This window comes from Nicotiana tomentosiformis, chromosome 11 (assembly GCF_000390325.3).
Source record: "Nicotiana tomentosiformis chromosome 11, ASM39032v3, whole genome shotgun sequence".
Classification (NCBI taxonomy): Eukaryota; Viridiplantae; Streptophyta; class Magnoliopsida; order Solanales; family Solanaceae; genus Nicotiana; species Nicotiana tomentosiformis.
Genome location: NC_090822.1, coordinates 94887139 through 95031317, shown reverse-complemented (window position 1 = coordinate 95031317; position 144179 = coordinate 94887139). Strand labels below are relative to the sequence as shown.

Genomic DNA, 144179 nt, shown 5'->3' with positions numbered 1-144179 from the left:
CATCGTTAACTTTTGGTTCAATTTGTTCTCTCTTAGTTTTTTTTTCCTTTTTTGTTTGAATTAATCATCATATCCTATAAATTATGGTCATGAATCATGATTACTATTTGGTTCTCCTTAACAAAATCACCTCTTGCAAAATGCAAGAAAATGATTATAGGTGTGCTTGGATCATAAAATTTATTTTCCATGAAAAATGCTATCTTGCAAAATGCTTACACCTGAAAATATTTTTCACTGTTTGGTTGGTGAGAGAGAAATACTTTTCTGAAAAAAATATATATTTAAAATTAATAATAAATAAAAGAATTTAGAACTAAATTTCAATAATAGTCCGTTAGAGCAAGTAACACAAAAGTTCAAAGTTTATATAATTGTAAGAAAATATTTTTGGTATTTATTAAATCCATAATAAACAACAAATTATGCTTGACCAACTTAGTAGGCATTTGGACATAAAAACTATAATTTTGAAAAAGAATAATATTTGGAGTTGAGTTCAAAAATTATATTTGAGATTTGAAATTATGTTTGGACATGTATTTCACTTGAAAATGTTGCAGTTTTGTGAGTGGAAGAAAACTTTTTTTTAAAATTTTGAAAAAGTGCTCAAAATCACTTTTTATTTTTTAAAAAATTCATTTTCGAAAAAATTTCAAAAAAAATGCATAATTTAATGGACAAACATATTTTTGAAATTTTTTTTTTTTGAAAAAAGAAATTTTTTTTTGTCGACAAACGGGTCCTTATAAGCGGACCAACAAATAAAGCATTTTTGGTATTTATTAAATCCATAAAAATAAAAAATAAAAAGAACTGCTTGTAATGAACCCGTCGGAAACGTGAAACTGCATTTTACACTTGTCTTTAGTGTAAAATCTGAATAAAAATACTATTTAAAATCAGAAAAATATTCCAACATTGCATTTTCGGTATAATATACCAGAGTTTCAGCATAATAACTGGTCCAGCATAATATGCTCTTCAATGTATATTATGCTCTAACTTTCCATATGGAGCTGAAAGTGCATATACAAGTACATATTATGCTGAAAATGCATATGCAGGTGCACCAATCTCCAATACATTATGCTAAAACTTTTTGTATTGCAACAAAATAATAGTTATTTTTTAATAATTTTACAAATATCAATTACCGATCTGAAAACTGATTAGGCCGTGCTATTATCACGTCAATAAATGACAGATGTGAAGGCCCACAAAATTAGGAAAAGAGAGTAGTTTTGATGGCTCCATTTGCATTTGGTGTAACTGCTACCAAGATTCACTCCACCAGATCTTTTTCACTTCCTAATACTTGTACTTATTCTACTTGTGGCACTAGCTCTAACCCCGTTTCCCTATTATTTTTCAAGAACTTAGCAATTGATTCTGCACCAAATTTGTTCTGTAACTCCCTTTGCAGGTGAGTCCATACATTTTACTGGGCCTTGGTTTCTTTCCAGATCTTGAGAAAAATGAACTGTTTGAAATGGGGTTTGATCTTTTGTTTTGGTAGTTTAGTTTACTGTTGCTGGTCAACATTTTGGTATAAGTGGATTCTCACCATTTTCTTCTGAAGTACTAGTAAGTAAATTTTTAAGTGAAAAGACATGCTCATTTCAGATATGTTTATTCGTAAAACTTAGTTTTTTTGTTGACTTTGTGAAATCTCCATTACAATACGGTTCTTTTGTATGATTACAATGATAAGAAAGGTAAGAATAAATCAGTATGACCAATTGGAGTTGTACAAGTATTTCTAGTCCTTTTTAAAAATGTTTGCCATGACCCCGGAGATGGAAAATAGCACATAGCAAATGATGAGATTTTTTTTTTTTTTTTTGTGTGTGTGTTAAATAGAGTTGAGCTAAATGAAAGGAATGAGGATTCATATTGTCGACCCCAACTTGCTTGGGAATGAGGCATTGTCGTTGTTGTTGTGTGTGTTAAATAATAGCGATGTTTGGGTCAGCTATAGACACCTCAACTAATCAACCGTATACTAGCTATTCCTAGAGGGTACGGGGTAATTCTATCAATCAAGGCTTAGGCAGATAGGCAGAATTCATCGTTTGGTCTATATTGATATTCAATCCTTCTTTTGATAACCTTGAAATCCCGAGGGCTAGTGGTCCGCGGTTCAGAACTTGGTGGATGATGGGTAACTCATATAACCTTCTCCACTTAAATACCAGGCTTTGTGTGTTGTAGGGCTCAAAACCTTGACGGAAGCCTAACCCGCACTGTCGCACATCATAAGTTAGTTGCTTAACGCTAGACCAAAGCCCCGAGTCTGTTGATATTCGATGGTTGGTCCCCAAGTTGTTATCTCTCCTCTACTTCTAGTCTACCTCTTGGGAGTTGGGGCCTGGTGAGGCAGAGGGCTAAAACTTATAATCTAAAAGAATGATGCTTCCAAAGTGGTTCCTAATAGAACTTTCTAAAACTAAAAAACATGGTATATTTTTAGACATAAAAATAACCCAGTCTTTAGGAAGTATAAGGAAGTGATCTGATTGAAACCGAGCTTTTGAGTTTTGAGAAATCATAGGTTAGCATCCTATTAGTCCAAATGCTAGCTTAAGGAATATACTAGTTTTAAGACCTCATTCCAGATGCCTTCTTGTTTTTGAAGTCATTAGAAAGAGTTGAACTGTTTAATCCATATATTCTCCTGCATATATAGTGCATGGGCTAGGGAAAAGCTCCTCAATAAGCTTCACTAGATTCTCAGCTGCACACATTGCCCTATAGATATAGGTACGGTATTCTTAACATTATTTGCCTACTTGTTTTCCTCTTACTTCTTGGACGGAACATCATCATGACCAAACTTAAAGGAAATTAATGAGCAAGTCTAGATCATAGTGATCGACAGGTTTCTTTTGCTGGTTAAAAGTAAAGATTGGCGAGTTAATGTGGTAAACTTGTAGGAGGTCATGTACTTGAAAATGTCTAAATCTTACCAGTCTGGACGATAATTTACAAGAAAAACTAGAAGACAAAAATTGAAATATGAAGACACATATCACAACAGTACTTAAGTTGTTACTGTCCTTGAATAAAGTGCACATACAACTAAATATAGAACATTACATGAAATTCTACTCTTTGCTTTGAAAGTCAGAAGGCACTTCCTCAGAAGATCTTCCAACCTCAAAGGATACTAGCAATGGCAGTTAATGTAGAGAAGGCAGCACCAAGGTACTTCTTTCTTCCTATCATATCACTTCTTTTGGATATTGTTCTTTTTTCTTCTCCGCACAGGATTCTAAAGGAGAAAATGTTAGAAACTTTGATTCTGAATTGATGGGAGAAACTTGTAGGTATGCGGTGGTTACAGGAGCAAACAAGGGAATTGGCTTTGAGACTGTCAAGCAGCTTGCAAATTCAGGTGTGACGGTTATATTAACAGCCAGAAATGAGAAGAGAGGAATGGAAGCAACATCCTTGCTTAATAAACAAGGTTTTTCAAATGTTGTTTTCCATCAGCTTGATGTTCAAGATGCTCAGAGCATTGAGTCCTTGGCAAAGTTCATACAAACACAATACGGGAGGCTTGATATTCTGGTAAGATTATGAACAGACAAATTTCTCATGCTAATTGGTTAGATTTATTGGAGATAAATCCCCATCTTAGCTCGTAGTGTGAGATAAAAAACTTATGGCATAAGATTCTAAGACTTCTGGTGTATTGCTTTCTATTCGATCTTGAAGCAAATAGTGCAAAAAATTGCTGATTAAATTTCTGCAGGTAAATAACGCTGGAGCTTCTGGAGTTGTAGTTGATGAAGATACGCTAAAGGCCTTGAACATAGATCCTGTAGACTGGGTAAGATAATTCTTCAGTGTTGTTTTATGATGGATTGCACATGGTAATCGGGTGATATGGGATTTACTCCCAAATCCAATTAAAATATTGATCCTTAAATTTGAGGTGGACGATAACCCCCTTGTTTGGTTTCTCGTTGTGCTCTGAACTAGAATAGAGGGATTGTTTTATGCTGTAACCATCCCTCCTTATCTCATCTATAATCGCTGCACCACTTCTAGCCTCTCTCCTGCTTTCTCATTTGTAGTGATCATGCACTTGCGATTATTTTTTACAGAGTAATTACTGTTACTCTATATTGTTGTAAATGGGATTTACTCTGTGTACTTATTATTATAAACAGTTAGCAGGGAAAGCTGCCAATGTAGTTCAAGTTGCGATGAAAACAACCTATGAGAGTGCCAAATTATGCTTGGATACTAATTACTATGGTGTTAAGAATGTTACTGAAGCTCTTCTTCCGCTGCTACAAAATTCTCCTTCAGCGAGGATTGTTAATGTCTCCTCCCTTAGAAGTGAATTAAAGGTAAGACCATCATTCTTGTCATTTCTGGAAAAATCCATGTTAATAAAGCATCTTTATGAATTTCCTTAGAGAAATGCCATAGCAAAGTCAGTATCCAATTGTTAGAAGTCCGAGCCCATAAATTTGCTTATCAGCACGTACAAATTCCTGTTCTGTGCTCATCATAGAATCAGTAATGTAGCCCATTTTGAAATATTTTACAGCACTTGTTGCTTAGGTTAATATAGTACTTTTAACATTCAGAAAAAAAAATGTGCTTTTAGTCTTAGGTTTCGAGCTAGTTGTAATTTTGGTTCCTATATTATCAAACCTCCAATTTGTTAAGTGATTATAGTTTATCCTTGCTGTTACAGCTTTTAAACTTTAAATTAAACTAAATTTTCATTTCCCCTACCCCTAGCACTTCTTTGCTAACCACTCTCTTATTCACCCTCAATCTTCCCTTAGGCCATATAATCACGCTGTTACCTCTTTTAGGGAATGGTGGTTTTCACTTTTCACATGCATAAATTAATCTTTTTGGGTTTTAAGAAAAAGAAAATAACTTAAAATATGGTAGGAGGAATTGGAAAGTTGGTGAGTTAATCATTTCTTTTCCAATTTTTGACCTTGTTAAATATGTTCAATGCATAGGAATTGAAAGTTAATGTGCTAAGCTAAGTTCACCTGATTTTTTTTAAAAAAATGTAATGTGCTAAGTTCAAAAATATAAGTATTAATGTCCTAAGCCCAAGGAGTGAATTTAACGGTAAGAGTTCGCATGACAACTTTGAAAACCAAGGTTTGAATCCCTACAGAGTCGACACTAGGTGAAAGTCTTCACATCTGCCCAAGTATAGGGAGGCAGAAATTACCCATTCGAATTTGATTTCTATTATGATTACTCCTATAATTAGAACAAGATGGAATTTCTCTAAATAATAGATTGTTGTATTTCAAGGGGTTGTATTAATTATTTCAATTAACTGCCAGAGGACAAGAACTTCCTAATTGTTGAGTCATTTTCAGTCTGAAAACTAAATCCGCCAGATATCCTTTCGTTGTTCTTGATAGCTAATCAAAGCAAAACCTTTTCTTTTTCCGGATGAAAATAATCAAAGCAAAACTACAGTCAACAATTACAACACAACAAGATGGGATCATAATATTTTAACATGACATATTTCTTATCGAGTTTTTTTCTTCTTCTCATGCAGCGAGTTCCAAACGAGGAGAGGAGGAAGGAGCTTAGAGATATTGAAAACCTGACAGAAGATAAAATTGACAAGATCCTGCAGAATTTTTTGCATGATCTGAAACAAGATGCTCTCGAAGTAAATGGCTGGCAAATAATGCTACCAGCATATAGCATATCAAAAGTGTCACTTAATGCTTACACCAGAATTCTTGCAACAAGGTATCCGAAAATTTGTATCAATTGTGTCCATCCTGGATATGTCAACACCGATATAAACTGGCACACGGGTACAATGCCTGTAGAAGAAGGAGCTGAAGGCCCTGTTATGCTAGCTCTTTTGCCAGATGGAGGACCTACTGGTTGCTACTTTGATCGTACTGTAGTTGCCGAGTTTTAGATCCTGTCTCTTAGTATTTGGTTGGATTTCTGAGCTGGGACTGGGATGATGTCTGGTGGTTGTATTAGTAGTTGAAATTATGAGGGAAGCAAAGAATAAAATTGATCCCAGACTTGTTTTAGAACATCATTAATGTTTTTGCTTGATTTAATCTTCTAGTCTGACAAATCAGTTTCTTGAATCATAATTACTATTTGCTTCTCCAGGACAAAATGAATTCAACTAATACACTTATTGGATGATAAACTAGAAATTATGTAGATCTCTGTGTATATGACATGATCTGTACATACAACTTGTAAAAGACCATTCTCATGAATCGTCAATTAAAATTATTTACTTAAGCAATACCCGAATAGCAAGAAACAAAGTGTACTTATAAGATCCGACACAGAAGTCAAAATATCAAGGAATATCAGTTAAGCATCATGTGTTGAAATTGCATTTATTAATAAACAACTAGTCTCGCTGCTCACATCATTTATTACAAAATATATATACTAAAAATTGTAAGTGCATGTTCGAACAATATTTACTTAGTTATATGTTACAAATTTGAATAGACAAGCTAGCATTCTCGCGTAACCTTCATATCTTTTATGAATAAGTCAAAAAGCATACTCTTTGACAAACTCTAACTCCATTTTCTAGTCATCACGCTATCAATTAAATTTTGGTACATCTCCCTTTTGAAATTTGATTGCTCGAATACACAATATCAGAAGCAACATTCTTTGATCAACTTTTATGTTCTCTATATCCTTTAATCACATAGAATTATCAATTGTGCTTTGGCATAATTGCCTTTTCAGGATTGATTGTTCTTTTCTAAAATATTCAAGTCTCTCTTTTTCTATTTTAAGGTACATGTGATGCACAAAATTTTTAACTTCATCATATACACCTATAAGTGATATTTAATTATACATCTAAGTGTCCCAGTCCAAATCGCATAAGTGGATATGAAAGATTGAATTACATAGTGAGTCTTTTTAGTCTAGTTATGAAAATTAGGTAATCAAATAAATAGAGTTAAGGAAAAGATCCATCTATCACATGTACTATTCAAAATGATTTATTTTTAATATTTTAATAAATTTTTAGAGCTTGATATCTTCCTCATATAACGATAATACTTTCTTCACATAAAGTTTATCACGACAAGGAACTCTCCTTCCTCTCCCCCATTTAACTACATTGGACTTAGATAATATAAACACAAACTCAACAAACAAATACTTATAAGAGGTGAAAAATGAATTAAAAATTGATAATTAATTAGATAAGAAAAAAGCGTAGAAGGAATTAATATATTTATTAAAATGAGAGATTTTAGTGTTGCTTTGTCCCTTTATATTTCTAAAACGATCCAAATATAATAAAAATGTATTGCCCCAATTTGTAAGAAGTATATTATCTACATTAATGTTACTTGAGGAATGCAACAAAGTAAAAGCGATAGAATAGGGACTTACAGAATTAACGATAGATATATGTGTGATTTCATCTTTTTCAAATATAATAAGAATTTTGACTGCAAGAGAAAGAAGAAGAGAATAGCTGAGTTATAAGTTATATGACGATATTTTTCGTCCAACATCCATATTCTAAAGCTATTTATATTGCGAAAGACTATTTCGTCATATAACTCATTGATTAATGGATATTAAATTTACCTTAAACAATTGAAATATATTCATGGGAATCTTAACGTGAATAAGTTTCTCTATACCAATGTCCAATGGAATGACACAAGAACAATTTTACCAATGGCGGCAAAATGATTAACTCTTTGAAACATAATCCCGCTTCCTGGACTTTCGATTTGGCTTTGCTACTTTCTTTTTGTTGGCCAACGGTTGGATTGTTACTCATTAAAGGACACAACCTTTTATAAAAGACACTTAATTTTCTTCTTCTTAATTAATACTATTATTTAGTAATAAATAAATAATTTTATAGGTAGGGAATTTAAGTTATTTAAAAGGATATTTTAGTAATTCAACTTTTAACTTTTGAGGTTCCCACTTTTATAATAATATAGATTTGGACTTTGGATATTGATGTTAAGTTGGCGTTTGGACATTAAAATTGTAATTATTGAAAAAAATGATATTTGGGTTTGAAATTATGTATGGACATGCATTTCACTTGAAAAAATATTTCATCTTTGTGAGTGGGGAAAAAAATTCCGAAAATTTTGAAAAAGTGGTTTTGAAAAACTCATTTTCAAATTATCTCCAAAAACTTACAAAATTTTCATGGACAAATACGTTTTTGAAAAAATAAATCGAAAAAAAGAAAATTCTTTTTATGGACAAACGGCCCTATAAGTAATTGATGTGTAGAAAAAATTATTAATAATTAATTTTTGTTGAAATAACTAAAGTACTCTTAGATTATTTAAACAAAAGATATAAATTTAAAAGTATCTTCACAAATAAAGCGGGAATCTTGCGGGAATGTACTCAAAAAAATATTATTTACCAACTACTAGCCATTTTAGTCATGCTATCAAAAATAGCCCAAAACAATTACCAGTGATATACAACATTCAAAAAACATATGCCAAAAAAGGATTTTCTTCAATGAGTATTATTGTGATTCGTTGAAACTCATAGATGAGGCAATATATAAAGTGTGACGAAGTTTGAAGGCGAGTCAGACTAGTTTTAAGTTAAAAATTCATTATGAATGATAGACAATATTAAAAAAAATAAACAAAAAAGAATTTTTTTTACAATGGGTATGGTTTGAATTCGTTGAAGACATATAGATGAGGCAATATACAAAATTTGAGCAAGATTGGAGGTAATTTGGATTGGTTTGGTATCAAAATTCGTAGTTAAAATCGAGTTTAAAAAAATTCTTCTGCGATACATGTATCACGCATATATCTCATACACATGTATACGCATGTGATACATATTTGATATACATATGATACATATGTGATACACGTATGATCTTTTTCCATGTTCATCTTGTATACTTGGAATTTGGCTCAAATTTCAATTCAAACCGCCTAAAATCTCCACCAAGTCGTCCCAAAATTGAGATTCACACTCCTTAAGATGTACCCAATCTATTCCAACAACACCCACTCAAAATAAATTCCAATTTCGGAAACCCAAATTTTTGAATTCAAACTTAAGCAAGCTTCAATATTTGTCCATAACATTTTCATTTTAATATTTCGATCCAATCCAATAAACTAATGTTTAATAGTGATTTCTAAATCGGTTTAAGGTGCTCGATTCTCTGAATTTCAACTTAAAGGAATTATAATATTTGCAATATTGCTGAAGTCTCAAAAAGTTTGAACTATCTTTATGTTTTAGCAAAATTAATGTGTTATAAAATGATATTTGGATTATTTTTGGTAGATATTTTATTTTGGGCTATTTTTGGTTGAAATTGTTTATGGACTGACAGTTTGGGTAAGAAATAGAACGGAGAGGAAATTAAGATTTTGTTTTGGAAAGAGTATCTTGGGAAGGACAAGAGATATTAGAGATTATGAGTTTTGACTGATTTTAGTGTATAAGTATTTGGTTAAAAAATACTTTTTGTATTTATTAAAGGGAAAATTACACGCCTTATCACTTGGTCCAACATCCCATTAAAAAATGGCCAAGTTTGATGTCTTACCCGGTGTGACCCAGGTTACACATAACATGAATATTACGTTTCACCCATTAGCCCACCCCTTCTAATTGTTTTTTCTTCTTCATTCTTCTTCTCCCCCGTCATGACTTTGCACCCCCTAAATTCCTGTGCCATTGTTATTCTTATTCAATTCTCCTTCCATATTCAAAGTTGATCCAACAATATATAAAGGAATTAGTTATTTACTGTCATGAACTAAAGAGATTCACTTGATAGGTTATTAGTCATCAAACTAGAAATACGGTGTTGGCATTCTCTCAGTCTTATCCTCATTCCACATGTAATTTCAATCATAGTGGTTAATTAAAAACTCGAAAAATAGAAGTCACCATTAAAGGTCGTTTGAAGCTTCGATTTCAAAAATTAAATTTTTCGAGTTTGGTAGTTGTTTGAATTGGATGTTATCCCAATTGATTAGAATCATCAAAAGGAGTTCAAATTTAAATTTGAAGTGATTTGGAGTAGATTTGAGCTAGATTCAAGTTAAATTTCAGAAGAGACTCAAGAATGAAGAAGAGCCCGTGAAGCTCCATTAATAGGTTTTATTCGTATAACAATATTTAATATTATATAATACTGTATAAACACCTCTTATACATTATTATATATAAGGTTGATACACTTTTTATAGGTATTTGGTGAATTTTTCATATTTTCTTCTCTTTTTAATTATTATTATTATTATTATTATTATTATTATTATTATTATTATTATTATTATTATTATTATATAGTGTATCACAGACATATTCATTGTTGTGCTTATACATCTTTATACAATTTCATCCAACTATATACATATTGTGCCTCCACGTATAAAAGTGTATAACATTGTATAAAAGTATATAAACGTAGTATTCTTGTTCAAAACTAGTCCAAATCTCAATTAAATGACTTCAAAATTTGTATACAACCTCCTTAGACTTTCTGACAAATCTAAACATTACCCACTCCAAATTTTTCATAAAATCATATTCGAAAATTAAAAAAATTAGCATGGGAGAAGATGCAATTTTAGGTTTCTCGCGTCTATTTTTGTGTTTTTGTAGTTGGGATAGGCATGTATAAACTTGAGGAAGATGGAGAAGGGAAACTCACATATATTTCACGCCGAAGATTTGAAGAATAAAAAAATGGAGAACTTTTTCGATTATGCACTTATTGACATTAGGCTACAAACTAGTACTAGTAATGCTAGCTACTTGTAATGCAGCCATGTAGCTTACCAAAAATATAGTAGTTGTTATAAAATAAAAGCAATTTAGTAAAACATGAACAAGAAATGTTGTTATGAAATAAAAGTAATTTAGTAAAACATAAACAAGAAATGGAGATAGAGAGAAGGAAGAGATTTTCTTCTTCAATTGTGTGTATTTTCTTATCTATTACAAGGCCTTTATATAGGCATGAAGTGAAGAAATATATGTCATTGAATATGTCATTAAGCATAGAAATATGTCATTGAATATGTCATTAAGCATATGAGAAGATCATGGAGGAAGAGTAGACATCCACCATAATTTGATTTTTCTTATAACACTCCCCCTTGGATGTCCATAGATAATGTGCCTCGTTAAAACCTTATTAGAAAAAACCATATGGGAAAAAAATCCTAGTGAAGGAAAAAGAGTACACATGTTTAGAAATACGCCTTTTAGTTGCCTCGTTAAAAACCTTGTAAGGAAAATCCAGTGGGACAAAATCTTGTAAGGGAAAAAGAGTACAACGCGTATTAAGTCCCCCTGATGAGAGTATCAATTCACATCCTTGAGCCTTCGCATCCCAATCTTGTACACTAGTTTCTTGAAGGTTGATGTCGGTAGAGATTTGGTGAACAGATCAGCCATATTATCACTTGAATGGATCTGTTGCACATTGATATCATCATTCTTTTGAAGATCATGTGTGAAAAATAACTTTGGTGAAATTTGCTTTGTCCTATCCCCTTTATGAATCCTCCCTTCAATTGGGCTATGCATGTTGCATTGTCTTCATACAAAATTGTGGGTAGTTTGTCATACTTCAAACCACATTTGTCTCGAATAAGGTGTATTGTAGACCTCAACCATACACATTCTCGACTTGCTTCATGAATAGCAATTATCTCAACATGATTAGATGAAGTAGCCACGATTGATTGCTTAGTCGATCGCCAAGATATGACAGTGCCTCCATATATAAACACATAGCCCATTTGAGATCGAGCCTTGTATAGGTCATATAAATACCCAGTATCAGCATAACAAACAAGATCGGGACTGCAATCATTGCCATAAAATAATCCCAAATTGGTAGTCCCGTTTAGATACCGTAATATATGTTTGATTCCATTCCAATGTCTCCTTGTAGGAGCAGAGCTATATCTTGTTAAGACATTAACTGAAAAAGTTATGTCAGACCTTGTAATATTAGAAAGATATATTAGTGCACTAATTGCACTAAGATATGGTACTTCGGGACTAAGAAGTTCTTCATTATTTTCATGAGGTCGGAATAGACGTACTTTATCCATATAGAATCGCTTTAAAATCATTTTAGTGTATGCTGATTGATGGACAAAAATTACATCTTTCATATACTCAATTTGTAGACCAAGACAAAATTTTATCTTTCCAAGATCTTTCATTTTAAATTCTTTCTTTGAATAGTCTACTGCTTTAGGAAGCTCCCTAGGAGTTCCAATGATATTTAAATCATAAACATACACGGTGATTATAACAAATTTAGATCCAGATCTTTTTATAAAGACACAGGGATAAATTGAATCATTCTTGTACCCTTTTTTCAACAAGTACTCACTCAGACAATTATACCACATGCGCCCTGATTGTTTCAATATGTATAAGAATTTTTAAAGCTTTATTTACTAAATTTCTTGAAAACCTTAATATGCTTCAGAACAATTTAAATCCTTCAATGATTTCCATTATACACATATCATGTTTTTCTTGTATTTCCAGATTAAAACCTGAAATGGCGACATCCACCATAAGAGAACATGTCTCTATATAATCTGTAATGACCCGGCCAGTCGTTTTGAGTATTATAACCCCGTTTCCCCATTTACTGCTCAATTTATGCTTTACATTTGTTATGTAACTTGTCGGGGGTAATTATTTCGGGTCTGGTGAGGTTTTTAAATGATTTGGAACACCTAGTTCCAAGGTTTCGAAATTTAGTTGAAAAGGTTGACCAGATGTTGACGTATGTGTAGTGACCCGGAGAATTTTTGCTCAGAAAAATTAAGGTTTTGTGGTGTCGAGGTAGGCTCGGACTTTTTGCGTTGAACAATGCACCGGAAAGTAAAGGAAAATTTTTGGCAGAAAAATGCATTTCTGCGGTCCATTATGCGAACGCATAATCACTCTGCGGGCCGCATAATGGCCGCAGAAGTGAGGCAGAAGAGGGCCAGTTTGGATGAAATCTACGGTCGACTATGCGATCGCATAACTATTCTGCGGTCACTATGCGACCGCAGAACAGGTATGCGGGCCGCATAGTAACCGCATACACAGACAAATATTTGCCAGTATTGGACACCGATTATGCGACCGATATGCGGTCCGCATAACCATTATGCGATCGCATATGCGGCTGCAGAACCTGTTCCGGATCTTCATTTTTCTGGTTTTATAAATCCGACCCCATTCTTATAAAATACTATTGGGGGTCATTTTGAAGGGTTTCATCTGATATTTTAGAGAGAGGTGAGAGCATTTTAGAGAGAGAAAGTGAAGACTTAGTCATTTATCCATCAATTTCTTGTTCAAGGTTTGAAGATTTCACAAGGATCTTGCTAGGGCTTCAAAGAGGTAAGAATTTCTTTCCTTAATTCTTCAATTTTGGGTTTGGAGTAAATATGGGTGATTAATAGTATGATTCTTGGGTGTAAGAGTATTATGTATACATACCAATAAGATGGTGGAAAGATTGTTAAGTTCAGATGGGTAAAGATTGGGTTGAAAATGGTAGAAATCTTCATAAACTTTAATTGAAGATTTGAGGTTCGAGTTGATGTCGGATTTTGGTGAAATTTATATGGTTGAACTCGTGGTTGGATGGGCGTTCATATTCTGTAACTTTTGTCGGGTTACGAGAAGTGGGCCCCACGGGCGATTTTGAGTTAATTTTGGAATTTTCGTTAAAATGTTGTTTTCGTTAATTAGATGAGTCTATTATTGTTGTATTTATGATATGTAATTGCTATTGGCTAGATTTGGGCTATTCAGAGCCAGATATTCATGGGAAAGGCATTGTGACCGATTGATTGAGCTTGGTTAGAGGTAAGTGGCTTGCCTAACTTTGTGTGGGGGAAATCCCCTTAAGATTTGGAAGTATTATGCTATGTGAGCGTCGTGTACGTGAGGTGACGAGTACGTACACGGGCTAGTTGTGGTAAAACCCGATTTTCTTACCGAGCAACAATATGTTTTCCTGTTATTTTGAGTTATACCATTTTAATGAGTACTAATCTATTTTCATTCTTAATTGAGTTATTCTAATATGTGTAGCTATCATGTTTAGTCTAATACAACATGTCTACGTGTCTTAATTGTTTATGTGAATTTCCTGCTTCTTTCCCTGACTGGTACTTAGTCTAAATTGTAAGAATTTCGTGATGTAGTTGTATTTCTATCATTCGCGTTGTATATTTACTTTGGGACTACAGAATGGTATTCTGGAGATCCCCCTGTACTGCATATTTACTTTGGGACTACGGAACGGTATTTTCGGGAGATCCCCCTGTAATGCATATTTACTTTGGGACTACGGAACGGTATTCCAAGAGATTCTCCTGTACTGCATATTTACTTTGGGACTACAGAACGGTATTCCGGGAGATCCCCCTGTACTGAATATTTACTTTGGGACTACAGAACGGTATTCCGGGAGATCCCCCTGCCATGCACATTTACTTTGGGACTACGGAACGGTATTTCGGGAGATCCCCCTGCACATTATTTTGGGACTACGGAACGGTATTCCGGAGATCCCCCTGCACATTTACGTTTGGGACTACGAGACGGTGTCTCGGGAGATCCCCTGTTGTGTTTCTGTGTACTGAGATGTTACCTTCTATGATTCCATTGTTGTTAAATTTCATCCTTTATTTTATTGCGGTATTACACTCTATATTATTTTATTATATATTTACCAGTAGGGGCCCTGACCTGACCTCGTCACTACTTGACCGAGGTTAGGCTTGGCACTTACTGGGTACCGATTGTGGTGTACTCATGTTACTCTCTGCACATGTTTTTCGTGTGCAGATCCAGGTGCACCTTATCAGCAGCACTATCAGTGAGCCGAGACAGTTTTGGAGACTTCAAGGTGTATCTGCCGCGTCCACATACCTCGGAGTCCCCTTCTACTATTTGTCATGTCCGTTATCTTCTGTATTTTTCCTTGTTAGACTCTGACGTATAGAGACACTGGATTTTTCCTTCTGTAGTTTGTGATTCACGATGTTCCGGGTTTTGGGATTTGTTGTGTATTTTTGAATAGTTGGTTAAATTTATATTTTTATTTCATTATTCCGCAAAAATATTAGGCTTACCTAGTTGTAGTGATTAGGTGTCGTTACGATGTCACACGGGGAGGAAATTGGGTCATGACAAGTTGGTATCAGAGCTCTAGGTTCATAGGTGTCGTGAGTCACAAACCGGTTTAGTAGAGTCTTGCGGATCGGTACAGATACGTCTGTACTTATCTTCGGGAGGCTATAAAACTGTTAGGAAAATTTCACTACTTTGATTCCTTGTCGTGCAAAAAACTTGTTGACTTCAAAGATTATAAACTTATGTATTCTATTCTCTCACAGATGGTGAGGACACGTACAAGCAGATCTGATGATAAGGCACCCGCGCCCCCTGCTAGAGCCGCGAGAGGCCGGGACCGGGGCCGGGGTAGAGGCCGAGGACGTCCATGTGGTGTAGCCAGAGCACCAGCACAAGCTGCTACAGAGGATCCCCCAGTAGAGCAAGCTGGAGGGCAGACACCTGAGATACCTGTTCCTGCACCAGCCCTCAAGGAGTCTCTAGCCCAGATTCTGAGCATGTTCAGCACCTTAGTTCAGGCTGGATTGATTTCACTTGCTCCTGCCACATCTCAGGCCGGGGGAGGAGTACAGACTCCCGTCGCTGGTACTCCAGAGTAGAGGGTTCAGGTCGACCAGGTTCCAGATATTGTACCAATGCAGCCGGTAGCTCCAGCTCAGCCCGAGGTTAGGGAAGCAGCTTCTGAGGTGGAGCAGCTCAGACTTGAGAGGTACAAGAAGTACCACCCACCTACTTTTAACGGATTGGCTACAGATGATGCTCAGGGTTTTCTGGAGGAGTGTCATCGTATTCTCCGTACTATGGGTGTAGCGGAGACGAGCGGGGTTTCTTTTACCACATTCCAGCTTAGAGGAGCAGCCTATCAGTGGTGGCGTGCTTATGAGTTGAGTAGTCCGGCTGAGGCAACTTCACTTACATGGACTCAGTTATAATATGTTTTTGAGAGAGTATGTCCCTCAGAGCCTCAGGGACTCATGGCGTGCGGAGTTTGAGCAGATGCGCCAGGGTGCTATGACTGTGTCAGAGTATGCAATTCGTTTCAGTGATTTGGCCCGACATGCACCGGCCTTAGTTGCCATAGTTCAAGAGAGGGTTCGACGGTTTATTGAGGGTCTCCATCCCAGAATCCGAAGTAGTATGGCCAGGGAATTGGAGATGGATATTTCTTATCAGCAGGTTGTGGGTATTGCTAGGAGATTCGAGGGTATGTTTGCCTGGAATAAAGAGGAGAGGGAGGCCAAGAGGTCTCGAGAGGCTGGTTATTATTCGGGAGCTCGTGCCCCAGCAACTCGCCATGGTAGGGGTTATGTGAGCCGCCCCGTTCATTCAGCTCTTCCAGCCTCCAGCGGTGTTCCAGCTCCTTCTAGACCCCAGGAGCCCTATTATGCACCATCAATATCTAGTGTGCCTACTGCACGGGGTGTTCCTAGCAGCCAGTCCAGTAGACCTGGCTCGAGCCAGTCACAGCAGCCACGCCCTCCCAGAGCTTGTTTTGAGTGTAGCAACACTCGCCACATGGTGAGGGATTTCCCCAGGATTTGGAGGGGTGCACCTTCACAAACTTTTCAGCCACAACGTACTCCACCGGGTCCTCAGGCTATGATTACAGCACCAATTGCCACCCCACCTGCTCAACTAGCTCAAGGTGGAGGTCAGGGAGGTAGAGGTTGCCCTAGAGAGGAAGGCCAGGCCAAATATTATGCACTTCTTACTCGTACAAAGGTAGTGGCTTCTGATTTTGTCATTACAGGTATTGTTCCGGTCTGTCATAGAGATGCGTCATTATTATTTGACCCAGGCTCTATATATTCTTATGTGTCCTCTTATTTTGACCCGTATTTGGGTGTATCTTGGGATTCTTTGAGTTCCCCTATTTATGTATCTACTCCTGTGGGAGATTCTCTTGTTGTGGACGGCGTGTATCGGTCGTGTTTGATTGCTCTTAGTGATTTTGAGACCAGAGCCGATTTATTATTGCTCAGCATGGTGGACTTTGATATTATTTTAGGCATGGAGTGGTTGTCGCCCCATTATGCTATTCTTGATAGTCACGCTAAAATCGTGACGCTGGCTATGCCAGGTTTACCGCGATTAGAGTGGAGAGGTACCTTAGAGTATACTCCCAGCATAGTTATTTCTTTTCTTAAAGCTCAACAGATAGTTGAGAAGGGGTGTGACGCGTATCTAGCTTATGTGAGAGATATCAGTATTGATACCCCTATAGTTGAGTCAGTTCCAGTAGTGAGGGACTTTTCATATGTGTTTCCAGCTGATCTTCCGGGCATGCCGCCCGATAGAGATATTGATTTTGGCATTGATTTGTTGCCGGTCACTCAGCCCATCTCTATTCCTCCATATCATATGGCTTCTCCTAAATTGAAGGAGTTGAAAGAGCAGTCACAAGAATTGCTTGATAAAGGCTTCATTCGGCCCAGTGTGTCACCTTAGGGTGCTCCTGTCTTATTTGTGAAGAAGAATGATGGTTCTATGCGGATGTGTATTGATTACTTCTAGTTGAACAAAGTCACAGTGAAGAACAGATATCCATTGCCTCGTATTGATGACTTATTTGATCAGTTACAGGGTGCCAGAGTGTTTTCCAAGAGTGACTTACGTTCATGTTATCATCAGTTGAAGATTCGGTAGCAGGATATCCTGAAGACTGCTTTCAGGACCAGATATGGTCACTATGAGCTTCTTGTTATGTCTTTTGGGTTAACCAATGAACCATCAGCTTTTATGCACTTGATGCACAGTGTGTTCCGGCCTTATCTTGACTCATTCGTCATTGTGTTTATTGACGACATTTTGGTATACTCCCGGAGTCGGGAGGATCATGAGCAGCACCTGAGGGCTGCACTTCAGACCTTGAGAGAAAAGAAGTTATATGCAAAATTTTCAAAGTGTGAGTTTTGGCTAGACTCAGTGGCATTCTTGGGTCATATAGTATTGAGTGAGGGGATCCAGGTGGATCTGAAGAAGATTGAAGCAGTGCAGAGTTGGCCCAGGCCGTCCTCAGTTATAGAGATCCGGAGTTTTCTTGGTTTGGCGGGGTATTATCATCGCTTTGTAGAGGGATTCTCATCTATTGCAACACCTATGACTAGGCTGACCCAGAAGGGTGCTCCGTTCATGTGGACAGAGGAATGTGAGGAGAGCTTTCAGAAGCTCAAGACAGCTTTGACTACATCCCCAGTATTGGTATTACCTACAGGTTTGGAGTCTTATACTGTATATTATGATGCATCGCGGATTGGTCTCGGCGCAGTGTTGATGCAGGACGGTAGGGTGATTGCCTACGCGTCCAGACAACTGAAGGTGCACGAAAATAACTATCATGTCCACGACCTTGAGTTAGCAACTATTGTTCATGCCTTGAAGATATGGCGGCATTATTTGTACGGTGTTCCTTGTGAGATTTACACCGATCATCGGAGTTTGTAGCATCTGTTTAAGCATAAAGATCTTAACTTACGTCAGCGGAGGTGGTTGGAGATAATTAAGGATTATGATATCACTATTTTGTACCACTCTAGGAAGGCCAATATGGTGGCCGATGCTTTGAGTCACCGGGCAGAGAGTTTGGGGCATTTAGCATATCTACCAGCAGTAGAGAGGCCATTGGCGTTGGATGTTCAGGCCTTAGCCAGCCAGTTTTTAAGATTGGATATTTCTGAGACAAGTTGAGTATTGGCTTGTGTGATCTCTCGTTCTTCTCTTTATGATCATATCAGGGAGCGTCAGTATGATGACCCCCATCTGCTTGTCCTTAAGGACACGGTCCAGCACAGTGATGCTAAGGAGGTCACTATTGGAGGTGATGGTGCATTAAGGATGCAGGCAAGGCTATGTGTGCCTAATGTAGATGGTTTGCGTGAGTTGATTCTCCATGAGGCTCACAGTTTGCGGTACTCTATTCATCCGGGTGCCGCAAAGATGTATCAAGACTTGAAACATCATTACTAGTGGAGGATAATGAAGAAGAACATAGTAGAGTATGTGGCTCGTTGTCTGCATTGCCAGCAGGTAAAATATGAGCATCATCGACCAGGTGGATTACTTCAGAAGTTAGAGATTCCAGAGTGGAAATGGGAGCGGATCACTATGGATTTCGTTGTTGGACTTCCACGGACTCAACGGAGGTTTGATGTAGTTTGGGTGATTGTGGATAGGCTGACCAAGTCGGCTCATTTCATTCCTGTGATGACTACCTCTTCTTTCGAGCACCTAGCTCGAATCTACATCCGTGAGATCATCAGGCTTCATGGCGTACCAACATCTATTATATCTGACTGGGGTACGCAGTTTATATCACAGTTCTGGAGAACTGTACAACATGAATTGGGTACTAGGGTTGAGTTAAGCACAACATTTCACCCTCAGACAGACGGTCAGTCCGAGCGCACTATTCAGATATTAGAGGATATGCTCCGTGCGTGTGTGATAGATTTTGGGGGTGCTTGGGACCAGTTATTGCTACTTGCAGAGTTTGCTTACAACGATAGTTATCAGTCTAGCATTCAGATGGCACCGTATGAGGCTCTGTACGGTAGGCGGTGTTGGTCCCCAGTGGGTTCGTTTGAGCCCGGCGAGGCCAGATTATTGGGTACGGACTTGGTTCAGGATGTCTTGGAAAGGGTGAAGGTAATTCAGGATAGACTTCGCACAGCCCAGTCCAGACAAAAGAGTTATGCGGATCGGAAGATTCGTGATGTGGCATTCATGATTGGAGAGCGAGTCTTGCTCCGGGTTTCGCCTATGAAGGGCGTTATGAGGTTCGGGAGGAAGGGCAAGTTGAGCCCTCGGTATATTAGGCCTTTTGAGATACTTAAGAAAATTGGAGATGTGGCTTATGAACTTGCTTTGCCACCTAGTCTATCAGTGTTCATCCAGTGTTTTATGTATCCATGCTCTGAAAGTATGTTGGAGATCCGTCTCATATTTTGGATTTCAGTACAGTGCAGTTGGACGGTAATTTGACTTATGATGGAGCCGGTGGCTATTTTAGACCGGCAGGTTCAAAAGCTGAGGTCCAAGAACATAGCATCAGTGAAGGTGCAGTGGAGAGGCCAACCAGTCGGAAAAGCTACTTGGGAGATTGATCAGGAGATGCAGAGTAAATACCCACACTTATTTGAGACTCCAGGTATTATTCTAAACCCGTTCGAGGACAAACATTTGTTTAAGAAGGGGAGAATGTAACGATCCAGCCGGTCGTTTTGAGTATTATAACATTGTTTCCCCATTTACTTCTCAATTTATGCTTTACATTTGTTATGTGACTTGTCGGGGGTAATTGGTTCGGGTCTGGTGAGTTTTTTGAATGATTTGGAACACTTAGTTCCAAGGTTTCGAAATTTAGTTGAAAACGTTGACCAGATGTTGACATATGTGTAGTGACCCGGAGAAATTTTGCTAAGGAAAATTAAGGTTTTGTGGTGTCGAGGTAGGCTCGGACTTTTTGGGTTGAACAATGCACCGGGAAGTAACGAAAATATTTTGGCAGAAAAATGCATTTCTGCGATCCATTATGCGACCGCATAATCACTCTGCGGGCCGCATAATGGCCGCAGAAGTGAGGCAGAAAAGGGCTAGTTTGGATGAAATCTGCGGTCTGCGGTCGCTATGCGACCGCAGAACAGGTATGTGGGTCGCATAGTGACCACATACACAGATAGATGTTTGCCAGTATTGGACACCTATTATGCGACCGATATGCGGTCCGCATAACCATTATGCGGTCGCATATGTGACAGCAGAACCTGTTCTGGAGCTTCATTTTTCTGATTTTATAAATTAGACCCCATTCTTATAAAACACTACTGGGGGTCATTTTGAAGGGTTTCATTTGATATTTTAGAGAGAGGTGAGAGCATTTTAGAGATAGAAAGTGAAGACTTAGTCATTTATCCATCAATTTCTTGTTCAAGGTTTGAAGATTTCACAAGGATCTTACTAGGGCTTCAAAGAGGTAAGAATTTCTTTCCTCAATTCTTCAATTCGGGTTTGGAGTAAAGATGAGTGATTAATAGTATGATTCTTGGGTGTAAGAGTATTATGTATACATACCAATAAGGTTGTGGAAAGATTGTTAAGTTCAAATGAGTAAATATTGGGTTGAAAATGGTAGAAATCTTCATAGACTTTAATTGAAGATTTGAGGTTCGAGTTGATGTCGGATTTTGGTGAAATTTATATGGTTGGACTCGTGGTTGGATGGGCGTTCATATTCTGTAACTTTTGTCGGGTTCCGAGAAGTGCGCCCCACGGGCGATTTTGAGTTAATTTTGGAATTTTCGTTAAAATGTTGATTTCATTAATTAGATGAGTCTATTAATGTTGTATTTATGATATGTAATTGCTTTTGGCTAGATTTGGGCCATTCGGTGCCGGATATTCGTGAGAAAGGCATTGTGACCGATTGATTGAGCTTGGTTAGAGGTAAGTGGCTTGCCTAACTTTGTGTGGGGGAAATCCCCTTAAGATTTGGAAGTATTATGTTATGTGAGCGTCATGTACGTGAGGTGACGAGTACGTACACGGGCTAGTTGTGGTAAAACCCGTTTTTCTTAACGAGCAGCAACATGTTTTCCTGTTATTTTGAGTTACACCATTTTAATGAGTACTAATCTATTTTCATTCTTAATTGAGTTATTCCAATATGTGTAGCTATCATGTTTAGTCTAATATAATATGTCTACGTGTCTTAATTGTTTATGTGAATTTCCTGCTTCTTTCCCTGACTGGTACATAGTCTAAATTGTAAGAATTTCGTGATGTAGTTGTATTTCTATCATTCGCGCTGCATATTTACTTTGGGACTACAGAACGGTATTCCGGGAGATCCCCCTGTACTGCATATTTACTTTGGGACTACGAAACGGTATTCCGGGAGATCCCCCTGTACTGCATATTTACTTTGGGACTACAGAACGGTATTCCAGGAGATCCCCATGTACTGAATATTTACTTTGGGACTATGGAACGGTATTCTGGGAGATCCCCCTGCCCTGCACATTTACTTTGGTACTGTGGAACGGTATTCCGGGAGATCCCCCTCCACATTTACTTTGGGACTACGGAACGGTATTTCGAGAGACCCCCCTACACATTTATGTTTGGGACTACGAGACGGTATCTTGGGAGATCCCCTATTGTGTTTCTGTGTACTGAGTTGTTATCTTCTATGATTCCATTGTTGTTAAGTTTCTGCCTTTATCTTATTGCGGTATTACACTCTATATTGTTTTATTATATATTTACTAGTAGGGCCCTGACCTGACCTCATCACTACTCGACCGAGGTTAGGCTTGGCACTTACTGGGTACCGATTGTGGTGTACTCATGCTACTCTCTGCACATATTTTTCGTGTGCAGATCCAGGTGCACCTTATCAGCCGCACTATCAGTGAGCCGAGACAGTTTTGGAGACTTCAAGGTTTATCTGTCGCGTCCGCAGACCTCAGAGTCCCTTTCTACTCTTTCTCATGTCCGTTATCTTCTGTAATTTTCCTTGTTAGACTCTGACGTATAAAGACACTAGATCTTTCCTTCTGTAGTTTGTGATTCATGATGTTCCGGGTTTTGGGATTTGTTTTGTATTTTTGAATAGTTGGTTAAATTTTTATTTTTATTTCATTATTCCGCAAAAATGTTAGGCTTACCTAGTTGTAGAGACTAGGTGCCGTCACGACGTCACACGGAGGGGAAATAGGGTCGTGACATAATCAATGCCATGATATTTACAAATCTTCTTATGACACAAGTCGTCTTTATGTCTATCGACTTGACCTCTCTCTTTTTTTCGCACAAGAATACATTTATACCTCCACTGGATTTATACTTTCAGGTGTTGGGGACTATCCATCCAACTTCATATTTTTCAGGTGAAATCAATTTTTATTGCGTATTTTTCATTTGGGCAATCATTTATCTGTCCAAATATCATGACAAATTTGAGCTCAAGATCCTCGTCAATATTAATAATATTGAGCGCTACATTATATTAACAATATCGTCGACGATCATTTTATATCGGTTCTACTATTATCCAATAAAGACATAACTTATTGAGATCTCTTTATCTTATTATTTTCAGGTACCTGAGCCTCTCCCATAAGGTCTTATGAAGTGTTATGTCGTGATGCTCTTCTAGAGTACTTGCCTCCTTATTATGACCATCTTGAACATTTGCTTCTCTCTTTCTTCAAGGAGTTTTATCTTTGGAACTAATTAGTCTATTATGCCTCATGCATGCGATAGACTCTATTCATTATGAACTTTATTTTATTTGGAGCATTAGTAGCTGAATATGACATTTAGCTTTGGGTCAGCAAATACGCCTGGCAATATTTTGCAAATGAATTTTCACTTGAACTTCAAGTTCACATTTTCTCGTACGAGGATCTAGATGTACTCATAATAATTTATTACATGCATTACTTTTTCAGCTGCCCATTTTCTCCCCCTATTGTTGGGATCACCAACACATATTCTTAGCCTTATTTGGGGATCCATCTTTGTGCATTATGGTGGAACAATTAAATCATATAGCACATTCATATTTCTAGATGAAAATTATTTGGTTCCTGACCCTGAACCGATTGTGATAGGGAGAACTTATCATAACTTAGCTAGATACGTACAAGTGTTGTTGTATATTAAATAATACATCATATACCAAATTTTATTTTGGCAGTTTTGGTCTCATAACCAATGGTTTAGATATAATTGGAGGCATACAATTTCTGCTAAACCAACTTGGATTTAAACCAGTATTATCAAGATAAATTATCATAATTTATATTCTGGAACTGTTCTCTAATAATTTGAGCAATCAATCTTGCAAAAGCCAAACTGCAAGTTGATAACAAATGCACATGTAACCATAGAAGAGATGCATCTATTAAAATCATATAATAGTAAACGGTCCACATGGAAGGTGACTAGGCCCATATATTTATCACCTTTTATTCATTCCAGAAATCAAGGGATTTAATCCCAACCTTAACTGGTATATCATGAGAATAAGCAGCACAAGAGAATTCTTGAAGAATCTTATATTTCTTCAATATATGCCAATGTAATACTCAATTAATGTTTTTGCATCATAATTGAACCGAGATGGTCAACCGGTCATGCCAACTAATATTTATTTCAGTAAACCTCTAGTTTACTTGTGGCCTGTGATTGCATCATCATGCTTATACTTGTGTAGTACAAATAAAAGAAAAGTCACGTAACCTTTCATATTTACCCGGTATGATTATAGTAATATAAAGATATTCAATCTTCTTTTTATTTATAGTCTCAATATGCCAACCACTTTGGCTAATATATTTGTAAATTAAAATATTTCTTTTGAGACTTACTACAATATTAATGTCAAGAACAATTTCATTCATCCGGGTAATAACAAATTAGTTCTTTCAGAGCTCTTAATTGCTTTTGTACTACAAGATCTTTTGTCACACCATCCATTTAATGAATATCTCCTTCACAAAGAGAATCATATCATAATAATTGTCATGTTCAAAATCATCATAAGCATAATAATTTCTTGCTTTAATTTTGCTTTTAATAACTTTCATAAGGCTTGAAAAAATATTTTTGGCGTATCACATGTATGCGACCAATGATATATTCATGTAACTACACAGTAATATTCAATATCTTTCTTGGTCTTAAATCTCCCTTAGAGGTGAGTTGTAGTATTTATCCAACCATGCACAAGTACATTATTATGCATAATCTTTATCACATATATATATTTTCACATTCACTTTCAGGAATGAGTATGCAATCTCAATGTTTATCACAAATCACATTATCTTCAAAGAATTTCTCCCTTTTTATAATTACTGTCGCGCCCCCTCTTTCTCGCGAAATCGGGCCTCGACACGTGACAAACTCTTTTAAAGGGAGAGGTGTTAAAAAAGAGAGCCACCACCTAACGGGTTTGAGGTGCGTTAGGTCACATATTTGCAAATAACTCTGGTTTAATCAGTTTGCGTCACCAAAGATCGGGTAAGGGCTCAAATTACCTCGAGGAGAAGGTGTTAGGCATTCCTCGAGGTCCATAACTGTGGGTCCTGGCCGAACTCGAATTATATGAATTAGTGAAAAACAAGAAGGAAAGACAAGAAGTTTGGGCAATTATTATCAAAAGTCTACAAATAAAAACAAATAATTGACTTTAAGACAAGATGGGGGGTCCTAAGTTTTTTAGCCTAAAGGATCACCCCGTGCAACATAAATAATATTTCATAACTCCCTCGAGGTGGGGTGTTACTCGTATTATTCAGCGGGCACAGACTATTATCTCCTGCTACCTGATTACTATCTTTAAGTTTTTACCTAAAGCGCGCTAGTTGATTCTAAACCGTGCCTTATGCGTGCACTACCCGTCCCACGCCTATGGTCCATGAGAAGTTTGGACCTCTATTTTGGGTGGTTGTAGACTTAACTTAGGTTGCTCAAAATGATAAAACTAGGCAACATACAAAACAAGTTGGATTTCATGTGAAGGCAATTAATGGCTCAATTTAGCCTCCACACTTAGACAACAAATCCACGCAAACAAATTAGGTGTTTGACAATTTTAGAATTGAGACAAGTTAAAGCCATTAAGCCCCATAGACATGGTTTCTATGTGACCTTGGGATTCAAGCGTGCAGGCAGTTTTAGAGCAAGATGCCATTTTAGAACAACTTCTAAGTGACTACGCAGTTGCCTACTGATTATAGGTTATAAGAGGTTAAACCTATAGGCATGATATCTAGGTGATTTATGCTGTAATTAGCAATAATAATTGCAGGAGAATATTCAGAATCGCTTAGTTTGATCCTATAGGCATGCTTTCTAATAGTGACAATGATACAATGTTGAAAGTTCAACATTAGCACTCAAAGGAAACGAGCAAGAAAATCAATAATTAAGACTGATTTTAGATCCTACAGGCATGATTTCTATAGTCACAATTAAGGCTGATTTTAGATCCTATAGATATGATTTCTATAATAAATAATTATGACTGATTTTAGATCCTATAGGCATGATTTCTATAATTAATAATTAAGATCTATAGGCAGGATTTTTAAATTGCATATTAGGTAGCATGTAAATTAACAGAATCCTATAGTGCCTAATGAGTATGCTATAATGCACATTGAGATATTGGTCATTTAATTTCCTATAGGCACGGTTTCTAGCATGTGAAAGCAAAATATGTCAAACAAATTAAATACTTATAGGCAGGTTATCTAACTCATACAATAGCAGAACATATTTGAGCAGAGTAAACACCTATAGGCAGGTCATCTAACACACAGAATAACAGAACATATTTGAGCAAAGTAAAACACCTATAGGCAGGATTTCTACCCATTTCAATGTAAGTATTAAGATAAACCCCCTTTTTTCCAATTTTACTAACACCCCAATTGTTATTACAATGTCATTACATGCCCAATAAGTGAAATAAATTACAGAATTATAGAATAGCTATAGTGGGCCTACAGCAGGCCCAAAATATACCCAGCCTGGCCAGGCCTTCGTTCTCATGTCCATACAGTTTCTCAACAAACCAGAACCAATCTCCATTTTACACAGAACAGACCACATCCAGCAACCATAGTTTGAACAAAAGTTCCAAAAGTATAACCGTTTACACAAATCAACTGGTTTAATCTAGCGGGTAAGAAGAGGGGAAAAGTTTGAGCAATTAGGGAAAAGTGGCAGAGAAACCTAAACCCTATTGTGTCAGAGTTCCCAAGGGCTTCAAGAACCCAGGGCAGTACTCACACTAGGGAGGTTGACAGAGGAGACTTAGGGAAGGGCTTTGGCTTTCAGCCAGCCCCAGAATTAAACAAGAAACAACCCATAAAAAATAGTAATAGGGTAATAGGTTTTGAAAGCATTTGCTAGCTTGTAAGATAATCACATAATGAATTCCAAAGAAAACAAATTAACACACTGGACATGGTGGCTTATGACAAGGAACAAGGAGTCTGGGATGACAAGTTAACATGAACTAGTATTAGGCTATTACAACTGAATTAAGATTAAAGGGGTCAGATCATGCTAACCTAGGTTTAAATAGTATTACACAAACATGATCATATATCATGGAGGGTACTAAATCAAAGGAGATTAGTTTCAAAAGATCACAATTCATTAAGGGTATAGGTTGTACATAGCAGAAGTTCATAGTGTGATAACCATAGTCATAGGAGCATACAATATTCAGATTAAAGGTATATTAAACAAGTTAGGGCATACTAATAATACCAATTGGTCGTTAGAAGTTCAGAATTAGGCAGGGAACATGGCTCAAACCATATAGTCAAACATATCATTCCAGTCATCATGAATTAAACTAAGCATGCTTCATTGTGTCTAAATTAATTAGGCTAAGTGCAGAATATCATTAAGCTAATAAGCAGAATTAGGCAGAAAATAGTCAAAGAGATGCATTGGATTATGCAGTTTCAGAGAACATGCTTAACATAATAGAGTAAACATTGCAAAGGTTTAGAAACTAACCAATTATTATTCGATAAACAAGAAAAGATTGCAGTAAGGACCCAGAATCCTGAAGGTGTCAATTTCCAAGGGTTTCAAGAACCCAGGCAGTGCTCACACCCAAGAGAGGTCAAAAGAGTAGAAATCCGGTGGCCTTGGCTTTCAGTCGGCCAAGAGCCAAACAGAATAGAATAGTGAACTAATATAGAGTAGAAAGCTTCAGTTTTTAGTGAGAAAATAGTGATTCCCAAAATTTCCCCCCACAAAAGGGAAGGGGGATCAGTTTATATAGCAGTAGAACAAACACATAAATAAGAAAATATAAACAATCAGACCATAAAAGGAAAGAAACACGTAAATTGATTAAAAATCAAATTAGGAGAGTAAACCGGTAGACCCTAATTTTAGGAAAAAAGACTAATGTTAACAGAATATTCAAAAACGAAGTAGCACAAGATGAATAGAGACACAAATAGTACTAAAATCATAGAATCGAACTAATTTAAGAAAAATCTGAAAACCCTAATTTTAGGGTAAGACAAATATTGACAGAAATAAAAATGAAAACAGGCCATAGTAGAATATCGGGTGAATATGGACATAATAATACCTAAAATCAGAGGATTGAACCTATATTGCTTCGATTAAAAGAGATTTGAAAACCCTAATTTTTAGGGTAAGTAAGAATCAACAGAGATTCATACCCATAATAGAACAAGAATGAACATAGACGGAATAGCAGAAAGGTCAAGAAGTTGAACCGACTTTGGTTCGATTCTGATGAGATCCGCTTGCCATGTTTAGGCGAACGGTATAGAGAAGGATCCAGTACTAGGGAAGAGTAGTATATGGCAAGAAATGGCCGTATAATCCCATGTCTGGTGGGATTAGGAGAGATTTTAGGGGAGGCGGCGCTAGGGTTCTTAGGAGGGAGAAGGGAGGTGGGATTTGAGGGCGGCAGTCGGTAGGAAGTGATTAGGGTTAGGGGGTTTGGGTGGTAATTAAAAGGGAGGGTGTAATGTGGGCCGTTGATCTCACGATTTAAAAGGGGTCTTGGGTCGGGTGGTTAAACGGGTCGCGATCGGGTTTAGGAGAGTTGGGTTAATTTTGTTTGGACTGGGGTATTTGGGCCAGCGTATTAGGTACTTTGGGCCATTGTTTGGTCCGAAAATAGGTAAGGTTTGGGCCAGACTTTAAATACCCAATGTTTAATAAATAAATAATTTATAAAAGTAATTAATAAATATCAAAAATATCATTTGTGCACTAAAGTGATTAAAAATAACTACTTAACATTATAAAAATATAAAAAGTCATTTTATGCATAAATAATGTTATTATATATGCATGTGGGCTATTATTACAAAATGTGCAATTTAGCCTTAAAAATGCAAATGTAATTATAAGAAATGCACTGAAAAATATTTAAAACCTCATTATGGTATAAATGATAAGTTTAGATGATTAAATCATCATAAAATAATTTGGAGGATAATTATTGGATATTTATACAATAAAAATGCAGAAATAAATTGGTTTAAAATCTTTAAAAATATAGAAAACTATGAAAAATACTTGTGTATGCTTATAAATCAAATTATGATGCATATGCACTATTTTGAATATATATATATATATATATATATATATATATATATATATATATATATATATAGGGAAAATTGGGTACCAACAATTACCATAGTGATAACTATTATTAGTTTGGCCTTTTGCTCGCCCATATTCATTGGCCAATCACTTGTCTTTATTTAGACTTATCATGCACTGCTATCACATTCACTTCAAGAGTGGAGCAAATCAAGTGGGACAAGCTTCATGCTTTTTCATGAAAAATACATTATTTTTCTTTAGTTATTATTATTATTATTATCAATATGGTGCATTAGGACTAAAACTCAATGCCTTACCCATATAAAGGCATGCCAGGCCATAATGCGTTGGAACTGGAATCCAACGTCTTTTCATCAACATAGTGCGTTGGGACTTGAACCCATCGTCTTACCCTTAATCTTTGGCATAATAGGCCAAAATTTACTAGGACTCGCACTCGAGCCTTTAAAATATTATTACTTCATAATTATAGGCATAAGTAAATTAACTTTCAAGAAGACATATATAACTATTTCAATCTTGAAACAGTTCCTATGCAACAAAAATGCTAGTTAGGATATATGCCATTTTTATTATTATTATTTTAAAAAAATGATACAATCACTTTTATATTTTAACAAATTAATTAGGGAAAATGTGCAGATAACCTATAACCACTTATATTTCAAAGACTATAAGAACTTTACCTAAAAAAAATTCAATACGGAGGAATGAGCCTTATGTTTCCAGCAAAAATATTTAAGGCTTAATGCATAACCGTGACTATTATAAATTATAACTATAATGAGTTTATATTGAGTGTATATCCGAATGCCAAATTTGTAAGGTACCGTAAAATCGCCTACATATTTGATAATTTTGCTTTCAATGAAATAAATCATGTGATGGTAAAAATATTATTACTAAATTACCTTAATAATTATCTAACATAATATGTAAACGGTCGGAACATATATTTACGTTGGAATATTATCTTTGTTCTATAAGAGATGTAGCAAATAAAGACATACCTTTTCAGTTCTTTATTTCACTAGATACAATTGAAAAAAATATTTTAACTAAACACTGCACATAAAGTTAATGCAAAGATATGAAAGTATGAATGGGTTTAGATGGATGTAAAACTTATCTTTGTATTATCATCCAAAATATTTTTCATTGTAATTGATCTCATTGTCTGCTTATAATTTATATAGTTTTGACGTAGAAGATCATGAAATGAGCAATTCGTGCTGATAACGTATTATAAAATAAAAGCAATTTAGTAAAACATGAACAAGAAATGTTGTTATAAAATAAAAGTAATTTAGTAAAACATGAACAAGAAATGGAGATAGAGAGAAAGAAAAGATTTTCTTCTTCAATTGTGTGTATTTTCTTATCTATTACAAGACTTTTATATAGGTATAAAGTGAAGAAAAATATGTCATTGAATATGTCATTAAGCATAGAAACCCATTTGCTTTATTATACTTGAAGAACTCAGGGGTTGTTGATTCCGCACCAAATTTATGCTCTCTCTCCCGTTGCAGGTGAGTCCATCCATTTTTCACTGCAAACCCTTTGTTTCTTTCTCTATCTTGATAAAAATGAGCTGTTTTACGTTTATTTTCGGTCTTGGTAGTTTAGTTTATTGTTGCTGATCAACATGTTGAGTTTCTGAACAATGAGGTTAGTAATTTATTTAAATTCTTTATAGTTTGAATTTCTAAAAATGTGGATGCTTCGCTGGTAAGGTTTCATTCCAGATGTCTTCTTGTTTTTAAAGTTAGCAGAAAGGGTTGAACTGTTTAATCCATATCTTCTTCTGTTGTTTCTTAGAAGCTTCACTTAGTCCTCAACTGCATACAATACAATGCCCTATAGATATATAGGTATGGTATTCTCAACATAATTTTCACTTGCCTTTCTTATTTTCCTCTTCTTTCTTGGATGAAACACCATCTTGACCAAACTGAAAGAAAAATTATAAGCAAGTCTCGATCATATTGACTGGACCTGTTTCTTTTTCCTGAAAGTGGAGTAATTGGTAAAATGCTAGGAGGTCGTGTACCTGAAAATGCCAATATCTTACCTCTCTGGACGATAATTTTGCCTCATCGATCTGTGTCATCTTTAAAATAAAACTAAAGACAAAATTTGAAATATGCACATACATATCACGGTAGCACTTAAGTTGTTACTGTCCTTGACTAAAGTTCTCTCACAACAAAATATAGAACAATACATGACATTTTAGTCTATGGTTTAATTTGATAACGCCGATAAAAATTTGATTATTCGTCGTGTTGATAAAGTCAGAAAGCACCTGCTCAGAAGATCTTCTAACCTCAAAGGATTCTAGCAATGGAAGTTAATGTAGAGAAGGCACCTGAAAGGTACCTCTTTCTTTCTATCGTGTTTCTTCTTTTGAAATGGTGTTCTTATCCCTTCTTCCTACAGGATTCTAAGGGAGAAAAGGTTAGAAACTTTGGACTGAAGTGATGGGATATGCTTGTAGGTATGCAGTGGTTACGGGAGCAAACAAGGGAATTGGCTTTGAGATTGTCAAGCAGCTTGCAATTTCAGGAGTGACGGTGATCTTAACAGCGAGAAACGAGGAGAGGGGAATGGAAGCAATATCCTTGCTGAATAAACAAGGTTTTCCAACTATTGTTTTCCATCAGCTTGATGTTCAAGATGCTCAGAGCATTGAGTCCTTGGCAAAGTTCATACAAACACAATATGGGAGGCTTGATATTCTGGTAAGATTATGAACAGACCAATTTCTCATGATAGTGGCTTAGAGTTACTGGAGATAAATTTCCATCTAAGTACATTGTGTGAGATCAAAACTTTTTATGTTGGCATAAGATTCAAAGACTTTTGGCCCCCGGTCTTACGTCTAGTGGTAAGAGTACAGTGCATGATGTGCGGGTTTGGCGCACATCACGAGCTGGAACACTGCCGCAAACAAAAGCCTGATATTTAAATTGAGAACGGTAGAAGGCCATTGCCCATTATTTACCGAGTTTCAAACCATGTACCACTGGTCCTCGGAGATTTCTCGGTTATTAAAAAAAAAAGAAGAGATAAGATGCAACGACTTATGTATATTACTTTTCATTCGATTCTTGAAGCAAATAGTGCAAAACACTGCTGATTTAATTTCTGCAGGTAAATAATGCTGGACGTGGTGGAGTTGTAGTTGATGAAGATGTCCTAAGGACCTTGAACATAGATCCTGTAGACTTGGTAAGATAATTTGCTCAAAGATTAGGTCTTATGTTATTATGGATTTCACATGGTAAAGCGATATGTGATTCAATCCCATATCTAACTGAAATATTGGTCCTTAACATTTGAGGTGGACGGAAGTCCCTTTGTTTTGTCTCTGGTCGTGCTCTGAACTAGTCTGGAGATATTCTTTTCTGTTGTAATCCATAGGGATGGGATAGAACAAAACCACATGAGGGTGATCCCATCCTTCCTTATCTCATCTTAGTCGCTACACAACCCCTAGCCTCTCTCCTGCTTTGTCGTTTTCACTAATCATGCACTTATGGTTAGAGCGGATGCAGTTTCATAGCACTAGGTTCATATGAACCCAATACTTCCGATGCAATGTATAAATTTATGTGTAAAATTCATTAAAATTGCAACTGATAGTAGCTCTGAACCCATAATTTTAAAAATATGATGGGTTTATTGCTAAAAACCTATAAGGATAAACTATAGAGTTTAAAGTTTGGATCTTATGGTTATATTCAATTGAGTATTTTATAGATTGCTATAAATGGGATTTACCCGTAAACTTATTATTATAAATAGTTTGCAGGAAAAGCTGGCAATCTGTTTCAAGTTGTGACCAAACTAACCTATGAGAGTGCCAAATTATGCTTTGATACTAATTACTACGGTGTTAAGAATGTTACTGAAGCTCTTCTTCCGCTGCTACAAAATTCCCCTTTAGCAAGAATTGTTAATGTCTCCTCCCGTAGAGGTGCATTAAAGATACGTTAGACCATCACTCTTATCATTTCTGGAAATATCGATGTGAATAAAGCATCTTTGTGAATTTCCTTTGCCCGAGCAAAGTTAGTAACCATATAGCCGAAGTCCGTGCCTATAAATTGCTTATCAGCACATTCACTGTTCCTGTGTGTGTATATGGTCACCACCCGTTAAGTGATCTAGTTTCCAGTACATGGTCACCACCCGTTATATTTAAAAGAAAAAAAGAAGAAGAAAAGATGCTGCAATGAAGGCAGTAACAACAATTACCCTTACAAAGTTGAATTCTATTATGATTGACTAATATAATGTGAATAATCGAGATTTTTCTCTTGATGATGGCTTATTAGGGATAGCATTAACTATAGCAAATCAAAGCAAAACGATGATTCAACTTTTACACCACAACAATATGGGTACATAATCTTTTAACATTTGAGACAGGAGTGAGTTGCTCTAGTGGTAAGCACCCTCCACTTCCAACCAAGTCTCCGAAGTAGGGGTAAGGTCTGCGTACACACTACCCTCCCCAGACCCCACTAGTGGGATTATACTGGGTTGTTGTTGTTGTTGTAATATTTTAACATTTGCTATATCTTATTGAGTTATTGTTCTCATGCAGCTAGTTCCAAATGAAGAGAGGAGAAAGGAGCTTGGAGATATTGAAAACCTGACAGAAGATAAAATTTATAAGATTCTGCAGAAATTTTTGGATGATTTGGAACAAGATGCTCTTGAAATGAACGGGTGGCAGATGATCGCACCAGCATATAGCATATCAAAAGCCACTCTTAATGCTTACACCAGACTTCTCGTTAGAAGGTATCCTAAAATGTGTATCAATTGTGTCCATCCTGGATTTGTCAATACGGATTTAACCTGGCACGCTGGGACCATGACTGTTGAAGAAGGAGCTGAAGGCCCTGTTATGCTAGCTCTTTTGCCAGATGGAGGGCCTAATGGTTGCTACTTTGATCGTACAACAATGGCCGAGTTTTAGATCCTGTCATGAAAAAAGGTTTTGTGAAGGACAACTATTTCTCAAGTATCTCTTGGTATTTAGTTGGATTTCCAGATTGGTGGCCTGCAATATTTACACAGTGCTGGGATGGTGTCTTGTGATTGTATTAGTAGTTAACATAATGAGGGAAGGAAAGAATAAAATTAGTCTGTTTATGTGTTCATATTACCACTCTTAACATCATCAACGTGCTGATTTAATTGTCGCAATTTAACGTTTGTACAATAAACTAGGCTTTCTACATCTACGATTCTTCTGTATTTGTTATGATGTTATTGCTGTTTCTATTCTGTAGCTTTATTAATCCAACATCATTTTTCAATGCTTAAGGTTGACTCCAACCTTATAACAACCCATTGTTTTCATTAACGTGGATACTGATCATCTGAACAAATGGAGATTATGAGCATGATCTCAAATCACTTCATACATTGAAAAGCATAATGAAGAGATGGCTCTCTAAAAATTGTCATAAGCATCAACGGTTCAAGTACCAAAATGGTCATTAACAATTGAACTGATTATAAGCTGAAGTGTAATCCTGAAACTTTGTCCTGCGCTAAGGCCAACACAGGACTCAATTTGTAGCTGTGCCATTTCAGTGTCACCGTATGCAGTAGTTCCATTTATGTCGTTATGCACTACTGACAAGAGAGGAGAGAAATCACATAATTTATTATTACTGTAAATAGACAAGGGACTCTTGTGTGTCCGATAAATTTTTCAAAATTGGATGTGCTTGGCTGACACCGATTTCAATCTCCAATCTGGAAGCAGACGGTCAAGAATAGTCCGTATTTCCTCTTTGAAGATCAGATGTTAAATTAAGCGACACAAATCTGAGTCTTCAATGTCCACGGTGTACAACACTCGGTTGAGGGAATAAATCCTGAATGTCAAGGATATCAGCTAGGACACCAGCTGCTGTGGTATCATTTCCTGCTCCAGCACCTTGGATAACCAGTGGTTGTTTCTCGTAACAACGGCTGTATATCTCCAGCTGCAGAGAAATGAATACAGATTATCAATCTTCATAGGCATTCTTCAACAAAAGCAGTCACTGATCTATTGTTCGTATAACCTCCCATGTTTAAGGGATGCAACTTAAAATTTAAGTAGAATCTAAGACCTTAAACTGCACAAAGTTTTGCAAGGTGACACCAGATGATGCGTAATGACAAATATAGGCTTCGGCCTGAGAACAGATACTAATAGTTGTTCAAAGAGAGACTCAGCATGCTGCGACACCCATGTCAACTGTCAATGGGCCTCATGAGTCATGGCTAAGGTTGTAAGACATGCACAAGATGTCTGCATCTTTTTAAGAGATTATAAATAAGCTTTCTTTAAATTCACAGCATGATGGTATTTGTATGCCTATTAGCAGTTTTTGCCCAAACGTGAAAAGTCAAAATTGCATAATCCAATAGTGATCGTGATTTAGGTAGGGAAACGCCTCAAAATCACTCTCGAGACAGTCTGAGACTCTAGACCTCGCAAATGTCCCAAACAGGGCCTTAGACAATAAAAAAAATGTTTTGCCTTGATACTATAACGAACATCGCAAAACAATTTTTCGAACAGAGAATAGAAGTGAGGGACCAGAGAAACAGCAAAAAGGGAGGTGAAAGTGCAAAATGCTTACCACATTATCACTTCCCCTTAATCTTCCCAAAGCAGAATCTTTTGGGACTTCTTGGATGCCAACTTCACATCTGAAAGTGAGAGACGTTAGTCATGTACTCAAAAGTTCTTTCAATAATTATTTTTTCCCAAGCAGCAGACGCTTTCTTATTCACTGTTTGTTTTAAGTGGAGCTGTTTGTAGCAGTTGATTTAGCTAGAACAAATCATTATAGTTCGAAAGTAGATTTTTTTTTTTTTTTGAAAAAGAGGTCAAACACTCAATAACCAATAAAGAGAAATATCTACTATTTCTTTTTCAGTCAACAAGTAAATAGATACTTCTTAATATAGCCTTGTGCTAGAGAACAAAAGAAATGAAATCTCAAACGTTATGAAGTTAGACCAAACCCCTCCACGGAGAAGACAAGAGGAACTGAACTACTGAAGCTTGAAGGCATATGCTTTTAGCCTAGAAACAAAACCAAACACATAATCTACCACTATGGAGAGAATATATTCAAACGAGGACGATCATTTTGCATCCAAATGAAGCCATCATATCATATGAACGGGTTACTGTATTACATCCAAATACATCCATACAAATACCTTAAGGTAGAATGAGGCAAATAGTTTTTTGCTTCCCATTTTTCAATTGCCGTTATACTGAATACAAGAGTTTATAACGATTTTGCCAACATAAGTCTCGAGAAAATTATGATTAAAGCTTTTTTTGATAGGTAAAGTCTTTTACTAAACTGCTGCATAGATGGCACAGAAATAGTACAAGAACAAGATAACAACACTCCCACCAATCCTACAACATGTTACCACCTAAGAGATGCAAGAAGTCCAGATATTGATCCATCCTATCTAGAGTACTATTATGACACCCATCTCCCCTCCCCAAATACATGAATAGAAAAACTAATAAATGAAATTATCTCTGGAACTAACGTTTAAAAATATATCAATGTTGCCCCATCTATGCAATTTCAGATTTGTACTTCTAACACTTTCTTTAATTGGTTGCGCACGGTGTCACAACTCCTTTTTTGTGGAAAGGAGTTTTTCCACTTTAAGTGACATTATTGAATAGGGATTATTTATTTAATTTATAGAGTCGCCACTTGAAATAATTATTTAAGGTGACCCAAGTCACCGGTTTATTTTAAATCCCAATTCAAGGAAATTTGACTCTGTTTAAGTCTGCGAAACACAGAAGACCGGGTAAGGAATTCTGTTAACCCGGAAGGTGTGAGGCACTCCCGGATTCCGTGGTTTTAGCACGGTCGCTCTACAATTTACAATCGGCTTAATTATCGGATTATTACGTATTTTAAACCTATGTGCATTTTCATCTTTTATCGCTTTTAAATTATTTTGTTATGGAATTATCTTTGAAACGAATCACGTGTGTATCCGTTTTGTTCGGGTGTCAAAATCATGTCACGCGTACGTGTACACAATTAATAACACTTAATTATTTATTAAGATTGTTTGGCCAAAGTTGTGCGAACGCGTACCTTGATTTATTTTTGGGATCATAATTATGTCATACGAACGTATACATAATCATGATAATGGATTAAAAGAGCGCTTAAAGAATTCTACGCATATTCATAAGTTAATTATTTTCTAAGATTTGGGATTATCATAGAGGTCACTGATCATGGATGAATCTTGGGGATGGATGTTTGTGTTAAAAGAGAGGCAAGCTCATAAATCAATTTCAGCTAGGACAGGTCTGGGGTGAACGGAATCGTTCATTTAAACTGAAGGCCAACATACATTAGTGCGAAGGAAGCAACAATTGGTAAGTCAATTTCAAACAGCTTATCTAGATAATTAACAATGCTCGCATTATGTATTTGGGAAAAAAACACTAGGTGAATTAATTACATGCTTCCTATTACTTTATTTGGCTAAAAGCGATTTAGTGACTGAATCATAATTTTACAGGATGAATTTGGTCAAAACTTTCACGTTAAAACCTTCAGCAGGTCTGGGTTTAGGTTCGATTTGGGCTAGGGAAAGTGAAACCCAAAGAGTTAGGCCCTTCTGAAAGTGGCAGGCCTTTACGCACATGAGGTTACAAGCTTCTAAATGGGCCTGCAATTGAGCCCAGATACGTATAGTCCAGAGTACATCTGACTCTAAACCAAAAACAGTTTCGCCTGGACTGATCACATGGCCCGGTAATTTCTGGATTTGAGATTCACCAAATTACGAATCCAATTTCGATTTTCAACAAGGTTCTACATACAGCATGATAAAAATGGAAATACTTACGTACCGTTTCAAAATTAATACATGATAATTAAATTTGAAATCCCAGTGTTGATTTATTACATAAAATTAATTTGAATCTCTAACATTAACTACTACTCGGATTTACGTACAACCTTCCTACATCATTACCAAATGAGGACAAACGGAAACTGTTCTCAAGCATTAACACATGATTGTTTCAAATTCGGAATTACATGGCTAAATGGATACATCAAATAATGATTTTGAAACCTCCAGAAATAGCTGCTTCAATTACACCTGACAGACAACTATACATACTGAACATACAATCACTGCAGCTTCATGACTAGCCATTAAATTATTCTGTAGTGAACATGATCTTATTAATTCATTCATAATCACAGGACATAAGTCATCGAGGCAGTTTAAGGCAAATTAGAAGAGTGGTTTTAGACTTACACGTACAGAACTCAGGCTAAACAGGATTCATTCCACACATTTAAAGAGAATTCAAGCAATTAGTCATAGAGATCGAAAATGAGTACAAAAGATTTTGTGTGTACCTAGACCTGGAAACAAGCTTGAAATAGCCAAATAAAGGCAAAAGAATTGAAGGATGAAGCTCAGCAGATCCAGAAACAGCAAAATCAACAAAATCAGCACTTCTACAGCTCAATCACCTTTAAAATCCCAGAAATATCGAGCAGACGAACTTCCTATTTGATGTATTCCCATGTAACGGCTATTAATGAATAAAAAGTGCTGGTCTGCTTTGTTAAATATTCCTTATGTATACGAATTAATAATCCCCGAGGGAATCCGGATCTTGAGTGAACCTCAAAGCCATGCCAGCCTGGAGTTAATTCTTTCTACTGAAATCTGAAACAGCTTCCTAATCTCCTTTCCTACTCTGTTTTTCCTTTGTTTGTTTTTTTTCAAAGTTTTTTTGTATTTTTCAGATCTGAGATTCAAATTTTGAATTCAGAACTTGTTTTTAGCTCTATTTGAGTGTGAGACGCGCGTGTGTGAATGTGTGAGTGAGGTGAGAATGAATGTTAGTGAATGAGTGAGTGTGAATGAATGCAAAGAGTGTGAAGGAGTGTCCTTTTATAACTCCTTTCAGGGGCTGCTCCTCAGATTCTCTTTTTCTTTTTTCAGTGTGGGATTACATTCCTCCTATCTGCCTTTCTCTCTTTCAGGAAAGCTTTCAAGTGCAAAACTTTCTACACCTAATTCCTAGCCCCATTTCAAGAAAGGAACGTCCATAACAGGTTCTGAAGAAATTTCGATTCGATCATTTGAAATGGAGACGTTTTGGGATTCAGCCAGCTCGTCGCAATCCATCACCGCCGGCCAGATTTCCGTTAACTTCAAGGGCTGCAATCCAGGTTCTATTTTTCCTCTCTTGTCTTGATATTTCAATAGTTTGATATTTTAGTGTAATTGTATCTCCTTGCCTGCCTATTTTGTTCTTGAATATTTAGTTAGTATTTGCCCTAGCATTGTAAAATTAATTGCATTAGTGATAGCTTTGCCTACTTGTTTATATTATTATCTACCTGTTTACATCTTTATTTTGAATCTTTATTTCATATATCGCCTAGTAGTTCTGCTCTATTTTTGCACATTTTCTTTTTGACCTTTAGTTGTAGATTTATAGTCCCCTTTAGCTCTTTTATTATATTTTTTCACCTATTTTTCTGTCCTTAAGTTGTAGATTATAGTTTCCTTTAATTCCTTTAGTTTATTTCTTCACCTGTTTTTCTGACCTTTAGTTGTAGATTATAGTTCCCGTTAGTTCCTTTATTTTATTTCACCTGTTTTGCGACATTTAGTGGTAGATTATATTTCGGTAATTCATTTTATTTTTGTCGCTTATTTTCGGGATAGTGCTTGCGTAGTGACTCCTACATTATAGTGGCTTTGGTGAACGATGGTAGGGTAAGGTCTTGTCCTCGGGGGTGTCAGCGCGGGGGAGGGGGTAAGGGGGTAAGAGGGCTAAGGGAGCTACTAGGCTGAGAGTGGGGTCTTGGAACATAGGAACTTTGACTGGAAAATCTGTAGAGTTAGCGAAGATTCTCGAGAAAAGGAAAATTAATATAGCTTGTGTACAGAAGACTAGGTGGGTAGGAGATAAGGCGCGGGATGTGGACAGGTTCAAACTATGGTATTCTGGGAGGCTGGGGGCAGGAACGGGGTAGGTATCTTGGTTGATAAGGACCCCCGGAAACTAGTGGTGGAGGTTAGGAGGGTGAATGATAGGCTGATGACTATTAAGCTAGTTGTTGGAGGTTTTACTTTGAACATATTCAGTGCGTACACACCCCAAGCAGGCTTGGATGAGGAAGTCAAGAGGCGTTTCTGGGAGGATTTGGATGAGATGGTGCGTAGTACCCCGCACACCGAGAAGCTTTTCATAGAAGGAAATTTCAACGGCCACATTGGAGCGACGTCTGGGGGTATGATGATGTGCATGGTGGCTTTGGTTTTGGAAAAAGAAACGGAGGAGGAACGTCTCTGCTGGACTTTGCTAGAGCATTTGATTTGGTGATAGCAAACTCGAGTTTCCCTAAGAAGAGGGAGCACTTGGTCACCTTTCGGAGTTCGGTGGCCAAGACTCAAATTGATTATTTACTCTGCAGCAAGTCCGATAGAGGTCTTTGCACAGATTGCAAGGCCATCCCTAGTGAGAACCCCTCGACCCTTCATAGGCTCATGGTCATGGACCTTCATCACGAGGTAGAGGGCGATGTATAGCCAACATAGGATCAAGTGGGGAGCCTTGGCGGAAGCTAAAGCACAGGAGTTGTAGGTCAAGCTGTTGACTATGGGGGCTTGGAGGAGTAGTGGGGATGCAAGCGCTATGTGGACCACGATTGCGCAGTGCATTAGGGAAGCCGCGAGAGATGTATTATGGGTCTCAAAGGGTTACTCTGGTGATCACAAGGGAGACTGGCGGTGGAATGGAGAGGTGCAAGGAAAAGTGAAAACCAAGAAAGCAGTGTATCTGAAGCTAGTGGAAAGTGTAGACGAGGAGAAGAGGGCGAATAAGGAGCATTATAAGTTGGCTAAGAAAGAGGCAAAGCTAGTAGTTACGGCGGCCAAGACTGCAACTTTTAGTCGTTTTCATGAGGAACTCGAGGGCCGAGGTGGGGATAAGAGGTTGTTCAGGTTAGCCAAGGCGCGAGAAAGGAAGGCGCGTGACTTAGACCAAGTGAAGTGCATCAAGGACGAGAATGTAGAGTTTTGTTGGATGAGGGGCTTATCCGTCGGAGATGGCAGACCTACTTCCATAGTCTCTTGAACGAGAAGGGGGACAAGAGCATTGTACTGGGTGATTTGGAACTCTCCGGGAATCGTTGTGACTTTGGGTATTGTAGGCAGATTAGAGTTGATGAGGTTGATGGGGGCTATGCGTAAGATGAGCAGAGGCAAAGAGACCGGGCCGGAGAAATCTCGGTGGAGTTTTGGAAGAGTGCGGGCAAGGCAGGCTTGGAGTGGCTCACTAGGTTATTTCATGTCATTTTTAGAACGAATAAGATGCCCGAAGAGTGGAGGTGGAGCACAATGGTTCCTGTATACAAGAACAAGGGTGATATCCAAAATTGCAATAACTATCGGGGTATCAAGCTGCTTAGTCATACTATGAAAGTCTGGGAAAGAGTGGTAGAGCTAAGGTTGAGAAGGAGTGTGTCTATTTCCGAGAACCAGTTCGGGTTTATGCCGGGGCGTTCGACTACAGAAGCCATCCACCTTGTTAGGAGATTGATGGAGCAATATAGGGAGAGAAAGAAGGACTTGTATATGGTGTTCATCGACTTAGAAAAGGCTAATGATACAGTTCCGAGGGAGGTTTTGTGGAGATGTTTGGAGGCTAGAGGTGTACATGTTGCCTACGTTAGGTTGATTAAGGACATGTATGATGGAGCAAAGACCCGAGTGAGGACAGTGGGTGGGGACTCGGACCATTTTCAGGTTATGATGGGGTTGCATCAGGGGTCGGCACTCAGCCCTTTTTTGTTTGCTCTAGCGATGGACGAACTGACGCGCCACATCCAAAGGGAGGTGTCGTGGTGCATGCTATTTGCAGATGATATTGTATTGATTAACGAGACACGAGACGGTGTGAACGCGCAATTAGAGGTATGGAGGCAAACCCTGGAGTCTAAAGGATTCAAGTTGAGCAAGACCAAGACAAAATACTTTGAGTGTAAGTTCAGTGGCAAGACTCAAGAAGGGGAAGGGGAGGTGAGGTAAGGTGAGGCTGGACTCGCAGGTCATCCCTAGGAGAGGAAGTTTTAAGTACCTTGGGTCTATTATTCAGGGGATGGGGAGAATGATAAAGATGTCACACATCGTATTGGGGCGGGATGGATGAAATGGAGACTCGCTTCCGGTGTTTTGTGTGACAAGAAGGTGCCACTGAAACTTAAAGGTAAGTTATACAGAGTGGTGGTCAGGCCAACGATGTTGTATGGGACTGAGTGTTGGCCAGTCAAGATCGCTCATGTCCAGAAGATGAAGGTAGCAGAGATGAGTATGTTGAAATGGATGTGCGGGCACACCAGGTTAGATAGGATCAGAAATGAGGTTATTCGCGACAAGGTCGGTGTGGCCCCTATTGAGGACAAGATGCGGGAAGCGCGGTTTCGGTGGTTTGGTCATGTGAGGAGGAAGAAAACAGACGCCCCGGTAAGGAGGTGTAAGAGGTTGACACTGGAGGGCCTATGGAGAGGTAGAGGTAGGCCAAAGAAGAGGTGGGGAGAGGTGATTAGGCAAAACATGGCGCAGCTTCAGCTGACCGAAGACATGGCCCTTGATAAGAAGGTATGGAGGTCGAGGATTAGGGTAGTAGAGCAGGTAGTCTAGAGTGTTCATAACAGTAGTATTGGCACGCAGTCTCGCTTTCTATCGGTAGTAGGTTTTTATGACTAACCGTTGTTTCCTTTCATTGTTGATCACCTTACTATCTTGTTATTTTTATTCTGCTTTTATATGGCTTTTTGGTACTGTCCCTTCTTGTCTATATTTTCATTAATGTGGTGCTTATGCTTTCCTGAGCCGAGGGTCTATTGGAAACAACCTCTCTATCCTCACAAGATAGGGGTAAGGTCTGCGTACACACTACCCTCCCCAAACCCCACGGTGTGGGATAATACTGGGTATGTTGTTGTTGTTGTAGTGTGGGATTACATTGGGTTTGTTGTTGTTAATTCTGTTTTTACTCAATAGCCCCTAATACCCTACCCATCGTACTCTTCTCTTTGCCAAAACAGTCCTTTCTATTCCCTTCTAGAAGGCTCAAGTTAGTTAACAAGAAAATATTCCCTAAAGTTAATTTTAAAAACTACCCTTTACTGTCCCGATATTTACAACTATTGATAGTGCTTTGTAGGTTGGGAGGTAGTTGAGCATTTTTTTCCTTTGTATAGGTGTGAGGCTAGTATGATAGGGTTTAGTCTTAGACTGCTAGTGGTTCATGTTGTGTTCACACTATTCTCCAGTTTTTCTTTGTGTCGGGCCTTATCTAGTGGTTATTGTTAGTGTTTTGCATCTATTCTCTGGTTCTTAGGTTGTTGTCATCATTTCTATTGTTTTCTGTTGATAGTACTGATATATTGTTTCTCTTTTCGTCTTTTCGTCTTCTTGAACCGAGGGTCTACCGGAAACCACCTCTCTACTCCCTCGGGGTAGGGGTAAGGTCTGCGTACACTCTACCCTCCCTAGACTCCACTTGTGGAATTTCACTATGTTGTTGGTGTTGTTGTTGTTGATCCCTCATCTTCTTTTATTTCTGTTATTTAAATCTGCCAAACAAACACCCGACTGGGCCTCGGCTAAATGACCCTGGCCATATGGTCCATGACAATGTAGGCCTGACTTCAAAGAAACCCATACGAGAAACAAAACCGAAAAATGCAGCAATCTGTATCCTAATCTCAATTAAGGGATTCAACAAAATGCAATCAAAACTAACTAAACATACTTTCAATTAAACTAAACAAATCTGTTAATTACCCTAATTTATCATGCAATCAACTGTCAATCTAGTTGTGCAAACAGAATTGCTATCATATAAACGACACAAATTGAAACCCCATTGACAATCAAACAGTAAACTGAACAACTAAAAAAAGCGAGATTAAGAAAAGCATAAAAGGATTACCCATCAAGGCTCGTACTTCCAGCCATGAGATGATCAATTTCGAGGAAAAGGAACGAAGCACCATGGGTCTGTGACTTCAAATCACCAGAGATTTTTGACCTGTGAGTATTTATTTAGACTTTTAGTCCGATAAACACTTCATAGGTCAAAAATTCATGGAGAATTGAAGGTTTGAACAGAAAAGGAAGGAGGTGATAAGTTCTAGAGATTTCTCGCCGGTGGTTGAAGTTTAAACCGAATTTCGACGATCATGAAATAAAACCAAACCACCATCAATCGATAGCTCTCACTGAGAGTGATCGATTGATGTTGGTTTCGACCTAAAACAAACCGAAATTTGGGAAAAAACGAAAAGGGGCAGGTTAGGTTTTTTTGAATGTCTAGATCTACAATTCGTGGAGTTCTAGTAGGATTTGAAGGACGAGGCTAGGGGATTTGAAAAAAAGGAGGGGATGGGGCTTGTTTGGTGATGATTTTGGGTTGTTTGGAGACTGTTCGCCGCCGTGAGGTGATTTCCGGCGGAGGGCGGAGGATTGGAGAGATGAAAAGAGGGAGTTCTGAGAAGTCTTTTGGGGGGGTGGGGGTGGGGAGGGGGGTAGGGGTCGATTCGGACAGTTTTAAGGGAAGGTATGGCTAGTTCTCAGCCATTCGATCAAGAAAAATGGAGGGTGGGGATTGACTGGGGTCAGACGGTGTCGTTTGTTTTAATGAGGGAATGGACCGGGTGTAACTATGGACTGGGCGGGTATTGAAGTCAATTGGGCCGCTCTAAATGTTCAGCCCAGTTGGATTATAGAGCAGGCAGCCCCCTTTTGTTTTTCTTCTTCCCTTATTGTTTCCAATTAGCTAAATTCCTATTTAAGACCAAACTTTGGCAAAAATAGCCTGCCCATGTTAACTAATTAAACTATGAATTAAAAATAAACTTAGTTGACTAATTAAACTCGTACATACAAAGGAAAATGACCAATGCGTTATTTTGTATTTTAATACGTGATTAAATCTTTAAAATGCAATTAAAATCTAAAAGATGCAATGAAATAAAGAAAAAAATATTTTTAATGATTTTCATGATTTAAAATGATACTAAATATGTACAAAACACAAATAAACACAAAACAAATCAAATCAAATATAGAGAAATTCCTAAAACTCTATGAAATGATTAAAAGCTACTTTGGAATATTTTTAGGAGTAATTTGCATTAGGGAAAAAATTACATGCTCACACACAGGAGAGGTGAACAGCTGACCAGATGACAACGGCATAGTGAAATTATTAGTAGGACTCCACTAACATAAAACAGATTAACAAATACAATTGATTTGGGGATAGTATCTCTCAAACTTATATGTCAAAGCAGGTGTAGTTATCTTTTATTTTATTTTATTTCTTGATAATGGTGGTGTACGAGCCAGTTGCGCACACTTGACTATTTTATACCTGCTACCTCTCACTTGCACAGATACCGAGTAAATCTACCACTAAGGCAGATGGACAAAATTTTTTGTCTCTGCTGGGGTTTGAACCCTTATCTTCAAGGTTTACCCCCACTTCATTGACCGCTGGCCCATACCCTAGGGTATAGTTGTCTTAGTTTTTAAAGCATTTGTTAGAGGAGTTGATATTATTTTCTAAGATAAATTTGTCCTAAACAATAGTCTTCATTGCTCAACAGTACCTTTACTGGATTCCTTATCTACTTTCCAAAATTGTGGCAGAGAAATTCAGTCAAGCTCTTCTGAAGTCATGGAGAAAACTTGCCATAACACTCCCATCAGTGAGCAAGCTTTTGTTTAGGCTACTAGAGGCGTGGTGACTTGCAGTTGTGATTAGGATAAAGGATCAAGTTGTCCTTATTTGATGAGCAAACTAGAAACGAATATAAGGAATTACCTTGTATCATCAATCAAGCAGACATAACGCAGAACATTCCCGTTTGCAGAAGCTTGTTTAATCCTATCTTCAATATTCTTATCAAGTAAGGGAAGACCATTAGCTAGAAAGTCTTCCAGAGGCATCACATCTGGTCCCATTTCTTCAGGATACAAGCTTTCAATCTGAAAAGGACTTCACAATTGTATCAAGGTTACTGAAGCTAATTAAACTAGTTACAAAATTAAGAAGCATAGTGACACGTGGCCTAACCTTCATATCATCTAAGTTAATACGCCGCCCAAGGAGTCGAGCAAGAATTAGAGCCTATCGTGAAGACATCGAAACAAAATCTTGTTATGAGGGATGTTCAACTTCTCAAAATTTCCAAAAACCAAGTATAACTAGGCAAATAAGCATGCAAGTACAGCACTGAGGAACCAAGTAGTAACTAGATCAAGTTGGATAAGATATGTTTTCCATCACAGTCTGCACAAATGATTATTGCTAAATCACTACTATTGTGTTCCCCTAAGACATCATCATTCCAAGTATCAAATAAGGAAAGAGTATAACAAAGTATTTGATGAGATACATCTTCAACACTCTCTTGAACAGAGAATTGAGTGGTCTTAATTGCTCCATATGGGTTAAATGAAGGCTTTCCAAGGGCTTCCACCCTTGGAAGCTCAGACTTTTTTCACATAATGATGATATCATAGCCAACCTTTGGTAAGCTTATTCTCGCAGTAATAAGTCCACATTAAAGTTCACGTGTGAACTTCAAAATCTGGTTACACGGCAAGAGAGTGTTGAGTTATATAGTTTTCCTGTATGGGTTGTGTAAAGAGTTACACAGTGGTTTATAAAGGTTTAGGCTATTTCACCCATTCCTTTAGGGGTCGTTTCGTAGGGGAACAAGTTATCCCGGGATTATAATGATGATTATAATATGGGGATTAAATAATGATGGGATTATTTGGCAAATATATTTTTATTGGAAAATATTTTATTCATAGGACTAAAAATGGGATATACGGGGTATCATATAAACATGTATTTGGTGTATACCTGATAAGTTGGGCTAAACTTTTATTTTCAATTTTAACCTTAGATTGTTTTAAAAACTTTGGGAGAAGAGCCTTGGAGAATGGCATCTTTGTCATTTTCGTATTTATCTAGGGATTAATTAGTCTCGGGATTATTATACCACCCTCAATGAGGGCTAGAATAATACTCAGTTGTGGGATTAATTAACCCCGGGATTGCTAATCCCGGATTCTTAGATTCAACCAGACGCGGGATAAAATAGTCCTGCATTTAATCCCGGGATTATTAATCCCTTATCCCACATACCAAATGACCCCTTAAGGTTTTAGGTGTACTGGGAAATTCTTTCACATTTACCTTTTGAAGATCAAACTTTAAGTTATAATGCAAGATACATAAAGTGAATGCATGCATATTACCATGGATCCATTCTGCTACCTTCCTTTATTCATAAATGGATAATACTCAGCACAAGAATATCACAGAAGTTAAATAGTTTCTAAACACTTCCGACAGTAAAGCATATAGCAGACTGTAAGACTGCAGGTATGTCCAGATAAACAAGAAAGATGATGCTTTAATCAGCAAAAATATTTGGCAATACAAATGGATTGAGGTCCCACTGTTTGTTTAATCAGAAAAAAGATGTTTCCTAACCTTTCTTGCTACATCCATGCCGCCAAGATCATCCCGAGGATCTGAAGAAAGTGTAAAATACATAAGAATGCCTTCATACTTCAACGGTTCTTATAAGAATTGAGATGGAAGTCTAGCATTTTTTTTTCCCACTTTTTTCCCAAATGCCATTTGGAACGGCCATATTGTTCCTGTATAATCACTGCTCAAAAGAACACTACATCTTGAGGATCGATTGAACATTGATGTATTTCTTTGCCAGAAAAGGCACCAGAATTTCCTTAGAAGTTTTCGAATGGCTCCACCAATCTTATACAGAAATATGTCTTCAACAATGTATTAGAACATTGATGTTATCTCTTTCTGAGACAAAGCACTAGAATCTGCTTAAAAGTTTACTTGCTAACGACATCTCATGTACTTACAATCTACCAGTCTCCATCAGATGGTGTAAGTTCTTCCCGGAACTTGAAAGTAAATATTTGGATTTGCATCACCTCGGAAGCATGAGGGACTTTAGTAAATTATCCATTCATTATGGATTAGATGGACTAGAATGAGAAGACAAGTCCTCTAAAGGATTTCAAATTGATAAAGGAACAAGTTTGTAACTAGAAATATTTTAACTGCCAACTTTGACCCTATATTAGTATTATTTCCTCAGTGCATAAATATAAACATTCAAATCCAGAATCCTAACTAAAGACACAATGTTTTCAAAAACAAAAAGTGCAGAAAAGGCGATAAGCCTTGTTGAGGCTTAAAGTGCAAATCACACTTAAAGTGTGGGCTTTAGTAAAAAAATAAGTGCAATATGAAAAACAATTATACCTATATACACACACGCATATCACACAATGTTAGAGATCATAATAGACACATAAATAGTATACATATATTTAGTAATGATGAAGTGAAAGTCCATAAAATCATCAATTTAATAAGAAAAGATAAAACCATTCTACTTTTAATCAGTAAGACTATCATATTCATCTACGTCATCTTTCTCAATTAGGTGATTCATTGATATTACTAGAATTATAACCTTCAATTTCTTTTCCTCTGACTCGTCAGAATCAGTCTCATCTTTTACGCCAACACATAGAGCTGGAGAGACAGATATGACGGATTGTATGTGCTCAACATTCTCGAGAAGACAGATATGATGGATTGTAAAACTATTGATATTCTTTTTTTAATAAGAAAAACTGTTGATACTTCTATGAATTTAAATGTTAAGCTTCTACCAAGTTAGGAGGAGCCTCTTAGTGTCTCCTAGTGATCTCGAGAAATATAAGTGGTTCATTAACAAGTTACAGTATATGAGAGTGCTAGACCTGATATTGCCTTTCCATTCATATTTCCACTAGTTATTGTCAATCGGCTTTTTATTCGCCATGTCATATTCACTAGGATGCAACAATCTGTATCCTTCGGTATATAAAATCCGCTCTATGGAAAGGATCCCTCAGTGAAGATCAAAGACAATCTACTATTGCTATATATAAAGATGCACAGATTGAATATGATCACCTTCTAAGATACGTTGTACTTCTAAATACTATATTCTACTGAGAGGCAATCCGGTCTTGTAGAAGAGAGAATATTGGGTCATGACTACGGTAACTTTTTTTTGGAGAAAGGTAGCATTGACTATGGTAACTTATGAACTCTACAAATCAAACAACCACCATAAGAATTGAAAATTGCTTATGTTAGTATGCCTTATTGGTTAAAGATATGGTATGTAGTCGCGTTATAAAATCTTGGATGATCCACATCTTATGAAATAGCTTTCTGGTTGAATTAGGTCCGAAGTCCACTTTTTTAATAATATCAGAGTTAAACCCATCTCTAATGTTTAGTAAGCTGATGTTATGCCCCCATGTTATGTTATCCAAGCTCCACATATCCAACCATGTATGTGTGATGGAGTGTTAAGAGTTTCACATTGGTTGAGGAAGTGAGTTTGTCTCTTTACGTGGTTGTAAAATATAGAGAAAATGGAGCAATCTCCTTGTTTATTATTGCAAGAAGTAACAAGTATATATACAAGTACATAGAGTCCTAACTATAGAAAGAATAAAAACAGAGATCCTATAAATCTGCTGTGAATCCCTATAATTCTGCTAGCTATATACATTACATAAAAGTATGTCTACATTCATTCTGTAGTATGTCTACATTCATTCTGTAACACTCCCCCTCAAGCTGGAGCATAGATATTGATCATGCCCAGCTTGTTACGAAGGTAATCAACTCGAATTCCATTCAACGCCTTTGTGAATAAATCAGCTTGTTGCTCTCTTGTCTTCACGTAGCCAGTGGATATCACATTCTCCTGAATCTTCTCACAATACAATCAAGCTGCCCTCTTGTCTTCACGTAGCCAGTGGATATCACGTTCTCCTGAATCTTCTCACAAATAAAATGGCAGTCAACCTCAATATGCTTAGTTCTTTCATGATACACCGGATTTGACGCAATATGGAGGGCAGCTTGATTGTCACACCAGAGTTTTGCTGGAATTGGATGCTCCAACCCAATTTCAGTAAAAAGATGATGTATTCACATAATCTCACACGTAAGCTGAGACATAGCTACTCAGATTCTGCACTGGATCGAGATACAACACTTTGCTTCTTACTTCTCCACGATACCATGTTCCTTCCAACAAAGACACAATAGCCTGTAATAGATCTTCTATCAATTTTGGATCTAGCCCAATCGGCATCTGCAAAACTCTCAATACGAGTATGGCCGTGATTACTATATAATATGCCAAGTCCAGGAGCTCCTTTCAAGTAACATAAAATTTGTTCCAAAGCTGACCAATATTTGACCGTTGGTGTGGACATGAACTGGCTAACAACACTTACCGCAAAAGCAATATCTGGACGAATCACACTAAGGTAGTTTAATTTTTCAACTAACCTCCTGTATCTCTCTGTCAAAAAGATCGCCATCATCTTTTATAACATCGGGGACCATTGGAGTACTACAGGGTTTAGCTGCCAACTTTCCAGTTTCTGCAAGTAAGTCAAGAATATACTTTCTCTGAGATAAAAGAATTCCCTTCTGGCTTCGATTTACTTCTACTCCCAAAAAGTATTTCAACATGCCCAAGTCCTTTGTACGAAACATAGTGTGCAAGACTTCAGGGATTCACATAGTCACTTCCTGTGATAACAATGTCATCAACATATACTACAAGAAGAGTAGTTCCAGTTGTTGATTGCCGATAGAAGACTGAATGATCACACTTGCTCATTTTCAGCCCAAACTCCTGAACTACCTCACTAAACTTGCCAAACCAAGCTCAAGGACTTTGCTTCAAGCCATACAAGAACTTCTTCAAATGATAGTTACAAGGACTTCTTCAAATGAAAGACTTTTCCATACTCCCCCTGAGCAACAAAATCGGGTGGTCGCTCCATATACACTTCCTCCTAAGATCACCATGAAGGAACGCATTCTTGATATCCAACTGATGTAGAGGCCAATTCTCTGAAGCAGCTAGAGAAATAAATAAGCGGACAGAAGTGAGTTTGGCAACTGGGGAGAAGGTGTCGGAATAATCCACCCCATAAGTTTGAGCATACCCTTTAGCTACAAGTCTGGCTTTAAGTCTTGCCACGGAACCATCTGGATTAACTTTAACTGTAAAGACCCACTTACATCCCACTGGTTCTTTCCCTTCTTGGGTAAATCCACCAAATCCCACGTGTGGTTATCCTTTAAGGCATGTATTTCCTCAAGCATTGCATCAGACCATCCTGGATGATTCAAAGCTTCCTTTAATGTTTTAGGTACCGAGATGGAGTCTAGAGAAGCAATCATAGTTCTAGACGTAGAGGATAAGCGGTCATAGGAAATAAAATTAGCAATGGAATATGTGGGTTTGCAAGTATGTGTACCTTTGCGAAGAGCAATATAAAGGTCAAGGTCTTCTAGTGGATCAGATGGAAGAGAATCTGATGACGAAGGAACTGTTACAGGACATCTATCATATGTCTCTCGCCTCCGCGAGTAAACTTGAACAATTGGCGGTCTGACTAACACAGTTGGAGCAGGTGCTGAAGGCATAATAGTCAATTGTTGCTCAATAGAAGAACTAGGAGATGGAGGAACATTTGGTTCTTCCGTCAAAGTAAGGTAACCTGATATACTAGCCACTCATCTTCCTCCCCTTGACTGTAGAAATATGGGAGGTGCATAGAAGAATGGTGTAGTCTCTGAAAATACCACATCAGTTGACACTAGATATTTGCCAAGTTCTTTAGAATAACATCGAAAGCTAATCGAAACCCTTTCTGAAGGCGAGAATAGCCCAAGAAAACATATTTCAATGCCTTGGGATCCAACTTGGTAACAGATGGTCGAACATCTCGAACATAACATGTACATCCAAACACCTTAGGTTCTAACGGAAACAATGACTTGCTTAGGAAAAGAACATTGTAAGGTATATTACCACCCAGAACAGTAGACGACATGCGATTAATCAAAAAACAAGTTGTAGAGACTGCATCAGCCCAGAACTATTTAGGGACCTTCATTTGGAACAAAAGTGCCCGAGCTGTCTCAAGTAGATGTCTATTCTTCGTCACGATAACTCCATTTTGAGAGGGTGTGTCAACACATGAAGACTGATGTAGTATACCATGTTGTCTCATGTAGGACCGAAATAACTCTGACATGTATTTTTTAGCGTTATCACTCCTTAGAATACGAACCAAAGCATTGAATTGAGTTTTGACTTCAGCACAGAAGGCAGCAAAGTGAGTAAACACTTCAGAGCGACTTTTCATAAAGTAAATCCAAGTCATTCGAGAAAAATCATCTACAACAGTGACAAAATACCCATGCCCGATTTTGGAAACAACAGGACATGGTCCCCAAACATCATAATGAACTAACTCAAAAGCTGACTCAACTCGCTTATTAATCCTTGGACCTAATGAGGTGCGATGGTGTTTTGCAAATCGACATGACTCACAATCCAATGAAGAAATATTCTGAAACTGAGGGCAGAGCTTCTTCAACAAAGGTAGAGAGGGATATCTCAATCGACAATATGCTTCAAAAGGAGACACAACACTAGAACATGCAACAGACCGGGGCTCCCATTCATCAAGGATATAGAGATCACCTGATAAATATCCTTTACCAATAACTTGCTTCGTTGTAAGATCTAAGAATAAACAATGGTCGGGGGAAAAAACGACCCAACAATGAAGGTCTCTGGTGATTTTACGAACAAAACTTAGATTAAAGGCCAAGTTTGGTAGACTTAATACAGATGACAGGGTAATAGAGGAAGTTGGTTTGACAGTCCAAGATCCAACACTGTTACAAGTTGATCCATCAGCTACAATAACTGGAGAGGTTGTTTTGTGTGACCGAAAACTAGAAAAAATATTTGGATTACCTGTCATGCGATTTGTGGCACTTAAATCAATCACCCATTTAATTGAAGAGTTGATAAGACATGTTTTATCTGACCCAGCAAAATCAGTAACCGAAGAAGATTCCTTAATTGATTTTTGATCAAGGAATTTTAGAAACTCATCTGAAACCAAGATTGTTGGACTAGGAGATGTAGCCATAAGTCCACGAAATCAGTAAACAAAAGGGAACTTCAACAAACTGACCACAACCAGAACTTTACAAATAAAGTTACCCCACGGAATACAGAATCAGAAGTTTGCCCAATGAACCGGAGAATAAGTAAGAATCAAACAGAATAGAGTTCCAACTGATATAATTGAAAAGTTCCACCAAGAATTTGCTCAACTAGAACACTCAAAGTATCAAAATAATGGAAGAGGAATCAGTAAAATTCCACTAAAAAAGATACCCCAACAAATATCCAAAAGATCAAGTAACAGAATCTCCTCTAACCCAATCACCAAAATGATCTTCACTTGAATAAAGCTCAACAAGCCAAAGATTCACAAAGGAGAATTTTACCAAGAATATGGAGTCCTTAGATAGTAATCAGACACAAATTCAACAAATGGAAAGTAAAAAAGAAAAAGATGATTTTGATCAAAGAAAACAAAATTGACAAAATCTGGAATGCTTTGAAATCTACCCAACCGAGGTCTAATGAATAAGAAACCACAAAATTCTGATCGAAAATATCGAGTCAACATCCTAAATGAAACCCCGAACTGATCCCCTCGTACCTCCCTCATACCAGACCTGGTCTATGACTTCCGGCGAACTTTCTGAAGTAACACCGGCGAATCAAATGTATCTGCTTTGATACCATGTAAAATATAGAGAAAATGGAGCAATCTCCTTGTGTATTATTGCAAGAAGTAACAAATATATATACAAGTACATAGAGTCCTAACTATAGAAAGAATAAAAACAGAAATCTTATAAATCTGCTGTGAATCCTTATAATTCTGCTAGCTATGTACATTACGTAAAAGTACGTCTACATTTATTTTGTCTGCATTCATTCTGTAGTATGTCTATATTCATTTTGTAACAGTGGTCTTGGGCAATCCTCACCCCTATGAACTAGCTTTTGGGTCGAGTTAAGCCCAAGGTTCATTTTCTTAACAATTAAAATTGATCAAAATGGAACTTGTGTGTGATTATCAAGTTGTATTTATATCGCATCAAATGCAACTTCTCACAACCAAGCATATAGAAACCGATTGTCACTGTCCCAAAAAAAAGATACTTTCACGAGAGATTGCTATAGAATTTGTAAGGTCAAATGATCAACCTATAGACATATTCACCAAATTCCCTACTGGTTACATGTACAGCAAGCTCGTATATGCACCGACTAGAGGGGAGAATTAGATAGCTAAATGTAAGTAAGAGTTGTATGTGCACGTGCACCACATTAGACAAATTTAAGAAGATACATTGTAATGCGAGCATATAAAGAATTCAGGTGAAAGACATTTTCGCATGCATTCTCTTAATCGCTTCTCATGTTTGTCTGATTTCTCAAACATTACAAGGAATGCGTTGAAGACAAACTTCCTAGACAAAAGGCCAGAAAATTATTATTGTACCAGTGAAACACTTGCCTGACAGGAAAACAAGTAGAATTACTCAAAGAAGGAGCAGCATATAAATAGAAACTAAGACTCTAAACTTAGTTCGAAATGGATTGTACCATATCCCATTTTTCTGTTTTTGTAAGTCATATCTTCACTACTTTATGGTGATTTACAGTATTATCCTAGGGTGGTTGCATTTATCACCTGGTTCAGTGTAGCCAAGGCTTTTAGCAGCACTAACGACTTGGCTGAATGGCTTTCCATCCTCAACCTCACTCATTACATATCCCAAGGTACCTGTTAGATACCAAGATATACAGCATCATACCATCAAATTCTGATATTTAAACAAGCAAAGTAACCATTACAAATAAATTAATTGCATCTCTAACCTATGTGGTAAATGGTCATAAAGTATTACCACTCAAACTCCCAATAATACGGTAGACGGGATCTCCTGATGAAATTATGCGATTTAAGGATGCTATGGCAGGAAGGCCTGCACCAACCTACCACATGATATAGCAATTTCAGAGACCTTTGCTTGGGCAAGTATAAACTGAACTAGGATAATTATATCCTTTGTATACAACAGAAACTAAACCAGTTCAATTGAACAAAGAGATTGCGCCACAAATTCCATATCAATGGGGAGAAGGAAGTCAAACAAAAAACTCAAAGTAATTTCTACATGTTACAGCTTTTAAAGCAGAATAAGAGAAAGGTTTAAAGTGCATGAGACATTTAAGAATCTCAAATACTAGTGAAGATGATTTTTACTATACAAGTACTCTAGACATCAGATAAACCAAATGATATCAATCATCAATATGCTATCACTTATTCCATTTATCTTCAAATGTATATTCACAGATAGATGCCTAACTACATCCTTTTTTAGCGAATGGTGGGAGGAAAATTGAAACAGGGAATCTGAACTTTAAACTTCAACCAGTAGGAAAATACTCTTCTCAGTTGGGAGATGTGAGAAGGCACGGGAGAAAATATGTTATTGATATTGGATGATAAATACAATACAAGAGGTCCCTATTGATAGTGTAGTCTTGTCCCACATTGGTAGAGGAGTAATATCACATATCTGTAAACTAACACTCCCCCTCAAGCCGGTGCATACAAATCATATGTACCGAGTTTGTTACACATGTAACTAATACGAGAACCAGTAAGAGACTTAGTGAAAATATCTACTAGTTGATCATTCGACTTTACAAACTTTGTAACAACATCTCCTGAAAGTAATTTTTTCTCTGACAAAGTGACAGTCGTTCCCAATGTGTTTAGTCCTCTCATGGAACACCGGATTTGACGCAATATGAAGAGCAGCTTGGTTATCACACACTAATTCCATCTTGTTGATTTCTCCGAACTTTAACTCCTTGAGCAACTGCTTGACCCAAACTAACTCACACGTCGCCATAGCCATGGCCCGATATTCGGCTTCGGCGCTAGATCGAGCAACTACATTCTGTTTTTTGCTCTTCCACAAGACCAAATTACCTCCTACTAGAACACAATATCCAGACGTAGAACGTCTATCAAAAGGTGATCCTGCCTAATCAGCATCTGTGTACCCAACAATCTGCTCGTGGCCTCGATCCTCGAATAGTAATCATTTGCCTGGAGCTGACTTTATATACCGAAGAATGCGAACAACTGCATCCCAGTGACTATCACAGGGAGAATCCATAAACTGACTTACAACACTCACCGGAAAAGAAATGCCAGGTCTAGTCACTGTGAGGTAATTCAATTTGCCAACCAACCTCCTATATCTCTTAGGGTCTCTAAGAGGCTCCCCCTGTCCAGGCAGAAGCTTAGCATTCGGATCCATAGGATAGTCAATAGGTCTGCAACCCATCATTCCAATCTCCTCAAGAATGTCTAAGGCATACTTCCGCTGTGAAATAACAATATCTGAGTTAGACTTAGCGACCTCAATACCTAGAAATACTTCAATCTGCCCAGATCCTTAGTCTGAAAGTGTTGAAAGAGATGTTGCTTCAGATTAGTAATACCATCTTGATCATTACCAGTAATAATAATATCATCAACATAAACCACTAGATAAATACACAGATTAGGAGCAAAATGCCGATAAAACACAGAGTGATCAGCCTCACGACGAGTCATGCCGAACTCCTGAATAATTGTGCTTAACTTACCAAACCAAGCTCGAGGGGACTGTTTCAAACCATATAGTGACCTGCGCAATCTGCACACACAACCATTAAACTCCCCCTGAGCAACAAAACCAGGAGGTTGCTCCATATAAACTTCTTCCTCAAGATCACCGTGGAGAAAAGCATTTTTAATGTCTAACTGATAAAGAGGCCAATGACGTACAGCAATCATGGACAAAAAGAGACGAACAGATGCTACTTTAGCCACGGGAGAGAAAGTATCACTATAATCAAGCCCAAAAATCTGAGTATATCTTTATGCAACAAGACGAGCCTTAAGCCGATCAACCTGGCCATCCGGGCCGACTTTGACTGCATAAACCCACGACAACCAATAGTAGACTTACCTGCAGGAAGAGTAACAAGCTCCCAAGTGTCACTCGCATGTAAAGCAGACATCTCGTCAATCATAGCATGTCGCCATCATGGATGAGATAGTGCCTCACCTGTAGACTTAGGGATAGAAACAGTGGACAAAGAAGATATAAAAGCATAATGAGGTGACGACAAACGATGATAACTTAAACCGACATAGTGGGGATTAGGATTAAGTGTGGATCGTACATATTTGCGGAGTGCAATTGGTTCACTAAGAGGAGACAAGTCCGCAGTAGGTGCAGAATCTGATGCGGGGCATGAATCACCTGGGCCTGATGCTGGATGTGGACGACGATGATAAGTCAAGAGTGGTGGAGCTGCAGAAGGTTGAACTGGATTATGTGGAGGAACTGGAGCTATAGGTGGTGGAGCTACAACCGGAGCTGTAGGTGGTGGAACTGGAGCTATAGGTGGTGGAGCTACAACTGGAGCTATAGGTGATGGAGCTACAACTGGAGCTATAGGTGGTGGAGCTACAACTGGAGCTGTAGGTGGTGGAGCTGGAGTGACTGAATCTCCAAAAGATGAAACTGATAGTACCTAAGAAATATCTAAGTGATGACCTGAACCTGTGAAGTATGATTGGGTTTCAAAGAAGGTAACATCAGCGGACATAAGGTACCACTGGAGGTCAGGAGAGTAGCATCGATACCCCTTTCGTGTTCTCGAGAAACCCAAAAATACGCACTTAAGAGCACGAGGAGCTAACTTATCTGTTCCTGGAGTAAGGTTATGGACAAAACAAGTGCCTCCAAAGATACGGGGTGGAAGAGAGAACAAAGGTAAGTGGGGAAACATGACAGAGAATGGAACTTGGTTCTGGATAGCTGAAGATGGCATACGATTAATAAGATAGCAAGATGTAAGAACTGCATCCCCAAAAACGCAACGGAGCATGAGATTGTATGAGTACGGTACGAGCAGTTTCAATAAGATGTCTATTCTTTCTTTCAACTACCCCATTTTGTTGAGATGTGTACGGACATGATGAATAATCCCATGAGATTTCATAAACTGCTGAAATGGGGAAGACAAATACTCTCGGGCATTATCACTACGAAATGTGCGAATAGAAACCCCAAATTGATTTTGAATTTCAGCGTGGAAGGTTTGGAAAATAGAAAACAGCTCAGATCAATTTTTTATCAAAAATATCCAAGTGCACCTGAAATAATCATCAATGAAACTGACAAAGTAGCGGAATCCCAAGGTGGAACTGAATAGACTAAAGTAAAAGGTGACTCTGCTCGATTATCAAAACGCCGAGGGAAATGGGAGCGGGTATGCTTACCGAGCTGACATGACTCACACTCTAGAGCTGACAAGTGAGATAAACCAGATATCATTTTCTGAAGTTTTGACAAACTGGGATGTCCCAACCATTTATGTAATAAATCTGGTGAATCAGTAACAGGACAAGTTGTAGAAGGAAGACAAGATGTGAGTCCATGTGATTTAGCAAGGATAAGGTAATAAAGTCCGTTTGATTCACGCCCGGTACCAATGATCTGCCCCGTACTGCATTCCTGTATAAAAACATGGTCATCAAGAAATAAAACAGTGCATTTAAGTGATTTGGCTAAGCGACTAACAGCTATGAGATTAAAAGGACTATTGGGAACATAAAGGACTGAATCTAAAGGTAAGGAAGGAAGTGGGCTTGCTTGACCTATTGCAGTTGCCATGGTTTGAGACCCATTGGCCATTGTGACTTTTGGAAGAGATTGAGAATACGAAATAGTAGTGAAAAGAGATTTATTACCAGAAATATGAATGACCCAAGACTCAGAGGATGAAGATTGGGAGAAACAAGTCACGCGATTACCTATTTGAACAACAGAAACTATCTCAGAAGATGTCTGCTTAACCAGGATGGATAGTCTCGTAACCAGGATGGATAGAATCGGAATTCCTTTGCGAGCAAGTTGTCCTGAAGAAATGTTTTCAAAAAATGGCCAGAAAGGTCACTGTTCACGCCGGAAAAATATAAAAGTGGCCGGAATTTGATTTTAATTGGATGGGTAGGCTCGGAATTTTGAGAAGAGCACACTGTCCTGAAGAAGCTTCGCGAAAAAATGGTCGGAAAGTGGTCGGAACCTTCGCCGGAAAAGTTGTTGCCGGCGCGTGGAGGAGCGTGGCGGCTTTTCTGCCGGATAAAATTTCAGGGGTTGGTAGTTGAAGGGTGATCTACCTCGTGGTGGTGTTGGTTTTAGCACAACACCGACAAAAAATGACTTTCACTTAGACAAGCCTTAGGTCACCGGAAAAATTGCACGATGACTAAGTTCTTTCTTCCCGGTTAACGCTGGAATGACGCACAACGATCTTTTCTCACTAATGCTCTGATACCATGTGAGAAGGCACGGGAGAAAATATGTTATTGATATTGGATGATAAATACAATACAAGAGGTCCCTATTTATAGCTATACACTACAAGGAGATATTACTCCTCTTCCAATGTGGGACAAGACTACACTATACATATCTGTAAACTAACAGGAGAGAAGGTAATGCCTTCTGATCTGGATGAGCCACTCCGGATATGTAATTTAATAGTATCTTTTCATCATATCCAGTGAAGAACTCATCCAGCTTCTCTGTTTTATTTGGAAAGGGAACGGGGGCAAAGGAAGAATACTTAATTAACTATATTTCCAGAGTTTCCTTGGCCTAGTTTGTTCAAGTGATCCGGATATACTTGTGTTTAAACTCTATGTGACAAGAGAAGAAGTTACAAAATGGAACTGGTCTCCATAGCAATAAGGTTGGCGTAAAATGTTGATATCAGAAAGCCAGGGCAACCAAGGTTTCAGCAAGCTTTCTGGTCTTACTGGATCAAAAAAAAATTAATATTTTCTACCTAAAGACCCATACACTAGAATAACCCCATAAGATGACACTCTAAAATCATCTTTTTATCCGGTATCCAAGAGCAGAAAAGAATTTTATACCCAAAGAAACAAGAGAACTGGTTTTTGGATAAGGTACAACCATACAAGAGAACTTACAGTTGACTCGTGTCTAAGGCGACGCGGCTGTGAGACCAACTTATCATAATCGTCCTACAAATAGTAGGAAAAGGATCAATACACGCAACACAACAGTCACCACGTTGAGAGGAAATCATTTTGTAATCAGTAAGTGTAGTTGCATTGCAGATTAAGAAGATAAAAGGTGACAAGAGTCGAAAAGGTGATTGACCCGTAATTCTGCAGGTACCCAAGTTATGCAGTATCAGCTTATATCCCATTTCCTACCCCAACTTTAACACAGTCTGACATATCTTAGTGGCCATAGCAAACATAATAAGAAAGCGTGCAATGAATCAAAGGAAGCAATAATCAACTAATTCTTTTCTTTTGAAACTGACTTTGACTTTGATTCTGTCGAATCGTGCGATCATTTCATCTAAAAGTTGAAGTTGTTACAGGGACTACACTTTTTTTTATTTATTTACTTATGTTTCGACATGTTTCCTCACATATGGACCTGATTCTTTTCTATGGGCCACGCACATGAATTTTTTTTTATTTTTCTGATGAACGGTGATGATGAGAGTTGAGACCTAAACCCAGAACCTTTTATGCTCTGCTGCCATATTGAATTGGGTAATCATCTCATCAAAGCTTAACTGTTCGATAAAACACATTTAGTTATTTAAACATATCTCCAACAGACTATATACTTCCTGAGATAGCATTTGACTCAATTTTCTTTCTTATCTTATGTAGCATCTTTTGATAGTTTTTAAGATTAAGCACAATTAAAATGGATCATTTATTGCATTTCTGCATGTGCTTGGTTGCTGCAAATTAATAATTTGACAACCATGGAGGACATTATCTGCTACATTTTCTCCTTCAAATGCTTGTAACACATTCAATGGACAAACCATGTCTAGAGTAATGCTCCTATGCCACAACAAATATTTGGATTTATCCCTTCTTGCACGAACTCTGCAATACAAGACCATTCCAATACTTAAGCTACAGCAATTGAAAGGAATTAACGACAATAAAAAGGGTAAGTTACCATTGACACAGTAAGAGGCTTCTTGTTAGCCAGCACCACACAACAACCAAAATCTACAACACGATTTAGCACTCCAATAGTCTCGGCACTAGCTGAACAATCAACAAAAGCTAAACCTGCCACAGTTTGAATTTCAGTCAAAAAGGAGCCTGATCATGAAAGAACTCTCCAAAAGCTAACATCTTGACACCTGCATTATCTTATGCCTTTCACGTACAAAGAAGTAAAGCAAGTGCAATAAAGGTTATAAGCAAGAATAAAATGTGTTTCGAACCCATTTGCTCCCTATAAAGACAAAACTTCCTTCTGCAGCATAATTGGTTAGCAACTTCTCGCCAACGCAAAAAAAAAAAAAAGTTAAAGAAAAGCAGCAAATTAGCTCCATTAAAGCTAATTTATTCACTGTACTTCATGCATTTGAGCCTAGAGAGTAGACTATATAGTGGAAGTAAATAAGCAAGGTCCAGAATCATATGGCAGCTGAAGTCCACAATCGCACCATACTCATTAAAACATTTAAAATCATGGGGAAGATTTAACAGTAGGAATTGTTACTAATCAAAATTCTTAAGGAGATTATACGGAACAGATTTAACAGCTAGGAATTGTTACTAATCATCTTTCTTAAGGAGATCATTCCTCCACCACTAAAGATTAGACTATAATATAAGCAAGTCTATGCTTTCCATAAAACCCCAACAATCCCAAAATAAAAAGTTTTCAACATGCCACAAACCTGTTGATTTACCAAGAAGACCACCAATATCAGTTACTTTCAGTAAAACATCTGGACTGGTAAACACTTGGCATGCACCTACATGTTACAACCAAAAACAAAATCACCTTTTTGTCATTCTGCAAATGAACACACCAAATGACTTTAACATCTTTAACAACACAACAAAAATGACACTCAAGGATATGGCCTAGTAGTTAATGAAGTGCGAAGAGAACCATGAGGTCTCGGGTTCTAATCCCAATAGAAACAAAAAAAACGTTGATTTCTCCCCATCTGCCTCCTAAGCCTTGATAGGCAAAGTTACCCGGTACCTATACTGGTGGGAGTTACCAGGTGCACAGTGGAATAGTGGAGGTGTCATAAAAAAGGAAATAAACAACACGAGAAAAATGGTGAACCGTTACCAAAATTTCCAAGAGTCAGCAAAGGAGAGCCATTGGATTTGACCCGGCAAACTTCTAGAAGAAATGAATCATCTAATTCTGCAGTGAAAACATCAGGTGCAACCACCAAACATTTGCTATCACACACACCTACTACTCGAAGATGCACCCCCTGCAAAATACCCAAGAAAACACACTAGTAAGCATTAAAAATTGATTCTTTTTTTTTTCTAAAGTTACAAAAAATGATCATTACCTGTTTGGCGTGAAGGGATCGACAAGAAACAATGTGTTGGAGGAGTTGACGGCCAACTCCACCACAACCCATCAAAAGCAACGGTATATTTTTCATCTTTTTGCTCTATTTTGAATTTTCCGATCTCCTTTCGAGACTCTTTGGTTTTGATACTTTGATCGATGGGGTTTTTGGACGAATGTTTGTGTGTACGTTTTGGTTCTTAATGTTTTGCATGTGACACATTAGACCCATGTTTAGGGTCAAAAATTCTCATATGACAACAGCTTGTTTTGACGATAAATTTTACAATTTGTGAGGCACAAGTATGATTAGTTGTATGAGGAATTTTATTACTCCTTTTTATGTGATGCACTTTAACTTTGTATGGAGTTTAAGAAAAGAAAAAATTTAAAACTTATGTTCTAAAAATATCATAGGCATTTTGCATGATCATAGATGATCTCGTAATAAGAGTAAAATAAATAATTATAAAATTCTTTTTTCCTATTAGAATTACTCTATTGTCTCAGTTCGTCAAAACAATTTTTTTTAATAGTGATCCTCCTATTCAAATGTCTTTTTTTCCCGAAGTTCATATTCTTATAAAAATTGCAAGGTCTTTGGATATCACTTAGCTTGACCTTAGCAGAGAATGACTATACTCACAAACAAGATTAATAAATTTGTTAGGAAATTCCAAATTCATCTCTAAACTTGTCCAACTTTCTTTATGATGATGAATATCCCTCGTAATTGTAGCTGACACCCTAAACTCCGCTTCTTTACTATTTGTTCGAAGATTAAACAAGAATTTAATGAATGAAATTCGCTCAAAATTAAAAAGCAATTTTTAGCTGAGGCGTGAGTTACAATGTAATGTGCATCGTTATCAAAACTGAAAAATATTACACCAGTACAGATTGCAACTTCATAGAACCCAAAGCAATTAAGTGGCAGTCTCAAGTTCTCAACAAATAACAATTTAATGTAGAGCGAATTAAAAGTCGTAGTAAAACATTACAGAATAAGAATACACAACTATTGTCGATGTCACTAGAAATTCGATACAATCAAGAATGATTTGAACGTGGAAAAGATAATGAGAAATTACAAAATAGAAACTCCCTAAGAGTCTGTTGGTGTCCTCTAAAATGATCCAATTTGTAGTATCTACCAAGAATTCCAAGTGCGTCATATTCCAAGAATTGTAGCAGAATCAGAAAATATTTTGGAAAAACATAATTCCAAAGCCAAGAACGATGTGCATCTTGGAGAATGCCATGGTTTGAGCTGCATTTTTATCGTTGTTCTCGGATGTAGGGCTTGAGGCAAATCCTCCTGAGGAAAGAAAGAAAGAAAGAAAGGGAGGGTTAGAAAATTGGTATATTTGCACTGTCACCATATTTTAATTTGTTGTAAGAAAAATCTATCATGTTTTTTAGGTTATTAATCCCACTTTATACGGGCACTTTTGTATAATTATATCTTAGGTGACATAATAGTGTAAAAATATACTAAAAAGATACAAAAATCACTTTCTAGTATCGGGTAAAAAAAAACTATGTAAACTTAGTGCCCGTTTGGCCATAAAAGTTTTTACTTTTTTTGTGATTTTTCATTTTATTTTTTCCAGAATCAGTATGTGGCCATAAAAATTTTAAATTTTACTTGAAATTGAATTTCTAATTTTTTCAAAATTTGAAAAACTCCAAAAAGCTATTTTTCAAAATTTTCGCTTCAAAACACTCGCAAAAATTTAAAATAGCTCCAAATTATATTCATCTCTAAGTACAACTCTAATTTTTAAATACCATTTTTATTTTATTTTTCTCCGAAATTTCACAATTCTTATGTCCAAACGTCCGCTTAGAATGTTGTAAATTTTCGTTTACATATTTTAAAATGATTCTTTAAAAGCTATCTTTCTGTGGTCGTTGAAATACTACTTTTTAGAGAAAAAGTAAACATTAAATTATTTAAGTACAAATAAATAACTTTACCAGGTGAAAGAGCAGGAGCTAATTCATCACTTGCCGTTGGAGCTGCAACTGGGATACCTAAAGCTGAAAAACAAAAACAAAAATTAAAAATAATCCGTCACATCCAAATCGGATCAAATTCTTTTTTTAGCTTGAGTTTCTTTCTTATGCAGTTTGCAGAAACTAGACAACAGTTTATCACATCCTAATTACTTTTAAAAAAAACAAAAATTAAGTATAAAACTTAGTATATTGTTTCTGTTTCTATCTTTGAAGTCTCACTGTATGGGTGTTATAAATGAGTAGAATGTTTTGGTGAATTTCTCAATCAATCCATAGAACTAATATTACATTGCTATTTAATAATATCATCTACAAGAGTCATATATCACATAAGAGCTTAATAATAAAGTAGTTATGTTGCAGAATTTCATTTATTTATGTATTAATCGTGATTGATGTCACTTATTAGCTACGTATAGACCTCACACTCTACCCTAAAAAAATTTAATTTATAATGTAATTTTTCGACGTAAAAAATAAGATAGGAAGAAATGTTGCATTTATTGGTTTTTCGATGAGCCTGCCAATTTGGTTGGAAGTTGTAAACCAGCGGACTATTAAAGAAGACCATTAATTGGACCACATGCTCTACGTTCGCAATGGCTTTTCTCAAAAATGTTGTTGGCGTTGCATCATTTAAATTTAGTATATTTTTTAAGGATCTAATAACGTTACATTAATATTTTTAAAAAGTCCGAACAACATATTTCAGTTATGTATAGCTTGTGAGTTAATCCTCAACCCTGTCTCTTAAGAATTCAAGTTTCTAACCTCGGTTTTATTTATTTACTTCCCTTGTTATTCTTGAATCATCCCCTCACTTTATTTTCGTTTCAAGAAAATATTGGCATTAATTAACATATATTTACTTAATCAACGCCATTATGTCCTTTTCTTTTCTAATTTGGAAATAAAGTTTGCTCACATGCAAATCCCTTGAAATCTCCAACAAATTTAAGTCATAAACGAAAAAGTTCATAAACAAAGTCAAACAAATTGCTTTCTTACAATATCCTACAAGTATAAAGTTGCATGCTGACTATAATCAATACTTCCTAATATTCTCTTACGTAGGCCTCCGTCGTCTCCCAAAAAATTTAAAAGAAAAAAAGCAAGTTACATATTTGGCTAGTGGGTTGCTAGCTAAATATATAAAAAATATATATAAATATGTATCTTCTACATTAATATACAAAAAAAAATATTTTCTTAGCTACTAGTATTATTTTTTGGAGCGGCTATACGGTGTAATTTTCGTTTTGCAAGTTGTTTAAGAGGAGTAAGATTAGATTAAGTCCTCAAGTCAATAAATCATTTTTTTTCTTTACATATGAAAGAAAGTTCAGAGACATAAAAATAACTTTTTTTATAAAGAGTTCTGACACATAAGTTTGTTCAATATACGGTTTCTTGACAACAATTTTAATTTTTAAACAACGAACTACATCTCCAATTTACCTTTACTATTCGTTTCATATATAAAAGAAGGCAATAAACGGAGAACAGTATTAGAGAAAAAAGAAGGGGTACCTGCGCAAGTGCTAACTGGTGGAGTTTCTACAGTGCAGATATTAGGAAGTTTAAGAGCCCTATTAATATCAATCTGGACACCAAGTTTATCAGGATCACCAAGCAATTGGCACAAGCAAATTGGGTTACTATCCACTAATCCAGCAAGTTCAGGGCAACACTCTTTATCTGGCTTAGTCAAGTTGCTTCCTTGTTCTACAAACGTTAAGCAACTTGACATGTTCACCAACACTGACAAGCAATCCAACCCGGGGCTCGGAGCGGCCGGGGCCATCGCCATCGATGGCCCTGAAGCCGCCCCCATTGGTGATATTTGTGACTCGGCGGACGAAATTAGAATTGAAAATAGGAGAAATGTGGTGGCAATGGCGCCGGTAATTTTGGTTGTTGAGGCCATTGATTTTGGTGGTGTTAGAAATGTGTGAGCAATGAAGTATAAGCAGAGATATAAAGTAGTAGTACGTAGTAAGTAGTACTTATTATTGAGGTGGCTTGAATAGGGAAATGTGATAGCTAACTTTTAGGTAGCCCAAAATTAAATTTTCCAACACCTACTACCAGACTATGTTTTAAAATTCTGCATTAATTCTTTCCTTTTCCTTTTTCTTTTCACATTCTCTATACAGTTTATGGCAAACTCTGAAAAATATGAAAATATGTCCTTGGTCCTCCTCCAGTGATCAATCAGTGAAGTTTTCGCATTGTAAAGGGTAATTACTCTTCCTTCTAATGGACGGTCAAATTACACACTGATGTGGGTGCAATGAGTTGAGTGCTAGACGCCACACAAGGAAAACTTGCAGCTATTACATACTCCATTCTCCGTTTTATTTTATATGCCTTACTTTGACTATACACAGATTTAATTTAAGATTGTAACTAAGATTTTTGAATATCTTGATATTAAAAATTGTGTGTAACATATCAAAAACAACGAAATCTTTGATTTTAAATATGGCATATCATTTTATTTTATAACGAAATATTTGATATTAAAAACTTACTACATATAGAAATGTGATATTTCCTTAATAACAGACTAAAATATGTCCTCCACCACCTCACCCACCCACCCACCCAAGAAAAGAAAGTGAGGAACAAGAAACTCGGAAAGGGTAAGGGCCAAAGGGGTTGGGAGTTAGGGCGTTTGAAAACAAGAATAATGTGCAGCCATGGGAAAAGAAGAAAGTTGCATGGCATGTAGGACAGAGAAAGCTTCATGCACAAGAAGCTGGAATTCTTCATTTGCTCTTTTGAAAACTTCTAGCTTTAACTTTTCTTGCAACACTAAGCATGTTTTTGTTTATTTATGTATGGCCAAAAAATGGGGGAAAAAAAAACAAGTACGAATTTTTCTTTAAGCAAGATATATTTTCTATCTTTCTAATGTATTTTAGTTTGAAGTTTTATCTTATTTTCCTAAAATAAATCTAGCTTTAATTTTAAACACCGGAATACCATGAGAGCTTCAGAAATCAAATTTATATGTTTAAATGAAGCTATTTACGCTTACGCGTACCCAATGTAAATTTTCACTTGTTGAATAGAATATACACGTAGGTTCAAATGTTGACCCAATAATAGTTGTTACTTCGCTACGTTTAATTATTACAGTGTATATAGCTCATGAATGTTGAAGTTGACTTGTCCAAAGATAGCCGTAATGCTCTGATTTTTTCTTTCCTTTCAAGAGGGTAAGGTTAAAGGGAGATCTTATCTCAAACAATTCCCCTCCTCCAATTTCTACGCTAGTATTCCCTCAGTTCACTTTTAATTATACTTTTCACCCTTAAAAATAATAAATAAATTATATATTTTATAATTTTACTCATAATAATGATAACATTAATAAAAGTCTTGAGAATGAGTAATTAATGTTAAGGATAAAATAGAAAAAAAGATTATTTTTCTCTTAATTTAATATATCGGACTAATAAAAATAAAAATTTATTTTCGGTATGTTAGAACCTACGGAGTAATTGTTAACAAGAATGAGATTTACCCTTTAAAGGGTGAAAAACGTTGGATAAAGAAAAAGAATTGACTCATCACCTGAATGACGATTTCCCTATGCACGAGAATTGGTATACTACGCGACAGTCAAACTGAGTAAACCTACAGTGGTTCAGATAATTTCTTCTTCTATTTCCTTTTTAAGGTTATATGAGTTAGAGTATATATATGCGTATAGAATTTGAAAAATATACTCTATATTATATAATCTATATCTATCTATCTATCTATTTATATTTTTATGAAAGTATGAATACAATATTAGTTTACCAAAATAACCTTAAAATATTACATATAATAACTCCCAAGGAAAGGCCATAACCGGAATTCCAACGTCGGCCCTCTAATCCTATTAGCCATTGGACACGTACAAAAATACATCCACACGTCCCTAAACATAATACCAATTCCTCCTGGGAACACGTTATACTTCCTAAAAATTCCTATATTTGACAACCTCTAATTATATTATCCGAATCCTTATAAACTAATACATTCCTATTACAAATTTAATAATTTGAGAACTTATTATATTGTCTGAATTCATTAGGAAAAAGGACTCAAAACACTTCTATAAAAGAGCCGCTATTATATTCTCCATTATAAACTTTTTGAGACGGTATATTACTCCATAACAAAATTCTGTAGCAAAATGTATTATTTTTTCCACTTCACTTATGTTTAGTTCTTTTCCACTTGGCTTAACTATTATATTGTTTAATCGTTACTCCTAATTCACATCCTTTATAGCTCCTTAGGATCTTTTCTGAGATGCACATATTTTTAGTTTTGTCCTAAGATAGTTAATGATTTTGGTATAAAGTTTAACTATTGATTCCTCTGAACAGGAACATATCACAGAATCAATTGGATCCTCAAACTCTTTGTTACTATTTATAACTAGCATTGCCAGCACAAGTGGCCACCACTCATTAAGAAGGGTTTTCCTTTTTAACTAAGTGAATTAACGGTATTAAATAATAAAATTATTTCACTTTTAGAGAAGATATATATTGTTTTGCAGCTTTTTCTTAGTTATTACAGGTGTTTTGAGAATGACACTGGAATTAGATTTGGCGAAAGAATTTGTACCTATAAATAATCTAAGAAAGTCCGATGTTGAATGGGTAATAAAGGTATTAGTAATTGGAAAGGGACCAATAATAGAATATAAAAACGAAAGAGGTGGGTTCGCGGCTGCAATTGATATTTGTGGACGAAGAGGTATTCTTTTGTATATTTGTATTATATTTCTTACTTATTTATATTATTTTCTTATTAACAACAAATTATGTTTGATTAAATTTACAGGGGACAAAGATCCAGATTGTACTTTTCAATAACATGTTGAAAAGTGAAAAAATTTATTGGAACAAAACAAAAGTTATTACATTATAAATGGCCACGTGAAAGATCCTAACTCTAACTATTTATCAGTGAACAAGGAGTTGGAAATATCTTTTACGCCTTATACTATAGTTAATGAATGCAACATTCATTTATCAACATCAAAATTTTCCTTCTATTTTGATCATATAATATATTAGAGATTCAATTATCTATTACAGTTTATTCATTTAATTTAAGGAAAAATAAATAATTTTTTAATCGAAATGCATTAAAATACTCAACCGTCAAGATAATCATATATATTATGTAGACAGATTGTTATGCTTTGCAAAAGCTAAATTATATATTTCTTTAGCAAGATAATTTCCTATTGGGTGAATCGTAATATTTAAAACTTTATCCACTAAGAATTTGAACAAAAACCATAACTCACTAATAAAAGATATAATAAAATAGATTACAAGTAAACAAAATGCTAGAATACGCTCCAAGTAATGAGCAACTACGTCGATTATTTTAAGGAAAAATGAAAAAGAGCACATATACACAGGTATACAAGTGATGATCGATATTTGGACACTAGATCTGAACTATTTTATGCATGAGCAAGATTACTCGTGGATGGGACATATGATTGAAGTTGAATCTAGAGATTAGAATAATGATTAGATGACTTTTTATGTTTATTTTCTTCGTTATTAATGTGTTTTAAGCTAAAGAAATATGACTTTCATGTACCCGGATCATTGAGGCTTAACTAAATTAAAGTAAATTAATCGAATAACTGCGTGATTCCTGAATATTTAGTTCTATTTTGTCCCTTGATTGTATCAAAACATTATTAATGAGTTGGGTTGAATTATATATTAAATTTTTAAGGAATTGATTATTAAATTTCATATATTGCTTTTGAAACGTGTTTGATAATATTTGATATAAAATATTCGTGCAACGCACGAACGTATAGACTAACTAGTTTATATAAACGTCTAGCGTTTCTTGTACACCCAAATATAAAATTTTGAAATTTTCTAATATTCTCTAAGAAAGTTAGGAACTTCAACTAATTTAAGTGACAAGATATCCAGAAACTTTGAGGTCTTAAAATTTATGTAGTCCATAAGGTGGCATTATTTAGTTTTTATTTAGGTTTTGAAATTTTAATTCCAATTTTTTTTGAGGAATTTATGATCTTTCCTTTACTTCATATCCTCTCAAACGAAGATAACTCCGCTTTCACTAAGGCATCACAAATATTAATTAACGAAGGTTGCTTCCATTTTAATGGTCTATAGCCATTTTAGTGCAGTTAATTAAAGCTTTCGTAATCTCAAAACTTTCGTAGTAGTTAGCCAGGGAATATCATCGTCAATACTAACATTTTAGCCGCATTATTTAATTTGTTCCTCAATTATATTGGTATTTGCTTGTACAAGAAACCGTCCTTTATTGGCACCATGTGACATAATACGTCCATGGTCCACAAGGTTTTAATCTTGCAAGCTGGAAATGAGTGTATGTTCCTTTCGGAATGTAGAAGTAACCCCTTTGGAAAAAAATAAAAGAAAGCATATAAGAAGAAAAATTAGAATGGGGAAGCATTTATTTGTGTTGGATGGAAAAGTAGAAAGATAAGAAGATGAGTTGTCCAATTTCTTTTTCCTTTTGGAGAAAATATGGTCACATGTCTACATGAAGGTTCTTTCTTACATTTATATATATATATATATATATATATATATATATATATATATATATGATCGTTGTTTAACTTTAGTTCCCGGTATAAAGAAATTAAGCAAGAAAGTCTCCGGACACTACTTTGGTACACAAGTCTTATCAGATCGACAAAACTTGTCTTATTCATAAGTTATGCTTGACGGAGCATAATTTGGCACAAATTGCTTCCAAAATTTTACCGATTTAGACAAAACTTGTCTTGTTCACAAGTTATGATGGGCGGCATAACTAGTACAATTGTTCATAAGTTATGCTAAATTAGCAAAACTTGATTGTATTGTTCATTGTTCACAAGTGCTGCCAAACTGAGACCTTGTACTATAATGTTTAATTAATACTTCACAAGTCTTGATGAATTGATAAAATTTGAATGTGTGGTTCAATTGCTCGTAAATTTTTTTGGTGCCTTTGATAACTTCCATGGATGGAACCTTTAGCTCTGTAAATAGATTAAGGAAGAAGACGCAGTAAGCTTAGAGAGAGAATTACTGAGAAATGAATTTTCTATCTTCTTTATTCAATCTCTAGAGATATGTACAAGAGAGGATATTTATATACTATAGCCTAACAAGAGCTAACTATTCTAACCGACTAACTGCCTACATAGATTATAACGACTTCATCCTAAATAGGTCCCACAACCACAACTTACACTTTAACTAACTACTCTTCAACACTCCCCCTCAAGTTGATGGCATAGACAAGTTCTTCACTCCTAAGCTTTTCAGTAGATAGTCATGTTGCAACTTACCCAAGCACTTAGTCAAGAGATCAGCTAGCTGCTCGTTTGTGGATACATGTTCAGTTTTAATCACTCCTTGTAAAATCCTTTCCCTCACAAAGTGGCAATCTATGTCAATGTGTTTAGTTCTTTCGTGAAAGATTGGGTTGGTTGCAATCTGAATTGCAGCCTTACTATCACATAGTAGCTCAACAGGTAGTTCAACATTCACTCCAAGCTCTTCAAAGAGTCCTATTAGCCAAGTCACTTCAGCAGCACATGCAACCATGCTTCTAAATTCTACTTCTGCTGAGCTCCTAAAAACAGTCTCTTATTTCTTGGACTTCCATGATATTAATGCATTCCCAAACTTTACTAAATAACCAGCTACTAATCTTCTTGTTTGCAAACAAGCTCCCCAGTCTGAGTCACAATAGGCTCTAAGCTTGTTTGTGTTGTTGGCAGGCATCAGAAAACCCAATCTAGACTCAGCCTTGATGTATCTCACCACCCTAAGGGCTGCTTCCATGTGGGATACCTTCGGACAGTGCATGAATTGGCTAAGGACTTGCACTGCAAAGTCTAGGTCAGGTCTGGTCATGATAAGGTATAGTAACCTCCCTACCAACCTCTGATAGCTACTAGGATCTTTCAGTACCTCATCTGCAGTGCTGATTTTCATCCAACTATCATAGTCTGCTGAGGTTAGTTTCTAATTCATTTTAAGAGGAGTACCAACATGCTTTGCTCTACTTAAGCTAGATTCAGAGATCAATTCCATGGCATACTTCCTTTGATTCACTACAATTCCTTCTTTGGACCTGGCAAATTCAATGCCTAGGAAGAACTTTAGCTCACCAAGATCCTTTATTTTGAATTTGGTCTATAGGTCATCTCTTATTTGGTTTAGTTGATTAGGATTGGTGCATGTTATGATCAGATCATCTACATATACTAGGATTACTGATCACGCCCAACTATGCCTTATAAAAAGGACTAAGCGGTCATTGCAAATATAATCCGGTTTACAAGTCCGGAATCGAATCCCACAGAGAACTAAGGCTTAGCTACAGTTGTTCAATATTGTAAAGAAACACAAGTTCAAATAATTTTCTAGTTATAAAGATTTGATTTTTATTTCTATTAATTAACTAGTAAATATTATAAAGCAGTAAAATTATCAACTAACATGGATAAAATTCTAGACAAGACTAAGGAGGTATAGAGTTATGATTTCCCCAATTGTCGGAATCCTTTCCGCTACGTTTTCTATAAATTTGCCTAAGTCTTCTCTACTGATCATGAGCACTCTAACTGTCGTAATTCTCTCTCGAGTAATTACCATAATTTACTAGACATATTCTCCCGAATTACACTAGCTGGCATTAAGTACAGCTCACTCAGATCGCACCAAGGTTTCGTTATCCCTAGTCCCACCTTTAAACCTTCCGTATTGATCATTCATATACGTTTAGGAGTGATATTGTTCAACAACTACCTAAATATGCACTCCCTCCCGAGTAATACATACTAAATAGGCACAACTAATTGAGGGCCCTTCAATCAACCACAAGAATAATATAGTTGAACAAATAGAGAAAATACTATGGTAAATCTATATTAACGTAACAAGAAAATCATCCTCCAATAGATTCCATCAAAATCCTAGATAATAAATTAGCTACTCATAATAGTATGCATAACTACAATACTAGAATTCATAACCAATAATGAAAATAGGAAGAAGGAAGTGAAAAACTCGTAGAAGAATTCTCCGCCTTGCTCCTAGTGTGTTCTTTCCTCCTTAGGTCGAATCCCCGGTCTAATGTCGGTCTCTCTGTCCAATCTCAGTCTGTCTACCCAATGTGACGTTTTAGGTCTATTTATATGTGTAGGAAAAGACCTAAACGTGTAGGTCAAGTCCTAGTCAAACCAGGAGACAAAATAAGCCTTCAAAACTCGGATTGAACCTGGCCCCAGGCCTGGCATAGCCAGCCTAACGCCTGGTTCATCCTGGCTTTTGGATGGCCTCGCCAGGCTAAAGCCTGGTTAAGCTGGCCTTTGGCTGGCCTCGCCAGGTCTCTCCTTTTCACTGTTCTCGAGCATACTTTCAATGTTTAAGTGTTCCTTTTGCTCTACTTTCATCTCCAATTCACCTACACATAAAATAGACTCCATTATACGTAAATAATGTGTAATTTATCATTAAAGCATGTAAAATGCAAGGCACATAATGTACGAAATTATGAAATTATAGCCACACATCAATTACCACTATGTCATCCCTGATTTTCTGGTGAATAAAGAATAGTCAAAATGACTCTGCTGAAATCCCATATCCACTAGAGCCTCAGTTAATTTCATGTTCCACTGTCTTGGAGCCTGTTTAAGGCCATACAATAATTTTTGTAGTTTGCAGACCTTCTGAGTCTCTCCCTGTCTGCAAAAGCCTTCAAAAATATGCATATAAACTTCCTTCAGAAGATCACCATTTAGGAATACATTATGTACATCCATTTGGTAGATCAACCAGTGTCTAAAAGCAGCCAGTGCAATGATAGATTTCATAGTAACCATTTTTGCCACTGGGGACAAGTTCTCAGTGTAGTCTAGACCTTTTTCCCGGTTGTACCCTTTGGCCACCAACCTGGCTTACACCTTTCAACTTCACCTGAAACCCTGTACTTGACTTTAAATTTCTACTTGCAACCAATATGAGTCTTACCAGGACACAAGTCTATAATGGTCCAAGTGTTGTTATCTTCTAGTGTTGCAACTTCCTGCTTCATGGCTTGCACCCATTTGGGATCAGAGACAGCCTCTCTGAAAGTCTTAAATTCAGGCACAACTAAGCGAAGTGCCAGCATATATTGATAAGGAGTGGTCAGGTTGAAATAGGTCACATATGAAGAAATAGGATATGGACAGGTGTGACTGACTGGTTTAGTGACATAGCCTTGCAGCACATGAGGTCTACTAGATCTCCTAAGTTTTTGTGGATTGAGTGGTTCAGGTGTGCCATTAACTTCATCAGGAAGAGTTGAATTGTCTTCTTCATGGGCTTCAGTAAGATGATGAGGTGCTTCTTCATGAGCTCAGTAAGATGATGAGGTGAGTAGACCTCCCCATGAGTTGAACTATCAGGAGTACCAGGTGATTCAGCATAAGCGGTGGATGTCTGATTCAAATTACCAATAGATGCCTCTGGTGTCAGCAGGCCTAGAACTGGAAACACATGATTGCCTACAAATTTTAGTTGTTTGAAGGGAAAATTATCTTCTTAGAACACCACATTTCTGCTCACAAATAGTGTCTTAGACTGGATATCATACAATTTATACCCTTTTTTGAAGGAGCAAACCCTATGAGGACTACATGAATGGCTCTTGAGGCAAACTTGTCAAAATATTTTGGAACAACTGCATAACAAAGACACCCAAAAAATTTTGAGGTGACTGAGAGAAGGAGTATGCAAATAAAGCATCTCAAATGGTGATTTGAAGCCAATTACTCTGGAGGGTAGCCTGTTGAGGAGGTAAACAATAGTGGTCACACACTCACCCCAGAACCTTAGTGGGATGCATGCCTGAAACTTTAATCCTCTAGCTATTTCAAGAATAGTTTTGTGTTTCCCTTCAGCTACTCCGTTCTATTGAGGAGTGTACATAAAAGTGCTTTGGTGTTCAATACCAAGAGTAGAGAGTAGTCCCTTGAATTCTGTGTTGAAGAACTCACAACCATTATTTGTTCTAAGTGTTTTAACAGAAGTAGAGAATATATTTTGAATCTTAGCAAATAGTTCTTTAAGAACGACTATAGTGTCAGACTTGGAATGGATCAGAAATATCCAAGTAAACCTGGTATAATCATCTACAGTAGTGACAAAGAATCTCTTGCCATCATAGGCGGGAACTCTGTAGGAGCCCCAGATATCACAATGAAGCAAATCTAAAGCAGATTTAGACACAGTAGAACTTAGCTGAAAAGGTAAACTTTGTTTGTTTTACCAAGGGACAAACAATATAATGTTGATGAACATCAACTTTTAGGTGTTTAAGTGCTTCATGTTTCTTTATTACTTCTAATGGTGCATGGCCTAATCTCTTGTGCCATAATCTACTAGAATTAGATACAATAGACATGTGAGCATGACTAGTCTTATTCACATAACATATACTAGTGCTATTAGTTACTTGTTGACTTGAATTTTGACTTGATACCTTCTCCTGCTTCTCCTGTAATACATAGAGACCATGTTTCTCTCTACCAATCCCCTTCACATGTCCACTGAAGAGGTCCTGGAATATGCAGAAGTCAGGAAAGAGCATTACCAAATATTTCAGTTCTTTAGTGAGTTTGGATACTGAGTGAAGATTGAACTTAAACTCAGGAATATATAACACATTAGACATGTCTTAAACATATAAGTCAATCCTCTATATGTGACTGAGACTACATTTCCTGTAGGTAAGTGAACTTTGCTCCTGTCTGATTATGATACTAGCCTGTATGCTTTTAACATCTGTAAGCTAGATGCCATATGATTAGATGCACTTGTGCCCACAATCCAGTCCCTATCACTATAGATTGACATTAGGTATTTTATGTACCTGCAACAACTTCCTTGGTAAAAGATCTTTCATCTAGTCCCTTGTTGAGCATCTGAATGATCTGCCGATACTGCTCTAGTGTAAAGAAGGTAGTAGGTTGGCATTATCATTGAAGTAAAGCCTCATCTGACTACAGGTTGCTGTTGTTGTCCATACTTTCCAGCATTGTTGACTTCACATGCAGTATCTCCTATGTAAGGTGTCATCCAACCAGCCTGATTTGCATATTAGCTAGAATTGCCAGCAGTGCCTCCTCTTCTTTTAGACTTGAAGTCTGGTAGATATCCAACTAGCTTGTAGCAGTTTTCCTTAGTGTGACCTTTGAGGTGGCAATACTCACATATCAGTGTAATATTTCTAGGCACATGTTTAAAGTTACTACCAGCATGATAGCCTGCTTTGTTGCTGAACAGGGTTGTGCTCTCAACTAACTCAGTGATTTGAGAAACTTGTGTGAAGTTAGCAAGGTTCCTTTGGCTCTCCTGATCTATTATGATTGAATATGTTTTGTTCACAGACGAAGTGGGATACATAATTGTAATATGACTTATAGCTTGGCTATAGGATTCATTTAAGCCAGTTAAGAACTGCATCAATCTTTGGTACTCAAAGTGCTCGAGGTACCATTTTGATTCAGGACAGGGACAACTAGGGCATGTCATTATAGCATCAAAATCATCCCAAAGATCCCCGAGCATAGTGCTGGTTTTATCATCAATCGCCATGGATGATGCAGATAAGCTCAACGAAATTGAACAATTGCACAAATTGCAAAAAACCCCTAGTTTTTATTCAAATCACTCTGAGAAAGTTCAACTTCAAAATTGAGAGAACTGAGGTGATTGTGGAGAGAAATCGAAGTTGTTAGTGGGCAGCGACTCGTGTCGTAGGAATTGATACCATGATAACTTCCATGGATGGAAACTTTAACTCTCTAAATAGATTAAGGAAGAAGACACAGTAAGCTTAGAGAGCGAATTACTGAGAAATGAATTTTCTATCTTCTTTATTCAATCTCTAGAGATATGTACAAGAGATGATATTTATACACTGTATTCTAACAAGATCTAACTATTCTAAATGACTAACTGCCTACATAGATTATAATGACTTAATCTTAAGTAGGTCCCATAGCCACAACTTGCACTCTAACTAACTACTCTTCAACCGCCTTCATTTCACCTAACTTGTTAACGTTGAATTACTCACAAATCTTGATAGATTAACAACTTATTTGTATTGTTTCAATTGCTCACAAATTGTGTGGATGCCTTTTCCATCGCCGTTGTTCAAGCTAATTCCTCTCTTGAAGACAAAAGTCAAGTCTTCACCTTCTCCTATCTATGCTCGTATCTACCATTGTGGCCTTGAAGCCTCCCGTTCTATCAGTAGGCACCTCTTTTCTTATTTGTATAATACGTGAATTTCTTGTATTCTTCTTTTTTAGGCTGATTTTCCATTTTTTTGTGTCATATACTTTTGTAGGTCCCTTTTTGTTTCGGTAAAATCTGCTCAAAAAGCTCAAAGGTCGCTACGTATTTGTTTTCAATTTATATTTATAAGTATTTGCTTTGAATTTGGTATAGAATTTACGAAAGAGAAAGGGAGTTTGACGTCAGATGTGATAAAGAAAGCATTTAATGCTATGGGGGAGGGAAAATGGGGGAATTATGCCACTTGATATATACTCCCTCTGTTCACTTTTACTTGTCTATTATACTAAAAATATATTTTTACTTTTACTTGTTCACTATACTAAATCAAGAGAAAAATATTTTTTTTTATTTTACCCTTATCATTAACTACTCATTCCCTAAGTCATTTCCCAAGATTTTTTGAAATGCTATCATTATTAAGGGTAAAATTATAAAATATATAGTTCATTTATTTTTTCTTAAAGGGAATGCAAAGTCAAAAGGATGCTCCTTTGACAAATACCTAGGGTTTCCCCTATTCACTGCCAGATCCTCCAAACGTGATTTTCAATTCCTTCTTAATAATTTTAAAACTAAGCTCGCTAGTTGGAAAATGAATTTCCTCACACTGGCAGGACGCACCACACTCATTAACTCCACTTGTTGCGGCCAAACGCACACACAACTATACACGGTCGTCAAGTAATAAATTGACTAGAAGTTGGATGTCGAACCCACAAGGACTTGTGATTAAATATTTACTAAATTAGATTATCCTAATTATCTAAACAAGAATTAAACCTAGAAGTATTTGACTCTAAACTAATTAAAATAAAGGAAAAACAAATAATGAACGTTGAACAAAAGAAAACCATATTTTTATGTTATCAATGTGATGAAAACGATCTAAGGTTATGGGCTATCTATCATTCCTATTGTATTCTTCAATTGAACTGACTAAATGATTTATCTAGCTTATTGGTTGACAAAGTTAATATTGCTCATAAGAATCAGCCGAGTTCTTACTCGCCTATTCAAGCTAACCTAACGGCTATATGTCTATGGAGTTAGAACTAGCAAGAACGCATTTATAATTCCTTTACATCAACCATGCAAGGCAATTAGGTATATGTCTATCCTAGCCGCGAATTCGTTCCCCGATGCCCAGGTTCAAGAACTTTCTCTACTCAATCCTATGTGCAATCTAGAATTCCCACTTTCGAGTTCAATTCTAGATTCGTAAATAGTATTCAATTGGTGATCAGTCAATTAAATAATTAAGTATAAGATTAATAAATAAACTAATATGATAAATCAAGAAAGAAAAATCAATATCCGAATAACAATATTCATGAAAGTACCACAACCATAGAACGTGAAGTTTAGCTCCACACAGACATGGCAACAAAACAACAAATCATACAAAAAAGTTAAAAATTACTAAGTTTGGCGGAAGAAAGATGGAATCTGATGAATTCCGGCCTCTACGACGGCTCTGTGCTTATGTTTTCCTCTCCAAAAACGTTCTCCCTTGGGCAAAAGTTCCTCTTAAAAACGTTCTCCCTATCCAAAATAGGTTTAGGTTGGCTTTTATATGAGTTGGGGGCGTCTTGGGGTCGAAATAATCGAGTCCCAGTCGAAATAGGACATGTTCACGTTTAGAGCGTCTAGGACAGCGTGGGGCGCTGGCCCTGGCGCTCAACTTCTTCACACACTGTTTTGTGCGCCACAGGTAGCGCCCCACGCTGCCTGTGGCGCTCAACTGGGCCATTTCGCCTTTTCTTCCCATTTTTGCTCCAATTCGCGCACTTTCGTCCCAAATCATACGAATGATTCCTACACATAGAAATATCATAAATTAGCACAAATCATTATATTATACATCCGAAATATACGAGACATGAGCACAATGCGAGGCAATATACATAAAAATATGCATACTTTAAGCCGAATATTAACACCCCACACTTAAATGTTGCTTGTCCTCGAGTAAGCCAACAATTTGCATTATTTTTTTTAGCACTTTATTTTTACACAATTGAGCCACACTACACCAATGACCACGATTGATCGTAAAAATTAAGCTAAAGCATATGCATTCAACACATACTTCCCTTGACTCATGTCATTCTTCAAAAGAAATATTCTCATCGAAGACAACATACTCATAACAATCCCAACCTCAAAAATCGACTCAATATCATAATGTACTCATGGCTTGAACACCCAACATCATAGAGAAGTATTATAACGTAACTTATCCCTCGTGAAACCACGTGCCCTCACAACAAAAACAAAGAGAGTAAGTTGAATCCACATATCCGAATCTCATGATCAAATATAGTTTAAGGACTCACTTTAATATAAAAGAAATCTATCACTCTCACAAAGAAGTCACACGCATGCAATTGGTACCATAGGCTTGCCCATAATGTGAATCTCTATTAATGTAAGCTCGCTCGATCTAAAATCAATTAGGACTTTTTCATGGTTGTAATGTGGGCTAAATGACGGGTAGGATATATTTAGGAATAGTAGTTCACTCTCCTAAGCGCTTTAACACATCACATAATCAACCTAAAGCGCAAATTCTCCAATCCAAGTTCAACTTCACAAACAAGATCACCCCCAAAAAATATTCCCTTTTTCTTTAAGCACTATCATCATTTACACTCCACGAGCAAAAACAAGATATTTATTCATCTACATTTTGTTTTCTTAGATTTTTTTTTTTCTCTTTTGATTTCCTCTAGTGGCGCATTTATTTTACAAAAACAAGTACATTTTTCTTCCTTTCATTGGTTCCACTCAAAAGCCACCCCACAGTTAGTCCTTTCTTACTTCTTTTAGTGTTCATTTTACTACTAAAGTACTTTAAGAGGTAAAAAGGTCAAAACAATATCAATTAAGAATAATAAGGGTAGAGGCTTGTAATGTGGGTGCCAAATAAAAGTCTATAGGCTCAAAAGAGGTAAGTAGGGATAAATTTTATTTGTGATAAGCAATAAGCACAAAAAAAATCAAAGAAAGCCTAAAATTATTTCTCAAACTGAGCATCATCTAAAATTTCGCTTCAACTCACATACCTGGTAGGTTCTAGACAAAAGTACATTACATAGACTACACAAAAACCTTACCACACATGTCACATGACTCACTAAGGGACGGTCCTATTCCAACTCTCAACTAATGCAAGTATTCACAAAGCCACGAGATATTAACCATTAAGCATAAAGTGAACATAAGTCAAGTAAATGAGACATAGGCGTCAATAACATGCTATCCAATCTATACATGCATCATAGACAATATCAAAATATAGGGAATATACTATACATGCCAAAGCCTAAATATGCTACTATCAAACAAGTCAAGGGCGCCTAGGAATCTCATCTTTCTTTCATTTATTCCCTACATTCTAACCTACTCTAAAAATAAAAAATTACTACCCGGTTCAAAATACATCCCATGAAAAAGAACCGAGACACAAAGAAAAACCACAGGGGATTATTGCTACCTAAGAAAAACTAAAAGACATATTTTTTGTATTATTTTTGTGTTTTTCTATTTTTTTTTATTTAGACTTTAATCCCTCAAGAAAACAGTCTAGGAGATCCATCGTCAGGAAAATTTCAATTTGTTTTTCAATTTTTTCATTTTTTTAATTAATCACCTAAAATACTACACTACTCTAAAAAACAAAAAATATGAAATTGAAAAAAAATAAGAAATTAACATACTAATATAATACTTCTAATGATCTAAAGGAATTCTTCCACCCACACTTAAAAGAGTGTAGTGTCCCCAATGTACAAATAAAATAAAAAATAACGAGAGTGGACAAGAAACTCCCTGAAAGGCCAAAGGCCGAAGCACTAGCAGCTCACGGGGTACTCAGACTTCTCCCAAGGAAGGTCCTTTGTGCGGGTACCTCACACTAGTTCCAATCATCTGGCTTGCTTTTTCACACTTTCAGTGGCTTTTCTTCCTATGCTCATAATCCTACAAAATAAAATAACACTACAAAAATAATATAAAAAGAAAAAAAAATTAAAACTAAAAGAAAGCAGTAAAGATGGGTTGCCTCACAACAAGCGCCTAATTTAAAGGCGCGGCACAACTTGAACCACTTTTTACCTCCACCTTGAACTTATGAATTGTACCCCTAACACGGCATCCAGTCTGTGGCTATGCTCCTTTGGTGGGGATACAAAAATAAACATGCCAAGTAAAAAATATTTCACTCTATACTTCTCGGCCTTTATATGAGGAATGTAATTTTTTCTCTGGCACGACAAATCCAAGAATGTAAGAAGCTTGTTCCTCTTCCATTGACTCCTCCAAAGGCTCAAATGACTCGATTTTCATGTCATCATCTAAACACGATGTTGAAAAATGTATGGAATGAGGACCAATACGCCCCACCTTTGAAATTGTATTACTATTTACATCCTCATATTTACATGCACAAGAGTCTTGAAATATAACATTATTTGCTTCCTCACATGGCTCTACTGTACTTTTCTCAACATGGGTATCATCAACAAAAATATGCTAGAATGATTGGCTCTGCACTTTTAGCTTCTCAATTTGGCGTATAAGCTCCTTTTCAGCTTCACACAACTCATTGCTATTTTGTTAGGCGTTAGACACATCCACCTTTGCATTCAATTGAGCCTCTAAGTCGTGAATAGCAGTGCCAAATTTATCAATCTCTTGTCCCAGTTCCGCTCTTCCTTCTATAAATTATCTCATCTCATTTGTAATTTTCTCACATTGAGCCTCATATACTTTCAATTTTTCAGCTTGTTCCACTAGCCAAGTTTGGCTCAAAATCTCTTCTTTTTCAAAATTTTCCTCTTGCTGGAACTTGCTCTCTTCATTCAATTATTCCAGATTGGCCTTCATTCTTGTGATTGCTACCCTCATTCTTTTCATATCTTTTTTGAGTTCATCTTGTTGCTCTGCTACTTGCCTCAATATATCGCTAATATATGCATCATGTTCCATATCCTGCACTTCATTGCCCTTGTCAAACTCACAAACACTATTAGAAAGATCATAACAATGGCTCAGAGAAGGATGAAAAAAATTAGGACAACCATCCCAATGGCCACCTTGACTACCACATATATTATAAATATTCCACTCGAAGGATTGGGATTGTGCGCACAACTCGGTCCTGGGAACATTCTGATAATTTTTCACCAGTGGGTCCTCCACAATATGGACAAGGATCATCAAAATAAGAATAACCAACATTCGAATAATTTTTATTCCAAGATGCCATGTTAAAATAAATAAATAATACTAACTAAACTAAAACAAAAAAACTTAAATAGATTAAAAAAAATGTCTAATATAGAAAATAGCTAATTTCTAAGTCCCCGGCAATGGCGCCAAAAATTTGCTGCGGCCAAATGCACACGCAAGTATACGTGGTCGTCAAGTAATAAAGTGACTAGAAGTCGAATATCGAACCCACGAGGACTTGTGATTAACTATTAACTAAATTAGATTATCTTAATTATCTCAACATGAATTAAACCTAAAAATATTTGACTCTAAACTAATTAAAATAAAGGCAAAACAAATAGTGAATATTGAACAAAAGAAGAGCAGATTTTTATGTTATCAATGCGATGAAAGGGATCTAGGGTTATGGGCTATCTAACATTCCCATTGTATTCTTCAATTGAACTGACTAACTGATTTATCTAGCTTATTGGTTGACAAAGTTAATATTACTCATAAGAATCTGTCAAGTTCTTACTCGCCTATTCAAGCTAACCTAACGCCTATATGTCTCTGGAGTTAGAACTAGCAAGAGCATTTATAATTCATGTACATCAACCAAGCAAGGCAATTAGGTATATGTCTATCCTAGCCGCGAATCTATACCCCGATGCCCATGTTCAAGAACTTACTCTACTCAATCCTATGTGCAATCTAGAATTCTCACTTTCGAGTTCAATTCTAGATTCATAGATAGTATTCAATTGGTGATCAATCAATTAAATAATTAAGCGTAAAATTGAATAAATAAACCAATATGATAAATCAAGAAAGCAATATCAATATCCGAATAACAATATTCATGAAAGAACCACAACCCTAGAACGTGAAGTTTAGCTCTATATAGACATGACAATAAAACAACAAATCATATAAAGAAAGATAAAAATTACTAAGTTTGGCGGAAGAAAGATGGAATCTGATGAATTCCGGCCTCCAAGGCAGCTCTGAGCTTATGTTTTCCTCTCCAAAAACGTTCTCCCTTGGTCAGAAGTTCCTCTCCAAAAATGTTCTCCTTTGGTCAGAAGTTCCTCTCAAAAACGTTCTCCCTCTCCAAAATAGGTTTAGGTTGGCTTTTATATGAGTTGGGGGCGTCTTGGGGTCGAAATAACCTAGTCCCGATCGAAATAGGACATGTTCACATTTTGAGCGTCTAGGGCAGCGTGGGGCGCTGGCCCTGGCGCTCAACTTCTTCACATACTGTTTTGTGTGCCACATGTAGCGCCCCACGCTGCCTGTGGTGCTCAACTGGGTCATTTCGCCTTTTCTTTCCATTTTCGCTCCAATTTGCGCACTTTCGTCCCAAATTGTATTCGAATGATTTCTACACATAGAAATACCACAAATTAGCACAAATCATTATATTATACATTCGAAATATACGAGACATGAGCATAATGCGAGGCTATATACATAAAAATATGCATACTTTAAGCCGAATATCACCACTCTTTACAATCTACCCAATCATGTCATGCAATATATTAAACTCCCTCAATACATCATAAACCATCTTGAGCGATACCAACAAAATTTTCTCTGGGGCACAACTCCACAACGGAAAAAACTACATCTTATCAAATGGAGCACAATTACCAGTCCTAAGCAGCTTGGTGGCCTAGGCATTCAGCCTCTTCATCTCAAGAACCAAACTTTACTCGCAAGTTAAGCTTGGAGACTACTTCAACAACCATCTTCCTTATGGGCTGCCACCTTACTACATAAATACTTCTACCACCGCAGACACCTAAACATAGAAGTATCTTTCATTTTGTCAAACTTACTTGCCGGATGTCAACTCTGCCAACAAGACATCCAATGAATCTTTAGCAATGGCTCTCTTATCAATTTTTCGACAGATCCTTGGCTCGGGTGCAATACTACTCTTTGTAACTCTTTAGTCGGATTTCTACCACGCCACACACTTATTAACACCGTCTCTACCTATCTTTCCCGGGGTCAATAGAATTTCACCTCCCTACCTTTTGAACTACCCATATCCATACTCCAACGTATACATCATATCCATATTCCTTCATACACCTCATCCCCTGACACCTTTGCTTGGGCTCTCACGAGGCATGACACTTTCACCACTAAATCACTATATCATCAGCTAATCCTTAAACCCCCTACTCCCTCGTTCACATGACTTGGAAACTCCAAATACCTCCTAAAATAAAGCATTTCTTATGGCTATGTGCTCACAATCGATTACCCACTGCGGCTCATTATCACTACATAGGCCTTTTTACTACTGACATTTGTGCCCAATGTTAGACTGGCTCTGAAACTATCCCACACCTCCTCATTGACTGCCCAATAGCTTTACAACTTTGGTCCGACCTTCACATGACTCAGGAACTCACTACACTACACAGTCACGCAGACCCCCCAATCTAATGGTTGAAACAATTTATATTGCACAACGACATTCCCAACCCACTTAATATCCCCAATCCCATCCTGATACCTTTTTGCTTATGGCATATTTGGTTATCCCGAAATGAAAAAGTATTCCGCACCCACACTACGCCCCTCTCCTCATCACATATTTTAAATATGGCCGCAGAATACTACTACATTTCTGCTCCACCACCGTCCTCTCACGGCCATATCCCTCTTTACATCAAATGGCATCCCCCTAGCTCCACCCCTTTTAAATTAAACAATGATGTTTCCGCTCATTAACCAACACACAAGTCGGAATTGGCAATGTAATCCGTGACTCCTCTGGTTCCTGGATTCTGGGATTTGCTGGTCACCATATCTCTCATGGGAGTGTGGAATCAGAACTATTTGCACTTTATTATGGCCTGCAGTTAGCTTTTACACATGGTTATAAGCCATTAGAAGTGAACTTAGATGCCCAAACAATCATTAATATTCTACAAACATCGCATCCGCTATATAATATCATTATAAATGATTGCAGGTTCCTACTCGCACACTTGGATGATCCAGCTCTACTTCACACCTACAGGGAGCAAAACCAAGTCGCTGACTTACTTGCAAAGTCTGGTAGTCACTGTATATATACAACCACCATCTTTTGTTCGAGCAACACTGGAAGATGATCGCACAAGCAAGCTTTTTGTTAGAAGACTGGCTCTACCAGCTCTTCCACCTTCAAACCGTTTGCAAACACCCTTTGAACATCCTTTATGTACTACTCCTAATATAGGCCCTAGTAGTAATAGTTTCTCCCTGAACACCCCTTTTTGTTCCGACACATCACGAGGTCGCCCCCTTAGAACGATGCATATGCTCCCTCAAACTGCTTGTACTACTTTGCTTTAATAATAAATCTAGTTATCCTTTGCACCAAAAAAAAAAAAGCTATTCCAAGTACGTTATGGATTCTAAAATTTTAGCAGATTTGGCACGATGTCTCCTATTGAAAAAAAAAACATCTTGAAGCTGCGTTTGAATATGAATTTTACTTGGAAAAAAATTAAAGTTTTGCGAGCAAAAAATATGAAGGATGAACATCAAAAACAAAACTGAGAGGAGTTAGGAGTTTGTTTATTGGAAAGGGTATTTCAAGGATTACAAAAATACTAGGGATAAAATAGTAAAAGTTTTGATTAAACCAAAGTGCTTATAACCTTACCAATGTTATAGCTTTTGGCTTATTTTAGCTTATAAGCACTTATAATGTTTACCAAATGCGTGTATTATAAGTCAAAAGGTATGTATAACCTGGTCAAACCAGCTTATCCAAACACCTCTATATCCCGACTAAATAGGCCACAAAGACTAGTAGATCAAACGCAATTTTTATTATGTACATTTTCTTGCTTCTCATCATCCCACATTTTGCTGAGTACAAAGTAATGCACAACTCATGTCATCTACTGTAAACCTAATCAAAAGTGTGGTTCTCCTAACTCTCTCCTCTCTCAAAGTCTTGAACAAAGATATTTCTGAGTACAAGTAATATACAATACACACAGAAACTCTCAAGAAAGAGAAACATAGAAATTTAGCAAGTAAGCAGAGCTAACTAGGCATTGACTTATGATTTTCTAGTATGAAGAAGATCCCAATGCCTTAAAAGTGATTGGACGACAGATGGAAGACAATGGATCGCCGGACCATGCAGAATTAGCTAGCAAGATATTCACAGCTTCAGTAGGGTTATATAAATCCCACCATACATGATTTGAAGCTCGGTGGCACGCCATATCCGGTGACAAGCACCCTTTCATCCCACCATATTTGCCTAGCCCACAGCAAGCATTCTTTGCATCCTCAAACCCTGTAACATTTTCACAGCACAGTCAGATAGTCGTCGATAATGCCAAATCAGAACAGCAAGAAATTTGCGCAGATTTATTAATAACCAGAAAATATATGGAAAGAAACCAAATTTTGGACAAGAAATATCAGAACTGTAGGTGTTCTTTCTTTATGCATTTAGGATCAGAATCAAGGATGTCAGAGAGATAATAACAAAGGAACGGACAACAGGAGCACACAGATAGAGATGTGAAATTGTAATGAAGTTCACCAGGCATAGTGGAATAACCAAATCATATGTGGAATATTGAAGCGCGATGAAATTCCAAATCGTATGTGGAATAACCTAATATGAAATCCTTAAAACAAATTTGCTTCTTTTGACTAAAAAGGGCAGCCCGGTGCACTAAGCTCCCGCTACGCACGGGTCCGGGAAAGGGTCAGACCGCAAGGGTCTATTGTACGCAGTTTTACCCTGCATTTTTGCAAGAGATTGTTTCTACGGCTCGAACCCGTGACCTCTCGGTCACACGGCAGAAAGCAAATAAATCAACTATCTAAAGATATCGTCCAATATGTAATGAGAGAATAGTGTAACACTTCAAATATGATGTTTGTTACAGAAACAACATTCAGTCCAGTTACAATAATCAACTTTCAGGCATTTTCAAAGATAATACAAGGTGCTTTAGATTGGTACGATCCAGCTGATCAAGTAAATGAAAATTGTCAACAATCAGTTCTCTCAATGAAATTCAAAATCAGAGATCTAGCAACCAGCAAAACATTTATCCAGAAAGCAGTGGATCTTGTACTATTCCAATGGTTAAGCAAATTATTAGAAAAGCTCTTAATTTTGACAAGTTTATGATGCAGTAATCATACCATAGGCTTGAGGATGAAAAATGAATTCCATCATTGCACGATAGATATCACAGAATATGAATTGGGCACCTCGCATTTTGAGGTTAAGGTCAAGAATCTTCTGCTCTAGCCTTGTATTGAATTCCAAAACTAGCAAGTTGACATCGTTCTCACAGCCCAGCTTATCGCCAATTGTTGAATTGTGCCTTATGCTCATTACGCTCGGTGAGCATCCCAAAGGCAGTATGCCCATGCAAACAATCTTCCTCGCATTTGCATCATAAAGATTTTCTATGACATTTATCATCTGGTCAACCAAAATACGTGTGAAATTTAGGCCATCGTATCCAGGACTTGTTGCAGATTCATCATCAACTAAGTAGTTGATCAGATCATCTTTTCCAAAGGACAGGTAGAAAAGGGAGGATTCAATTAGAGTTTTGGCAGTTTCTTGGCCAAGCTGAAGCTGCAGTAACTGGATGGTCTCGAATGTTTGGCGTAGTTGTTGGTTGAGTGACTGATAGCTTCGACTTCTAGGGTACATGATAGTAGCTTGTGCAGCACCAAAATTCACTCCATTTAGAAGCTCCTCAATTGATCCATTCTGGCTGTAAAATGGTTTAACATATTGCAATCCCATCTTCTTAGCTGTAACAACAAAGGCCATTTACATCAAACTCGAGCATTTAAGCCGGAGAAATTATAATACTAAAGACAACTCAATATATCAAACACTTCAGATATAAAAAAAAAACAAGATGCGCAAGCAAAGGCATTACAAAAAGTGTAAACCTCCAAACTTCGGCATTTCTGTGTGACCTTATATAACAGAGCTACAATAAAGTATGTGTCTGAGAAACAGAGTCGATGAAATTGATCATGGCCCTAATTTGTACTGGGGCTTTCCAATCATTAGGATATTAACAAAGTTCCAACATTATCATAGAGAAGCCCATAGGAAAATGTATAAAGAAGTCAGCACCCCAACCAATTTCTTGAAAATTAATATTCTTCTCAATTTCAAACTAAGCCTCATATCAAGGGAACTTAAAATAGAAGAAAGACTTTCCAGCTTTTTATGCAGTTTCCAAAAGAAGAACAAGAACACCAAATTTAGACCTACCCATTTCAGGAAGAATTAGCTAAGCTAACCCCCCCCCCCCCCAACAAACCCATAAAAAGGGGAAAAACAGAAACACAGTGAAGAGCTAGAAACGAAACAAAACTGGAACTTCAAGCGTTTCTTGAACCTTCTCGCCAGCATAACGCCCAATAGAAGAAAGAATCGCAGAAAATAACATACACCAAATAGAAAAATGAAAGGCAACCAGGGGGAGAGAGAAAGAGTACCAAGAAGCTGAGGAAGGAGAGTTCGATCAGAGCCATTACAAGGGTGTAAAGAGAGATTTTGGTGAAGAATGGGGTAGAAAGGAGTGTTATCTCCACAATCGACTGAAGAATCCCCCATTATGTACATGCCCGTCACTGTTGGCCACCAAGAACTATTATTTGATAACATCATTTCCTCATTTCCCATGCACAAATCCATCATTACCACCAAACCCACATACAAAATTGATCCAAGAACCCATCTTCTTCCTTTCAAGAACCGCATTGTGAAAATAATTTTGGATTTCTGGGTTCGTTTCTTTTTCCCGGTTTCTTCCTGAAATACAGCTTATTAAGAGTTTAGGAGCAGTGTTTTCTTGGAAAAGTTACATGAAAACTATCGTTTGCCCCTCGCATTTAAAAAAAAGAAAGAAGAGTTTAACACAAATAGCCATCAAACTTCACTGTTTACTCTTTTGTAACCGTCATGCATAAATTATATACTGATTATATACAGTTATATACTTATGATACATAAATTATATATATATATATATTATATATTAATTTATTATTTTTAATTTAAGTGATTAAGTGATGGACTATTTGAATTAATTCTTTTTTCTATTACAAGAGGATAAGATTAACTATTTAGGAAGGAATGAGAAGGGAAGAGGGGCCCGGTAGCAATTGAGTCACTCTAATTGATGGTCATCTTTTAGGATCCGTTTGGCTGCTTGTTGTTTTTTTTAAAAAAATTAACATAATATTTGTTCATGGAATATGATTAGTTTTGAAAAAATAATTGAAAATAATTTTAAGTTTTCAAAAATTGGTTTAGGACATTTTTGGGTGAAAATTTTCCTTCCAACTCACATAATTTCAACTTTTTTTCAAATAAAATACATGTCCAAACACAACTTCAACTTCTAAATTTTTTTTTTCAACATAACTTCACAAACTCATTTTTCAAGTTTCAACCAAATTTATATCTAAACGCTAGATTAGTATTTGTAATATATTGATTGAGTAATTTTATTGTTATTATTGTTTTCCTCTTTTATTGTCGCTTTGTACCTATAAACATTAAAAGTGGTTTTAAAATATTGAATCTACTTTCAACAAGTGTTTTGGTTTTAAGATTGTGAATTTTTTTGTTTGTGGTAATGTTTTCATTATCATGTATATAATTTCCAAGTATTACTTTTTAAAAATTGATTGGAGCATTCACATATGAAACAAAGCATTTGTTCTTTTAAAAAGGTTTTAACAAAGATTTTTTATCTCGCTTGTGAGATTACATTAGATTTTTTGTTGTTGTTAACGAAAGCTCTTGAAGCAAAATTTATGTGAACCACCTGTTTTATCCCCCATAACAAAGGCCATACACTTTGTATTTTCTTTCCCTTTTCCTTTATAAGCACATCACGTTTCTTCCCTTTTTGGAATGTTACTAAACACCGTAGTCCCATTACAGTTTTAGGTGGATATGAACTTCTTGTTATTCTTTTACATGAACTTTCTCCATCAAAGAAAGCCAGCAACTCTGTTGTAAAATATGAATAACGACCACATATTAGAAGGCTTGAAACACATACGTAACGCTTTCTTAAAAGCGATATTTGCACCCTCGCCTCTGCAAGATTGCTATGAGATTTTTGGCAAATAGCTTTAGTGAATATGACAAGCCTATGAATTTCTACACTAAGCAAACAGTGGAGAAATTCTATTGAAAAGCAAGAACTATGGAACTTGATCTTTAGAATAGGAAGTCAGAGAAGAAAAAGTATATTGCAGAAGGTTTAGAATTCAATTTTTTTTTTAAAAAGAGAAAACCAGTTTGTTTATATAGACAAAACAGTTACAAAAGTAACAGACATATCCATTCAAGTAAAGACACACCCTTTCATTTAAACTTTTGAACTTTTAAAATATTAATTATATTTAAACAATAATTTTCTAACAATCCCCCACTTGTTTAAATATAAATAATGACTCAAATCAAGTTATGTCTATGCATAGAGTAATGTATCTTTCGATTTGAACATCACCTTAGTATAATATCACAAGATGAAATCGAAATCCCATGTAACATAATAACTTTGAACATGTTATTCCTTGTGATAACATCGATGACACTATACACAAACATTTCGTTCATGCTTTCGACTCATACACGCTTAGCACTTAAAGAGTATTATAACTCATCCCTCTTAGCTGTGACAACCAATACTAGTATATCTCTTACTTAAGTACCGAAACGTCCACTTATCAATAATTTGTTATTACCCTTTGAATACAAAACTACTCATTTCATAGTGTTAGGTAGGGTTGCATTATTGGTCGACTTAATTAAGGAGTTTTAACCCGATCAAACTCGAAGTCGTTTTCACCGACTCCCTTGTAAGAGGTTGAGTAAATGGATCAGCCCAATTACTTTTTGATTTTACAAATGTGAGAGAGATAATTCTATCTTTAATTAATTTTCTCACATAATCATGTCGAAGACTTATGTGTCTTGACTTTCCATTATATGCATTTCTATATGTTTGAGCTAGAGTGGCTTGACTATCACAATGAATTGAAATTGAGCTCATACTTTTGAAATCAATGAAATTTCTAAAAGAAAATCCCTCAACCACTCAGCTTTAGGGGTGGGCATATTTCGGTCCGAACCGAAAAAACTGATCGAACCGATTTTTTTTTTATATTTCGGTTTCGGTTATTCGGTTTTTTCAGTCGGTTTCGGTTTAAAATTTTAAAATTTCAGTTTTTCGGTTCGGTTTTCGGTTATTAATTTATTTAGTTCGGTTAACCGAAAAACCGAACTATTAGCAAACCAACAAATTTTCGGTTGGTTTCAGTCTAATTTATTTAAATTTTGAAACAAAACCAACAAATTCGTCAGTCCAATTATTACATAGAGAGCCCAATATGATAATGTTCAAACTGAAAACCGAACCGAAATAAACCGAACCGAAATTAGAAAACCGAACTGAACCGAACTTATTTCAGTTCGGTTTCGATTACTACTTTTATAAAACCGAAAACCAAATAACCGAACCGAATTTCTTAAAATCGAACCGAACCGACCGAACGCCCACCCCTACTCAGCTTCTGTTCCTACTTCTGCTAATGCAACAAATTCTGACTCTATGGTTGAAAGTGTTATACAAGTTTGTTTCTTGGATTTCCAAGAAATTGCACCTCCTCCCAAGGTAAACACCCAACCGGTTATAGATTTGTTGTCTCCTAAACTCGATATCCAACTTGCGTCAGTATATCCTTCTAAAATAGCAGTACATTTTGAGTATTGAATACACAAATCTTTAGTTTTCTTAAGGAAACCAAGAACTCTCTCAATGGCTTTCCAATGATCAATACTCGGGTTGCTAGTAAATCTGCTTAATTTATTAATTGCAAATGTTATGTCTGGTCTTGTGCATTGTGGAGCATACATCAGACTTCCAATAGCGCTTGCATACTAAGTTGAGCTACAACTCTTCCTTCATTCTTGATTAAATTGATGCTTGGATCAAATGGGGTATTAACCTCTTTTATGTTTAAGTGACTAAATTTATTTAGCGCTTTCTCAATGTAATGAGATTGACTCAATACGTATCCTCCACTATTTCTTTTAATCTTGATACCCAATATGGTATCAACTTGTCCCGAATTCTTCATCTCGAATGAGGAAGATAGAAACCTCTTCGTTTCTATAATTCCATTCATATCATTGCTTACAATTAACATGTCATCAACATATAAACAAACTAACACAAAATAATTACTACATACTTTAGTATAAACATACTTATCAGCTATATTATGTTTAAAACCAAATGATAAAATTGCTTTATCAAATTTCTCGTGCTATTATTAAGGGGCTTGTTTAAGTCCATACAAAGACTTGACAAGCTTACTGTGATGACCCTACAGGTCATCTTATATTTTAGAACTAAATTTTATATTTTGAGGTTTCAAAAATCTCATTTTGACCTTTCTCGATTTGCGTGCACAGTCCGGGTGTTCTTCCGGAAAGCTTTTATGTTAAAAACTGAGAAAAATAAGAATTTCTGCCCTAAAAAATTAATTTGAGTTGACTTCGATCAATGTTTTAAGTAAACAGACCCGAATATGGAATTTCGATGTAATTTGATGGTCCCGGTAGGTCCGTATCGTAATTTGGGACCTGAGCGTATGCCAGAATCGAATTCCGAGGTCCCTAGTTCGAGATATGGAATTTTGATGAAAAATTAAAAGTTTAAAAGTTTAATGATTTTTAGAATTTACTGATGTTTGGTCTTGTTGATAACGGATCCGTATTTTAGTTCTACAGCCTGGTACAGGTCCATTATTATATTTATGACTTGTCTGTGAAATTTGGTGAGAAACGGAATTAGTTTGCGTGATTTGGACGTTCGGTTGTGAAAATAGAAGTTTTAAAGTTTTCTTGAAAATTTCATTTGATTTGGTGTCACATTCGTAGCTCTAGGCATTATTTTAGTATTTTGACCGCGCGAGCGAGTTCGTACGATATTTTAGGACTTGTGTGCATATTGGGTTCGGAGCCCCGAGGGCTCGGGTGAGTTTTTGATAGGCTACGGGGTGAATTGAACTTAGAAAAATCTGATGTTTTGCTTCAGCTAATATCTGGTGTGTTCTTCTTCGCATTCGCGAAGGTACTCTCGCGAACGCGAAGAGTGAACTGGGCTGGGAAAGATTTTCTTCATCGCGAATGCGGTAGACGGGTCGCAAACGCGAAGCAATGGGGCCTTACCCTTCGCGAATGCGACCAGCTTCTCGCGAACGCGAAGCTTGAGGGACCTGGGGGAGGGGACACTCGTTCTTCTACACGAACGCGGAGGCCAGGGGGAACAACCTTCGCGAACGTGAAGAGGAATTCGTGAACGCGAAAGCCATTTGGGCTGTTTCTCATTGCGAACGCGGCAGGCCCTTCGCGAACGCGAAGAAGGCCTGATGCCTAGACCTTAAAACATTTCAAAAACGGAATTTTACCCATTTTTCATAAACTCTCCATTAGAGCTCGGCCTAGTTGCGATTTTGAAGAGAAAACTCATCATCAATTCTTATGTTTGTACTCTTTAACTCATTTTCTTCCATTTCTATCATCACCCATTAAATTCCTAGCCCTAATCTTTGTTCTTTCATGGTAGAAAATTAGGGATTTAGAAAGAATTGGATTTGTTTTTGCAAATTTGGGGATTTAGACCTCAATTTGGGGTCGGATTCCGAAACTAATTATATAATCGGGCTCGGGGGTGAACAAGTAAATAGATTTTGGTCCGAACCTTGGGTTTTGACCAAGCAGGCCCGGGGTCGATTTTTGGCTTTTGGGAGAAAGTTTGAGAAATCTAAATTTATGCATTGTAATTGATTCCTTTAGCAATAATTGATATTGTTGAGTCGTTTGTGGATAGATACGAGTGGTTTGGAGGTTGATTCTAAAGGAAAAACTATGGTTGAGCTTTGTGTTTGGTCTTCGGAGCGAGATAAGTGTCGTGGTTAACCTTGACTTGAGGGAATAGGACTTGTTTGTCTATTTGCTACATGTTTAAATGTTGGGGAACAACATATATATGATGTGACGAATACTTATGCGTTGTAGTCGGGTTAAAACATGTGGGTGGGGCTTGGTTTCTTGCAATTATAGCTTCCTTTATTCATGTTATCCGTGTTTAGACTAGTATTGTTAAATTAATCGTTCTTACCATATTTACGGATCTTCTGGTGATAATTGAATATTGATTCCGAAGTTGAAGTTGATGTTGTGGAATCAAATATTGAAGTAAGGCTTGTACTTATTATTCTATCTCCCTATTGTTATTTGTTCATTGCATTATGGTAAGGAAGAGCGTTAATGTACGAAGGGTGATGTCGTACCATATTGTGAGTGTTAATGCACGAAGGGTGATGCCGTGCTATATCGTGAGTGTTAATGCACAAAGGGTGATGCCGTGCCATGTTATGAGAGTTAATGCACGAAGGGTGATGTCGTGCCGTTTCTATTGATTTATGGTGAGGTTGAGAGTAAAAGCACGAAGGGTGATCCCGTGCATTTTTCCTTTACTGTATTTACTTATTCTTATTGGTTCATAGTATATTGGCTATTCAAGTTACCATTCTGTTGTAGTTCTCTATCTCGTATTCCCCCTCAGCATGTTCTCCCTCCCAATAGTACATGTTTTTCTTTACTGTTTCTTTCATTCAAACAGTTGTATTTTCTTTCAGACTTGTACTTGTGGTAAATCCTAGCAGTTCGTGAATTGTGACTCCAGATCCGGGTGGTAGTAATTAATAAAGTTTTTATATTATTCCGCACTCGCTGTATTTTATTTTAGCTTATTTGTTGTTATTTACTGAATTGAATAAGGATTGGCTTAATAATTCTCTAATATTAGCTTGCCTAGAAAGTGGAATGTTAGGCTCCATCACGGTCTCGACGGTGGAAATTTCGGGTCGTGATAAGTTTGTATCAGAGCACTAGGTTGCCTAGGTCTCATAATTCACGAGTCTAGAGGATCGGTACGGAGACGTCTGTACTTATCTTTCAGAGGCTATGAAGTTTAGGAGCAAATTTCACTTCTATTCTTCTCTGTCGTGTGATTTTATTCTATCATTGCTGATTGAACTCTACTATTCTTGTCCTTCCGTAGATGGCGAGAACACGTACATCATCTTCCACTGAGCAGCAGCCAGAGCCTCCAGTGGCAGCTCCTACGAGGGGCAAAGGTCGAGGCCGAGGTCATGCCAGAGGCCGAGGTAGGGGCAGAACTCAGCCCAGAGCTCGAGCAGCAGCACCAGCGATGGAGCCTCAGGTAGAGTTTGATGAGGAGCTTCCAGCCCAGACTGTTCCTGCCGGGCCAGCACAGGTCCCAGAGGGGTCTATTGCCACCCCAGTGCTTCAGGATGCTTTGGTCCGTTTGGTGGGCCTTATGGAGAGTGTGGCCCAAACTGGTACATTTCCCATGGTACCAGTTGTCTCTCAGGCGGGAGGAGGAGTACAAACTCCTGCTACTCACACTCCGGAGCAGATGGCTCCCCAGTATCAGACTCCAGCAGCTCAACCAGCCGGAGTAGTTCAGCCGGTTGTTGCGGCACAGGCCGGCGATAGGTCAGCTATGTCTTATGAGGCTTTATGGAGATTGGATAGGTTTACCAAGCTCTTCCCAGTTCACTTCAGTAGTGCTCCTTCAGAGAATCCCTAGGAGTATCTTGACAGCTGTCATGAGGTGCTACGGAACATGGGTATAGTGGATACCAATGGGGTCAACTTTGTTGTATTTCAGATGACTGGTTCTTTCAGCTCTTCCTAGAGAAGTTTCTCCCTATCACATTGAGAGAGGAACATCGCCGTCAGTTCGAGCGTCTCCAGCAAGGCAGTATGACTGTTACTCAATATGAGACCCGTTTTGTGGATTTGGCCCGTTATGCTCTTCTTCTGCTTCCTACCGAGAGAGAGAGAGAGAGAGGGTAAGGAGGTTTATTGACGGACTTGCTCAGCCTATCACATTGCAGATAGCTAAGGAGACTAGGAGTGAGATTTCTTTCCAGGCGACTGCCAATGTCGCCAGGCGAGTCGAGATGGTTCTTGCTCAGGGAGGTCAGGGGTCTGACAAGAGACCACGTTATTCCGGGAGGTTCAGCGGTGCCTCATCTGGAGTCAGGTGTACTTTTGGTAGAGGCCATCCTCCCAGGCCATTTCATTCAGCACCCCAGGCATCCCACGGTGCCTCAGGTGGTCGTGGCCCTCATATGCCTTATTCCGACCAGCTTGCCTACAGTGCACCACCAGCTCCTATTAGTGCACCTCCGCTCCAGATTTTTCAAGGTGGTTACTCAGGTCGACAGGGTCAGTTTCAGGGTCAGCAGTCACAACAGCCGATGTCTTGTTATACTTATGGTGATCCGAGGCACATTGCTAGATTTTGCCCTCGGGCATCGGGTAACTCACAACATCAGGGTTCTCGTGCCATGATTCCGGCACCAGTTGCTGCACCACCTACTCAGCCAGCCAGAGGTAGGGGTCAGGCAGCCAGAGGTAGAGGCCGGATAGTTAGAGGTGGAGGTCAGGCCATTAGAGGTGGAGGCCAGCCAGCTAGAGGCCGTCCCAGGGACGTAGTTCAGGGTGATGGGGCCCAGCCCCGGTGTTATGCTTTTCTAGCTAGGCCTGAGGCTGAGTCATCTGACGCTGTTATCACAGGTACTATTTCAGTTTGCAGTAGAGATGCTTCAGTTCTATTTGATCCGGGTTCTACTTATTCCTACATGTCATCCTATTTTGCTACATATTTTGTTGTGCCTTGTGATTCTTTGAGTGCTCTTGTGTATGTGTCCACACCTGTGGGAGATGCTATTGTTGTAGATCGTATTTATCGTTCGTGTGTGGTCACCATTGGGTATCTTGAGACTAGTGTAGATCTTCTACTTCTCGATATGGTCGATTTTGATATTATCTTGGGTATGGATTGGCTGTCACCTTATCACGCTATATTGGATTGTCACGCCAAGGCGGTGACCTTAGCCTTGCCAGGTTTGCCTCGATTAGAGTGGAGGGGGACTCCTGTCCATTCTACCCGCAGAGTTATCTATTATATGAAGGATCGACGTATGGTCGAGAAGGGGTGTCTAGCTTATTTGGCTTATGCCCACGATTCTATTGCGGAGGTTCCTTCCATGGATTCAGTACCAGTTGTTCCTGAGTTTCCAGAGGTGTTTCCTGCAGACCTGCCGGGGATGCCACCCGACAGGGATATTGATTTCTGTATTGATTTGGCTCCGGGCACTCAGCCCATTTCCATTCCGCCATACCGTATGGCCTCGCCAAAGTTGAAAGAATTGAAGGAACAGTTGCAAGATTTGCTTGATAAGGGCTTCATTAGACCTAGTGTCTCGCCCTGGGGTGCACCTGTGTTGTTTGTGAAGAAGAATAATGGATCGATGAGGATGTTCATAGATTATCGGCAGTTGAATAAAGTCACCATCAAGAACAAGTATCCATTGCCAAGGATTGATAGCTTATTTGATCAGCTTCAGGATGCCAAGGTATTTTTGAAGATTGATTTGAGATCTGGCTACCATTAGTTGAGGATTAGGGCATCTGATGTCCCTAAGACAGCTTTTCGGACTCGGTACGGGCATTATGAGTTTCTGGTGATGTCCTTTGGGTTGACAAATGCCCCAGCAGCATTCATGGATTTGATGAACCGAGTGTTCAAGTCTCATTTGGACTCCTTTGTGATCGTGTTTATTGATGATATCTTGATCTACTCCCGCAGTCGAGAGGAACATGAGCAGCATTTTAGGATTGTACTTCAGACTCTGAGAGCCAGCCAGTTATATGCTAAATTTTCAAAGTGCGAGTTTTGGCTGGATTCAGTCGCTTTCTTGGGGCACGTTGTATCAACAGAGGGCATACAGGTAGATCCTAAGAAGATTGAGGCAATTCAAAACTGGCTTAGACCCACTTCAGCTACGGAGATCAGGAGTTTCTTGGGTTTGATGGGCTATTACCGTCGATTTGTGGAGGGGTTTTCATCTATAGCAGCCCCGTTGACCAGGTTGACCCAGAAGGGTGCCCCGTTCAGATGGTCAGACGAGTGTGAGGCGAGCTTTCAGAAGCTCAAGACTGATTTGACTACAGGGCCGATGTTGGTGTTGCCCACAGGTTCAGGATCTTATACGGTATATTGTGATGCGTCCTGTGTTGGGCTCGGTGCGGTATTGCTGCAGGAGGGTAGGGTGATTGCATATGTATCGCGGCAGTTGGAGGTTCATGAGAAGAATTACCATGTCCATGACTTAGAGTTGGCAGTCATTGTTCATGCGTTGAAGATTTGGAGGCACTATCTTTACGGTGTGTCGTGTGATATTTTCACGGATCATCGAAGCCTTCAGTATTTGTTCAAGCAAAAGGATCTCAATTTGAGACAGAGGAGGTGGTTGGAACTATTGAAAGACTATGATACCACTATTTTGTACCACCCCGGGAAGGACAATATGGTAGCCGATGCCTTGAGTAGAAAGGCAGCGAGTATGGGCAGCCTTGCGTTCATTCCAGTCAGTGAGAGGCCACTTGCATCAGATTTTCAGACTTTAGCCAACCAGTTTGTGAGGTTTGATATTTCAGAGCCCATCCGTGTTCAAGCTTGTACGGTCGCTCGTTCTTCTTTGTTTGAGTGCATCAGAGATCAACAATATGACAACCCTCATTTGCTGGTCCTTAGGGACACAGTGCAGCATGGTGGTGCCAAGCAGGAAACTGTTGGAGATGACAGAGTTTTGAGGATGCAGGGTCGTGTTTGTATGCCTAATGTGGATGGACTTCGTGAGTTGATTCTTAAGGAGGCCCACAGTTCCCGGTATTCTATTCATCTGGACGCCGCCAAGATGTATCAGGACTTGCGGCAGCATTATTGGTGGAGGAGGATGAAGAAGGATATAGTTGCTTATGTAGCTCGATGTCTAAATTATCAGTAAGTAAAGTATGAGCATCAGAGACCCGGTAGTTTGCTTCAGCAGATAGAGATTCCTCAGTGGAAATGGGAGCGTATCACTATGGACTTCGTTATTGGACTCCCACGGACTCAGAGGAAGTCCAATGCCATTTGGGTCATTGTGGATACGCTGACTAAGTCAGCACATTTCATTCCTGTGGCAGTTACCTATTCTTCGGAGCGGTTAGCAGAGATTTACATCTGCGAGATCGTCCGTCTTGAGGTGTGCCCATGTCTATTATTTCTGATCAAGGTACGCAGTTCACCTCACACTTCTAGAGGACAGTACAACGTGAGTTGGGTAAGCGGGTTGAGTTCAGCACATCGTTTCATCCTCAAACGGACGGACAATCTGAGCGCACTATTCAGATCTTGGAGGATATGGTCCGCGCATGTGTTATAGACTTCGGAGGATCGTGGGATTAGTTCTTGCCCCTTGAAGAGTTCGTCTACGACAACAGCAACCAGTCGAGCATTCAGATGGCTCCCTATGAGGCATTATACGGTAGGCGGTACCGGTCGCCAGTTGGGTGGTTCGAGCTGGGAGAGGCTCGGTTGTTGGGTACAGATCTAGTACAGGATGCCTTGGATAAGGTCAAGATTATTCAAGATCTACTTCGCACAGCTCAGTCCAGGCAGAAGGGTTATGCCGACCGTAGAGTTCATGATATTGCATTCATGGTCGGAGAGAGAGTGTTGCTTTGGGTATCACCCATGAAGGGCAAGTTGAGCCCTAGTTGAAACCGGGCTTATCAGTAATTCATCCGGTGTTCCAGCTCCGGAAGTATCACGGCGATCCGTCCCACGTGTTAGATTTCAGCTCTGTCCCTTTGGACAAGGATTTGACTTACTAGGAGGAGCCGGTGGCTATTCTAGCCCGGCAAGTTCGACCGCTGAGGTCTAAGAGTTACCCTTCAGTTCTAGTGCAGTGGAAAGGTCAGCCCGTTGAGGTAGCTACCTGGGAGTCCGAGTCAGATATGCGGAATAGATATCCACATCTTTTCACCAGCTGAAGTACTTTTCTATGTCCGTTCGAGGAAGAACGGTTGTTTTAGAGGTGGAGAATGTGATGACCCGATAGGTCATCTTATATTTTAGAACCAAATTATGTGTTTCGAGGTCTCAAAAACCTTATTTTGGCCTTCCTCGATTTACGTGCACAGTCTGGGTGTTCTTTCGGAAAGCTTTTATGTTAAAAACAGAGAAAAACAAGAATTTTTGCCCTAAAAAATTAATTTGAGTTGACTTCGGTCAACGTTTTGAGTAAACGGACTCGGATCCATGTTTTGATAGTCCCGGTAAGTCCGTATCGTAATTTGGGACCTGGGCGTATGCCCAGAATCGAATTTCGAGGACCCTAGCTCGAGATATAGAATTTTGATTAAAAATTAAAAGTTTGAAAGTTTAATGATTTTTAGAATTTACTGATGTTTGGTCTTATTGATACTGGGTCCGTATTTTAGTTTCGGAGCTCAGTACAAGTCCATTATTATATTTATGACTTGTTGGTGAAATTTGGTGAGAAACGGAGTTAGTTTGACGTGATTCAGACGTTCGATTGTGAAAATAGAAGTTTTAAAGTTTTTTTAAAAATTTCATTTGATTTGGTGTCTGATTCATAGTTCTAGGCGTTATTTTGGTATTTTGATCACGCGAGCGAGTTTGTACGATGTTTTAGGACTTGTGTGCATGTTTGGTTCGGAGCCCCGAAGGCTCGGGTAAGTTTCAGATAGGCTACAGGGTGAATTGGACTTAGAAAAATCTGATGTTTTGCTTCAGCTGATATCTGGTATGTTCTTCTTCGCATTCGCGAAGGTACTCTCGCAAACGCGAAGAGCGAACTGGGCTGGGGAAGATTTTCTTCATCGCGAATGCGGTAGACGGGTCGCGAACGCGAAACAATGGGGGCCTTACCCTTCGCGAACGCGAACAGCTTCTCACGAACGCGAAGCTTGAGGGAGCTGGGGGAGGGGACACTCGTTCTTCTACGCGAACGCGAGCACTGGCTCACGAACGCGGAGGCCAGGGGGAACAGGCTTGGTGAAAGCGAAGAGGAACTCGCGAATGCGAAAGCCTTTTGGGTTGCTGCTCATCGCGAATACGGAAGGCCTTTCGTGAACGCGAAGAAGGCCTGACGCCCATACCTTAAAACATTTCAAAAACGAGATTTTACCCATTTTTCATACACTCTCCATTAGAGCTCGGTCTAGGTGCGATTTTGAAGAGAAAACTCAACATCAATTCATAGGTTTGTACTCTTTAACTCATTTTCTTCCATTTCTATCATCACCCATTAAATTCCTAGCCTTAATCTTTGTTCTTTCATGGTAGAAAATTAGGGATTTAAAAAGAATTGGTTTTTTTTTTTGCAAATTTGGGGATTTAGACCTCAATTTGGGGTCGGATTCTGGAACTAATTATATAATCGGGCTCGGGGTGAATGGGTAAATGGGTTTTGGTCTGAACCTCGGGTTTGGACTAAGTGGGCCCGTAGTCGATTTTTGACTTTTGGGGAGAAAGTTTGGGAAATCTAAATTTATGCATTGTAATTAATTTCTTTAGCAATAATTGATATTGTTGAGTCATTTGTGGATAGATACGAGTGGTTTGGAGGTAGATTCTAAAGGAAAAACCGTGGTTGAGCTTTGAGTTTGGTCTTCGAAGCGAGGTAAGTGTCATGGTTAACCTTGACTTGAGGGAATAAGACTTGTTTGTCTATTTGCTACATGTTTAAATGTTGGGGAACAACGTATATGTGAGGTGACGAGTAATTATGCGTTGCAGTAGGGTTAAAGCATGCGGGCGGGGCTTGGTTTCTTGCAATTATAGCTTCCTTTGTTCATGTTATCCGTGTTTAGACTAGTATTATTAAATTGATCGTTCTTATCATGTTTATGGATCTTCTCATGATAATTGAGCATTGATTTCGAAGTTAAGGTTGATATTGTGAAACCAAATGTTGAAGTGTACTTATTATTCTATCTTCCTGTTGTTATTTGTTCATTGCATTATGGTAAGGGAGAGCGTTAATGCACGAAGGGTGATGCCGTGCCATATTGTGAGTGTTAATACACGAAGGGTGATGTAGTGTCATATTGTGAGTGTTAATGCATGAAGGGTGATGTCGTGCCACATTGTGAGTATAAATGCACGAAGGGTGATGCCGTGCCATGTTATGAGAGTTAATGCACGAAGGGTGATGTCGTGCCGTTTCTATTGATTTTATGGTGAGGTTATTCACTCGACTATTACGCCTACATGCTACATTACTTCGAGTTCGAATCATTCACTCGACCCTTAAGCCTACGGGCTACATTACTTCGAGTTCGAAAACATTCACTCGACCATTAAGTCTACGGGCTACATTACTTCGAGTTTGAAACATTCACTCGACTATTAAGCCTACGGGCTACATTACTTCGAGTTCGAAAACATTGACTCGACTATTACGCCTACGGGCTATATTACTTCAAGTTCGAATCATTCACTCGACCATTATGCCTACGGGCTACATTACTTCGAGTTCGAAACATTCACTCGACTACTAAGCCTACGGGCTACATTACTTCGAGTTCGAAAACATTCACTCGACTATTACGCCTACGGGCAACATTACTTCGAGTTTGAATCATTCACTCGACCATTAAGCCTACGGGCTACATTACTTCGAGTTCAAAACATTCACTCGACTATTAAGCCTACGGGCTACATTACTTCGAGTTTGAATTATTCACTAGACCATTAAGCCTACGGGCTACATTACTTCGAGTTTGAAACATTCACTCGACTACTAAGCCTACGGGCTATATTATTTCGAGTTCGAGTAAGCACTCACTTGAATATTACGCCTACGTGTTATATTACTTCGAGTTCGAATCACTCACTCAACTAATAAGCCTAAGGGCTACATCATACTTCAAGTTCAAACAATCACTCAACTTGACTACTAAGCCTATGGGCTACCTTATTTCAAGCTTGAGTAAGCGCTCACTCGGTTATAAAGGCTACGAAGTCCAAATTCGATCAGATTGCCTAAATCCTTATGAAAACATTCATAAGGCATGAATAAAATCATCACAAGGCAGGAAACAAAGATATATATATATATATATATATATATATATATATAGACACACACACACATACAGGATTGTTTACATGATTGATTGCAACATAGAAACTAAGGGCTATGTTTCTTGGCTAGCTCCGGGAGTGGTCTCTTCTCCATTGGGATCCCCCTTGTTCTCGGACCCGCTCTTACTCCCCTCATCATCATCATTATCATCATCGTCTTCATCGGAAGCCTGGATCTCCTCGAGGGTCTCCCTCCGAGATCGGCACTTAGCAAGTTCAACGACCCAATGTGCTCGAGTATCGGCGGTCTCGGTTGCCTCTCTTCCTTGGACTTGGTCAGCTTCAGCATCGGCCCGATAGACGGCCACGAGTGCATCCGCATCGGCCTTTGCCTTTTTAGCGTCAGATTCGGCCTTGGCAAGATCAGAGGCCAACCGAGCCTCGAGCTCCTTTATTCTTCTTATTTTGAAGCTGGTTTTCGGCCGATGATAATTGGGCTCGAGCAACTTCTTTCTTTGCAGCAAAGCGGTCCATACCTTCTTTCCACTTCAAAGACTCTGCTTTTATCACATCGACCTCCTCACGGAGTTTCCCGATCATCTCAATTTTCTGCTGCAGCTGTGAGACCGAAAAATTAGCCATCATTTCGGTATCGAGCCCATAGGCTTTTAAAAGTATCATTACATGCTCGGACAGATCGGTCTGATCTTGGTGAGCCTTGGCCAACTCAGCTCGGAGGTCTTTTATTTCCTCTCCCCTTTGCCCTAAGAAGAGTTTAAGGGAGTTCCTATCCTCCGTAACCCATTGAAGATCGGCCTCATATCGATGCAGCTCAATTCGGGACCGAGAACATGCTTCTCGATGAATTGTCGCGGCCTACAAAGAAAGAAGAAACGAAGTTAGAAAAGAAAAGCAAACATAAAGGTAATGCCAACAAAATAATTTAAGGCTTACCTGATTCAAAGCCTGCTGCACTCCGTAAAAAAGATCTGATGTGTCACTTGTACCGGTAGCATCCTCGACACCGGTAAACAGGTCACGAAAAGGATCCTCTCCATCATGAGGCCTATGTAGTTCGAGGTCCCTCAGAGCTTGGGCTTCCCGAATTGCCCCTGCGTAAAAAGCAGGGAAGGTGGGCGAGTCTTAGATTGCTACTGCCCCAAGTGAATCACTTGGAGCATTCTCTTTGGTTTGAAGACATTCAGGGAGAGCCCCTTCAAACATATTACTCATCTGTTAGCTTCAATGGGAAGCTTCTTCGATCTCCAACTACTCGGGGACTCCGCCCGAATTTTTCTCCAATATATCCTCAGTCCGAGGCGGAGACTTATGAACCACCATCGATCCAACTGCCTGTGGAACGTCGGTGGTCTTCTTCGTTCGGGCCGCCAACGCAGACCCATCATTTTCTTCTTCTTCTTCTTCTTCGCCTTCATCCCTTAGACGCAGAACTGATTCTACGGTCAAAGGAATGGTATTCTTGTTCGGCTTACGAGCCGTCCTCTTCTTCTGTTTTGGATCTTCGGGTGCGGAGGCTATTTTTCTCTTATTATCTTTCACCAGCTTTGGGACAGAGGCCGAAGCCTCTTCCTCGACAGACGAGGGCCTCAAAACCGCATCTTTGCCCACACCTACATATGGAAAATTTCATTAAAGTATATGGAAAGTATCTCGTTCGAACTACCAAAAGGTACGAGGAAGGGGGTTACCATGATTTTTGTCCTTCCATCGGCCCTTTGACAAATCATGCCATGAGCGCTCGGCGTATGTAGAGGTCAAAGCCAGAGCTCGTGCTCAGTTCTTGAGATTGGGAACTACTCCGGGCATCCAGGGAACCGCTGCATCACAAAAAGAGGAATATCGATGAGAAAAGAAATAAAAAGGCAAAATAGAAAGAAGTAACAGCAGAATTACACTTACGTTTCATATTCCACTCCTCAGGAAAAGACATCTTTTCAGTCGGAATCAGGTCCGAAGTCCTTACTCGAACGAACGAACCTGCCCATCCAGCCTCGATCCCTGTCCTCGTCTATGCTCGAGAACAGAGCTTTGGTAGCCCGACACTGAAGTTTTATTAACCCCCCTCGAAAAAGGTGAGGACGGTATAATCAGATGAGATGGTCGAGGGTGAACGGCATCCCCTCGATTTTGTTCACAAAGTATCAAATCAAAATAATGATCCGCCAAAAAGAAGGATGGACCTGGCCTAGGGTTATTTGGTATTATCGGCAGAAGTCAATAATAACATAGTCGAGGGGACCTAACGTGAAAGGGTAAGTATACACACTTAAAAACCCTTTCACATAAGTGGTGATATCTTTTTCAGAAGAAGGGATTATTATTTCTTTGTTCTCCCAATTGCAATCTTTCTGTAGTTGTTTGAGGTGCCTCTCGGTTATCGAACACATGTATCTCAATACTGGCTCACATCAGCCGAGAACCGATGAGCCTTTATCGACCTTAAAATCAGAGGTAAGAACACACGCCCCAGGAACACACTCCTCAGGTCGTGGCTCTACCGGTGTTTCGTCGGTGGCAGATTGGGAAGATGAAGTTTTCTCTTTCTGAGGTATAGTTTGTGATATTTTCGCCATTTTTGAATTTAAAGGTCTAGAATAGAAGAACGTAACAAAGATTTGGTAATTTTGAAGAAGGGCTTTTGCAAAGAGGATTCACAGATTTGCGAATAAACTCAGAGGATACGAAAAAGAACTTGGAAAATTTGGAAAAATGAAGATGTAAAAGTGGTAAATGGTAAAAGGAAGGGCTATTTATAGATTAAAGCAATGGCGGTTCAGTATCAACGGTGGCCGACCACCGTCTAACATGCATTAAATGCCTTAAAAAACTAATTTGACGGGACAGCTATCACGTGCGTCATGATCGAGCCCAATGTAAACGTCAGCTTATAATCCAATCGAGCCATTGAGAAATCATATCGTTTCTCACCACATCCTAATCGAGAAATGAGGGGACTATCTGTATACGGTCGAAATAGATTTCGGCCTTTGTACGATTGATCGAGGTCGAAACATAATGGATCGAAGAAAGACTTCGTAATATCGAGAAGGGTTCTGAAGATGGTACAAACAAGCTTCGGATTCCAGGTATAAGTCAAACACCGAGTTCGAAGTCATCATCGAGCTCGGGTCTGAATCGAACTATGATGAGATGATTTCGAGTTTAAGGGGTAGAGGCCAACCGGGACCGAGTCCGAATCATCACCTGATCCCGAGTCCATATCGAGCTCCATAAGCACTACCAACCAGCACCGAGGCCGCTCGAGCTCACAGACAAGAGCCGTTGCAAACACACTAAGGGAGAGAATCTCGGCGAAAATTAGGGAAAAATTGATTTATCATGGATTCTCCACTATGTATTTTTAATTATATCTAAAGTAGGATCCTCCACTATAAAGAGGATGGCTATATTTCTGTAGAGGACAGTTTTTTGCTTACATTGTAATTCAAGCACCATATTCTCTTATATTCAAGGATTATTCTTTTAAGCTTCATTAATTGATTCATTGTGTTTAGTCCTAAAATCATCTTCTTTCCAACCTTGTTTATTTTGCATTCTTTGCAATCCATATTTGATATTTCTCTTTATCCCTACAGTTTGTATCAAGCTATATCACATATCCTTAGAACTACGTACAAATTCAACTCTATCCATTTTTCGGATAAACAATTACATTAATTTAAGTCAGAGGCGAAACCATGATTCCAACATTAAGGGTTCTAGATCTTAGAACGACGATATCAAGTGCTAATACTGTTAAAATTATAGGTTCTAATGTAATGTCCTTTGCAATTTTAGTGAGAGTTTACATATAAATAGATATTTCGCGTTCAAAATATTAAGTTTGGATGAATCTGGTGAAGAAATGTTCTGTAGGCTAGGAAGATAGAAAAATATATCTGATAACAATGACGGAGATCCCATAGTCCCTGAGCAAGGACGAAATATTTCTTTTTGCCATCTCATAATATTCTTTCATGAAGATACAAATAAGGGTTAAGCTAGAAGGTTAAATAAGGATTTTTTCGAACCCAATGTATATCTTTATTCCAAATCCTATATTGGTATTAAGAAATTCATAAAATATATAAAAAGTTAAATTCAGAACCCAATTGCTAGCATCGGATATCGCTATTATGAAATTTAAAACCATAAAGTTCAAATTCTACCGTCGCCTCTGAATACACAAAAAGAGTTCAAAGAAACAAATATAATTCTCTTTCATTTATTGATTATCTTTTGTTGCTTCATTTTCATGAAATGTAGATACACTTATTATTTCTCATTTCACTGAATTTTCTTAAGAGGAATGTAAGGGGCAATCAGGTAGAGGAGGACAAGGAGCACCTCTCATGGGATGACAATGACAGTTTTTATCATTATCACAGTAACTGTTGATATCACCTACACCTTTGTAACATGACTCTATGCACTTCTGCTCACATTCATTTGATGAATCTTCGCAACCAAATTTCTCAAAAATTGCTTCGCACATGTCATAATCTGACTGAACAAATCTTGGTTCCTCTGCTTCAACTGCCATAAAACACCAAAAAAGTAAAAATAAAATAGAAATGTTTGGCGAGGGCAAATATATATCAAGTAGGTTAGCATTGTACTCAATTTTTAGTTTCCTTAAATGTTTCTAATAAACGTACTAGAAAAACAAATTCTAAAATACTAGACATATTAGATAAGTCGAACAAAATTAACTTAGTTATAGATTTTCGGAGAAAAGGCTTATCAAATTTTCAAATTCCATTATTTTATTTCTATAAAAGTTTTTTAGGTAAGTATAAACCAGACCTATCTCTTTTTGTGGAATGAACTATCGTAAAGGACTTCTCAATTTTATATATATATATATATATATATATATATATATATAAGGCACTTCCAAAAATACAATAAACCATTTATATCAGCTTTTCAAATAAAGAATTTTTAATATCAAGTCGTATATAAGAAATATCCAAAAATACCTCTCTTTTGACTTGCTAACTCCCTGCAAAAATATAAGAAGTAAACTTAAAAATAATTGCTATTAAATTTGTAACCCTCTTAATAGTTTAGTCAAGAATATACAAGTGCTACTTATTCCATTCGACTAACAGATCGTGACGTTTCTGTAATTTTTAATCACCAATTAGAGAAAAACTGAAACTATTTATAATTTGTATAAAATAGGAATGCAAACTGTCACAATTAAAAGAAGAAACATGACAAAGAAGATCGTATAAACCATATACCTGAAGCCACAACTAGTAAAACTAGAAGAACAGTACAGATGATTTTCATTCTTAGGCAGTAAATTTTTGCTGATGAGAAACTTGTGTAAGGTCTTGAGGATAGTGAAAAGTTGATGACTGTCTTGCTTTTTATAATCGAAAGTGAAAATCCTCTTTAAGTAAGTTGTTTCAATTCTAAATAATATTCTAAGGGGGCATTAATTAGTTGCAAATTAAACTAATTTGGCATATTCACATAATCTGATGATGATGATTATTGGATTCACTACTAAAAAAATTTCAGAAATATAAAAATTCCATCGAAACATATCTATAACAATATATTGTTGCAAGTGTTTTGACAGCGCTTTCAGAATTCAGCTCGTTGATAAGAATTTAAACGACAAAAATAGGACATATGCAGAATATTTCATAAGCAGTTTAAAGTATCATACAAATTAATGAATAGATCACTTTAACGAGATCATATTTTAAAAGAACACAGTGCAAATACACTACTACAACTCTCCACTTATTCGAACTTTCATTTTACGAAATGTATCCATAATAGATTCAGTAGAAATTACTATAAAAAAATATTGTATAAGGCACCAAAAATGCACTTAATAGCTTATCATCCATTCGTTTTTCTAAGTCTGTTTTAATAGAATTTGAAAATTTGATAAGCCTTTTTACCGAAAAGCTATAACTAAGTTAATTTTGTTCTATGTATCTAATGTGTCTAGAATTTTAATTTAAAAGTATTTTTTTCTATTATGTTTATTCGAGACACTTAAGAAAACTAGAAATTGAGTACAATGTAATAGGTAATCTATGATATTTGCCCCCGTTTATATATATATATATATATATATATATATATAGATCTTGGCAATGATATGCATATACTGGATAGTGGTTTACTCTGGAGCGCTTCACCAGAGAGCCAACATAGCTTTTATGCCAGCGGTGTTATTTAGCTATATTTAGGGAAAATACATAATAACCCCGTTGGGGGTGTACCACTTTACCAATTGCACCCTCAAACTTTGCAGGAGTCCTATGACCCTCCTATCATTGCTTGAAGTGAAATAAGTTTTCCCTTTTATGACTAATACCAGTTTCAAGGTAATGAGTGTACAACACGCACCAATCACATTTGCCAGGTAATTTTCTTTTTTTTTTAATGCTGTTTTTTTTTTGTTATTTATTATTTTTATTTTTAATTTTTTATTTTTCTTTTCTTTTTCTTTTTTGTTTTCTCCTCCTCCTACACAACGATGACTCAGCCATAGTCATTGTCACCACCATTCATGTCCACTGGAAATCAAATTCACCACCGCCAATCAAAATTACTATCACAAACTGCCACCAAACCAATTCTGAAAATCTAAATTAACACCAAATCATTTGTAGAAAATAAGGGCGAAAATTTCAATAATAGACTGCAATATTATTATTGTGGGTAGAAATAAATACACGGATTGGCTTAAGTCGTGCTAAGCATTGTCCTAAGAAACTATTTCAGCAATATAAAATATTTCTCCAAGATTAATTAGGTCTACCTCTATTTAAGAGGATTGAGGAATCAGCAAAATATTAAATTACAAACACAGCTAGTAAGAATAAAAGAAGAAAAATGACAACTAAATAATATAAAAGAAAGAGGAAAAGTAGGAAATGTTGGAAGGAGGAAAGAGTGAAGACTTCTTGTCTAATGTTATTTCTTCACATGTTTCAGCCTATTTATAGGCACGGAATTGGCAACTTATTGAAAGTTTTGATATTGCCACTTGGCCATAAGTCTTCATAAAGAAAACACTAAATTGTTTATCTTCTCACTTAAAAATAATCATTTGAAATAATTTATTACAACATCATTATCCGACCAAAATATGAGAATTCAAAAACTACATCAGACCTATCAAAAGCCATTTTGCTTTGAAATCTTAAAGAAGCTATTAGCAAAAATAGTATACCGGCACTTTTGCTCTAGAAAAATAAAGCTCTTGAACGTGTTCTCCTCCAGCAAAATTATATGCATTACTTTTAGATAACATCTTTGAACTTATGCGAAAATAGAGAATCACCAGAACTCACACCCCACATCCCTCCTGTATCGCTGGAGTGGAGGTGAAATTTGTAAAAATACCACTTTTCATTTTGTGTCTTTTGGACTATGAACCAAATTTAGACCGATAAAGCTTGAACCACATAATTACTGGTGAAATATAATATTTCTATGAACCAATAATTTTTATTGTACATCAGAGATTTTATCAATCAAATTTTGACCCTTACAATTTTGTTGTTCAATGTGATTTTGCGCCCAGTAGGCCATGCTCGTATCTGGTTATTCATGAGAGTTTAGAGACTAGGCCAAAATCTCATAGGAGCGGCCCCATTCCACTCTCATATAGATAAATTCATCAAGTGTATATTGCTTTTAAATACACTATCCATAAGTAATATGATTCATTAAGTGTCATAACTCATCCTCTCAATTAGTAGCAATCAAGCACTATCTTTTACTGCTTCGGTGTCAATATTGAGTTGTTATTACCCATATGAATCTATTTCATGAGATCTCCGATCACATAGGTTGGGTTACCATCTCTATTAACAACATGTTGGCCTTAACCCCATTTCTCTTGAGGTTTGAAGAATTAATTTTCTTCCCACGAGTTTAATTAGAGAATCGACCAAATATATCTCTGACTTCACATGACTAATGAAAATTATTCTATCTTTTAACAGTTGTTTTGTGGCATCATGTCTCAATTTTATGTGTCTACTTTTGTAATTATAAGATTTATTGTTTGCAATAGCTATTGCCGCTTGACAATCACAATGCATAGACAAGGGAGGCAATACATCCTTTAGTAAATGAATATTAGCTAAGAAGTTTCTTAGCAATTCAGTCCCAGAACCAGCTAACTCCAGAGTTACAAACTCTGATTCCATAGTCGATCTATCTTTGACCATATGTTTAGATGATTTTCACGATATTGCACCACCACCAAGGGTGAATACATAACCACTAGTGGATTTTGTCACATTTGAATCAGAGATCCAGTTTGCATCATTGTACCCTTCTAAAGCAGAAGGAAATCTACTATAGGATACCATAATTTATGGTTCCTCTCAAATCTTTTATTAGTCTAGCTAATACAGAACAATGCTTTCTATTGGGATTATGAGTATATCTACTCAGTCTACACAGACCATAGGTTATATTAGACCTTGTAAAATTCATTAAATGCATCAGTGGCGCGCCTCGTTTTCTCGCGAAAGCAGATTTTGACATGTGATAACTCTTTTAAATGGGTATTAAAAGAGAAGAGTCGTCACCTAACGATTTTTTAAGGTGCATTAGGGAACATATTTGTGAATAACTCTATTTTAACTAGTCTGTGTCACCAAAGATCGGGTAAGGGCTCAAATTACCTCAAAGAGAAGGTATTAGGTACTCTCTGAGGTCCATAACTGTGGGTCCCGGCCGAACTTTAAACTATGTGGATTAGAGAATTAAGAGTTGAAAACTCTATTATAACATAAGAATTAACTATATGACAAATTGATACAAGTCTAAAAGAAATTACAAGAAATACAATTGCATTAATCTATGACTAATTGTGAACAGTGAGTATATAAAAGGATGGGGGACCTAAGTTGTTTAGCCTAAAGGATCACTCCGCGCAACATAAATAATACTTCGCAACTCCCTTAGGGTAGAGGTTGCTCATATTATTCAGCGGGCACAGACTATTATCTCCTGCTACCTAATTACTATGTTGAAGTTATTACTTAAAGGCGTTCTAATTCAATTCTAAACTGTATCATATGTGTGCACTACTCGTGCCTATGGTCCAGGAGGCTTTGGACCTACTATTATATGATTCTAGACATTACTTAGGTTGCTCAGAATGATAGAACTAGGCGATATTCAAAACAGATAGGACTGCACATAACAACAATGAAAGGCTCAAGTTGACCTCCACACATAAGCACAAAAGCACGCGATCAGATTTCTGGTTATGCGGTATACAGAACTAAGGCGCATTAGAATCATTAAGTCCTATATGCATGATCTCTATATGATTCCAGTATTATACATGTAGTGCTACAGTTTTTGGACTAACGTATAGATGAATTAAAGCGTTACAAGTTCTATAGGAATGATTTCTAATTTGTTTGCGCGATAAGGTAGGGAAAATAATCCCAGAACTCTAAACTACTAGTACTGAATTTTATAGATATGCGTCTTAGGCAGGTGACAATATCCTATAAGCACGATTTCTAATAGTTGCATAATAAGGCAGTGAAGTTGCTTGAAAACACAGGATTAGCAACGTCGATAAACATCCTATAGGCAGGATTTCTAACAATTGATAATTATACTTGATTTTATAACACTTTATCCCTATAGGCATGTCATCTAAGTGAGGCAGTAAAAAGTAACATAAAGTAGTTGGTCAGTCATTAAAACATTATAGTCATGATATCTAGATTAGCAAAAGCATGGTATTATTATATCCTATGGGCAGGCATATTATCTAAAATATTGAGTAGTAGACCTGGAAATAGTGTAGCAATTACCTGAATCGGCATATTTTGACAAGCTAAGTGAAGTTTGTGCGTGATTCTTATAGGCATGGTTCCTATTAGTGTGCATCACACACTAAACAAAACAACAAATAAGGCATGCTAGACGTAATAGCAAATAGAACACATTGACCTATAGGCATGTTTTCTACCCTTTCATGCTAGTATTAGAATACCCCAACCCTTTTCATTAATCTTTCCATCATTCTTTGTTACAAATTATTACAAACAATATTGAATGATTACATGCCCAAATACGAATACAGAATAATCTAGTAATACATCTGGGCCTTCAAACAGGCTTAGAATTTCATATGGACCGCAAGCCCAAACTCCAAAGGCGGACAGTACATTCCAGACTTCCAGTACCACAGCAGGTCTGACATACCAGGCCCAAACGAATGACTTACTTATCTAAATGGATGCCAAATTCAGCCATACAATGGACAAACTATTTATTGAATTTAACTAGGCAGCTTAAACATATAATTCTTAAAGTTATAGCTAACAATATCTCTAGCTAAGGCACACAAGATTCATATGAGGCAAGTTGAGGCATGTAATTCCAGAGAGAAAGTTTAAGAGCGACAGGATTGACCACTATAGGATAATGAACCATTCCAAAGAGAGTTTCAAAGTAAGCATGATCCAGAATTAGCCTAAAGGACGTTAGACATTAGAGTTTTGACATGAGGGCCTAGCAGAATCACGGATAGGAACAAATGAAATATCAGTCTTCATATAGAAATTCTAACATGGGAGCCTAGTGATGATATGAGCATAACAAATAGGCTAGTGGGCATAGTCTATAATAGTTGACAAGCAATCACCTAGTTGAACATAAGAAAACTTAACATGCTGAGCATCAGTAATACCAAAGTTCAGGACATTACCAAGAATAACAAGATAGGTAGGCATCAAGACTTAGACCAATTAAACATAGAAGAAAAGGATGTATACGGAAATCTTAGGCAATATTTGAGGAACATAGACTTGAACATATTAGGGACATATATTATACTTTACAAGTAGCAAGAAAATATGTCATGCTGGTTCAAGAGTTCAGGCAACACTATCATTTGGAAATTGCATGCATATATCAACCATAAAGAAGTTAACAAGTTGTACAGGAATGACTCAATAGGAAGCAATGCATTAGTACAAATTCTGGGTGTGAATTAATCCATCACAAGAATCTGAAACAAGCAGGGAGATAAACTCTTGATGAGCAACATGATAGTATTCAGTCATACATAAATACAGTATGCTAAGTCGGCTTAAGGCAGTCAGAGGTCATGGGCGTGCATCAAAATTTTAGAGATTTAGGCAAGTTTTGGTGCTAGGAAACACAAGGCTATAGGATAACTTCAAAGCAAAGAGGACTACAAACAAAGACAATATAGTAGCATATTGGTTCATTGAAGCTAAGCGACATAGATATACAGAGCATGAACATAAGCACAAGAAAAAATTAAATTGCGAGAGTCAAAGGCACCTACCAGTTACAAATTAACGAACAAACAAAAAAGAAGAACAGTTTCCAGCATCAATTCGATTAGCAGTAGCAAAGAACAGTAGAATACCCAAAAGCTTAGTGTGTTAGAGTTCCCAAGGGTTTCAAATGAACCTCGGGCAGTGCTCGCACTGAGAAAGAACACAATCGAATTCGAATGGCCTTAGCTTTCAGCCGGCCAAGGTCTCAAGTTTCATAGTATAATAAGTTAGAATGAGAGACTAATGCAGTGATTGTAAAAGTCTGTCAAGGGAATCAGGGGAGGGGGTTTATATAGTGTTGAATCAGGCGAGTAAACAAGGAAAGAAATCAAGCAAACACAAACAAAAATGAGTAAAATATCACATGCAATCAGTAGAGTAACCGCAAAGGAAAGAATTCAAACTCCAAACCCTAGTTAGGGTTCAATACTCAAAAATCGGCCAAATGGTATAAAGAATCAGGCCTTCCTTCATGTATATGGACGAAATATTGTCCAAATCTCCAAGACTGAGGTCGATTCCAACCTAATATAGAGATGGTACTTGCCAAAATTGGGAAAGTACCTAAGTAATGCCATAAACGTGTGACCAGTAGCGAAGAAACACAGATATGGTAAGTAAATAATGGTGGAATCCTATTATCAACGGGATTAGGAGAGGCAGCTGCTAGAGTTTATTTAGAGAGAGCGGGGAGTTGAGAGTGTTTTGGGTGGCCGTTTGAGGGGAAATGGGTTAGGCTTCAGGGGTTGGAGTAATTAAAAGTGAGGGATAGGATGTGGGCCATTGATGATCAACAGCCAAGATTGAACGAGAGGCGGGGCGGGTTGGAGAACGGGTCCCGACTAGGTTAAAAATTAAAGGGGTCATCTGGTTTGGGCTGGGAAATCGGTCTTAGAGGTTTTGGACGTTTCAGCCATTAAATTGGTCGAGAATTGGCTCCAAATTAGGCTACAAATTAAATACATGAAAAATTATAAAAAAAATATTTATAAAAAGTAATAAACAAATAATAAAAATATTGTTTTTGTAGTAAGATGCTTGAAAAATAATAATTTAACATTATAAAAGTATAAAATGCTATTTGGGTACAAATAATGTAATAAATTATAATTATACACTGCATATAGGCTATTATTGTAAAATTATGTAAATAGCTTAAAAATACAAATATACTTATATAAAAATAAAGTAAAATATTCTGAAACATATATGTTGATGCAAGTAATAACTTTGGATAATTAAGTCATCACAAAATAATTTAAGGGGTAATTAATGCATATTCAACTAATTAAAATGCAAGAAAATTAATTTTAAAGCTTTAAAAATTATAAAACATTATAGAAAATACTTGTATAACTCTTGTAAATTAAGTAATAATGCAAAATGATATTTTAAAAGTATATATACTATTTTTTTTAAATATGAGGGCAAAATTGGGTATCAACATCTGCCCCTATTTACCCGGGAATGAAGAAAGAGTTGTCAGGTAAAGAAAATGATGACCAATTTTGTCCGAAGTGAGTGAGGAATGATGTATTTGAAAAAATTGGGTGTCGAACCCTGGTTCTTTAGTGGCCTACATATCCCTGGTGTTACGGGAATCAGGTCGTGTGTAGTTCTGGATCCAACGACGAACGAAACCGATGGAGTTGTTATAAGAGTGGTCATATGCTTCGAAAAAGGATCTTTTGGGTAGGGTAGTGTCATAGGTAACGGATAATTTAGGTGGATCCGTGAATGAGAATTTGAACGTTATGGATGTATAAGGCAAATATTTGAAGGTTATAGCACAAAGGTTAATCAGTTGCTAATCAACGGTTACATTTGAGGTGATCGAAGGATGTGAATGTTTGTAGAACGGTTACCTCCCGAGTTACCTGCAAAACTTAGAACACGGTGCATGCGAATATATACGGTTTATTGCTAGAATTTAAACATGATGCAAATTCCTTTTGGACCATGAAAGTCGCCTTCGGATGATGAAGATGATATCCTTAGACCATGACGTCCTGGGCCATGAAGTGTATGACAAGGGACTCGCCGGCCATGGAATGGTGTCCTCGGGCCATGAAGGCCTTTGAATAATGCAATTTCAAGAGATCCTTCGGCCATGGCATGATGTCTTTAGGCTATGAGGATGATGCCCTCAGACTATGACTTATTTAAAAAATATGGCGATGTTTCAGCCCATGAGATGCAAAGATGCGGCGATATCGATCGTGTGATAGAGGAAACAGATAATGCTTAATCATAGGTGAGAACGAGACGAGACAAGGTTTAGTCTTGTATGAGGTGAGGGAAGTGCTTAGCTCGATGCAAAGGGCAGAGACAATGTTTAGTCTCATGCAAGGAAAGGCAATTCCTAGCCTTATGTAACAATAGAGGCAATGCTTAGCCTCGTGCAAGGAATGGAGACAGTGCTTAGTCTCTGGCAAGGAAAGGCAATGCTTAGCCTTATGCAATAATGGAGGCAATGCTTAGCCTCATGCAGGAAATAGAGACAGTGTTTAGTCTCATACAAGGAAAGGCAATGCTTAGCCTTATGCAATAATGGAGGCAATGCTTAGCCTCATGCAGGAAATAGAGACAGTGTTTAGTCTCATGCAAGGAAAGGCAATGCTTAGCCTTATGCAATAATAGAGGAAATGCTTAACCCCATGCAAGAAATAGAGACAGTGTTTAGTCTCATGAAAAGAAAGGCAATGCTTAGCCTCATGCAAGAAATGGAGATAGTGTTTAGTCTCATACAAAGAAAGGCAATGCTTATCCTTATGCAATAATGGAGGCAATGCTTAGCCTCATGCAAGAAATGGAGACATTGTTTAGTCTCATGCAAAGAAAGGCGGTGCTTAGCCTTATGCAATGTGGGGACAGTGCTTAGTCTCATGCAAAGAACGGAGATAGTGTTTAGTCTCATGCAAGAAAAGGCAGTGCTTAGCTCTATGCAAGGAGTAGAGACAATGTTTAGTAATATGTAAAAGAAGACAGTGCTTAGCCTTATGTAATAATGAGGGCAGTGCTTAGACCTATGCAAAAAAATCAATGACTGAATGAAAGAGAATAAAGCATTTCTTAGCTTGATGTGTTTGCGTTCGGCGGCCTTTATCGTTGTAAAGATAGTGATCTTGCTGTGTGTATGTATTTGCGGACATTCCTGTTATGTTCATTGTGCTTGCATCCAGAGAAAAATCATGAGTTTTGCGGGTGAAAGCTTGGTTCGTGCTCTCGATTTATTGCTTCGCCTTTGCTTTTGTCTGAAGTCCTTGCTTGAGTTACCCCGAGTAACGTCTGGCTGCTATAGAAATAAAGCTTTTGAAAAATATGCGTTTGATAAATTATTTATGAAAATGTAGTTTTTTGAAATATGTGATAATGCACGAGAGAAAATAATTTGTTGAATTGATGACTGTGACACGCTTTTTGAGACATTGCAACCTTCTTGACTCGGAATATTGAGGATCCTCCTCAAAATTCTGCCCCAGTTTAAGTGCATACATCTTGCGATACATTCCTTGGCGATTCCAAACATGATGAGGTCGGGCAAACTCGAGATCCTGCCCTAGTTTCTAACCTTATGGGGAATGAAGATTTTATTATGATGTGACTGAACCCACAGGGCTGCCTACGTATCCCCTCTTAAATGGGAATCAGGTCAAGCGTAGTTCAGTTACATCAAATAGAAAGCACAAACATAATCTTAAATATAGTATCTCTTGACCGCGTCCGAATTGATAGGTTTTGGCCAAATCTCTCCATCTATTTCTACAAGTATAAGTGTTCCTCCTATTAATACTCGGTGAACCATGTAAGACCCTTGCCAGTTAGGTGAGGATTTCCCCTTTGCTTAATCCTGATGTGGGAAGATTCATTTTAGTACTAATTGCCCCGGTGTGAATTGCCTTGACCTAACCTTTTTGTTGAAAGCTCTTGCCATTCTATTCTAGTAGAGTTAACCGTGACATACTATGTTCATTCTTTTATCATCAATGAGAGCTAGTTGTTCATACCGGCTTCGTACCCATTCTGCGTCGCTAAGCTCGGCTTCCTGTATGATTCTTAATGAAGGGATTTCTACTTCGGCGGGAATAACGGCTTCAGTACCATAAACCAGTAGATAGGGGGTTGCCCTAGTGGATGTACGAACTGTGGTGCGATACCCGAGCAAAGCAAACGGTAGCTTCTAGTGCTATTGTTTGTAATTGTCTACCATTTTCCTTAATATCTTCTTGATGTTCTTGTTAGCGGCTTCTACGGCTCCATTCATTTGCGGCATATATGTTGTAGAATTTCGATACTTGATCTTGAATGTTTCACACATGGCTTTCATTAAGTCACTGTTGAGATTGGCGTCATTCTCAGTAATGATTGACTCAGATAATCCAAATCGACAAACGATGCGGTCCAGAACAAAGTATGCTACCACCTTCTTAGTTACAACCTTATAATGCGGCTTCAACCCATTTCATGAAGTAATTTATAGCCACCAGAATGAACCTATGTCTGTTTGAAGCAGCGGGTTCAATTGGTCCGATGGCATCCATACCCCAAGCAGAGAAGGGCCAGGGCGAACTCGTTGCATTGAGTTCGTTGGGCGGCACTCGTATCATATCAGCATGTATCTGGCATTGGTGACACTTTTGAACATATTTGATGCAGTCTATTTCCATAGTCATCCAGAAATATCCTGCTCTTAATATCTTCTTGGCCAGAACGAAACCATTCATGTGGGATCCACAAGTTCCGGCATGTATTTCCTCGAGCAATCTAGACGCCTCATTGGCATCAACGCTTTGAAATAAATGGTTGGCCAATATTCAAAGCGTGTGCTTCTGAGAATGTGTAGTGTGCTCTGGATATTCTCCCTTTTCCAAGTATTCCTTGATGTCATGGAACCACGGATTTCCGTCAATTGCTTCTTCAACATGAGCACATAAGTTGGCTGCTTATGAATTCCTATTGGGATAGGATCGATGAAATTCTTGTCCGAGTGTTGTATCATGGAGGATAAAGAGGCTAATGCATCTGCAAACTCATTGTGGATCCTTGGAACATCTTGAACTCTATCTTTGTGAATCTCTTGATCAGCTCTTGTATATAGTGTAAGTATAGCAATAGTTTGGTGTTCTTCGTAGCCCATTCTCCTAGAACCTGGTGCACCAATAGATCTAAATCTCCGATTACCAGCAACTCCTGAACGTTCATGTCAATGGACAACCTGAGTCCCAGGATGCAGGCCTCATATTCCGCCATATTGTTGGTGCATGGAAACCTAAGTTTTGCGAATACCGGATAGTGTTGACCGGTTTCTGAAACTAAGATAGCTCTAATACCCACTCCTTTGAAGTTTGTTACTCCGTCGAAGAACATCCTCCAACCATCGTATACCTCGGTAATTTCTTCTCCCATAAACGACACCTCCTCGTCGGGAAAATACGTTTTCAACGGTTCGTATTCTCTGTTTATGGGGTTGTTTGACAAGTGACCCACCAATGCTTGTCCTTTGATTACCTTCTGGGTTACGTAGATGATATCAAACTCACTCAGCAATATCTTCCACTTTGCTAGTTTGCTCGTTGTCACGACACAATTTTTCCCTTCGTTGGGTATCGTGATGGCACCTAGTCTTAGGGACTAGGTAAGCCTAACATTTATTGAATGACAACAATAATTAAATAACATCTAGCAATTTTTGAAATAGAAATCTCTATAAAATTTACAATTCCCAAAATCGGTAGTACAAGTCATAAGCTCTACAGAGTTTGTTACAATTTTCTAAATACAACTGTTTGAAATAAAGTAAACAGTGTGAATACAAATCAGAAGGTGACTCTGAAGCCTGCGAACGCAGCAGCAGGTTTACCTTGAGTCTCTACAACAACAATCCGCACAACTAGCTAATGATCAACTGACTTAGAAAATACCTGGATCTGCATAAAAATATGCAGAAGCGCAGTATGAGTACACCACGGCGGTACGCAGCAAGTATCAAGACTAACCTCAGTGGAGTAGTGAGGAGGAACAGTCAATACACTTATTGGACTAAATAACCTGAACAAGTATAAGTATAGGAACAACAGAGTATGATATCTACATAAGGACTACGCGAAATGGCAAATAATACGGTAATTTCAGTAAGAAAGAAAAACAACAACTACTAGCGGAATACCATAATAATGACACAGTAGATGTACGAAAACACGGTCTAAATCCGGTGATCAGAAATAAATGAAAGGCAAATAACAACTCAACAAAACAACCGCTTTCACATCGGGTTTTAGCCAATAACCTCCACGAGGTACCGAAACTCAAAATATTCACAACTCACGGGTCCCAATTCCTGAACCCTAACACTTAGCATCATGTTAACTCATTACAATTTATAATTGCACTGACGACTCACGTGACAAATAGAACCATTCTCACATAGAAGGCAAGTAAACAAGGGTGTGCATCTATACTCAACAATATCAAGAAAACCTCTTAACCGATAAGAGTGCTTAACTACATGTATACTTGTGTAGGTGTCCTAACATAGTTCATGCCAGCTAGTAAGTATAGGAAAAGAAATGGACAGCACGTAGAATGTTTTCCCTCAACTTTCCACAAGATAAAGCTCACACAGGTAAGTGTACCATTACACAAATATCCACAACAAAAATGCCCCCAGGCCATCACAAGTTATCACAAATCAATCCCTGGCACAACCCACCTTGTCTTTCCACGTGTGCAATAGTAAAGTAAATACCCGCCTTGTCTCGCCACATATGCATAATAATATTCCCACCTTGTCTAGCCACATGCGCAACCCACATATATATATATCCCGCATTGTCACACCGTATGTGCAAATATCAATAGTAACAATAGCACGGCAGAAACCTCGTGCAATCCAATAACACTCGCACGGCATAAACCTCATGCATCATAATAACAACATCCGCACGACAGAAACCTCGTGCATCACAATAACAACAACTGCACGACAGAAACCTCGTGCATCACAATAACAAGTACAACAGCAACAATGACAATAATACAAGGGTACTATGACAAATAAATCAACTCAAAGATTCCAGAACTTAAAGAAATGAAGGAACTAATTCACAAGGAGTAGCCACAATCGGGTAATGCTAGTCATAATAAGAACATCTCAACAAGAAAGGAAATACTATGTAACAATGATCCACAATATACAGTTCGACAACAAGGGAGCTAACACAAGTCGAATAATTCCAAATAAGGACAAGTTAACCAAAATATAGGATATCTAACTTCTTTTAAGGTTGGCAATTAGGAAATAGATACAACAAATTTAGTTAAGGATAAGCAGCAGAAAGATAATCATTAGTCTCAATTAAGGATGAACAATTACAGAAGAGATAATTATAACTTCAAATAAAGATAAGCAGTTAGAGGAAAGATAACGTGACAATAGAAGAGATATCAATTTCACTTAAGGCACAGATGAATCAAATAAGCAACAAGAGTGGATCATAAAGCAATTAACTCTAATTAAAGCAGGTAGAGGTGAAATCAGTAATTAAGAAATGTATTTATAACAAAACAAATGCATATTCAGTAAATTCAAGAACCTAAGAACCCAAAAAGGCCAACTTTCAACAAATAAGTCTAAGCACGCACTCGTCACCTCGCGTACACGGACTACAATTAGCATAGAGACTCAAATCCTAATAGGTAGTTCCTCCACGCGAAGTTAGGCAAGATACTTACCTCAAAGAAGACAGACTGATACTCAAAATGAACTTCTCGGTGAAATGGCCTCTGGACGGCTTAAATCTAACCAAAATAACTTCAAAAAACAAATAAAACTCATAAGAGACCATTCCGGATCATAAAGTCTCAATCTTTATCAAAATCTAAAAATCGACCCAAAAGTTGACCTCCGAACCCGCACCTCAGAACTCGACAAATTTCACAAAACCCGAACACCCATTCCGATACAAGTTCAACCATACTGAAATTATCAAATTCTGATACCAATTCGTCCCTCTAATCATCATTTTTTATTTTGAAAACTTTCTTCAAAAATCACTATTTTCACCAACTCAAAATACAAATTAAATGATAAAACTAAAGATAAAATCATGGAATATAATAAATTCTAGGTGGAGAACACTTACCCATTCGATTTGCTTGAAAAACCCACAAAGAATCGCTTAAAACCGAGCTCTTCAAGTCAAGATATGATAAAAATGGCCTAACCCTCGATTTGAAGATCTTATATTCTGCCCAGATGATTGTGCATCGCGAACGCAGAGAAAGGGTCGCGTTCGTGAAGAAGAAAAATGAGGTTGCCAAGAAGACCCTTCGCGAAGGCGAGCAAAGGGATGCGAACGCGAAGAACAAGAGACAGGAACCTACGAGAATGCACAAGGGGACACGCGAACGTGAAGTGTAAATGATCACCAGTGCCCAGGGCCTGGTTTCTACTACGCGAATGCGAGAAGGCATCTGCGAACGCGAAGAAGGGAAAGGCAAAACTTCGCAAACGCGAGAGGGTGAATGAGAACACATAGAAGAAATATTTCATCCTCTAAAATACACTACGTGAACGCGAGGACACGGACGCGAATGCGATGAAGGAAACTAGATGACAGAAAACAGCCGTCCAAAAATAGAAGAAAATGGCCCGTAGCCCATCCGAAACTCTCCCGAGGCCCCCTGGACCCCATCTAAATATACCAACAAGTTCCATAACCTAACACGGACTCGCTCAAGGCCTCAAATCACATCAAATGATGCCGAAAATACAAATCGCACCAAGAATCAAACTTATGAACTTTCAAATCTTCCAACTTCTAAAACTCAAGCCGAAACCTATCAAATCAACCCGGAATGACGTCAAAAATTGCAGGCAAGTTTCAAATGACATAACAGGGCTGTTCCAACTGTCGAAATCGCATTCCGGCCCCGATATAACGAAAGTAAACTATTGGTCAAACTTCTCCATCTTCCAAACTTCAAGTTTTCCAATCTTTTCGCCGAAATGCTTCAAATTATCCTGCGGACCTCCAAATCCAAATTTGGACGCACGCCTAAGTCCAAAATCACCATACAAAGATGTTGAAATCATCCAAAACCCATTCCAGATCAGTTTACACAAAAGTTAAATTTCGATCAACTCTTACCGCTTAAGCTTTCAAAACTTGAATCCTTCTTCCGATTTGACTCTGAATCATCCGGTAACTGAATTCAATCACGCACGAAAGTGAATACACATAATACGAAGTTTCTCAAGACCTTATGCTACCGAACGGGACTTAAATTCTCAAAACGACCGACCGGGTCATTACACCCGTAGGCATGGGTTTCTGAAAGATGTATTTTAGCGGATCCATCCTCGATATGAGATATGTAGTGTACGAACAAAAATAATGCCTCAACTTCTAGGGCTATCCATGTCAGAGAATAGTAGGTGTGTTCCAATAAAGAATATCGGGCTTCATAAGGCGTGAATTTCTTGCTCAGATAATATATCGATTGTTCCTTCTTTCTAGTTTCATCATGTTGTCCTATAACACAACAAAAGGCCCCATCCAACATAGACAGATAAATCAGCATGGGTCTTCCTGGTTCTAGTGGGACCAACACGGTCGATTTGGATAAATACTCTTTGATTTTGTTGAAGGCTTTCTGGCATTCTTCAGTCTAGCTTGTTGCAGCATTTTTCCTCAGCATTCTGAAGATTGGATCACATATCACCGTTGATTGTGCTATAAAATGGTTGATATAATTGAGGCGCCCTAGAAAACTCATCACATCTTTTTTATTCTTTGGCGGTGGCAAGTCTTGGATAGCTTTGATTTTTGACGGGTCTAACTCGATACCCCGGCGACTGACGATGAAACCTAATAATTTTCCAGCAGGGACTCCGAAGGCACATTTTGTAGGGTTCAACTTCAAGTTGTTTTTTCGAAGCCGATCAAAAACTTTCTTCAGGTCTGCAATGTGATCCAAACTCCTTTTAGATTTGATGATAATATCGTCCACGTACACCTCTATTTCCTTGTGTATCATGTCATGGAAGATAGTCATAATGACCCTCATGTAGGTGACCCCAGCATTCTTCAAACCAAATGACATTATTTTATATCAATATATTCCCCATGGTGTGATAAAGGCGGTCTTTTAGGCATCCTCTTCATCCATCCAAATCTGGTAGTATCCTGCGAAGCAATCCATAAAGGATTGGAGTTTATGCTTAGCGTAGTTGTCAATCAGTATGTGTATGTCAGGCAGCGGGAAATCATCCTTAGGACTTGCTCTGTTCAGATCTCGGTAATCGACGCATACTCTAACCTTTCCACCTTTCTTTGGAACTGCACAATGTTGGCTAACCAGGTCGGGTATTCGACCACTCAGAGAACCTTGGCTTTGATTTTCTTGGTGACCTCATCTTTTATCTTCAAACTCATATCTGGCTTGAAATTTCTGAGCTTCTTCTTTACTGGTGGACACATGGGATTGATGGGTAGCTTGTGAGCTACTATGGATGTGCTCAAACCAGTCATATCGTCATAGGACCATGCAAAGATATCCTCATACTCCTTTAGGAATCTAATATACCTTTCTTTCTCTGACGGTGATAGATGAATGCTTATACGAGTTTCCTTGACTGTTTCAGAATCCCCCAAATTAACAGCCTCAGTTTCTTCAATATTAGACTTCAGTTTGTTTTTAAAGTTCTCTACTTATTTGACGATTTCCTCAGGTATTATATCATCTTCCAGATCTTCCGAATCACTGTCCTTATGTTGTGTTGTCTCATTACATGTTACAGTTGTAGGTTCATCGGGATATGTAATAATTATGCTGAAAAGAATATTGAAAGATAATAATAAATATGAAAAGCAGTAATGCATTAAAACTTTAAAATGTCAACAAGTACGACTCGATGGCTAGAGTAATTATTTCAAAACAAAATACTGAAAATGTCTTAAATGGTCAAAACTATTTGAAAGTAATTCATGCTAATTTGCTAGGCTACCCAGGAACTCGACAAGCCCGGGACGGTGTAGCAGTCCAGTTTTTTAGAACAACTCCCTCTTCAATCGTCTGAATGGTAAGGTCTTCCTCCTCCTCCTCCTCCTCCTCCTCCTCCTCCTCCTCCTCAACAATTTCATTGCAGTCCATGTCTTCTTCATCTAGAAATAGCTTCCTCATGCTAGCCAAAACCTCATCTTCCTCAAATACCCACATCATGTTAGCCTGGTGAAATGTCTGGTGCAGCGGTGGTACGGGCTATTCCAGTGGATAATAAGGAGCATGCCATGGTGGTGTCCAATCCTGATATTCTTGCCGTGCATATTCATATCTGAGTCCAAAGGTCGTGCCATGATACTGTGGTTGTACGGGTTTGGTGATCCCCTGAAGCTTTTTGCCAAGACCTTTGCCTAGTTCATATCCTATCCACAGTAATATGCTTTCTATCTTCTTGCTCCATCATCGGTCCTTTTCAATTGCATTCACCCATTCAATGCGGTGATATGTTTCTCTGACCAACTTCCTCCTGTTTTCGATGACCGGAATGGTCTGATTGGTGTAGATGGGGTTGCTTCCATCTCCATGAATGATCACCTCCTGATGATTTCACTCAAACTTCACAGCCTGGTGCAGAGTTGAAGCCACTGCCCCGGCTGCATGTATCCATGGCCATCCTAACAATAGATTGTAAGTAGCAGATATATCTAGCACTTGGAACTCAACATCAAACCAAGTTGTACCCATCTGTAGATCGAGGTTGATCTATCCGATAGTGGCTCTCTGGGATCCATTGAACGCTCTCACATTCATGCTTCCCATTCGTATCTCGTGTAGGCCTTTACCCAATCTCTTTAGAGTGGTCAGTGGGCATATATTCAGACTCGAACCTCCATCTATTAAGACACTGGAGATGAACTTGTCCTCAAATTGCACTGTGATGTACAATGCCTTATTGTGACTCAGTCCTTCTAGTGGTAACTCATCTTCATGGAAAGTTATTTTGCGGCTCTCTAGTACATGTCCGACCATGTTAGCCATCTCTCTACTAGTGATGTTGGCAGGTACATAAGCTTCACTTAACACCTTCATCAAAGCATTCTTGTGCGCGTCTGAGTTTTGCAACAATGATAAGATGGATATCTGAGCAGGAGTCTTGTTCAGGCGATCAACAACAGAGTACTCCCTTACTTGTATCTTCCTCCAGAGATCGTCAGTGCCAACCTCAATAACATACGGCTTTGGTTTAGCTTCCTTGCTTGTTCCTTCCAGATTCTCAGGTGTGTAAACTCTGCCAGTTCTAGTCAGACCTTGTGCGGCACCTGTTTCTTCCATTTTGGATTTTCCCTTTCTCTTTGCTTCCGCAACATAATCCCATGGGATGGCATCAGACTCATAAGATGGTGTGGGAGCTACCATTACAGTGAAGGGCGTAGCTATCTCAACTTCAAATAGCATTTGGGTTTGTACCACAACTGGCGTGAGGGTGACTGGAGATGATTTAGGAGTGTCTCTCTCTCAAATAAGTCCAATAGACCCTTCCTGATCCCACTCTTCATCAGTTTCTATCACGTTCACTCCATCACCTCTGTGGTCCAGGAGAGGGTTGTTGCAAACATTTAGTGCAGCTTCCTTTGCTTGTATAACCTTAGTGTCGATCAGCGTCTGAATCTTATCTTTCAATGTGCGGCACTCCTCAATGGTATGACCCTTCATGCCTGAATGATAAGCACATGTTTTGTTGGGGTCGATCTATTGGGAGGGATTTTCCATAACAACAGCAGGAATAGGGGTGACGTAACCGGTGGCCTTCAGTCTCTCATATAGTTGGACTATGGGTTCAGCAATTGGGGTGTATTATCTAGGTGGTCTGCGGTCGAATTTTAGATGTGGCTTTGGGTAGTTATTGCAGGCGGGTGGAGATGAATGGTAATATACAGGTTGAGTATTATAGGTATGGTAGGTGGTGGCAGGGTATTGGTATTTTGGTGGTGAGGGTTGATATGTGGGTGGAGGTGTTTGGTATGTGAGGGGAGACTTAGGGCCCTGGTCTACCATCACAGCACCCACTTCTTTCTTCTCTAAGATACCTCCTGATTGCAAGGCTTTATTCGTGGCTTGCAGCGCCTCGAAATTAGTTACCATCCCGCTCTTGATTCCTTCTTCTATTCTTTCCCCTAACTTGATGATGACAGATAACTTGTGATTTTTGATGACCATCAACCATTCGTAATACTGCGGATCTTGAGCCCTAACAAGGAACTTATTCATTTGTTCTTCTTCAAGTGCTGGCCTTACCTTTGCGGCCTCTGATATCCAACGAATAGCATACTCGCGGAAGGTTTCTGTCAGCTTTTTTTTGAGGTTTTGAATGTAGAAAATGTCTGGCGCATTTCTCGTGTTGAACCTGAATTTATCCATGAAATATGATGCCATATTCACCCAATTAACCCATTTCTTTGGGTTTTGCCTAATATACAAAAACAAAGCATCTCATGTAAGGCTTCGCATAAATAGTTTCATTTGTTCATTCTTACCCACTCCTACAAGCTTGTCGCAGTATGTTCTCAGATGCACCTTCGGATCACCAGTACCATTGAACATTTCGAACTTGGGAGGTTTGTAACCCTTCGGCAGTTCCACATCCGACTGAATACATAGGTTCTCATAGTTTAGACCTTCAATGCCTTTCCCACCTTCAATACTCTAGACTCTTCCTATGATCTTCTTGAGTTTCTCTGCCATGTTTCTAATGAACAGGTCCTTCTCAGTTGGTTCGGGTATGTATAGGGTTTGCTGCGGAGTATGGGGTAAGGTTTCCACATATATCGGAATGCTTTGATGAGTTCCTAAAACTTGGGTATACGGGTGGTCGTTGGTCAAGTTTTGGGGATCGGGAGTAGGTTATGATGTATTTTGGGGAGTGTAATAAGTGGTGGTTTACGTGTATTGAGTTGGATGATGGTGGTGTTGTTGGGGGGTTGGCACTGGAGGAGGGTTAAGGTTCTGGGGAGGTGCGGGATTATGATACTGGTGTTGTGCGGGAGGGTTCAAAACTATGGGTGGTGGATTTTGATTTTGTGTGTTTTATGGTGGTGTTTGGTTCTGGATAGTAGAAATTTGTTGGTTGATGTCTGGAACGTTGAGAGTAAGAGAGAGGTTTGCCAGATTTCGGACATGTTCAAGCTCGCCCTATAATTCCAGGATTTTCTGCTCTAAACGTAATACCAACTCATTCTGCCTCGGAGTGCTTCTACCATTTGAAGTTTTAACATTTTCTGCTATAGTAGTATTATCTTTCCGGATACCACTTAAATCATCTATTTTTCCTTTTCCCTTGCTTTTGACTTTCGGGTCGCTAGGTGGAGGACCTTTGGATCTATTGTGGTATGCTGATGATGCCAGCATACATGAACCAACCTTTGGGAATAAGAATAATCAGAAAAAAAAGAAAAACAAAAGGTAACCAAGTCAGTAAGGTGAAATAAAAGAGTGTTCGCAATATTTAAACATGTTTCACAAAGTCATGTAATAATTCATGTTCTAATTTGGGTACCTCATTGTGCTTGAGGTAGGCCTAAGCGACACATAGACTTGGAGAAAATTGGTGCCAACATTTGCTTCATTTCATTAATGCGAAAATGAGCCAAAACCAAACTTTTACTAAATCGACAATAATATAATAAAGTTACTAATGGCATATAGCCTTATTACATCAAAATCTAATATAAGCTAGAAAGCAGTAAAGAACATCATCTCCTAATCTACTTGGTCCCTGAAGGACCTACTCTGTGCTTGGCTCTTTTGACCCCATCAATCAGATTTTCCAGATCGCGCATATCCAACAGTAAGTAAGATTTTGCCATATTTCCTCCTTCATCGTCGTCCATGCCTTGACAATCCGAAAGTCTCTTTATCATCTTCCCTTCTAGCTCTATCAGTCCCTGTTCCAGGTATTCCAATTTTTCTGTTGACTTAGTGGCAATATCTTTCCATTCCCTTATGGCTTCCATATTTACTTTGTATTGCTCTAGATGTTTAGCTTCGGACTCAAACACCCTTTTGCGTAGCCTCTTGTACTTCACATGTGCCTCAGCCACTTCATCTATGATCCTATCCTTCAGGTTGACTCCTGGTTTGACGTCTCCAGCTACATCGTCTTCCAGCCATGATAGATAGTAGTATATATGACCGGCATGATAACTGTCTGGCTCAATATTTTCTCTTTCCACAATGATCTTTTGGTTCCATATGTGTTGCGCTTTGAACTTGAACGGATGACATCTCCCTTGAAATCTGCCTTGTACTGGACCATGTTGGAAACCCGAGGTATGACTTGTTTTCTTCCTGCTTGTCTCATTACCCTTATAGGAGCGTAAGAGTAGATACCTCGCAGCCCGATCAGTACCAAATGAGTTGTCCCTCTTGACCTGATGATGAACTCACTACTAGGAAACCATTCAAACATCCAATGCACTTGCTCGTCTGTCAGATTACTGAAGAAACTCACCCAACTTATAGCATTTCTAGGCTTTGCAAACTTGTCTGGAATAAACGTCATTTTCTTTGGGTAATGGTTGGCTATGTAGTCATTTAGTGGCCTTCGCAGAAGCTATTGACGATACTCGCCCCTCTAAAAGTGTTCCAGCAGCCAGACTTGTAGTAATAGATTGCAACCCTCAAAGTGGCCGAACCCACGCTTACACCGATCTAGAGCACGGTACATCTCAGCTAAGATCATTGGGATGATAGTATAAGTTTGTCCTTCGATACCATCCATTAAGGTCCTGGCGACCATGGCTAAGCGAGTATGAATTCTTCCCCCTTTCATTGGAAAGATAAACAACCCCAAGAAGTAGATAATGAAAACATAAACCCGGCGATGCACCCATCCCAAAGAAGTAGTGGCTAGTTCATCATGTTGAAGACGATATGACTTGCTATGCCCATAACGCTCGTAAAGAAACTCAAAAGGGATGTATGATTTCTTCAGACAGAGCAGTTCGTCATTCTTCTTGAAACCCAACATTTTTAAAAAACCACGCATAGTGCAATTCTCTGGTACTAGCAGTCCCGGACTATCCCATGGTAACTTGGTGAAACCCCCTATTTCTTCTAGGAGAGGAGTCATTTCTATATCGCCGAACCAAAAAATGGCTCGTTTCTCATCCCAGAATATGGTAGCAGCCTCGATTAATTCCCTATTTGGTTGAATGTTGAGCAAAGATGGCAAGTCAGCAAGTACTCTCCTCACATGATTCTTGTCACAAGGCGCAAGGTCTTTCCACCAGTCAAGTAGCAGAGGCGGGATATTCTGGACTATACCGAACCTGGGGATTTCATACTTCATTTTCTACAAACAAACAAAGGTTAGCCCTTTTTCCCATCCAGATTTGACTAATTACACTATAATTATCAATACTCTGGCACATTTTCTCCAAGTAATGCACATAATATGATAGTGTCCATTGGGACTATGGAAATCTCGTCGGACTTTGGACAAGGCTCATCTTAGCAGGTTGTTACGTTAACAACGCTTCAACCTGTACTAGGTTTAGCATGATTCATGTACATTTCAAATTGGAGTAGGGTTTCTAGAAGGTTCTAGACTGGTACTCCCAAGTGGACGACTTGAGAGGGAAAGGCACGGTACCGTCGATTACACCGCTGATCGACTAGTCTACTGCAAATAAGCCTTTCCATTTTAAAAAAAAGGTGATTTCAGGAAAGTGCGGACACTCATCAAGCGCCGCTATATTGATAATTGGCACGAGTAGAGTATGATGCGGAGCATGCTTTATGCAAAAAATAATAACACATTGCCAAGTATTTGCATGATAAAGTACGTAAAAGCATAAAATAGCAAAAGTGAGCATGAAGAGAAAAGAAAAGAAAAACAAAAGAGAGAAGTTAGTTTAGCTCATAAAAATGTGTGAGAACGTAATGAAGCAGGTAGGGAAATAGGGATGGGAGAGTCATAATATAATGGTCTTGGATAAGATGAAGGGTATGGAGAGAGGTCGTACATGTCATAGCAAATAAAGGAGAGTAAGGGAAGGGACGTGCATATCCTAGCAAAATAAAGGTGACTGAGGAAAGGGAGGTGCATGTAATAGCATTTTAAAACAAATAAAGGCGAATAGGGATAGGGATGTGCATGTAATAGCAGTTCTAAGACAGAGAAAGTAATCCACATAAGTCAAGATCATTATGGTAAGAGACTAAGTATATCCCCAGCAGAGTCGCCATGCTGTCGCACCCCGTTTTCTTGCGAAAGCGGATTTCGACGTGTGTGAAAACTCTTTAAAATGGGTATTAAAAGAGAAGAGTCGACACCTAACAATTTTTTAAGGTGTGTTAGGGCACCTATTTGTGAATAACTCTGTTTTAACTAGTCCGTGTCATCAAAGATCAGGTAGGGGCTCAAATTACCTCAAAGAAAATGTGTTAGGCACTCTTCGAGGTCCAGAACTGTGGGTCCCGGCCAAACTTTAAACTATGTGGATTAGAGAATTAAGCTAGGTGATAAAATAAAATAAGAAATATGTAGGAGTTGAAAACTCTATTATAACATAAGAATTAACTATATGAGTAATTGATACAAGTCTAAATAAATCACAAGAAATACTTAAAGGCGCTCTAATTCAGTTCTAAATCGTATCCTATGCGTGCATTACCCGTCCCATGCATATGGTCCAGGAGGCTTTGGACCTACTATTAGGTGGTTCTAGACATTACTTATGTTGCTCAAAATGATAGAAATAGGCGACATTCAAAACATATAGGACTGCACATAACAGCAATGAAAGGCTCAAGTTAACCTCCACACATAAGCACAAAAGCACGCGATCAGATTTCTAGTTATGCGGTAGATAGAACTAAGGTGCATTAGAATCATTAAGTCCTATAGGCATGATCTCTACATGATTCCAGTATTATACAGGCAATGCTGCAGTTTCTAGACTAACGTATATGTGAATTAAAGCGTTACAAGTCCTATAGGCATGATTTCTAATTTGTTTGCGTGATAAGGTAGTGAAAATAATCCCAGAAATCTGAATTACCAGTACTGATTTTTATAGATATGCGTCTTAGGCAGGTGAAAATATCCTATAAGCACGATTTCTAATAGTTGCATAATACGGCAGTGAAGTTGCATGAAAACACAAGATTAGCAGTGTCGATAAATATCCTATAAGCAAGATTTCTAACAATTGACAATTAGACTTGATTATATAACACTTTATAGGCATGTCATTTAAGTGAGGCAGTACAAAGTAACAGAAAGCAGTTGGTCAATCATCAAAACCTTATAGTCATGGTATCTAGATAAGCAAAGGCATGGCATTATTGTATCCTATAGGCATATTATCTATAGCGTTGAGTAGTTGACATATTTTGATAAGCTAAGTGAAGTGTGTGCGTGATTCCTATAGGCATGGTTCCTATTGGTGTGCAACACACACTAAACAAAACAACAAATAAGGTGTGCTAGACGAAATAGCAAATAGAACACATTGACCTATAGGCATGTTTTCTACCCTTTCATGCTAGTATTAGAATACCCCAGCACCTTTCATTAATCTTCCCATCATTCGTTGTTACAAATTATTACAGAGAATATTAAATGATTACATGCCCAAATAAGAATACAGAATAACCTAGTAAAACATATGGGCCTTCAAACAGGCTTAGAACTACATATGGACCGCATGCCCAAACTCCAAAGGCGGACAGTGCAATCCAGACTTCTAGTACCACAGCAGGTCTGACATACCAGGCCCAAACGAATGACTTACTTATCCAATTGGATGCCAAATTCATCCATACAAGTGACAAACTATTTATTGAATTTAACTAGACAACTTAAACACTTAATTCTTAAAGCTATAGCTAACAACATCTCTAGTTAAGGCACACAAGATTCATATGAGCCAAGCTGAGGCTTGTAATTCCAGAGAGAAAGTTTAAGAGCGACGGGATTGACCACTATAGGATAATGAACCATTCCAAAGAGAGTTGCAAAGTAAGCATAATCCAGAATTAGCCTAAAGGATGTTAGACATTAGAGTTTTGACATGAGGGCCAAGAAGAATCACGGATAGGAACAAATGAAATATCAGTCTTCACATAGTAATTCTAACATGGGAGCCTAGTGATGATACGAGCATGACAAATAGGCTAGTGGGCATAGTCTATAATAGTTGACAATCAATCACCTAGTTGAACATGAGAAAACCTAACATGCTGAGCATCAGTCATAATACCAAAGTTCAGGGACATTACCAAGATTAACAAGATAGGTAGGCATCAAGACTTAGACCAATTAAACATAGAAGAAAAGGATGTGTACTGAAATCTTAGGCAATATTTCAGGAACACGAACTTGAACACATCAGGGACATACATTATACTTTACAAGTAGCCAGAAAATATGTCATGTTGGTTCAAGAGTTCAGGCAACACTGTCATTTGGAAATTGCATGCATAGATCAACCATACATAAGTTAACAAGTTGTAAAGGAATGACTCAATAGGAAGCAATGCATTAATACAAATTTTGGGCGTGAATTAATCTATCACAAGAATCTGAAACAAGCAGGGAGATAAACTCCTGACTAGCAGCAAGACAGTATTCAGTCATACGTAAATACATTAGGCTAAGCCGGCTTAATGCAGTCAGAAGTCATGGGCATGCATCAAAATTTTAAAGATTTAGGCAAGTTCTGGTGCTAGGAAACACAAGGCTACAGGATAACTTCAAAGCAAAGAGGACTACAAATAGAGACAATATAGTAGCATATTGGTTCATCGAATCTTAAGAGACATAGATATACAGAGCATGAACATAAGCACAAGAAAAAATGAAATTGCGATAGTCAAAGGCACTTACCAATAACAAATTAACGAACAAACAAATGAGAAGAACAATTTCCAGCAGCAATTCGATTAGCAGTAGCAAAGAACAATAGAATACCCAAAAGCTAAGTGTGTTAGAGTTCCCAAGGGTTTCAAATAAACCCCGGGCAGTGCTCGCACTGAAAAAGAACACAATCGAATTCGAATGGCCTTGGCTTTCAGCCGGACAAGGTCTCAAGTTTCAGAGTATAATAAGTGAGAATGAGAGAGTAATGCAGAGATTGTAGAAGTCTGCCAGGGAAATCAGGGGATGGGGTTTATATAGTGTTGAATCAGGCGAGTAAACAAGGAAAGAAATCAAGAAAACACAAACAAGAACGAGTAAAATATCACATGCAATCAGTAGAGTAACCGGAAAGGAAAGAAATCAATCTCCAAACCCTAGTTAGGGTTAAATACTCAAAAATGGGCCAACTGGTATAAATAATTAGGCCTTCCTTCATGTATATGGACGAAATATTATCCAAATCTCCAAGATAGAGGTTGATTCCAGCCTGATATAGACATGGTACTTGCCAAAATTGGGCAAGTACCTAAGTAATACCATAAACGTGTGACTAGCAGCGAAGAAACACAGATATGGTAAGCAAATAATAGTGGAATCTCATTATCAACGGGATTATGGGAGGGAGTTAGGAGAGGCGGCTGCTAGGGTTTCTTTAGAGAGAGAGGGGATTTGAGAGTGTTTTAGGGCGGCCGTTTTAGGGGAAATGGGTTAGGGTTTTAGGGGTTGGAGTAATTAAAAGTGAGGGAGAGATTGTGGGCCGGGAATCCTTTGAGATCAACGGCCAGCATTGAACGAGAAGCGGGGTGGGTTGGAGAATGGGTCCCGACTGGGTTACAAATTAAAGGGGTCGTCTGGTTTGGGCTGGGGAAATATGGCTTAGAGGTTTTGGACGTTTTGGCCATTAAATTGGTCCAGAATTGGCTCCAATTTAGGCTAAAAATTAAATACACGACAAATTATAAAAATTATTTATAAAAAGTAATTAACCAATAATAAAAATATTGTTTGTGTAGTAAGATACTTGAAAAATAATAATTTAACATTATAAAAGTATGAAATGCTATTTGGGTACAAATAATGTAATAAAATATAATTATACATAGCATATTGGCTATTATTGCAAAATTATATAAATAGCTTAAAAATACAAATATACTTATATAAAAATAAAGTAAAATTCTGAAACATATATGTTGATGCAAGTAATAAGTTTGGATAATTAAGTCATCACAAAATAATTTAAGGGGTAATTAATGCATATTCAAGTAATTAAAATGCAAGAAAATCAATTTTAAAGCTTTAAAAAATTATACAAAATATAGAAAATACTTGTATAACTCTTGTAAATTACGTAATGATGCAAAATGATATTTTAAAAGTATATATACTATTTAAAAAAATATAAAGATAAAATTGGGTATTAACAATCAGACTCTGAATAATCTGAATATATTTAGACTGAGCAACTGAGTCACAATTATGCTTTTTCAACTGAGAGTTAGCATCAAAAGAAGTGCTCACAGGTATGACAATAAAATATTCAAACTTCTTAAGAAGCCTCTCAACATATTGTTCTTGTCACAACATTATGCCATCTTCACTCCTTATAACTTTAACTCCCAATATCATATTTACTTCACCGAGATCATTCATATCAAAATTAGTACATAGAATAATTTAGCACTTTGCACAATATTTAAACTTGTACCAAATATAAGCATGTCATCAATATATAGATATATTATAACATAATCATTGTCTACCAATTTAGTATAAACACATTTATCCATCTCAACTGAAGAAAAATCGTCTCTCACTAAGACTTGTTCAAATTTCTCATACCACTACTTAGGAGCTTGTTTAAGGCCATAAAGTGATTTAATTAATTTATAAACTTTATTTTTTTGTTCATGAATGACACAACCTTCAGGTTGAACCATATAAATCTCTTCTTCTACGTCACCATTTTAAAAAGTTGTTTTGACATCCATTCAATGGATAAAAAGCTTATGGATTGAAGCTAAGGTAATTAACACTCTAATAAAAGAATTCTAGTAACTGGTGTAAAAGTATCAAAATAATTAATATTTCATTTTTGAGCAAATCCTTTTGCTACTAATCAAGCTTTATATTTATCTAAAGATCCATCAGGATTATATTTTCTTCTAAAAATCCATATACAACCAATAGGTTTTGCACTAGAAGGTAAATTAGTTAAAATTCATATATTATTTTTTATGATAGAATCAATTTCATTTTTTATTGCCTCTTTTCAATAATTAGCTTCCTAAGAAGAGATGATTTCAAAATAATTTGATGGTTCATTACCAACAAGAAAAGTTTGAAATTTATTTCCATAAGAAAATAGTTTTTCCTATGCCTTTTGCTCCTTCTCAGTTCCTCATTAGAGGTACTTTCATTATTTGTTTCAATATGTGTATGAGAAATTTTACCAGATAGTGGATAAATATATTCAAAGAACTCAACATTCTTTGTCTCAATTATAGTATTGCAATCAAGCACATCACTTTTTAAAATAAGAAATCTATATGCAGCATTGTGTTAAGCATATTCAATAAGCATGCAATCGGCAGTTTTTATATCCTATTTTTCTCTTTTTAGGTTCAGGCAAAAGAACTTTAGCAAGACACCCCCACACTTTTAAACATTTCAAGTTAGGTTTATAACATTTTCACAATTCAGGCGGGGTTTTGCCAATGCTTTTATGTGATATTCTATTTTGGAAGTGACATGCAGATAATATGTCACGACCCGGAATTTTCACCCTCAGGACCATGATGACACCTAATATTTCACTTGCTAGGCAAGCCAACGTTAGATGTAGTTATTAGCCCTTTTTAACAATTCAAATTAAATGAGAACCAATAAGCTCAAATAAACTAAAATAGGGTGAATAAATTAAAATAACGGCGATATCTAGATACAATCCTAGTACTTGTGTCACAAGTTCACGAGCGACTAGAGTATTACAATTAATAGTCTGAATGAAAGCATAACTGTCTGAAATGAAATAAACAGCTAGAATAATGTAGAATGGGACTTTAGAGCGGCGAACGTCGTGCGGCTGTACCTCAAGTCTTCGCCAAGCATCGGATCCGAGCAATCTACTGACCGCCGCTAGGACCGACTCAAATATCTGCACAAGAAGTGCAAAGTGTAGTATGAGTATAACTGATCTCATGTACTCTCTAAGTGTCGATCCTAACCTCGACGAAGTAGTGACGAGGCTAAGGCGGGTCACTTACAATAACATGTACGTAGTATTAATAATAATAATAGGAAATAAAAACAGGAAAGGTAAATTAGTCAACTTATGAAAAAGAACTCAATGCTTGTAATCGGAGAAGCCGGAATAACCGATCTCACAATTTCATGTAACAACACTGGAAATCAACACAATAAATATAATGAATACAGAACACATAACCCGTTACGGCGCATAATCCGATCCCACCGTACACGCACAATCCTCCCTTATTTCACCACATCAATATCAAAATCACGTATAAAATCTGTTGCGGCGTGCAACTCGATCCCACCGTATCAATATCAAAATCCTTCCTTATTCCACCATATCAATATCGTAATCATATATAAAATCAGTTGCAGCGTGCAACTTGATCCCACCGTATCAATATCAAAATCCTCCCTTATTCCACCATATTACAATTGTTGCAGCGTGTAACCCGATCCATAAACAAATTCAATAATTGTAATCAATCCAATAGCTCAATTCATAAGAATCTCTACGATTAAAGAAATATGAAAGCAAATCAATAAAGGAATCCCGTACCAAATCAAGGAATACTACAATTAATACAAAACAGCAAGACAAACCAAATACATGACAGTTAAAGTGTACAAATAAGACATTTAAGGCAAGTAGCAATTAATTATAGAGTCATGGAAATAAAGAACATTCAATACAAGAATAATTAATGACAAGTAATAAGTTAGGGCATAGAAAGCAATTAAGGCACGTAACAGTTAAAATATGGAATAAGATAATTCATAAAATATGAGAAAGCACGGAAATAATTATTTTGACTGCGTATATACACTCGTCACCTCGCATATACGCCGTTACATACGTAATTTACATAACATAGAGTTCTTCCTAATTTTCTCAAATCAAGGTTAGGCCCAACACTTACCTCGCTCCCGCAATCAAATCAAAGCTCTACCACGGCCTTGCCTTTCGAACAAGCCTTCAAACCAATCAAATCTAGAAAATTATTGACCAAATGATTTAAAATAAGCTTTAGAAACTATCCCCGGATGAAAGAGGTTCAATTTAGATCATTTTTGAAAAAGTCAACGACAGTCAACCCCGGGCCCGCTTGGTCAAAATCGAGATTCGGACCAAAACCCAATTACCCATTCACCCCCAAGCCCAGTTATGTAATTTGTTTCGAAATCCGACCTCAATTGTGGTCTAAATTCCAATTTTACAAAATTTCCAATTTCTACCCAAAGCCCTAATCTCTACCATGAAAATCCTAGATTTAATGTTGGAAATACTTGGAAAGTAATGGGTAATTGAAAAGAAGTATATTAAAGTTGCTTACCAACGTTTTGGGAAGAAAATCCTCTAAGAAAATCGTCTCTAGGGTATTTAGGATTAAGAGTTTGTGTGAAATGAGCTAAATCTCGTCTTCTCAGCTTTTTGTCCTGGCGCAAATGTCGCAAATGCGAAGAAATTCACATCTCTGTTGTCATCACAATTGCGATGATTTGTTCGCAAATGCGAACACTGGAACTTCGCAAAAGTGATCAAATGATCGCAATTGCGATCTCTGTTTTTCCCAGGCCTTATTCGCAATTACGAACAAAATGTTCGCAATTGCGATCATGACAGACTTGGCCAAATATCGCAAATGCGATCCCCCACCTCGCAATTGCGAGGTCTGCTGACCACAGCAGCAACCGAGGGTCATCAGCTATTCTTCCAAGTCCAAAATCACTATGTGGCCTATCTGAAACTCACCTGAGCCTCTCGAACTCGAAACCAAACATGCACACAAGTGTAACAACATCATACGAACTTTCTAGCATGATCAAAACGCCAAAATAACATCTAAAATTATGAATCGGACATCAAAATGAATGATATCTTCAAAGAAACTCAAGAACATGCAAATTTACAACTGGACATCCGAATCACGTCAAATCAACTCCGTTTTGTAACAAATTTTGCAGATTAGTCATAAATAGTAAAATGAACCTGTACCAAGTTCTGAAACTAAAATTCAAACCCAATAGCTTTAAAGTCAACCTACAGTCAAACTTATGAATTCTTTGAACCTTCAAATTACTAGTTTTCAACAACTCATGTTAAGTCAAGTTAGAGACTTCTGAATTCGATTCCGGGCATACGCCCAAGTCTCAAATGACGATACAGATCCACCAAGATCGTCAAAATATAGATCCGATTCTGTTTATATAAAATGTTAACCGTGCTCAACTCAAATGAGTTTTAAGGAAAAGTTTCATATTTTCTTCAATATTTTCACATAAAAACTCTTTGGAACAAGACGCGAACTGCGCAAGCAAATCGAGGAATACTAAACAGAGCTAGTCGAGGTCTCGAAATGTGGAAATAAAGGCTAAAACTCAAAATGACCTATCGGGTCATCACGTTCTCCACCTCTAAAACAAATATTTGTCCTTGAACGGATATAGAAAGATATCTGGGCTGGTGAAAAATGTTAGCCCCAAGGTTTCATACACTAATTTTGATGATACCAAACCAACATAAGGTTTAATCAAAGAACATTTACTTGTGATAAATTTATTTTATTCGTACACGTTTATTATGGAAAGCAGATGGAAGAATGATGGTTGATTTACTACAAAGTTGAGGAAGGAAATATTTACAATCCACCCTCTTTTATAGAGGATATTATTGAGATTTATTAGGATGATTTACCTTGCTGGAAGAAAGTTTCAAAATATATCAAAGAAGATATGGAAAAAAATTATAGAATATCTTTAGAAGATTGGTACAAGAAAAACAAAGGGAAAGAAATAAGAAGATTGAAGGAGATAGCAAGGAATATTTCATAAGGAAATGTGCTACTGTAACGATCCGGCCAGTCGTTTTGAGTATTACAGCCATGTTCCCTCATTTACTGCTCAATTTGTGCTTTACAATTATTATAGGACTTGCCTGGATAATTGGTTTGGGTCCAGTCAGGTCTTGGAATGAATGGGAACACTTAGTTCTAAAGTTTAAAGTTTAAGTTGAAATGGTTGGTTGGATGTCGACTTATATGTATATGACCCCGGAATAGAATTTTATGATTCCAATAGCTCTGTATGGTGATTTTGGACTTAGGAGTGTGTCCGGAAAAGTTTATGGAAGTCTGTAGTTAAATTAGGCTTGAAATGCCTAAAATAAAAATTTATGTTTGGAAGTTTTACTAGGGAGTTGACTTTTTGATATCGGGGTCAGAATTCGATTCTGGAAATTAGAATAGGTCTGTTATGTCATTTGTGACTTGTGTGCAAAATTTGAGGTCAGTCGGACTTGATTTGATAGGTTTCGGCATCGAATGTAGAAGTTGGAATTTCTTAGTTTCATTAAGCTTGAATTGGGGTATGATTCATGGTTTTAGTATTGTATGATGTGATTTGAGGATTGGACTAGGTTCGTATGATGTTTTAGGACTTGTTGGTGTATTTGGTTGAGGTCTCGGGGGCCTCAGTGAGTTTTAGATGGTTAACGGACTAAATTTTGGACTTGGAAGAAATCTAGAAATTTCTGCCTTCTGATGCAATCGCACCTACGAAATTTGGCTCGTAGGTGTGAGCTCGTAGAAGCGGGAAGTCTGTAGAAGTGGACAGAATCTCGCAGAAGCGAGTCCGCAAAAGCGACACCAAGGTCGCAGATACGGAGGCAAGGGAGGCTGGGCAAAATCGCAGAAGCGGGGGCAGTCGCAGAAGCAGTTGGTTTATCGCATATGCGGGACCGCAGAAGCATCTAAGTGAGTCGCAGGTGCGGAACCCCTGGACAGTATACATTTCGAAGGGGTTCCGAGTTTTGCAATTTTTGGATCTTTAAGCACGATTTTTGGGGCGATTTCCAGAGAGAATTCACGGAAAACTTGAGGTAAGTCACTTGTGATCATTTCTACTCCATAATATTGAATTATCATCGAATAATCCGACTAGATTACATTTTTTAGAAGTGTAAATCGGGAATTTGGACCTAGGGATTTGGAAATAAGATTTGATGATTTGGAGGTCGAGTTGATGTCGGAATTTGGTAAAATTTGTATGGTTAGACTCATGGTTGAACGGGCGTTCATATTTTGTAACTTTTATCAGGTTCCGAGACATGGTCCCCACGGGAGATTTTTAAGTTAAATTTCAAATTTTGTTGGAAAATTAATATTTTCATATGGAATTAATTCCAATAATTTGTATTGACTAAATCGAATTAATTATGACTAGATACGAGGCTTTCGGAGACTAATTAGTGAGGCAAAGTCATAGCGGAGTAAGAAATTACATGGTTTGAATTAAGTAATATTTCTAAACTTGGTTCTCAGGATATGAATCCCTAAATTTTGTGTTATATCAATTGTTGGAGGTGACGCACATGCTAGGTGACGAGCGTGTGGGCATGCACCATAGAAATTGTGACTTAAGTAAATTCTATGGAGTTGTAAAATTAAAGAATCATGTTATTATCCGAATATTCTCCACGTATTAGAGAAATTGAGCTGAGACTCATATTAAAGATCATGTTTAGGCTACGTGCCGATATTTTTGGGACCCATAAGGTCGTGTTGCTATTGAATTTAATTATTTTAAAATGTACATTTCATACACAGCCATGTTCATCAATTGTGAGGATATTTATGGGATCGGATTGCCCGCCTGCAGCAGGTCATATATATATATATATATATATATATATATATATATATATATATATATATATATATTACTATTATATGGAACGGGGTTGCCCGCCTGCATCAGGACTTATAGGCTTTATCATTATATGGATCGGTAGTCTTGTTACTTATTGAGTTGGTTGTACTCATACTACACTCTGCACCTCGTGTGCAGATCCAGGTGCTTACGGACACGACGACTGTTAGAACTCAGTGTGTTGCTAGTTAGAGACCATCAAGGTAGCTGCTTGGCGTCCGTTGACCTTGTCTCTCTTCCTTTCAGTTATTGTATTGTTCT

The 144179-nt window shown here is 37.6% G+C and overlaps 6 protein-coding genes across 12 annotated transcripts; 2 read left to right on the top strand and 4 right to left on the bottom strand.

Annotated features, from left to right (window-relative positions):
• Positions 1-1232: 1232 nt before the first annotated feature.
• On the top strand, positions 1233-6122 carry LOC104112400 (short-chain dehydrogenase/reductase 2b-like). 3 transcript variants are annotated; one of them, XM_009622301.4, is made up of 6 exons: positions 1233-1426; positions 3127-3207; positions 3330-3573; positions 3758-3835; positions 4179-4361; positions 5558-6122. In XM_009622301.4, the coding sequence occupies exons 1-6, from the start codon at positions 1248-1250 to the stop codon at positions 5933-5935; spliced, it is 1143 nt and encodes a 380-aa protein (XP_009620596.1). In that variant the 5' UTR covers positions 1233-1247; the 3' UTR covers positions 5936-6122. The 3 variants fall into 3 exon arrangements, with proteins under 3 accessions (XP_009620596.1, XP_009620598.1, XP_009620597.1); XM_009622303.4 differs by having other exon boundaries at positions 1280-1426; positions 3131-3207; XM_009622302.4 differs by lacking the exon at positions 1233-1426 and adding an exon at positions 1480-1587.
• A 24674-nt stretch (positions 6123-30796) lies between these two features.
• On the top strand, positions 30797-34652 carry LOC104112399 (short-chain dehydrogenase/reductase 2b-like). 4 transcript variants are annotated; one of them, XM_070188218.1, is made up of 6 exons: positions 30797-30848; positions 31614-31694; positions 31817-32060; positions 32473-32550; positions 33127-33313; positions 33936-34652. In XM_070188218.1, exons 2-6 carry the CDS (start codon positions 31663-31665, stop codon positions 34307-34309), a joined length of 915 nt encoding a protein of 304 aa, XP_070044319.1. In that variant the 5' UTR covers positions 30797-30848; positions 31614-31662; the 3' UTR covers positions 34310-34652. The 4 variants fall into 4 exon arrangements, with proteins under 4 accessions (XP_070044319.1, XP_070044318.1, XP_070044320.1 ...); XM_070188217.1 differs by having other exon boundaries at positions 30848-30987; XM_070188219.1 differs by lacking the exon at positions 30797-30848 and adding an exon at positions 30869-30987 and having other exon boundaries at positions 31618-31694.
• An 87-nt stretch (positions 34653-34739) lies between these two features.
• Positions 34740-63157, bottom strand: LOC104112398 (uncharacterized). Of its 2 annotated transcripts, XM_009622293.4 has the most exons (12): positions 62958-63155; positions 62723-62873; positions 62316-62393; positions 61580-61695; positions 60556-60609; positions 55388-55475; positions 55171-55263; positions 47957-47997; positions 46523-46576; positions 46271-46434; positions 35976-36045; positions 34740-35330 (listed from the first exon to the last, which is right to left on the bottom strand). In XM_009622293.4, exons 1-12 carry the CDS (start codon positions 63051-63053, stop codon positions 35178-35180), a joined length of 1158 nt encoding a protein of 385 aa, XP_009620588.1. In that variant the 5' UTR covers positions 63054-63155; the 3' UTR covers positions 34740-35177. The 2 variants fall into 2 exon arrangements, with proteins under 2 accessions (XP_009620588.1, XP_009620589.1); XM_009622294.4 differs by lacking the exon at positions 60556-60609 and having other exon boundaries at positions 62958-63157.
• Positions 63158-63903: 746 nt separating this feature from the next.
• LOC104112397 (non-specific lipid transfer protein GPI-anchored 2-like) lies at positions 63904-67014 on the bottom strand. Its single transcript, XM_009622292.4, has 3 exons — positions 66512-67014; positions 64940-65002; positions 63904-64277 (listed from the first exon to the last, which is right to left on the bottom strand). The coding sequence occupies exons 1-3, from the start codon at positions 66906-66908 to the stop codon at positions 64156-64158; spliced, it is 582 nt and encodes a 193-aa protein (XP_009620587.1). The 5' UTR covers positions 66909-67014; the 3' UTR covers positions 63904-64155.
• Positions 67015-77172: 10158 nt separating this feature from the next.
• LOC138901878 (uncharacterized) lies at positions 77173-77670 on the bottom strand. The gene has a single exon (XM_070189675.1). It carries the CDS (start codon positions 77668-77670, stop codon positions 77173-77175), a length of 498 nt encoding a protein of 165 aa, XP_070045776.1.
• A 9748-nt stretch (positions 77671-87418) lies between these two features.
• Positions 87419-90509, bottom strand: LOC104112396 (GDSL esterase/lipase 7-like). Its single transcript, XM_009622291.4, has 3 exons — positions 90112-90509; positions 88783-89409; positions 87419-87916 (listed from the first exon to the last, which is right to left on the bottom strand). The coding sequence occupies exons 1-3, from the start codon at positions 90374-90376 to the stop codon at positions 87684-87686; spliced, it is 1125 nt and encodes a 374-aa protein (XP_009620586.1). The 5' UTR covers positions 90377-90509; the 3' UTR covers positions 87419-87683.
• Positions 90510-144179: the final 53670 nt, after the last annotated feature.

What these genes read in the sequence shown, in the direction of transcription:
- LOC104112400 (XM_009622301.4), top strand. Translation starts at nt 1,248, where the DNA reads ATGGCTCCATTTGCATTTGGTGTAACTGCTACCAAGATTCACTCCACC. An exon ending in ACATAGATCCTGTAGACTGG is followed by an intron (nt 3,836 to 4,178) that starts GTAAGATAATTC and finishes TATTATAAACAG; the next exon opens with TTAGCAGGGAAAGCTGCCAA. An exon ending in CCCTTAGAAGTGAATTAAAG is followed by an intron (nt 4,362 to 5,557) that starts GTAAGACCATCA and finishes CTTCTCATGCAG; the next exon opens with CGAGTTCCAAACGAGGAGAG.
- LOC104112396 (XM_009622291.4), bottom strand. Translation starts at nt 90,376, where the DNA reads ATGCGGTTCTTGAAAGGAAGAAGATGGGTTCTTGGATCAATTTTGTAT. An exon ending in TCTCCTTCCTCAGCTTCTTG is followed by an intron (nt 89,410 to 90,111) that starts GTACTCTTTCTC and finishes TTGTTGTTACAG; the next exon opens with CTAAGAAGATGGGATTGCAA. An exon ending in TTTTCATCCTCAAGCCTATG is followed by an intron (nt 87,917 to 88,782) that starts GTATGATTACTG and finishes AAAATGTTACAG; the next exon opens with GGTTTGAGGATGCAAAGAAT.
- LOC104112397 (XM_009622292.4), bottom strand. Translation starts at nt 66,908, where the DNA reads ATGGCCTCAACAACCAAAATTACCGGCGCCATTGCCACCACATTTCTC. An exon ending in ACCAGTTAGCACTTGCGCAG is followed by an intron (nt 65,003 to 66,511) that starts GTACCCCTTCTT and finishes TTTGTTTTTCAG; the next exon opens with CTTTAGGTATCCCAGTTGCA. An exon ending in AGCTCCTGCTCTTTCACCTG is followed by an intron (nt 64,278 to 64,939) that starts GTAAAGTTATTT and finishes TTCTTTCCTCAG; the next exon opens with GAGGATTTGCCTCAAGCCCT.
- LOC104112398 (XM_009622293.4), bottom strand. Translation starts at nt 63,053, where the DNA reads ATGAAAAATATACCGTTGCTTTTGATGGGTTGTGGTGGAGTTGGCCGT. An exon ending in TATTATTGGGAGTTTGAGTG is followed by an intron (nt 55,264 to 55,387) that starts GTAATACTTTAT and finishes GGTATCTAACAG; the next exon opens with GTACCTTGGGATATGTAATG. An exon ending in CCTTGGCTACACTGAACCAG is followed by an intron (nt 47,998 to 55,170) that starts GTGATAAATGCA and finishes CACTTTCTTCAG; the next exon opens with ATCCTCGGGATGATCTTGGC.
- LOC138901878 (XM_070189675.1), bottom strand. Translation starts at nt 77,670, where the DNA reads ATGGCGATTGATGATAAAACCAGCACTATGCTCGGGGATCTTTGGGAT.
- LOC104112399 (XM_070188218.1), top strand. Translation starts at nt 31,663, where the DNA reads ATGGAAGTTAATGTAGAGAAGGCACCTGAAAG. An exon ending in GTAGAGAAGGCACCTGAAAG is followed by an intron (nt 31,695 to 31,816) that starts GTACCTCTTTCT and finishes ATATGCTTGTAG; the next exon opens with GTATGCAGTGGTTACGGGAG. An exon ending in ACATAGATCCTGTAGACTTG is followed by an intron (nt 32,551 to 33,126) that starts GTAAGATAATTT and finishes TATTATAAATAG; the next exon opens with TTTGCAGGAAAAGCTGGCAA.